This window comes from Glycine soja, chromosome 10, assembly GCF_004193775.1.
Source record: "Glycine soja cultivar W05 chromosome 10, ASM419377v2, whole genome shotgun sequence".
In the NCBI taxonomy this organism is placed as follows: domain Eukaryota; kingdom Viridiplantae; phylum Streptophyta; class Magnoliopsida; order Fabales; family Fabaceae; genus Glycine; species Glycine soja.
The window spans coordinates 22,340,812-22,484,990 of record NC_041011.1 but is presented as its reverse complement, the minus strand read 5'-3'; the positions used below and the strand labels follow the sequence as shown (position 1 = coordinate 22,484,990).

General features: G+C 35.8%; 3 protein-coding genes and 3 long non-coding RNA genes across 7 annotated transcripts; 3 read left to right on the top strand and 3 right to left on the bottom strand.

Moving 5' to 3' along the window:
- Positions 1-64,979: 64,979 nt before the first annotated feature.
- On the bottom strand, positions 64,980-103,603 carry LOC114369233 (arginine--tRNA ligase, cytoplasmic-like). The gene is made up of 18 exons (XM_028326426.1): positions 103,473-103,603; positions 102,769-102,866; positions 102,524-102,672; positions 102,312-102,387; positions 102,066-102,167; positions 72,873-73,091; positions 72,244-72,324; positions 70,778-70,861; positions 70,573-70,677; positions 69,714-69,892; positions 69,379-69,463; positions 68,698-68,884; positions 68,461-68,530; positions 67,920-67,989; positions 67,318-67,407; positions 66,988-67,056; positions 65,578-65,679; positions 64,980-65,368 (listed from the first exon to the last, which is right to left on the bottom strand). Exons 1-18 carry the CDS (start codon positions 103,549-103,551, stop codon positions 65,258-65,260), a joined length of 1,956 nt encoding a protein of 651 aa, XP_028182227.1. The 5' UTR covers positions 103,552-103,603; the 3' UTR covers positions 64,980-65,257.
- Positions 73,148-75,863, bottom strand: LOC114369234 (uncharacterized mitochondrial protein AtMg00810-like). The gene has a single exon (XM_028326427.1). It carries the CDS (start codon positions 75,838-75,840, stop codon positions 74,590-74,592), a length of 1,251 nt encoding a protein of 416 aa, XP_028182228.1. The 5' UTR covers positions 75,841-75,863; the 3' UTR covers positions 73,148-74,589.
- A 206-nt stretch (positions 103,604-103,809) lies between the features above and the next one.
- On the top strand, positions 103,810-104,890 carry LOC114369235. Of its 2 annotated transcripts, none has more exons than XR_003657561.1 (3): positions 103,810-103,922; positions 104,218-104,251; positions 104,495-104,890. It is a non-coding gene; the product is annotated as an uncharacterized LOC114369235 (long non-coding RNA). The 2 variants fall into 2 exon arrangements; XR_003657562.1 differs by having other exon boundaries at positions 103,814-103,927.
- A 14,382-nt stretch (positions 104,891-119,272) lies between these two features.
- LOC114369725 lies at positions 119,273-121,000 on the top strand. The gene is made up of 4 exons (XR_003657688.1): positions 119,273-119,613; positions 119,714-119,881; positions 119,996-120,216; positions 120,808-121,000. It is a non-coding gene; the product is annotated as an uncharacterized LOC114369725 (long non-coding RNA).
- Positions 121,001-125,631: 4,631 nt separating this feature from the next.
- LOC114369680 lies at positions 125,632-128,397 on the top strand. Its single transcript, XR_003657681.1, has 4 exons — positions 125,632-127,220; positions 127,361-127,417; positions 127,509-127,847; positions 128,004-128,397. It is a non-coding gene; the product is annotated as an uncharacterized LOC114369680 (long non-coding RNA).
- Positions 128,398-133,970: 5,573 nt separating this feature from the next.
- LOC114371530 lies at positions 133,971-134,633 on the bottom strand. The gene has a single exon (XM_028328942.1). It carries the CDS (start codon positions 134,631-134,633, stop codon positions 133,971-133,973), a length of 663 nt encoding a protein of 220 aa, XP_028184743.1.
- Between the last annotated feature and the right edge of the window lie 9,546 nt (positions 134,634-144,179).

The following is a 144,179-nucleotide window of genomic DNA, read 5'->3' as shown; positions in this document are numbered from 1 at the left end:
TATAGTGTTTCGCCCTCAATGCCTCTACGGACTACTTTTCTCCACATCACCAATCAAAGTGTCTTTTCTCCCTCATAATCTCTTCTTCTTTTTTTTGGCTTCACGAATCTTTTATATTTATTTTATTTTATTTTCAATAAAATCTAAAATCAATTATAGTATAGTAGTTGGATGGGTGACTCGTGTGTGATGCATAGACTAATTGTTAAATTAATTTATATAAAATTATTCTTAAATATATAACATAATTTCTCAACCTGCAAATTATATTTTAAAGTTTGACAATAAATAAAAACGAAATGAAAATAGAAATTATTTGTCATAAAATCTAAAAATGCCTTATGAAAAAAGAGAGGAGGCTTGTTAGTTCTCATTGAATTTGTTAATGCCTATTACATTTCCTGCTCGTGATGAATTTGTTAATTTTTGTTACTAAGTTTATGTGCCAAAGCAAGTGGGATATAATTAGAATTGGATGAGTGTTATCTTTAGTTGTGCTTAAAATAACTAATGCTACTGACTTTTGAAACATTGATATTTTTAATATTTTCTTTAGTATTTATGCAACTAATTACTATGCAGCCATGCTTAGTAGTAGAAATCTTAAACATAATTACTTTATGTTTCACAGTATTTTTGGAATTTATTTTTGGAATTTATTTTTATATTTATTGAGTGTTAATCATTTTCTATCATACTCTTTTTAAAATTTTAATTTGCATATTTTGACACGCCAAAATAACCACCGGCTAACATGGATGGTGAGGTATTTAGATATGACTTATTAGGTCTATGTGCATTCATCAACATTGATCCAATGTTAGTATAATAGTTTCAGTTATTCTGTTGTCCAGTAATTTGAATATGAAATTACCATTCCTTTTACATAATGATTTGAACTTAGCATTTTCAAACTCAGTTCCATGGTCACTCATGATAGAAGAGATGCAAAAACCTTTTTCATTTTGAATTTTTTACAAAATATTACAAAGACCTTGAAAGACTCTGCTTATAAGCAAGGAAGTATACCCATGTATATCTTGAATAATCATCAACTATGACAAAGTCATACTTCTTTCCTCCCAAACTCAATGTTCTAGTTGGTACAAATAGATCCATGCACAACAACTGCAATAGTCTGGAGGTGGAAACAACATCTTTAGATTTAAAAGAAGTTTTGATTTGTTTCCCTTGCTGACATGCTTCGTAGAGAATAAGTTTTCCAACAGATCTTAGACAATCCTTTAACTAAATCCTTTTTGGATAATTTTGAAATATGTTTTAAGTTGACATGCCCAAGTCTTTTATGCTAAAGACATCTTTCATCTTCTCTAGATAGTAGACATGTTACATTCTGTTGACTAAGATTTTTCAGATCAATCTCCTACAGATTGTTGTGTCATCTGGCACTAAAGAAAGACTTGTCATCTTCTGTCTTGACTATGCACTTATCTTTGTTGAAGGAAATAATATAGCCACTATCACAAAATTGACTTATGCTAAGTTGGTTATATTTTAGACCTTCAACATATAAGACATTGTCTATAGAGGCTAGAGAAGGAATACCAACTTTTCCTATACCAAAGATCTTTCCCTTACCCATGCCTTCAAAGGCAACTGCTCCTCCTTCATGTGGCTTTAGGTCTAGGAACATAGACCTTTCCCCATCATGTGTCGTGAGCATCCATTGTCCTATATCAGCTTAAACCCTGGCTTTTTCCTACCAAGGATATCTACAACATGCACTATTTGAGATTTTGGTACTCATATCTATTTTGGGTCCAACATAGCTAGTACTCTTAGACATTTGTTTCTTCTTATGGATGCATTTGAACTTGGAGTATCAAATTTACCACAGAAGTCACATTTGTCTGAAGCAAACTATGACTTGGGGGAAGTTGTTCCCTTATCAAAGCCTAGATCAGCTTATCATGAGGATTTTAATGGAATTTCAAAAGAGTGGTAATAGTATTTGAGCTTTCCAGGAACTTGTTAGACAAGTGGCCTCAGATATCTTAAGAAGGGGGGGTTGAATTAAGATATTACCAACTATTTTCCCAATTAAAATTCTACTTTGACTTTAATGCAAGTTCCCTTAAAGATAAATTTCTAAATGATGATTCAAAATAATCAATCTGAATGTAAATGAAAAGAAACAATAAATAAAAGAGTTTAAGGGAAGAGAAAGTGAAAACTCAGTTTTATACTGGTTCGGCCACACCCTTGTGCCTACGTCCAGTTCCCAAGCAACCCGCTTGAGAGTTCCACTTTCTTGCAAAAACCCTTTACAAGTTCTGAACCACATAAGGACAATCCTTCCTTTGTGTTCAGATTACTTTACAACAAGAGATCCCCGGTCTCTTAATCCCTTTTCAGAAGTAAGAAGAAGAGAAGAAGAAATCTCTCTTGAAAGAGATAGACTGTACAATGAAGCACTCAAATAATTTCTTATTGAATTGTAAGTGTTTTGGCCAAGAAATATTTTAGAGGATAAGACAATTTTACTTTAGAGAGGATAAGACTTTTTGTTCAGAAAAACTCTAAGTAAATTCGTGTTCCAAGTCACATATATATAAACCTTTGATGGCCATTCAAAAACCATTTGAACAGATGTGACTTTTGGAAATTATTTCTGAAAATCTCTTCTGGTAATCGATTACGAGAATTGTGTAATCGATTACAGGCTTTAAGATTTGAATTCTGGCTGTTATAAAACATTCAATAACTGCTGGTAATCGATTACCATCCAAGTGTAATCGATTACACATTGTAAAATTTGAATTCAAATTTCTAATAGCTGTTATAAACAGTTTCAAATGCTTGTAATCGATTACAAGACTTGTGTAATCGGTTACATGTTTTCAAAACTTTTCAAAAACATTTTAAAAGCATTTCAGGAAATAATTTGACCACTGGTAATCGATTACATCCTCTGGTAATCGATTACCAGAGAGTAAATCTTTTGTAAAGACATTTTAGCTTAAATTCTTTGGCCAAACCTCTTGTTGTTTCAACTTGGAATTTCCTAGAGATTATCTTGATCATATATCTTGAATTTCTTGGCTTCTTGTCTTGAATTAAACTTGAGAAACGCATGATCCTTTGGCATCATCAAAACATTAAAATGTCTTTGCTTCTACAATCTCCCCCTTTTTGATGATGACAATTTAATTCCTGAAATCAAGATACAAGATAGAATATATACAAGATAGAACGTTCACTCATCCATACTCCCCCTATGTTTTGGAATTTATGATCTCTTGATTTCTAAGCTCCTAATCCCCGTTTCTCCCCCCTTTGGCAACATCAAAAAAACCAATGTTCGTGGAAATATAAGACAGAAAATAACACGGCCATAACCATTCACAAGTTGAAATCAAACATAATTCAGTCATAATTAACTAAGTGCCCAATACTTAAACATAACCAAAGTTTAGAGAATAATGTCATAAAACATAGTCAAATACACGACTTAAAATAAAATATAATAATAATCTAAATCTATGAAGATGGTGGTGGAAGGTCGAAGCACTGACGAACATAACTCATATCATCCTCAAGCTAAATGATGCGGGTATCCATTCCTGCAAAGCGAGCATTAATGGCATCGATACGACCATCCAAGGAATCAAAGCACTCACCAACATAGGTTCGGAGACCTCGCAACTCCGAAAGAACTTCATGCATAAGGGCTGAGGAGTCATCTCATTGAGGCGGAGGAGAGGGAGTACGTTCGTCTTACGGAGGCTGCGCATCCTTCTTCAACCATTGCCCATCCATGTCCTTACGGTAGCCGAAGGAGGTATCGCACCGGCACCAATGGCAAAAAAGTGTTTGACTTTCACAAAGGGCTCATTATCCAAGGGAATTTGAAAATGATGAAGAAATAAAGTAATAAGTTGTGGATAAGGCAGAGGTGCATTTGACCGCAATGCCTTATGCATGCGGTATCTGATCAAATGGGCCCAGTCGATCGAACGACCGGTGAGAAAAGCCCACATCAATATTAAATCCTCTTCAGAGGCTTGAGCTAAGTTTGATGATCTGGGTAATAAAATGTGAACAATGATGTAGTGCATGATGCGACAATCGAATGTCAATGAACCGACAAGAAGTCTGCCGGTCATATCCGCCTGATCATTGCAGACCATACGGTGGGCATCAAGACTGGAGTAATCAAACTTCTAGTCGTCAACAATGGTGCCCTCAAAAGGTGCACCTTGATTGGGCAGATGTGTCAATGAAAAGAAAACAGATTCATCAATAACCATTGATATGCCATGTACCTCAGAAATTAATGTGCTACCCTGAATTTGCAAATTTGAATAAAAGACTCAGACTAATTCAAGATAATGTGGTAATTTTAATGACATGAATGGAATCAGACCAGTGTTTTGAAACACTTGATAGCAATCAAATGCTTCCCCATCAAAGAATTCTAGGTCAAGATATTTGGGATCAAGAATTTGACGAGATTGAAAGAGAGAGGAGTACTAGATACGCTGTTCATCAGATGAAAATAGTGTATACGATGACAAGGAGGGTGGAATTGGTGTCGGGGATGCTCCGGTGGCTCCGGGATGAGGTGTTCTAGTTGTCGCAACAGAGGTGGATGAGCCCTTGCGCTTCTTGGATGATTCATCCATTTGGTGAATTTATTGAAGATTTTGATCGGCTGGAATGAAAGAGAATCGAAAATGATGAAAAATGGGCTTTGTGGGAGGTGATTTGGTTGAGAAACGAGTGAGATATGATGTTTGGAAGTTTTGGGAGAAAGGGGGCGTCGTAGCTCGAAGTTTTCGTGACTGCAGCTTCTGAAACATGTCTATTTATAGAAGATGAAATTCTGTAATCGATTACAAGGTTTGATAATCGATTACAGGAGCACTTAGCCTTCTGGTAATCGATTACAGGCTACCTGTTCTTGTGTAATCGATTACACGTAATGGTAATCGATTACCAAAACACTAACTAGGCTTTTTCCTCTAAAAATTATCTATGTCTATGCTAAAAATATCTAACTATATCAATCATCAATACTGATACTCATTTAATTCAATCAAACAAACATCAATCACATAATAACACACCAATCAAACACAATCAAAATCTTAGAATCAAATACAATCAATCAATCATCAAACATAACTATTTCAATCAACCAATCAATCCTTATTTATCCAAATCACTAATATCTAAGAGGCCTAATTCTCTTCTAATGGAAAAGAATGTTTCTTTGGGGAGAGGTTTTGTGAAGATATTAACAAGCTAATTCTTTGTATCAACAAATTCTAGCACACAATCTCCCTTCAGAACACGATCTCTTAGAAAATGGTGCCTAATTTCTATATGTTTGGTTCTAGAATGTTGAATTGGATTTTTGGAAAGATTGATTGCACTTGTATTATCACACCTAATAGGTATATGGTCAAGAAGGATTCCATAGTCAGAGAGTTGTTGCTTCATCCATAAAATTTTCACAACAACTGCCGACAGAAATATATTCCGCTTCTGCAGTGGATAAAACAACACTATTTTGTGTCTTACTATGCCAAAAGACTAGAGCAGATTCAATGAATTGACAAGTTCCATTTGTGTTCTTTCTATTTGTTTTAGAACCGGCAAAGTTTGAATCAGAGTATCCTATTAAGGTGCATGTGGAATTCCTAGGATACCATAAACCTATATTCATAGTGCCTAACAAATATCTTATGATTCTTTTAACGGCACTAAGATGTGACTGTTTGGGATTTGATTGAAATCTAGCACACATACACACACTAAACATTATATCAGGTCTGCTAGCAGATAAATAAAGAAGGGATCCGATCATACCTCAATATTGCTTAACATCTATTGACTGACCAGTTTCATCTTTATCTAAATAGCAAGCAGTGCTCATTGGTGTAGCCACGTGCTTAGCATTTTCCATCCCGAATATGTGAATTAACTCTTTGCAGTACTTGGATTGATTGACAAAAATTCCAATCTTGGTTTGTTTAATTTGTAATCCAAGAAAGAAATTAAGTTCTCCCATCATTGACATTTCAAACTCACTTTACATGTCATGAGAGAATTCCTTGCACAATAATTCATTAGTAGATCCAAAAATAATATCATCAACATAAATTTGAACCAATAAAATATCATGTAATTTTCTCTTTATGAAAAGAGTAGTATCTACTTTGCCTCTAGAGAAATCCTTTTCTAAAAGGAACTTACTCAGACGCTCATACCAAGCCCTAGGGGCTTGCTTTAAGCCATATAAAGCCTTTTTTAATCTAAAAACATGATTAGGCTTGTCTGAGTTTTCAAATCCAGGGGGTTGATCTACATATACTTCCTCTTGAATAAAGCCATTTAAGAATGCACTTTTTACATCCATTTGATAAAGCTTAAAGTCCATTATGGATGCATAGGCTAATAACATTCTGATGGCTTATAATATAGCAACTGGAGCATATGTTTCCTCATAGTCTATCCCCTCTTCTTGATTATATCCTTTGGCGACTAATCTAGCCTTATTTCTAATAATTATGCCATTTTCGTCTAATTTATTTCTAAACACCCATTTTGTTCCAATGATTGGGTAGTTTTCAGGTTTCTCATCTAACTCCCAAACATTATTTCTTTCAAATTGGTTTAGTTCTTCCTGCATAGCTATTATCCAATTTTCATCTATTATGGCTTCATTTAAATTTTTAGGTTCAATCATAGACACAAAAGCCATGTTATTGCATAAATCTTTCAGAGAGTGTCTAGTTGTTACCCCTTTTGAGATATCACCAATAATGTTGTCAAGGGGATGATCTCTTGAAGCTTTCCACTCTCTTGAAAGATCATTATTTGCTTTGACTTCTACTGGAGGATTTTCGTTGCTTCCTTCTCCTTTTCCTTTAGAATCTTGTCCATGAATATGCATTTGTTCTAAAGATTCTGCAATATCATCTAAAATATCCTTTCTTAGAGAAATAACATTAGATTCATCAAAGGAAACATGAATCGATTCTTCAATTGTCATTGTTCTCTTATTATATATTCTATAAGCTTTACTATGCAAAGAATAACCAAGGAAAATTCCTTCATCTGACTTAGCATCAAACTTTCCTAAGTTTTCTTTTCCATTGTTTAATAGAAAACACTTGCAACAAAAAACATGAAGATGCAAGATGTTTGGTTTCCAACCATTGAACAGTTCATATGGAGTTTTCTTTAAAATGGGTCTTATTAAAGCCCTATTCATGATATAGCATGCAGTATTAACGGCTTCAGCCCAAAAATATTTTGGAAGAAAAGTATCATTAAAAAAGGTTCTAGCAATTTCTTCCAAAGACCTACTTTTCCTTTCAACAACTCCATTTTGTTGAGGGGTTCTAGTTGCAGAAAAGTTATGTTCAATCCCATGCTTATCACAAAATAAATCAAATTCTTTATTTTCAAACTCACCCCCATGATCACTCCTAATAGATATAATTTTGAGATTTTTCTTATTTTGAATAACTTTTGTAAGTTTCCTGAATGCTTGAAATGCATCATTCTTATGAGTGATAAATAGTGTCCAAGTATATCTAGAATAATCATCAACAATGACAAGTGCATAATAGCTTCCACCAAAACTCATAATTCTAGAAGGACCAAACAAATCCATATGTAACAATTGTAACGATTGAGTAGTTGAAACAATGTTTTTGGATTTGAATGAAACTCTAGTTTGTTTTCCCTTTTGGCATGCATCACATAATCTATCTTTTTCAAATTTTAGTTTAGGTAAACCAACAACTAAATCTTTTGAAATTAATTTATTTAAGTGTTCCATGTTTATGTGAGCAATCTGTTTATGCCATAGCCATGGATCATCATCTTTGCTAAGAAAACATTGATTATTATCTAGTTTTTGACTTAAGTCTATCATATAAACATTGTTGACTCTAAAACCTATATGCTTTATATTAGTATCATGTTTATGTTCAATGAGACATTTTTTAGAATCAAACGATACTAGATAGCCTTTATCACATAATTGACTAACACTAAGCAAGTTGTGCTTAAGGCCTTCAACAAGTAGAACATTTTCAATGGAGTTTGAAGAATTCGTACCTATTTTTCCAACTCCAAGAATTCTACCTTTGTTGTTGTCACCATAAGTTACATGCTCACTTTTCTTGGGAGAGATATGTGTGAACTTTGATGCATCTCTCGTCATATGTTTTGAGCACCCGCTATCTATGTACCACTTTTCCTCAATGGTTCCTCTTCGTCGCTTTCATAGTTTTTGCCCATTAGACATAGATTAATCATTTCTTTTTCAAAATCATCAGACAATTCTAAGTCGTTATCATCCCATGTGAGATGTAGGCCTTCTTTGCCTTCTTTTCTCCAATAATCTTATTTTCAGACTTCTCTATTCTTTTCTTAAAGATTAGACAATCAGCCCTCAGATGTCCGGGTTAATTGCACTCAAAGCATTTTGGAGTTTGAAATGACTCTTCAGTCCTTCTTTTAGGTTTGAAGCTTTGTCTTCTTTGATTTCCTCTCATTCTAAGAAATTTGTTGAATCTTTTGACAAAGAGGCTAAGATCTTCATCTTCATCCAAGTCAATTGAATCTTCTATGTCACTTTCCTCTTGCATTGAAGATGAGGCTTTAAGAGCAATTCCCTTCTTCTTCTTATCATTTTCTTCTTGTTGATTTAGTCTTTGCAACTCCATCTCATGTTCCTGTAATTTTCCAAATAGTGTAGAAAGAGACATAATAGACAAATCTCTAGATTTTGTGATAGTTGTTACCTTTGGTTGTCACTCTCTACTTAGACATCTTAACACTTTATTTATGAGATCCTCGTTTGGAAATATTCTTCCTAATGATGCAAGATGATTAACTATATGTGTGAATCTTTTCTCCATATCTTGCATACTTTCATTTGTCTTCATCCTAAATAATTCATACTCATGAGTTAAAGTATTTATCCTAGATCGTTTGACATCAGTTGTGCCCTCATGTGTAACTTGTAGAGTGTCCCACATATCCTTAGCACTCTTACAATTTGAAACCCTAAAATATTCATCCATTCCTAGGGCAAAAGTAATGATGTTTTTAGCCTTTAAATTGTACTGCACTAATCTTCTTTCATCTTCAGTCCACTCTTCTCTAGGTTTTTCTATTGTTGCATTTCCAGCCACCATGGTGGGTACATAAGGTCCTACTTATATGGCTTGCCAAATGTTTAAGTCTATTGCCTCAATGAAGATTTGCATTCGGGTTTTCCAGTAGTAGTAACCCTCTCCATTAAAAATAGGAGGCTTATTTATTGAATTTCCTTCTGGGAATAAGAAGTTTGCTGAGGCCATTATTCTTGAAGCTTTTAAACTTTATACAAGAATGAAGCTCTGATACCACTTGTTAGACAAGTGGCCTCAAATATCTTAAGAAGGGGGGGGGGTTGAATTAAGATATTACAAACTATTTTCCCAATTAAAATTCTACTTTGATTTTAATACAAGTTCCCTTAAAGATAAATTTCTAAATGATGATTCAAAATAACCAATCTGAATGTAAATGAAAAGCAACAATAAATAAAAGAGTTTAAGGGAAGAGAAAGTGCAAACTCAGTTTTATACTAATTCGGCCACACCCTTGTGCCTACGTCCAGTCCCCAAGCAACCCGCTTGAGAGTTCCACTATCTTGCAAAAACCCTTTACAAGTTCTGAACTACACAAGGACAGCCCTTCCTTTGTGTTCAGATTGCTTTACAACAAGAGACCCTCGGTCTCTTAATCCTTTTTCAGAAGTAAGAAGAAGAGAAGAAGAAATCTCTCTTGAAAGAGATAGACTGTACAATGAAGCACTCAAATAATTCCTTATTGAATTGCAAGTGTTTTGGCCAAAGAATGTTTTAGAGGATAAGACAATTTTACTTTAGAGAGGATAAGACTTTTTGTTCAGAAAAACTCTAAGCAAATTCGTGTTCCAAATCACATATATATAGACCTTTAATGGCCATTCAAAAACCATTTGAACAGATGTGACTTTTGGAAATTATTTCTGAAATCTCTTTTGGTAATCGATTACAAGAATTATGTAATCGATTACGGGCTTTAAGATTTGAATTCTGACTGTTATAAAACGTTCAATAACTGATGGTAATCGATTACCATCCAAATGTAATTGATTACATATTGTAAAATTTGAATTCAAATTTCTAATAGCTGTTATAAATAGTTTCAAATGCTTGTAATCGATTACAAGACTTGTGTAATCGATTACATGTTTTCAAAACTTTTCAAAAACATTTTAAAAGCATTTCAGGAAACAATTTGGCCACTGGTAATCGATTACATCCTCTGGTAATCGATTACAAGAGGGTAAATCTTTTGTAAAGACATTTTAGCTTAAATTCTTTGGCCAAACCTCTTGTTGTTTCAACTTGGAATTTCCTAGAGATTATCTTGATCATATATCTTGAATTTCTTGGCTTCTTGTCTTGAATTAAACTTGAGAAGCGCATGATCCTTTGGCATCATCAAAACATTAAAATATCTTTGCTTCTACAGAACTTCCCAAAGTTATTAATAAGACATGCTACTTCTTCTCTTAGTTTTTCAATGGAAGTTTCATTAGTCTTACTAGTTAGGCTTAGACTCTCTTCTAGAGTCTGAATCTTTTTTTTTTCAGATTCTCATTTGATTTCCTTAATTTAGTGTTTTCCGAAGCAAAAGCTTTGAATTTTTCTTTAAACTTTTTACACTGAAGAGAAATCATATGACAGCTTTGAAGAAGAACATCATAGGGCATATCCTCTTCATCATTTGATGAAGCAGAAGAAGAAGTATCAGACTTAGAGGAGGTTTTTACATAAACCTTATCATCTGTGTTTGCCATAAGACAAATTTTGGCTTGTTTGTTGTCTGAACTGTTACTCTTCTCGTTGTCCAAGTCATCCTAGGTGACCATCAAATTTTTATTCTTCTTGTCCTAGAGTATGTCTTCTTCTTTAGTTGGGGACATTAAACCTTCATGTGTCCAGGCTTTCTGCACTTAAAGCAGATGATCTCATTGTTTTCCTCTTTGTTCTTCTTCTTGAATCTAAAATCTTCACGTCTGGAGGAATGTTGAAAATTTTCCTTCTTTTTCTTAATTTGCTTGAACTTTTTGGGCATGAGAGCCACTTCATCATCCGTGGATCCATCATAGTTGTCTAATCCATCAGATTCCTTCATCTGCACTTTTTAGAGCTTTGGACAAGGTTTTATTTTCTTCTTTTCTAAAGGTTGACTCTTTGAACTTGAGGGCAACAAAATTCTTCTTTTGCAAATGCTACCTATTTTGAAGGTGGACTTCATGGACTCTCATAATACCTAACAACTCATCCCATGCAAGATTTTTCAAATCTTTTGCTTCTTGGATGGTTATGGTCTTGGGTTCCCACACCATGGGAAAGTTTTCCAACACCTTCAAGTTTATTTGAGCCTTGGAGTACGTCTATCCAAGGGCTTCAAGATTGTTCAAAAGAACTTAAAGTATTCCAAACACGTTGTCCACAAACTCTTCATCCTTCATCATGAAGCTTTTGTAGTGTCTGTCAGAGTCGCGACTTTCCTCAGTCTGACATCTTCAATGCCTTCATAGCTTATGCTTAATGAGTCCCAGTTCTCTTTAGCAGATCTTATTGTGCTTATTCTTTGATAGAGCACATGTTAGAGTATATCTAGCTTTAATGTTGACCTTCATAATGGCTAGGTCGCCATCTGTCCATTCAGCTTTAGGTATGGTGATGGGAATATCCCTATTGGTGATGATGAGCTAGATTATATACTAGGTGGACTTGATGTACATCTCCATCTTGTCCTTCCAATAGGGGTAGTCTTCTCTAGCAAAGCCTAGTGGTCATGTGAGAGATGCTCCCTCAGTGATGAACTCACATTAGATATATGTCATTTGCATCTTTTCCTCTATACACTGTTAAGTGCTCAACCTTTAGGGGCTGAGCTCTGATACCAAATTGTGGAAGCAAATAACACAAGAGGGGGGGTTGAATTATGCTTTTAGAAATTTAAAAACTTTTTCAAGATAGAAATCATGTTTTATTGTCTGATGTAGATAAACCTAAAAACACTTAGACAGGTTTTGATTTATACTTTATCAGACGATGAAGAAAATAGTTTTCTTTGAAAAACAATAGGAGATATAAGACCTAAAAATAAATTCAAACCCTTTTTCAATTAAACAATAAGAAAGCACACACAGAATTTATACTGGTTTGTCTCAACCCTGAGACTATGTTTAGTTCTTGAAAATCACCAAGTTTCCACTAACTTATCAAAGTTACAAGTATTGTTCATTGTCACTTCTGGCTTTTACACTTGTAAGCTCTACCCCAAGCTTACTTAAAACCAATATTCTTTGTTCTACCAAGCCACTACTGGCTCTAAACAAATCATCAACATTTGTTGGAAGTTTGCACATTGACTAAAATTAGTGATCATCTTACAAACGGATATATCACTCAACATTTTTAGTCTTTTCTCTCAAGGTATATAAGGTGTTTTGAGAGCTATGTATCTTTACAAGAATTTACAGAAAGCTTTACAAGAAAGAATGATTTGTATAGATGATTTGTATCTAGTTTCTTCAAAGTTTCTTCTATCTATGGTCTTCATCTTCAGGTATCCATTGTCTCTCAACGTTAGATTCTTCACTCTATTCTTTGACTGAGGTCTAAAGTCTGTTGAAGCATTTATTAAATGCATGTCCCTTCTTCATGCAAAGTTCATGTTGATAGGATATCGTGTCTTCTACTTCAGTAAGAAAGTCACTTCTTTCATCATAACAGGTCTGCAACAACAAGGCATACCTTTTGATAAGGATTGGTGTCTTCTAGACTGTGGACTTCTGTTATCCTTCATGATACTTTGGCTGATCCTAGGAGAATGTTTTATGCATGAAAGAATCTCATACATAAAGTATTAAACAAAGGTCTTAAATACATTACTTAAATGCTATATCAGATCATCTTATAAGTGCATCATCTAAAAACTTTAGACGCATAGAGACAAGTCATAATCTGATAGCATATTAGATGCAACTTTTATCATTTGTATTTATTTGCTTCTAATCAAAATAATTAGGAGTTTTAATTTGTCTTTAAGACATAAATGTCTTTTGACATAACATATATATTATTTTATATTGTGTTATATAAAGAAGGTTTTGTTCTATGGAGGTGATGTCACATGGTACCTTCATATTTATTTCCTCCAAAAAATATTAAATGATATTATTCAATTATTAATTTAAATAAATATAATTATGATAATTAAGAAGAACAATATAAATTAGAACAACCATATTTTTTTTTTCAATTGACAATCAAAGTTAGATTTTGTTATACAAAATTTTTATACTGGCGAATTGATTAGCCTAAAATATATAGTTGATTGATTAATTGATTACCTAATTGATTAATTCAAATATTATGAAATATACATGAAGTGTGGGTTTTAATGTATAGATTTTAAGACAAATTAATCACGAAATTTATGAGATTTTCCAATTTTGTTTTAAGTATCAATAACATGGTTATAAAAAATAAATAAAAAATGAACTAAATCAATTTTTTATTAAAAAAAAGTTAAAAGGGAACATGCAAGACAAGGAATCCAAACTAGAACAATCTCTCAATAATAATAATATTCTGGAGCATGTGTGAATATAAAAATATATTTAAATATTTATTGACGTACTAACATAAAAATTCAAAATAATATAAAAAGAGTTACTCCTATAAATTAAAAAATATGAATTTAATATCTTGCAAGGCACAAGAAAGTAATATATATATATATATATATATATATATATATATATATATATATATATATATATATCTTTGTTTCTTCTTCTTGTTGTCTTTTTGTTTTTTCTTTTTCTCTATGTTAATATTGTTGTTATTATTTGTTTATATGAAATGTTACTAGCTTAAATTATATTTTTTTAAGGTAAATTTATGTTATTTTTTTCATTCTTTGAAATGGTAGAGCATAAATGAATCCAATAACATTAAGATGGATCATTCTATTGTTCACGTTAAATTCAACCAATTTTTTTCTTTTGGAAGAATAAGAGAGCCAAGTCCAACTACACACGAATGCTACGAGTCATGGAAAGACCTATAGCATCACAAATAAGAAAAACATCAGTACCCGCAAGAGGGTGAGATAACAAATGTAAACCATAAGCAACACCATGAAAAACATTTTCCATATAGTCCGCAACAACATTTTGTTCCTGGTAGACTTGAGACACCTTCACATGCCACTCCTTTCCCAACCAACCACGAATAAGGTCCACCATAGCCTTAAAAGGATGCTCTCTATTGACTCCTTCTGAAACAAATTGGACTGCCAATTTAGAGTCACGTTCAATCCAGAGATGACTAATATTAGCATTCCAAGCTACCTGAGCTACAAAGAGAATGCCCCAAAGCTCTGACAAAAGGACACTACTAGATGATCCCTAATTTCGCACAAACCCCATCATCCAATGACCAAAGTGATTTCGAAAGCTTCTAGAGCAAGTAGTTTGTCTATTTGTGTCCTTTACTGAGGCATCAATATTTACCTATATCCAGTTCTTAAGTGGGGGCTGCCAAACCAACTATCTTTTCTGATATGTACAATCTCGATCTATTCATGAGATAAACATGTTGGTTCTACCCTTAGGCTTAAAACAACCTGGGCCTTGATGGTGTAGGCAATATTGTCCACATCGAAATCTTCATTCCTAAACACAAGCTTTTTTGGAGCTAACCATATGATATTCAGCCTAACAACAAACAAAGATCTCCTCTCCTCATCAACCTCCATCAAATGAGCACGAAGGTTATTCTACAACCATGGAATTAATTTCATCTCATAGAAACTATGTTGGAGGCGAGCGAACACCAAACTCCACACTCCTTTCACCTTCCCACAATCTCTCAGAATATGAATACTAGTTTCGTCTTCACAATGACACAACAGGCATAGAGAACTGTTACTGAAACCTCTTTCCTATCTAAATAGATTGGTCATAAGGCCATTATGAACAACCTTCCAAATGAAGCAACTATTTCAAGGCTTGAAACAATAATTCCAAACCTTCCTCCAAAAATCCATGTCATCATTTTGCTCCTCCCCTTTAAGCATGCAATACGCTGACTTGGTAGAAAATTCGCCATTGGGTGTAAAAGCCCATCAAACAGTATCCTCACCCAAGTTTACATGTGGAGTCACACACCCAATAACCTCTGCCAACAACCATTTTAGAATAGACTGATACCTGAATTAAACAGTGGCAACCCCCCATGAGACACCTGCTAGCATGCATAAAATATATTATTCTATTATTTAATATTTAATAAAAAATAAAAAGAAAAGATACGAAAATTTTTAAAATTGAAAGAGAGATTTGGCTCATTTAGGGTAAAATGCTTCTCTCCCTCTCCTCAGAGCGCCCAAAGCACTCCTTCCCTATCTTCTATGAGTTTTTGTCTCCATTCTCGGTATCGACTCTCAATATTTAATTTTGTGTTTGATTTCCAACATGGTGAAGGATTAAAAAGCTTCCTTTGCAGGTTTGGTTTCTATTTGTTTTTTGTTCATCATTCTTTTTCTCTTTGGTCGTTGTCGTTCTAACTTGGGTGTTTGTTTTGGAAGAGTCATATGTGTGTGACTTGGGTGAGCACATGCATGAGTTAGATGGTTGTGGTTGTATGCGGGAAAAGGATTTCGGGGTAGGAATTTGGGGACTAAGGGGTTCTTATTATATTAAGAGTGTTTTCAAGTTCAACTTGTGTTAGTTGTGTTACACTTGTGCTTGATCTAGATTATCAGTATAAAAAAGCCATTAGTAGTAGGTTTGTTTCATATCACAAGGTAATGATGATTAGAGTCTTACCACTTAAGTGCTTTGTTCCTAATGATCAATGGTCAACAAGTTCTTAATACTTTTTCTGAATGCTTGGATTTTATCCTCCACATCACATTGTTAAGTGTTAACTTGATGAAAAAACTTTCATCTCCATTTTTGTAAAATAGCTAGTTTGTTGGGCCTGCTAGTTTTAGCTTGGCCTAACAATTTACAAGTCCTCTTAGCTTCTGTTAGTGCATAATTCATATGTTGGACAACCAACTTTGAGAAAAAAAAAGATTTTGAAACTTTATATTGAGCACAATCAACTTTTAATATTTGTCATAGTTTTTTAAGAGAAATGATGTGAATGCTGAATGCCAACAGAGAACTCAATTGATGTATGATTTTTCTGGGATATTAATGTTTTAGGTTCAGATGTAGCTTAAATTTTTGTTTTAGATATATGTTGTTAACTTTACATAAAAAGATAGTTAATTAAATGTACTAATTGGTTAACCATCATTTTCTGAGATTGTCATATACATAATTGATCACGATAATTGTGCACAATATTACCTATCCATAAATTAAGGCTAACTTAATTATGTGCAACAATTTGACCCACGTTATTGCTAAAGGAGAAGGACAAGAACTTGTTTTTTAGAGTGTGCAATCCATAAGCAAATAGGATGTTTTTGGAAACAAGCTTTTCCAAGATGTTGGCCTATGGATATCCAAAAAGATTAAGGTTGGATTGTTATTCATTTTATTTGCATTCTTTTCATTTTGGTGACTGCATTATCCTCTTGATTTTTTTTGAATGTGAACTCAAACTTGTTTCATTGGTGGGGGAAAGGGATTGTGGGGGTGTGAATTTGGGGACCCGGGGTTTTATTGGTTCTAGAAGGGGATTGTGGGGGATCGTGGGGAATAAGGATTTTATCTGTTTTTTCCTCCTCTTGTTCTGGTAATTAATTCTGACTACAAAATTTTCCTTCTAGATTATAATTTTCATATTTTGTTTTTTATATATAAAATAGATGAAGATTCATCTTCACACTTATGAAGCAAACAGACAATGCTTGTTTTACTCTGACTTCACAAATTAATTCAATTCTCTCTCTAAATTAGATTTTGAAGGGTGTGCAGAGAAGCATATAAATAAAATTATACTAATAATGTGAAATCAAGTTATTTCTTACTCATTCTTTATTTTTTAGGGCAATACAAAAGCCTTTTTTGTTTAAAGATTATGGTGTTTTGATCTCTTTACTTTCTGTGTCTAGTGAGTTATTGTTTGAATGATAGCATTAGAAAAAAAAATCAATGAATAAACTACAAATTATGCATATGTATTATGTATATGATTATTATTCCATTGTTCTTTATGATGGATGGAGATTTGTTCACATCATGGTTGAGTTTAGTATTATTTGCTTGAGGTTATCCAATGAAAACTATACGCATTATCAGAATTTATGCTTAAATACAAAGAATTTCTATACCAAAAGAGACACAAGGAAATGTTTCAAAAATCAATTTCTATAGTCAAGCATTAGTAGCCTTACTGCTAATTAAATTTTTGCTATCTCGTGTGGTTAAGACAAGTCTATTTCCATTCTAAGAAGTCGTTACAAAATTTGTATTATGTGTGTCTATTAGAATACTTTCTTGTAATTTGTATCATAATATGTATAGTTACTTCATGTTAAAAACTTGTGTCATGTCAATTGAGGAAATCACACATGATTTTTTGATAAGTAAATTTTAGTGTACCAAGGAAATTACACAAGTTACATTTACTGGTTAGTTATACGCAAAGTTAGGGTTACTTTTACTTTATTAACTTAATTGGTTATATTTAATTGAATTTCATTTTACATGCAAACTTTTATTAGAAACTACAAAAAATGATGAACCTAAATGATTTGATAAGTGTATAATGCACATGTTAATTCTTACTATTGTTTTAAATTTAGACATGCCATATGATTAAAATTTGTATTCATGCTATGAATAAGATGATTAAGTCTATCATATATAATGGTTAACCTTTTATCATTTGTAGTTAACTCTAACCCTTATAATATTATTACTCAAAAGTCACATGCGATGATTTTCTTTGGCTCATGCCTAAAAGATTAAACATGTATGGGAAAAACTTGTATTATGTCATTTGAGGTAATAATTCTACATGTACAAAGAAAATCATGCAAACTATATTTACTTGTTAATTATGCGTAAAGTTAAGGTTACATTAGTATCTTAAGTGATTACAATAGATTAGATTTCATTTTACATCCAAACTTTCACTAGTTAGTTATGCGCAAATTTAAGGTTGCTTTAATAACTTAGGTTGTTACATTCAATTGAATTTCGTTTTACCTTCAAACTTTCACTAAAAACTACAAAAAAAATAATCATCCTAAATGATTTGATAAGTGTATAATATACCAGGTAATGTTAGGAATTTTATAATTCCTAATTAATTAATTAATTAATGTGGGCTACATATTATATTTATCATTCATATTAGTTATTTACATTTATGGGCTCAATAAAAGTGATCTAATTTGGTGAGCCTATTGGACTATTATCAGAAATTAATATAGGCTTGATAAGCGGAAACCAGTTTGGCCCATTAGGGAATAATGGGAACTCTAACAGGTTAAAACCTAAAGCAAGGTTGTGGTCCCCAATACACCAAAATTAGAAATTGTATTCTCTTCTCCCCATCTGACGAGAAACCTAAGGTCCCAAAAGGAAAACAGTGATTTGGTTGAGGAAGAACACAAAGCCAACAATTCCTCAGACTTATCAATTCCGCTGCTTATCATGGATCCAAGTATTTTTCACAACCCCTCTTGATAATCTAATGTAATGTGTTTTTGGTGATTATTGGTATTTTATTAAGATCCCTAAAATTCCAAACAAGTGGTATCAGAGCCACCATTATTGTTAGATTATTGGGAGTTAAAGTTATTTAGTGTGTGATATACCTGTATTATTTTATTACATGAATCCTAATTTTATTTTGGAATTTTATCTTTGCAATTATAATTATGATTGTAAATTAGGATTTTTTTCCTTTTCGATCATGATATAATAATCATTGTATGTGCGTTCATGTTTTGCGTTCAGATTCCATGAGAAAATACTATTTTTTTTCTCGCTCCAGAATAGTCATCCATTTTTGTTTCTTGTTCATGTGCTTGTTTTTTGTTGTTGTTGTTGGTTTTGTTTCCTTATGCATGCCATGAATCCATGCCGTACATGCCATGACATGATATACATGTGATACATAATGTTTGGCTTTATTATATCATCATAAGAAAACCCCTGTCGCGTATCGTTAAATGCAATTTGGCTTTTGCATTTTATTTTTGTTTTCCTTGTTTTTAATTGTGAATTATGTGTATCAATTGGTGATTCCCATTATGTTTTGGTATAAATTCAGAGATTACAAACCCTCAAGTTATTCCTTTTTTTATGTCTGGTAATTTTGATTGAGTTGATTGAAACAATATATTGTCAAAGCAATCTCTATTGCGCAAATTAATTTAATTTGCATAGATATTAGTATAAAATTACTTATGCAAATTGTGCTCAGCCCAAAGGAAGACACAATTTGGCCAAATAATTTTGTACCTGTGATGATAAATGTGTGACAATTATAAGGTATTTTATAGTCGGTCCAAAGAAAAACTATGATTTGATAGAATTTATTGTCAATATTTGATCATTGCGTTGAGAGTACCAATTACAAATTAATTTTTCTGTCCAAAGACTATGAATTAATGTTGTGCTAGGTATTTTGTGATGGATTGTTATGTGAACTATTTTGCACATGTCTTGTTATATATATATTTTTTATATAACTTATTGGCTTATTTGTGAGCATGTAATTATTTTTATTTTTTTATTATTATTCAGTTTCTGTTGCTAGTGCTGCAAATGTATCTGTTCAAGTAAACAATATCTTGATGCTGAATGGGACAAATTTTAAGGTTTGGAAGGAAGCTGTAGAAATTGTTCTCGGCTGTATGGATTTGGATTTAGCACTAAGAACGAAACAACCCACTTCCACTCCGGAAGCCTCCAATGAGGTAAAAATTGAGAAATGGGGTTGTTCCAATCAAATGTGCATTATGATCATGAAGCACTCTATTCTAGAAGCGTTTCGGGCATCTATTTTTGAGGGTGAAAATGCAAAGAAATTTATTGAAGAAATTGAACAGTACTTTGGGAAAAATGAGAAGGCGGAGACGAGTAACCTTTTGGCTAAACTCATCTCCATGAAGTATAAGGGCAAAAGAAATATAAGGGAGTACACAATGGAAATGTCTAACTTGGCATCTAAACTGAAAGCACTTAAGTTAGAGCTTGGTGAAGACATGCTTGTGCATTTAGTTTTGATCTCACTTCCTGCACACTTTGGGCAATTCAAAGTGAGTTATAACACTCAGAAGGACAAATGGTCCCTTAATGAGCTTATATCTCACTGTGTGCAAGAGGAAGAGAGGCTGTAGAGAGACAGATATGAAAGTACTCATTTAAGCTCCACCTCTCAGAATAAGAAAAGAAAGAAAACTAAGGGTGCTGCTGAAGGGTCTTCTCAGCAAAAGAAACCAAAGAAGAATGAGGAATTTACCTGCTACTTCTGCAAGAAGTCTGGACACATGAAGAAAGAGCATCCCAAGTACGCCGCATGGCGTATAAAGAAAGGTAAATCCCTTGCTCTTGTTTTTTCTGAAGTTAATTTATCTTTTGTACCTAAAGATACTTGGTGGGTAGATTTTGGTGCTACTACTCACATAAGTGTAACCATGCAGGGTTGCCTGTGAAGCCGACTACCAAGTGATGATGAAAGATTCATATTTGTTGGGGATGGAAAAAAGGTTGTGGTGGAGGCTATAGGAACTTTTAGATTGCAGTTAAAGACTAGATTTTATTTGGATTTGTTTGAGACTTTTGTTGTACCTTCTTTTAGATGGAATTTAATTTCTATTTCTAGTTTGGACAAATTTGGTTTTTCTTGTTCATTTGGAAATAATAAAGTTAGTCTCTACCAGAATTCAAATTTGATTGGTTCCGGTTCCTTAATTGATAATCTATATATGTTGGATGTTAATTTTTCCTATAATGAAATAGTACAAACAAATTCATGTGGTACAAAAAGGAAATTAGAAGAGAATTCAACCACTTTATGGCACAAACGCTTAGGTCATATATCTAAATAGAGAATTCAGATACTTGTGTAGGATGAAATTCTTGAACCTTAAGATTTATCAGACTTTGAAGTCTGTGTTGAATGCATAAAGGGAAAATAAACAAACATAAGGAAATTAGGTGCTGAAAGAGCTAAAGACATCTTAGAACTGGTACATGCGGACATTTGTGGTCTTTTTCCAACACCTTGGAATGGGCAACAATACTTTATCTCGTTCATAGATGACCGTGGTGGTGAGTATTATGATAGATATGATGTGTTGGATTGAGTGGCCTCAGAATAATTAAGATGGGGGGGTTGAATTAATTATTCCTAAACCTTTACTAATTAAAAATTTACTCTTCTAAGGCTTTTACTATGTTTTTTAGAGAATAAGGAGTAGAAGAGAAACTTAACCAAAAGTAAAAGCGGAAATTAAAATGCACAACGGAAAGTAAAAAAGTAGGGAAGAAGGAAACAAACACACAAGAGTTTTTATACTGGTTCGGCAGCAACCCGTGCCTACATCCAGTCCCCAAGCGACCTACGGTCCTTGAGATTTCTTTCAACCTTGTAAAAATCCTTTTACAAGCAAAAATCCACAAGGGATGTACCCTCCCTTGTTCTCTTTGAACCTAGTGGATGTACCCTCTACTTGTACCACAAACGATGTACCCTCCAATGTGTTAAGACAAAGATCTCAGACGGTTAAACCTTTGATACTTTGTGTATGGGGATACAAAAGAATTCTCAGGCGGTTAGTCCTTTGAAAACTTTTGTATAAGGGAAAGGGAAGAATCAAAAGAACTCTCAGACTGTGTCGTTTTGAATTCTTTGACAAGGGAGAAGGGAGACACAAAAGAATTCAGGCGGTTAGTCCTGTGTTCTTTTGGAAAAGGGAGAAGAGAGACACAAAAAGAATTCAGGCGGTTAGTCCTTGGCGAATTCTTTTTGGCAAAGGGAGAAGAGATGAAAAGAATGAATAGCACAAGTTTTCAAGGTTTAGAAAACCAGAAAACTTTGGAAAGCTTTTGGCACAAAGAAGAAGAAGAAGTTCAAAGAGATTCAAGGCTTGTAAAGGATTGTAATGAATTGATTGGATTGTTAGAAAGATTGATTGAAAATGCAAAACAAAGCCTTGCTTTTATAGACTCTTCATGTCTGGCCAAGAGGACCATTTAGAAGAGTTATAACTTTTAGAAAAACTTAAAACCAATTTGAAAAAGTCAAAAACCATTTGAAGAGTTACATCTTTTGATTTATTCAAAAACAATCACTGGTAATCGATTACCAAATCAGTGTAATCGATTACACAAAGCTTTTATGTGAAAGGATGCGACTCTTCACATTTGAATTTGAATTTCAACGTTCAAAGGCACTAGTGATCGATTACCAAAACATTGTAATCGATTACAACTTTTTTTTAAATCAATTGGAATGTTGTAAATTAATTTGAAAATTTTTTCAAATTCATTTTGCTACTGGTAATCGATTACAACAATCTGGTAATCGATTACCAGAGAGTAAAAACTCTTTGGTAAACATGTTTTGAGAAAAATCCATGTGCTACTCAGTTTTTGAAAAAACCTTTTCATACTTATCGTGATTAAGCCTTCTCTTGATTCTTGAATCTTGAATCTTGATCTTGATTCTTGAAAGCTTGATCCTTGAATCTTGATTCTTGATTCTTGAAATCAACTTTCCTCTTGAGTCTTGAAGTGTTCTTCAACTTTCCTCTTGAATCTTGAAGTGTTCTTGATTCTATCTTGAACATCTTGAACTCATTCTTTGATTGACCTTTGAGCTTTTTGTCATCACCTTTGTCATCATCTTTGTTATCATCAAAACATCTTTGAATCAATCTTGATTCACCATGAAGCTTTGCTTCTATATGATGGACCAGAAGAACAACGTTCGAGACCTTTTGTGCTTTTTCTCAAAGAGTGTGGAATTGTTCCATAATACACTGTGTCAGGAAAACCTAGCATGAATGGTGTTGCAGAACGACGAAATCAAACTCTTATGGATATGGTGAGAAGTATGGTTAGTCATTCTTCTTTTCCAGAGTCACTTTGGGGAGAAGCCTTAAAGACCGCAGCTTACATCCTTAATAGGGTGCCAAATAAAGCAGTTAATAAAACCCCTTATGAACTTTGGACTGACAAAAGGCCAAGCATTAAGCATTTTCATATTTCGGGTTGTCTAGTTGAGGCACGACCTTATAGGCCATATGAAAGAAAGCTAGATTCAAGAACAATTAGCTGTTATTTTGTTGGTTATGCTGAACGCTCTCGGGGCTATAAGTTTTATGATCCCACTTTAAGATCAATATTTGAAACGGGAAATGCAAGATTTCTTGAGGAAGTTAAGTTTGGGAAGGAAGAGAACATAAGGAAAGTTGTCTTTGAGGAAGAACCTGTTATTGACAGTGCTCAAGTCCTCGTACCTATTGTTGTTCAAGAAACTGTAGAAGCATATGTTATATGAAGTTTTGATGATGCCAAAGATGAAAGCTATTCAAGTTTGATCAAAGTCAAGATCACAAGAATTCAAGAGAAACGATGAACAATTAGTCCATAGTGTGTTAAAAGAATTCCTTAAATGAGGTTGCACAGGTTTGGCCTTAGGTTAACTGCTCAAAACATTTTACAAAGGTTTAAAGTGAAACTCTGTTTTTGAAATAAATGTTTTTATCTCTGGTAGTCGATTACCAAAAGCTAAATAAGTTTTAAAATATTTTACAAATATTTGAATTTGAATTTTAAATTGTGTAATCCATTACACAGAAGATGTAATCAATTACCAGAAGATAAAACTGTTTTTAACAGCTTTTAGAAATTTTGAATTTGAATTTTAAAAGCCCGTAATCGATTACAACAGTTGTGTAATCGATTACCAGACACGAAAATTTTGAATTTCATATCTGAAGAGTCATAGCTCTTCAAAACTAACTGTGTAATCTATTACCACATATTTGTAATCGATTACCAGTGAGGAAATTTTAAAAATAACTCCCAAGAGTCACAACTGTTCACAAGATTTTGAAAGGCCACCAAAGGCCTATAAATACGTGACTTGGGTTCAAAATTTCCTCAGAGTTTTTCAGAACAATAATTGTCCTATCCTCTCAAAAGAAAGCCTTGGCCAAACACTTGCAAAATCTATAAGGATTCTTATACGATCTTCATCTTGTAATATTCTTCTCTTCAAGAGAGAAATAATCTTCTTACTCAAAAGCAAATGATTGTTGTTCAAGAGACTGTGAGTCTCTTAAGTTGTAAAGATTTCTGAACATAAGGGAAGGGTGTCCCTGTGTGGTTCAGACTTCGTAAAAAGATTTTACAAAATAGTGGGAATCTCAAGCGGGTTGCTTGGGGACTGGACGTAGGCATAGGGCATGGCCAAACCAGTATAAAAACTGAGTTTGCATTCTCTCTTCCCTCAAACTTCTTTAATTTATTGCATTTTATTTTTGCTTTGGAGAAGTTTTATTTGAATCATTCTTTACTTAATTTATATTGAGTGTGCATATTCTAATTCAAGAGAGAATTAAAATTTGATTAGGGGAAGTTTTTTAAACTTAATTCACCCCCCCTCTTAAGTTATTGAGGCCACTTGTTTAACAAGTGGTATCAGAGCTTAATTTTTGTACAAGGTTTAAAAACTTCAAGAATATGACCTCATCAAACTATTTATTTCTTGAAGGGAACTCTATAAATAGACCTCCTATTTTCAATGGCGTGGGTTATCATTATTGGAAAACTCGCATGCAAATTTTCATAGAGGCTATAGATTTAAATATCTGGGAAGCCATAGAAATTGGACCTTACATCCCTACTATGGTAGTAGGAAGTACAACCATAGAAAAACCTAGGGAACAATGGGATGAGGAGGAAAAGAAGTTAGTACAATATAATCTAAAAGCCAAAAATATAATTACATCTGCATTAGGAATGGATGAATACTTTAGGGTGTCAAATTGCAAAAGTGCAAAAGATATGTGGGATACCTTACAAGTAACCCATGAAGGAACAACAGATGTGAAAAGGTCTAGAATAAATACCTTAACTCATGAATGTGAATTATTTAGAATGAATCCTAATGAAACTATACAGGACATGCAAAAGAGATTCACACACATAGTAAATCATTTTGCATCCTAAGGAAAGATATTTCCAAATGAAGATCTTATTAATAAAGTTTTGAGATGTTTAAGCAGGGAATGGCAACCAAAGGTAACAACCATTATTGAATTAAGGGATCTTTCTAATATGTCTCTTGCTACTTTGTTTGGAAAGTTACAGAAACATGAAATGAAATTAATGAGATTGAATCAGCAGGGAATGGCAACCAAAGGTAATGGCCTTGATTTTCTCAGGGTCCACTTGGACCCCATTTCTACCAACTACAAACCCTAAGAAAACTATATTATCTACACAAAAGGTACACTTCTCTATATTTGCGTAGAAGGTGTTTTTCCTAAGGACTGAAAGAACTTGCCTGAGATGTCCTAAGTGATCATCTAGGCTCCTACTATACACTAAAATATCATCAAAATAAACAACTACAAATCTACCTATGAAATCCCTTAAGACATGATGCATAAGCCTCATAAAGGTGCTTGGTGCATTAGTGAGCCCAAAAGGCATCACTAGCCAATTCATACAAACCAAACTTGGTCTTGAAAGCGGTTTTCCACTCATCACCCTTTTTCATTCTGATTTGGTGATAACCACTTTTAAGATCAATTTTTGAAAAGATATTGGCACCATGAAACTCATCAAGCAAATCATCAAGTCTAGGAATGGGGTGCCTATACTTTACAGTGATGTTGTTGATGGCCTTGCAATCTGTACACATTTTCCACGTACCATCCTTTTTGGGCACCAACAACACTGGCACAACACATGGGCTTAGGCTCTCTTGGACCCAGCCCTTCTCCAACAATTCTTTAACCTAAGACTCTATCTCCTTAGTCTCCTGAGGGTTAGTCCTATAGGCTGGCCTATTAGGAAGACTCGCTCCTGGGACTAAATCTATTTGGTGTTTTATTCCCTTTAAAGGAGGTAGCCCAGGGGGTATCTCTTTGGGAAATATATCACCAAATTCATGTAAGAGTTCTTGGACCTTTGGGGGTAAGTTCTCAAATGTAGGAATTGTGGCAGTGCTAAGGGATGTTTCCCTTGATAGGAGAAGGTAGAAAGATTGTTTAAGAAGGAGTTCTCTTTTAATATTACCTTTTGTTGCAAAATGATTTTCCTTCTTAACAATCTTCTTGGAGGAATCCTTTTCCTCTTTTTCCTTCCCTTTGGCCTTTGAAGATAAGGCCTTACTATCCTTCTTTTTCTTTTGTTTTTCTAGTTTTTCTTCCTCATCCCTCTTATCTTTCATAGTTAGTTAATCTTTGGCCACCTATGAAGGTGTTTGAGGATGCAACACAAATTTAGTGCCAAGATGGGTGAGGGTAATCTCATTAGTTAGGCCATTGTAAATGATCTTCCTATCAAATTGCCATGGCCTTCCTAAAAGAATATGTCCTGCCTCCATGGGAACTATATCCCAATTAACTTCATCCTTATATGTCCTAATGGAGAAAGGTACCTTCGCTTGTTGGTTAACTATCATTTCCCCTTGCTCATTGAGCCATTAAAGTTTATAAGGTTTTGGGTGGGGAATGATAGTTAGGTTCAACTTGGAAACTAATCTTGTGCTACTACAACAATTGCAACAAGATCCACTATCCACAATGAGAGAACAAGTTTTATCTAAAATTTTGCATCTTGTATGAAAGATGTTCTCTCTTTGGGATTGAGATAGATCACAAGATTGACCTCCAAGGAGCCTTCTAACCATTAAGAGGTCATCTTCATGGGGGTAGACTTTCTCACTAGACTCTTCACCCTTTACTTCATCTTCACTTCCACTAGAAGAAGGGCAAGAAGTAGTCTCCTCTTGACTACTATAAATGTCTTGACCCCTTATGATCATGGTTTTCTTTGTGGGGCGTTGAGAGGCAATGTGACCTCTCCCAAGACATTTGAAGCATTTAATGTTGCTAGTCCTTTCTTGGGAACTAGTCTTAGGGGTGTATTTCTCTATGGTCTTACCCTTATCTTCCTTGGGTTTTGAAGGTGCAGCCCCCAAAATTCCATGGGCTTGGTCCTTCCTTGGATAAGAGTGAGAGCCATAAGATTTTGAAGAAGGCTTTCTTTTAAGTTGTTGCTCCACTCTTATACAAAGTTGGACTAGCTCATCTAGGTCCCTATATGGAAGGAGTTCAACCTTGTCCTTCACTTCCATATTAAGCCCACTAAGGAACCTAGCTATGCTTGTTCTTTCCTCCTCCCTAAGTCCAGCTCTTAAAAAGAGCAGTTCCATTTGTTGTCTATATTCTTCAACACTCATACTCCCCTGTCTAAGCCTTTGGAGCTTGTTCATAAGCTCTCTTTCATAGTAGGAGGGAGTGTGCCTCTTCCTAAGGGCACTCTTAAGATCATTCCAATACTCTACTGGAGGATCCCCATGAATCCTTCGTTCCCTAACAAGGGAAGTCCACCAATAGAGGGCATACCCTTGAAAGCTAAGGGTAGCCAATGGAACTTTTCTCTCTTCGCTAATATGATGGCAAGCAAAGAGTTGTTCAACCTTCATTTCCCAATCTAAGTAGGCCTCAACATTATCTTTTCCATGGAAATATGGGAGGCTAATGTTAACATCTTGAGGCCTTCTATCCTTTTCTCTTCTTTGGGAGTGATGTTTAGTATGTGAACTATGGCGCCTTCTATAATAGTCGCTAAGTTCTTCACTTAAACTCTTGAAAAAGTCATGACTACTATAGGAGGCATGTTTTTCTCTTTTCATTTCTTTCATTATTTTTCTTCTTTCTTCCTCATTTTCTCTCTTTCATCTTGACTTATTTCTTCCACTCTTTTTTTACCTTTTTCTTTTCTCTCTTGTTTTTCTTTCCACAACTTAAGGGATCTAAACTCATCTAATATCTTATACAAGGGGTCCTTAGGAGTAGAACCCTCACCATTAACACTAGATGAAGAATGAAGACTCATGCTGGTTCCTAAGTTATGGTTCTTTTTTGTTGGGGGTTTGAAAACAAAAGGTAAAAGAAACTATGGTTGAAACTAGCCAAAATAAACACTAAAAGAGGTGTGAAAGATAAGGTAAAAACTAATTGGTAAAAGGTAAGCTATCTAGGTGGTTTGACAATGGAAGGTAAAGGAAATAAGCTATAAAAGTAAGCAAGAAATGTAAACTAGGCAATCCTAAGAGTGTTTGGATGACCACATTTAAGGTTCCCAACAAAACACTCACAATCCTAAGGGAAAATTGCCTAAAATTATTACACACAAATGGAAGTAGGGTGACCTATTGGAGGCTCCCAACTTACTTCCAATGAAAGGCCTTTTTGTTACAAAATTTGAAAGCAATGAAAGTAAGTAAATTGTCAATTACAAAATTACAACAAGGTCCTCAATTTTGGTGGTTGTTCTCTCTTTGGTGATTCACTCAATTTGGAGTGCTTCTTAGTCCAATAGCTCTTAAGGTGGTTGGCCCCTTGCTTCTTTACTCAAATTCTTCAAGGGATGGCACCAATCCTCCTTTCCAATTCCCTATATGGCAACTCACAAACAAGGAAACAAAGAGACAAACAATAACGAAAGACCAAAAAAATGAAATGAAAGCTAAACCAATAGATTTTTAACAAGACAAATTTTCAAGGATTACTCAACAATTAAAGGAATGAAAAGCACACAAAAGCAAGCTAGGACTCAAAGAGAAATCTAGAATGGCACTAGAGTAGAGTAGAAAAACTATAAAAAAAAAAAAAGACTCAAGAAACCTCTAGTTTTGACACTTGTTTTCACAATAATTTTCAATTGAAATTTCAGAACTAAGATTGCTATAAAATAGGCGCCAATTATAGAACAAATTTTGAGCCAAAACAACAAGCACACTTCACTTTCACTTTTTTTTCCTGGACACTGATTTTTCTGCCAACTTGTGTGATTTTTATTATTTTTTTCCTTTAATCCAAATAGCTTGCCCAACAGCAACATCCCCACATAGAAAGTCAGCAGCGTCCAGTGTAGGTGGAAGCAAACATAACACCTCCACTTCCTCATCCAATACTGGAACCAGAAACATAAAATGCTTCAAATGCGTAGGCAAAGGACATATTGCTTCTGAATGTCCAACCAGGAGGACCATGACCATGAAGGCTGATGGAGAAATCACTAGTGAGTCTGAAATCAGTGAAGAAGAAGTGGAAGAAGAAGAGTATGAGGAGGAAGCTATGCATGGTGATATGTTGATGGTGAGAAGGCTGTTGGGAAATCAGATGCAGCCAATGGATGACAACCAAAGAGAAAATATTTTCCACACCAGGTGTGTCATTAATGGCAAGTTGTGCTCTTTAATTGTTGATGGAGGAATCTGTACCAATGTTGCAAGTTCCAGGTTAGTGACCAAACTGAATATGGAAACTGAACCCCATCCTAGGCCATACAAACTTCAGTGACTTAGTGAAGATGAAAAGGTGAAAGTGACTCAACAGGTTGAGGTGTGTCTCACCATTGGGAGATATAATGATAGGGTGCTATGTGATGTGGTCCCAATGGAAGCGACCCATGTGCTGTTAGGAAGACCATGGCAGTATGATACCAAGGCAGTACATGATGGCTTCACCAACAAAATCTCTTTCAAGCAAGATGACAAGAAAATTGTTCTCAAACCGTTATCTCCTAGAGAAGTTTGTGAGGATCAGATAAAAATGAGAGAAAAGAAAAAGAGTGAGACACTTGAGAGAAAAAATAAGAGTGAAACACTTGAGAAGGAAAAGAGAGGAAAGAAAAAAAGTGAAACACTTGAGAGGGAAAAGAGAGAAAACAAAAAGAGTGAAACACTTGAGGGCAAACAACTTTGTTTAGCAACAAAAAGGGAGGTAAGGAGGGTGTTTTGCGCGAGACAACCCCTCTATTTATCGTTTTCTCAACGTCAGATGTTGCATGTTAACCCAATTGATGAATTTGAATTGCCTTTTGGTATTGAGTCTCTTCTGCAAGATTTTGATGATGTGTTTCCCGTAAGTGTACCGGATGGTTTGCCACCATTGAGGGGAATTAAGCATCACATTGATCTCATTCCAGGAGCGTCCTTGCCCAATCGGCCAGCTTATAGGAGCAACCCACAAGAAACTAAGGAGATCGAAAGGCAAGTGTTCGAACTCCTAAGCAAAGGTTGGGTGAGAGATAGTATGAGTCCGTGCGCTGTACCTATCATTCTAGTACCCAAGAAGGACGGCTCATGGAAGATGCGTTCTGATTGTAGAGCCATAAACAACATCACCATCAAGTATAGGCATCCAATCCCCAGGTTAGATGATATTCTTGATGAACTATATGGTGCATGTGTGTTTTCTAAAATTGATTTGAAAAGTGGCTATAATCATATTAGGATCAGAGAGGGAGATGAATGGAAAACTGCCTTTAAAATGAAATACGGTTTGTATGAGTGGATGGTTATGCCATTTGGTTTGACTAATGCACCTAGTACTTTCATGAGATTGATGAACCATGTTTTAAGGGAGTTTATTGGAAAATTTGTGGTGGTGTACTTTGATGATATTCTTATCTATAGCACTAGTCTTGATTTGCATGCTGAACATTTACAATCAGTTTTAAGTGTGCTTAGGAAAGAAAAATTGTGTGCCAACCTAGAAACGTGCTCCTTTTGTACTGATCATGTGGTGTTTTTGGGTTTTGTTCTTAGTGCTGAGGGAGTACGGGTGGATGTGGAAAAGGTTAAGGCCATCCAAGAATGGCCAACACCTAAGACCGTCAGTGAGGTGAGGGGATTTCATGGTTTAGCAAGTTTCTATAGGAGATTTGTTAAGGATTTTAGTACATTGGCTGCACCTCTAACTGAAGTTGTTAAGAAGAATGTGGGTTTCAAATGGGGTAAGAAACAAGAAGAGGCCTTTGCTGCCCTCGAGCATAGGTTAACTAATGCACCCATTCTTGCTATGCCTAATTTTGCAAAATCATTTGAAATTGAGTGTGATGCGTCAAATGTGGGTATTGGGGCTGTTTTGTTGCAAGAGGGTCATCCGATTGCTTATTTTAGTGAAAAGTTAGGAGCCGCTGCCCTTAACTATTCAACTTATGATAAGGAATTGTATGCTTTGGTTAGAGCTTTACAAACTTGGCAGCATTACCTGTTACCCAAATAGTTTGTCATCCATAGTGATCACGAGTCCTTAAAGTACTTAAAAGGACAAGGAAAGCTTAATAAGAGGCATGCTAAGCGGGTAGAGTTTTTAGAGCAATTTCCATATGTCATCAAACATAAAAAGTGGAAAGGGAATGTAGTGGCTGATGCGCTGTCTAGGAGACATGCTTTACTTGCTATGCTTGAAACTAAACTGTTTGGTCTCGAGTCTTTGAAATACATGTATAAGCATGATGTGGACTTTGCTGAAATTTTTGCTGCATGTGAAAAGTTTTCTGAAAATGGTTACTATAGGCATAATGGATTCTTGTTTAAAGCAAATAAATTGTGTGTGCCTAAGTGTTCCATTAGAGAGTTGCTTGTGAGTAAATCATATGAGGGGGGTTTGATGGGTCACTTTGGGGTTCAAAAGACCCTGGAAACTCTGCAAGAGCATTTCTTTTGGTCTCATATGAGGCATGATGTGCATAAGTTTTGTGATCATTGCATTGTGTGTAAAAAGGCTAAATCTAAGGTTAAACCTCATGGATTGTATACTCCTTTTCCTGAATATCCTTGGACTAACATATCTATGGACTTTGTTTTGGGGCTACCCAAAACCAAGAATGGAAAGGATTTTGTGTTTGTTGTTGTTGACAGGTTTTCTAAGATGACACACTTCATACCTTGCAAGAAAGTGGACGACTCTTGTCATGTGGCTGATTTGTTTTTCAAAGAAATAGTGCGGCTTCATGGATTACCGAGGAACATTGTTAGTGATAGGGATGCAAAATTCCTTAGTCACTTTTGGAGGACCTTGCGGGGTAAGATTGGTACTAAATTGTTGTTTTCTAATACTTGTCACCCACAAACTGATGGTCAAACTGAGGTAGTCAATAGGACTTTAGGCACACTGCTTAGGACTGTTTTAAAGAAAAATCTTGGGAAGCATGTTTGCCTCATGTTGAGTTTGCTTATAATCGGGTTGTCCATAGCACAACTAATTGTTCACCATTTGAGATAGTGTATGGATTTAATCCTTTGACTCCTCTTGATTTGTTGCCTATGCCTAACATTGCTATGTTTAAGCATAAGGACGCACAGGCTAAAGCTAAGTATGTGAAGAAGCTGCATGAGCAAGTGAAGGCTCAAATTGAAAAGAAAAATGTGAGCTATGCAAGGCAAGCCAACAAAAGCAGAAAGAAAGTCGTGCTTGAACCAGGTGATTGGGTTTGGTACACCTGAGGAAGGAGAGGTTCCCAGAACACAAGAAGTCCAAGCTTCAACCTAGAGGAGACGGACCATTCCAAGTGTTGGAGAAGATCAACGACAATGCCTACAAGATTGACTTGCCTAGTGAGTATAATGTAAGTACCACTTTCAATGTGTCTGATTTGTCTCCTTTTGATGCAGATGGTGGAGCCTTGGATTTGAGGACAAATCCTTTTCAAGAAGGAGGGAGTGGTGAGGACACAACTAAGGGCAAGGACCATGAAGCACTTGAAGGGCCCATGACCAAGGCAAACTTAAAAAGGCCCAACACGTCACAGAGACAAGGCTGGTTATTTGTATAACTGCCATTGATGATGATTGAAGGCCCATGTTTCCATTATTTTTATTTTTATCTTATTATTTAATTTTTGCAATTAAATAAATAATTTGGTGGTTGTGGCTGAAACCTATGCCTTTTCAGCTGAACCAATTTATTTCGTTTTTAGGGTTTGATGAACTATATATATTTTCGTCAAAATGAATGAAGGGACTTTTGGCATTCTTTTCAAATACGTGAGAAAGCTTCTCTTAGAATTCCTGTTGAACCAAATTCTTACTTATCAAGGTTGATTCCTTGTGGTGTCACCGTGACTTATCTTCCATCTCTAGAAGTGGCATCCCTCTCCGTCAACAATCTTGTATCAAACGTTCCGCCCCGTAAGATTCACGTCAGTTTTGGCACTTGTTTTCACAATAATTTTCAATTGAAATTTCAGAACTAAGATTGGTATAAAATAGGCACCAATTATAGAAAAAAATTTAAGCCAAAACAACAAGCACACTTCCCTTTCACTTTTTTTTTCCTGGACACTGATTTTTCTGCCAACTTGTGTGATTTTTATTATTTTTTCCTTTAATCCAAATAGATTGGTTCTTTTTTCATAATTTTTTTCCAGATGTCTAGAAAATTTAGTAAACATTTCAGCTCAAAAAACATAGTGACCAATTCTCAGTAATTTATACAAGTTCGTATGTTCAAGCTGCCAGCACCAGCAATTTCAACCTAGAAATCAAGAGTAGTGTTTATGTTGCTTAAGGCTTGGATAGTTACAATTTGTGTTTGCTTATGCTCAATTATCTTGAATAACACAATTCAAGAGATCTTAAGACTTATTTTAATTCACAAATCCAGCCACAACTCAGCACCACAACTCAACTTCATCATAGGCATCATGTAGGAAACTTAGAAAAAAAAAGTTCAACAACAAGACTACTTATAGGAATTGATTTAGAACATGTTATGAACTAAATAACATGCATGAGTTAGACTCAAAATTCAAAAGATAGGCTAAGAATGACAAGAATACATGAACAAATGTATCTAGAATTCAATCAACAAAATAAAAATTCAACACAAACTTAGAACATAATGTGACAATTACTATGACTAAACATGACTCTAAGACAACATGGATTAACTGATTTACACTTAGATTTTTGTGTTTTTTTTTCTAATCAATATTTTGGAAGAAAATTTAGATCTAAGGTTCATCACAATAATATTATGAATGAAAAATCATGGAACCTAAAATCAACACAAAAATATGATTCAAGAGTAGATCTACAAAATTTGAACCATAGAAATGCAAGAACAAGTGTAGATCTAAGATTTAAATGGTTTATTTTTTTTAATCTACTCTAAACAGAACCAAACCACAAGACAATGGAGGATATACATGGAGAATAAGATGAAGAAAAAGGAATTAAAGAGAATTCACCGAACAAAAAGATAGAGGAAGTAAAAGAACATCTCCTAGATGAAGATGCTCTTGATACCACATGATGTAGCTCCATTTGGAGCTTGTAGGCCTTGGATCTTCTTCATCAATGGATTCCTTTGCTTCTTGAGGTCTGATTGCAGAAAAATGGAGAAGGAGAAAGATGAATGGAAACTCCACTTCAAGTAGAAGATGAGTCTAGAAGAAGTTCACCACCATAGGAAGCCATGGATAAGAGCTTGAAGGTAGAAGAAGATGAATGAAGGGAGAGGAAGAGAAGAGCACGGAATTTAGTGCCTCTAAAGAATTATGAACTTTGAAGTTTAATTCTCAAATGATCAAAATTGAAAAAATGCACACACATGACCTCTATTTATAGCCTAAGTGTCACACAAAATTGGAGGGAAATTTGAATTTCAATTCAAATTTCACTTGAATTTGAAATTGAATTTGTGGAGCCAAAATTTCACTAATTATGATTAGTTAATTTCAGTTATGGTTCAGCCTACTAATCCAAGATCAATTCCAAGATTCTCCACTAAGTGTGCTTAGGTGTCATGAGGCATGTAAAGCATGAAGGACATGCACAAAGTGTGACTATATAATGTGGCAATGGGGTGTTGTAAGCAAATGCTCACCTCCCCCTCTAAAATTTAATTGGATTGGGCTTCTACCAATTCAATTAAATTTATTTCCCAACACACACATCAAATATTCACTTAGTGCATGTGAAATCACAAAACTACCCCTAATGCAAAAACTAGTCTAGGTGCCCTAAAATACAAGGGCTGAAAAATCCTATATTTCTAGGGTACCCTACCTACATTATAGAGCCCTAAATACAAGGACCAAATATAATGACATCCTAATCTAATATATACAAAGATAATTGGACCCAACCTTGGCCCATGGGTTTAGAAATCTACCCTGAGGTTCATGAGAACCCTAGGGCCTTCTTCAGCAGTTCTAGCCCAATCCTCTTGGAGCCTCTTGCTCATGGCTCTAGTGACTAGTCCCTTCCTAGGGAGGATTGCATCACAAGTTACTAAGTTGCCACCTATAAAGTGGCAGCTTTCACTTGTGCTTTTTCTTTCGACTTTATCCTTAGCATAGTCCACATCGCAATAGCTTGTGAGTCTGAAACTTTCACTTCTTTTGAACATAAGACCAAGGTTATGAGTTCCAATTAGATATCTGAATATGCATTTAACTACAGTTAGATGGACTTCCCTTGTTTCTTTTTCGAATCTTGCACATAGGCAAACGTTGAACATAATATCAGGCCTAGATGCAGTGAGATAGAGTAGTGAACCAATCATTGCTCTGTATTAAGTCCTGTCCACCTTTGTTGATTCCTCGTCCAGTCCAAGATATGTAGTGGGATGCATAGGATTTTTCATCTCGTTTGCATCACTTATGTTGAATTTTTTTCATAATTCTTTCACATACTGGTTGTGATGAATATAAATGCCTTGGGGTGTTTTCTTTATTTGCAATCCAAGGAAGAATTTCAGCTCTCCCATCATGCTCATTTTGAACTCAGTCTGCATTAACTTGGAAAAATCTTCACAAAGCATTTCATTAGTTGCACCGAAAATGATATCACCCACATTCACTTATACTAATAAAAATTGAGAATCATAGTTTTTACAAAAGACAGTTGTGTCAACTTTTCCTCATTTAAAGCCATTTTTCAAGAGAAGTGAACTTAGTTTTTCATACCCAGTTCTAGAAGCTTGTTTAAGTCCATGTAGGGCTTTGTTGAGTTTAAAAGCATGTTGAGGAAAGGTTTCACTTTCAAATTTAGGAGGTAGTTCAACATAAACTTCCTCTTCAATTAAGCCATTTAGAAATATGTTTTTTAAATCCATTTGACACAGCTTCATATTGCTATAAGAAGCAAATGAAAGTAAGATGTGTATTGCTTCTAAATGTGCAATGGGTGTAAGGGTTTCTTTATAGTCTATACCTTCCTATTGTGAGTAACCTTTAGCAACTAACCTTGTCTTGTTTCTCACAACCTTATCATCTTCTTCTAATTTGTTGTGAAAGACCCATTTTGCTCCAACTGCTTTCTTTCCTTTTGGTAGTTTGAATAGCTTCCAAACATCATTTTTCCGAAACTGGTCAAGCTCTTTTTCCATCGCTTTCACCCAGTTGTCATCTTGCATGGCCTCGTCGATGTGTTTGTGTTCCATTTTAGAGATCAATGCAGTGTGTCCTTGTGCTCTTAGTGATGATCTTGTTTGAACATGATCTACTGGATCACCTATGATCTGATTTTCTGGATGATTCCTTCTCATAATGCATCCAATGGGTTCTCTTACTTCAACTTAAGCTTCTTGTTGAGTGGACGTTACTTTCTTTGGATCCTGTCTAGATGGGTTGTCTCACTTCAGTTTGAGCTTCTTGTTGAGTGGACATTACTATCTCTGGGTTCTCTCAATTTTTGATTAATCATTTTGATTTCGAAAGAGAAAATCCTTTACGGGAATGATTGATTTGTTGGAAAGGACGGTAGGTTAAAACTTCATTTCTTTCATTGTCCTTTATTACTAATATTCGATAGGTATTAGGTATATTTATATCTAATACTAAGCCGTGAAATAAAAAATGATAATCAATCTAGGAATTGGGTAAATAGAGATCAATAAGTTTTTGAAAAGAATTTCAAAATAAAATAAGTTCTCTCACTTCAGCTTGAGCTTCTTGTTGAGTTGACGTTACTATCTCTGGATACTATCTAGATGAGCTAGTTTCTATAAAGCTATTGTCTAGTTGTAAATCTGCAAAAGACTCATCTAGCTCTGATAAATCCTTTTTAGGCTTATTTTCGTCATATCTTATATAGGTAGCTTCTTCAACAACTAAGGTTCTTGAGTTGTACACTCTAAATGCCTTTGAAGTTTCAGAGTAACTGAGAAATATCTCATTGTCACTTTTAGAATCAAATTTTCCTAGGCTATCCTTTGTGTTGAGAATAAAACATTTGCATCCAAATGGATTAAAATATGATATGTTGGGTATTCGTCTTTTCTACAGTTCATAGGGAGTCTTTTTCAGGATAGGTCTTATATAAATTATGTTTTGAAGGCAACACGTAGTATTCACTACATCAGCCCAGAAGTACTTAGGGGTTGAATTATCATTTAGCATGGTTATAGCCATCTCTTGGAGAGATTTAATCTTTCTTTCAACTACTCCATTTTGTTGAGGAGCTATTGGTGTTGGAAAATTGCGAAGAATTCCATTTTCTTCATAAAACAGTTGGAACCTGTCATTTTTAAACTCACCCTATGATCACTTTTGATTGAATTAATGCATACTCCTTTTTCATTTTGAACGCGTTTATAGTTAAAGAAGATATCAAAAGAATCATCCTTGTGGTTTAAGAACATAACCCAAGTCCATCTAGAGTAGTCGTCCACTATGACAAGTTCATACATCTTACCACTAGTGGATGCAATTCTAGTTGGACCAAACAAATCAAGATGCAATAGCTGGAGAGGTCTAGAAGTGGAAACATTGTTTTTATTGGTAAAAGAGTTTTAAATCTATTTCCCCTTCTAACATGCCTCACAAAGTAAATTCTCCTTATATGACATACTTGGTAGACCTCTTACAAGGTTTTTTTTTTTTTTTTTTGCATTTTGGAGATTAACCTCCAACTTGCATGGCCAAGTTTTCTATGCCATAACCAGTTATTTTCTTTTATATACAGTAAGCATGACACCTTTTGATTTGGGAGTCCCCCCAATTTTATATTGTAGAGGTTTCCTTTTCTCTTGGCAGAGAATAAAGGGGACCTATCATCACACAGGATGACATACTCATCCTTGTTGAAGGAGACACTATATCCACTGTTAGATAATTGAATTATGCTTAGTATATTGTGTTTAAGACCTTCAACAAGTAGAATGATATCAATGGAGGGATAAGGGTGAATACATATCTTACCTACGTTGGTTATTCTGCCTTTTTGATTCCCTCTAAAAGTGACTGTTCCACCATGATAGGGAGTCAGGCATTGGAACATAGACTTTTATCCATTCATGTGTCATGAGCAACCGCTGTCTAGGTACCATGACAAGCAGGTTGTTTTCGGCTATCAAGGATATCTATAACAGGATAAATTCTTTTCTTAGGTACCCAAATCTTTTGGGTCCTTTTGTGTTAGTCATGAAGGGATTGGGTGAACCCTTCTTGGGATGATCCTTGCACCTAGACATCATGTGTCCAGTTTTTCCATAGAAATAACATACAATTGTGTCCTCATCATGAACATATACCTTCCCATCATATCCATTTCCATATTTTTCTAAATAACTTCAACAACATTCTAACAATTTGTTAAGATTGTCTGTTCCATTGACAAATTTGGATAATGTAGACTTTAAGGTTCTTATTTCCTCATGAAGTATGACAACATCATGAGGTTGACCTTTAAGTTCTTTATATGTCAAAAGCTCATTATTCACGAAACTCACAGATTCTTAAAAAAATTTCAAATAAACACTTGGTGTTAAAAGGTGATAGAAAGTGTAATGAGAATGCTTAATAAACCTTCATGGAGAGAAGTAGAAACACTTGGTTTATACTAGTTCACTTAACCTGAGCTACGTCCAGTTCTCCTTTACTCACTAGTAAAGGGTCTCATTAATAAGAAACTTGATTACAAAACAAGTATTCTAACTTGCCACTCCTGGCTTTACAAGTATTCTTAACACCATTTCTGGTACCTTCTTAGACTCCTCTTGAATCTAAAAACCCAGATATTGTGTAACATTAAGCCACTCATGGCTTTCACAAACAAATGTTTGAATAAACGCAAGTATTCTTAACACTCAAAGAATGAATATACAATTAAGCACAAATATAGAATAACTTTGCTGCGCATAGGATGAACAAATAAAAACAATGTATAATTGTCTAGTGATTTTAGCATAGTTTTGCTTCACATATTTTTTTTCCTCTTGTTCTATCTTTTTCGTCCATTGCTTCATTGAGGGAGACAACCTTTTATAGACTTCAGAGAAAGATTCATTACGGGATTAGCGTCAAAATCTTGAAAGTACCGTTGTCTCATATTGAAGAAAAAGGCAATATGTCAAGCTCTGAATGACGAGGATTTATCCATAGTAAAGATAGCGCCATGTTTTTTTGTATGTAGTGAAAGCGGCCTTTAAGGGAATATTCCGTAGAAACCTTCTATTCTCTTCTATAGTATCATTTTCTTAAATACAAATGTTAATTATTCAAAAATAAGTGAGGCAAATAGAATTTGAATAAAACAATACATGTGTACTTCCCTTTTTTGTCATACCTGTCAGACCCTAATTTTGTCCGAGGACTATCATTCACTGATTTTTTTATTCTCGCTAGCCAAACTGCGTTGTTTGACACCAGTTTCCGCACAAGACGGAAGATCATTCAATGTTTTGATCAAGAATGCAAAAGATACCAAAAAGAGGGGCAAAAGGATTTTTTTACTAAGTTTTCGGGACCCTGGCTCGCCCAGGCTAGCCTTTGGCTTGCCTGGGCCCCCAAGTTGCTTCAGCCTGAAAGAACCAACTCACCTAGGCGAGCCTGTTACTTCAGGAGTAAGCATCAGCTCGCCTGGGCAAGCTCCATGGTCCCAAATGCCATTTTTTCCTATAAATAGGTGTGAAGGGGGGCTGAGGAAGGGGTTCCAGCATTGAGCATTGAGCATTGAGCATTGAGAGAAATAAGGGAAAAGAAGAAGAAAGAAGAGAAAACGAAGCCAAGACACTGCCAAATCACGATTGCAATCAATCTCTACATCGTTCTTGGTTCAGTGTTCTTCGTTCGTCATTCGGTTAGTTTTTGTTTTTAAGATTTGAATGTGATTTATGCATCCTTAGGGGTCCCCTTTGTTGTTTGGTGCATATTCATCTCCTCCTTCTATCATCGGTAATCTCTTTTCTTTTGTAAAGTTTAATTTTAACCGATCATTAGCATCGTAGAGTTGTCTTTTAAAGCCATTGAAAGTTGATAAAACCAACGCATAATTGATTTTCTCTCCATCAAAGTCACTTAAGATCGTTCAAGGTCCAACGCCTTAACAACCTCTTTTTGTTTTAAGTAATAAAAATGATTCTTTCAAAAGCCTAAAACCAATTCAACATATAACTTTCTCTTTTTAAAGAACTACGTAGGTCTGAATTCCTCATCGCACCTGAGGATACGCAGGAGCAAGGGCAACACCTTTGTCGACCCCAAAAAAATAAAAATATAAAAAAGGGAAACTAAATAATATTGAAGTCACGTTTTTGCACACTCGATTAAAGGTTATCGTCCCTTGTGACAAGCACATGGGGTGCTAATACTTTCCCTACACGTAAACAACTCCTGAACCCTTCTTTTCAATATTCGCAGACCTCTTTTTGGTTTTTCTAACATTTTCCTCGGATAAACATTGGTGGCGACTCCCACGCTTTTTCCTTTTGGAAGACACTATTTTCTTTTCGCCTCGCCCTTCCACCAAAGGGTAGGTTGCGACAATACCCAATCTTTGAGAACTAGACACACGAGTTTACCTTAAGACAATATGTTATATTGATTTACATAAACACTCATTGGATATAGCGTGTTGGACGCTAGCTTAAAATAGAACATATTTTCTATAGTTGTGAATGATATTGAATGTTGTAAATTCCTTTAACATACTAATTTTGTCCACTTTTTAAAACTCATTAGAATATCAATAATTTATACTTATTGTTAAGCATCAAAACCTAAAGTGGACGAGACGCATGGTCGCCCAGACCCAACATTGAGATATACCATGATAGTCTTCTGACTGAACACCCATACCCACACACACACACACACACACATTCTTACTTACTATGCATCTATATACCCTCATTCATAATTCAACTTAGTGCGAGCAATCCATAACATTCATAAGTCTTAAGGTCTATTTAGTTATCTTCATATTTTATGTGAAGCATATCAAGTACTTGTGCATATGTTGGTTAAAAATGGGTTGAATATTAAGGTTTTTAGTCTTATTTTTTGCAAAGCTCAAGCCTTAATATTTTACATGTTGGTTAAGTAGAGGAGAGCTACATGGCTAACCTTAGGTCCATTGTTAGGCAAAGCTAGGAAGAGATGTTAGTAGGATTGTCAATAAGGGCCAGCCCGGCCCATTTTGGCCTGGCTCGCTTTCGGCCCGCCATAAACGGGCCAGCCTGACCCGCTCTGTTAAGCAAAACGAGCTACCTTTCCTAGCCCGACCCATTTCAAGCTGGCCGGCTTGGCCCGCGAGCCACCAGCCAGCTCGCCAATTTATTTCTATTTTTTTTTCCAAATTTTGTATTGTCCTTTATCGTTGTTGGTAACATCAATTTAGCATTTTCCTTTATCGTTGTTGGTAACATCAACTTTGAATCTAACTCTTGTCTCTTTATAATTTTTTATAACTAAAAATAATAATATACTAGTAGTAAGCAATAAAAGAATAAAACCTATCACAAACTTTAATATCTAGAATCTAGATGACCTTGTCACCTTGTGTGCCTCTAATCCACATCAACAACATTGGATGCACCCTTGGAAGAAGTTGTCTTCACAATTGAATCTTCATCAAACAAATCATCATCATCTATAAAAAAAAAGTGAGAAGTGACAAATAATTACCAAAATAATGAAGTTCTTTACCCTCATTGAAGCCATGCTTCCAATTGCGAGTACAAATAATTGCTTCCACACAATCGGATGAGAGGCGATTTCTATACTTGTTAAGAATGCGAGATCCAATGCTAAATGCAGATTCAGATGCAACAGTTGTAACTAGTATGCTCAGCAAGTCACAAGCCATAATAGAAAGATGCGGAAATCTTGGACTTTTAGTTTTCCACCGATCAAGTACATCCATATGTGCTGTAAAATGCAAGTTCAATGTCGTTTCTTCCAAATAAGTATCAAGTTGAGACTTTCCACTATCACTAGCAACTTGTTCCTTGTACTCTATTAAATCCTAATGTAAAAAAAAAGTGATAAACATACATAATAATGAAAAAAATTAATATTGAATTTTAGTAATTCTTTAAAAACATATATGAATTTTAGAACTTCCATCAAAGATACCAAAGTCCTGACTTGAGGATGGTGGCTTAACACTAGAAGAAGAACTTTTGGTTTTAGGTGCATAAAAATTCCAAAGTTTATACAACTTTCTCTTGACTTTCTCAACCTTCATTTCCCATGTAAGTGGATCAATCTTTTTATAGCAAAAACCCAATGATTCAAACTTTATCCTAGGGTAAAAAACTGCACCAAATGCAAGTACAACACTATACTCATCCCAATATTTATCAAATTTCAACATCATGTCTTCAGCCATTCTCTTAATAACTTCATCCTCATCTCTTGCACAACTCATCAAAAGACCTTGAATTTTCCAAACTTGTAAAAAAAGCACTAGCTTGCAGGCTAGCCTGCCTCGGCCCGCCTCTGGCCCATTGGGCTTGTGGGCTAAACGGGCCAGGCCTAAATGGTTTACGGGTCTCAAATTCCAGCTTAGCCCAGCTTTTTTGGAGAACGGGCCGGGCCAACTCACTGGGCCTGGCCCAATTTGACACCCCTAGATGTTAGTGAAGGCTTGAGTTAGGTCTTTTTGTTCTCTCTCTAGTGTTCTCACTCAGTGTGCTTACAAATTATAAATATATTATCAAATTGATTTAAACCTTTTTTCAGCAAACGCACGAATCAATCAAGAAGTAAACTAAATATGGTATTGTTCTTCCCAATTATTACTTTAATTAGCTTCAATTCTATTCATAATTATTATTAAATGAAAGAAAATATATGATGTCATGATCATAAGTGCCCAAAAAAGTAAAAATGCAAGAAAATAAATATTGTTATATAATATTTATAGTTTTGGAAAAGATTTTATAATGATGGTAATAGTAGTTAGGAATTAGAGTTCATTTTTTGTCATCCTCTACATTTTGCTTCGTTCAACATCATTTAAACATGTTTCAAAAGTTAAAATCTCGGTATTATACATTCCACTTAATTCTTTGGTATAAAACTTGTTAGGGTTTTATTTCATATTAGATTCAACATATAGGCCAAGTGTAACTCAATCGTGATGTAGTAACTAAGTTATCATCTAGGTCGTCTCCAAAAGGAATAAAGGAGGGAGATTTCATGTAATTATTTAACTAAGAAGTAGATTTTTGTATTTTTTTTTATTGTAACGAAATAAATAACATAAAATAAATTGCAATAAAAATTAAATGACAAGAAAATAATTAAGTAAAGATAAAAATACTAGACTTAGATGGTGACGTCAATCTTGATGAATGAATGTTTTGGTTTGGACTAGGATTTCGCTCAATCCATTGTAACTTCACAATTCTTTACTCATCTCTCTTGCTCATCCCCAATTCATAGATGTATTCTACCCTAGCTCCCGCATGGTCACAGATTCTAAACACTTGTCTGATACCCAATCCCTTGGACATACGACACAAGAAATCACCATTAATGGTCGAGAATTAGCAAGGCTTAACCAAGATTATTCTATCTCTAGATATAATCTCATTTAAGTACTTGGTTTATGTTTGGGTTTCAACAAGGTTTGCCAAAGTGCAAGTCAATTCCTGAATTCATCTATAAGATGGTCAATCAAATAAAAATATTTAGTACAAAAACAAATAAAGAACTCAAGATAAAGTGTTGAATTGATAGAATTAAAGCAAAACAAAGGTCACCATTTCCTCTCCTAGGTGGAAGGAATTTCACTCATAAAAATAATATAATGAAACCTAGAGTATTTAATGGAATAATGGAGACGTCACCCTATTAAGGATGTAACCTGCAGTCTTTAAGGCTTCTCCCCAAAGTGACTCTGACAAGGAAGAATGACTAACCATAGTTCTCACCATATCCTTAAGAGTTCAGTTTCGTCATTCTGCAACATCATTCATGCTAGGTTTGCCTGGCATAGTGTATGGCGGAACAATTCCACACTCTTTGAGAAAAAGCGCAAAAGGTCCTAGACGTTATTCTCCTGATCCATCATATCTACCATAGTACTCACCACCACGGGCAGATTTGACAACCTTAATTTTCTTTCCAAGTTGAAGTTCAACTTCAGCCTTGAAACTCTTAAAAAAGTCTAGGGATTGGGACTTCTCATGTATCAAATAAAGGTAACCGTATCTAGAGTAGTCATTTATGAATGAGATAAAGTATTATTGCCCATTCTAAGAAGGTGTTGGAAAAGGACCACAAATGTTTGTATGTACCAGTTCTAAGATGTCTTTAGCTCTTTCGGCACCTAATTTCCTTATGTTTGTTTGTTTTCCCTTTATGCATTCAACACAAACTTCAAAGTCTGATAAATCTAAATGTTCAAGAATTTCATCCGACACAAGTCTCTGAATTCTCTGTTTAGAGATATGACCTAAGCATTTGTGTCATAAAGTGGCTGAATTCTCTTTTAATTTCCTTTTTGTACCACGTGAATTTGTTTGCAGTATTTCATTATAGGAACAATTAACATCCAACATATACAAATTATCAATTAAAGAACTGGAACCAATCAAATTTGAATTCTGGTATAGACTAACTTTATTATTTCCAAATGAACAAGAAAAACCAAATTTGTCCAAACTAGAAATAGAAATTAAATTCCGTCTAAAAGACGGTGCAACAAAAGTCTCAAACAAATCCAAATAAAATTCAGTCTTTAACTGCAATCTAAAAGTTCTTATAGCCTTCACTGCAACCTTTTTGCCATCGCTAACAAATATGAATCTTTCATCATCACTTGACAGTCGGCTCCACAGGCAACCTTGCATGGTTACACTTATGTGAGTAGTAGCACCAAAATCTACCCACCAAGTATCTTTAAGTACAAAAGCTAAATTAACTTCAGAACAAACAAGAGAAAGAGATTTACCTTTCTTTACACGCCATGTGGCGTACTTGGGACACTCTTTCTTCATATGTCCAGACTTCTTGCAGAAATAGCAGGTAAATTTCTCATCCTTCTTTGGTTTCTTTTGCTGAGAAGACCCTTCAGCAGCACCCTTAGTTTTCTTTCTTTTCTTATTCTAAGAGGTGAAGCTTAAATGAGCACTTTTAGATCTGTCTCTATGCAGCCTCTCTTCCTCTTGCACAGTGAGATATAAGCTCATTAAGGGACCATTTGTCCTTCTGAGTGTTATAACTCACTTTGAATTGCCCAAAGTGTGCAGGTAGTGAGATCAAAACTAAATGCACGAGAAGGTCTTCACCAAGCTCTAACTTAAGTGCTTTCAGTTTAGATGTCAAGTTAAACATTTCCATTATAACTCCCTTATACTTCATGGAGATGAGTTTAGTCAAAAGGTTACTCGTCTTTGCCTTCTCATTTTTGGCAAAGTACTGTTCAATTTCATCAATAAATTTCTTTGAATTTTCACCCTCAGAAATAAAGTCCTGAAACGCTTCTGGAATAAAGCGCTTCATGATCATAATGCACATTCAATTGGAACGATCCCATTTCTCAATTTTTACCTCATTGGAGGCTTCCGGAGTGAAAGTGGATAGTTCCGTTCTCAGTGCCAAATCCAAATTCATACAATCGAGAACAATTTCTACGACTTCCTTCCATACCTTAAAATTTGTCCCATTCAGCATAGGGATACTGTTTACTTGAGCAGATACATTTGCAGCACTAGCAACATAAACTGGATAATGATAAAAATAAAAATAATTACATGCTCACAAATAAGCCAATAAGTTATAAAATATATAAAAGTTATAATATATATATATATATATATAACAGGACATGTGCAAAATAGTTCACATAACAAACCCATCACAAGATACCCAACATAACATCAATTCATAGTCTTTGGACAGAGAAATTAATTTGTAATTGGTACTCTCAACACAATGACCAAATATTGACAATAAATTTTGTCAAATCATAGTTTTTCTTTGGACCGACTATAATTCACATGAAAATACTTTATAATTGTCACACATTTATCATCACAGGTACAAAATTATTTGGCCAAATTGTGTCTTCCTTTGGGCTGAGCACAATTCACATAAATAATTTTATACTAATATCTATGCAATTTTAATTAAATTAATTTACGCACTAGAGATTGCTTTAACAATATATTGTTTCAATCAACTCAATCAAAATTGCCAGACATAAAAAAAAAGGAATAATTTTGAGGGTTTATAATTTCTGAATTTACACCAAAACATAATGGGAATCACCAATTAATATACAAAATTCACAAATAAAAACAAGGAAAACAAAAAATAAAATGCAAAAGCCAAATTGCATTTAACAATACGCAACAGGGGTTTTCTTATGATGATATAATAAAAGCCAAAAATTATGTATCACGTGTATATCATGTCATGACATGTATGACATGGATTCATGGCATGCATAAGGAAACAAAACCAACAGCCATAAAAAAAACACGTGAACGAGAAACAAAAATGGATGACTATTCTGGAGTGAGAAAAAATAGTTTTTCTCATGGATTCCGAACGCAAAACATGAATACGCATATGATGATTATTATATCGTGATCGAAAAGAAAAAAAAAACAAATTTCCAAACTTACAATCATAATTATAATTGTAAAGATAAAATCCCAAAATAAAATTAGGGTTCATGTAACAAAATAATATAGGTATAACACAAACCAAATAACTTTAATTTCCAATAATCTAACAATAACCTGGCTCTGATACCACTTGTTTGGAAATTTAGGGATCTTAATAAAATACCAATAATCACCAGAAACACATTACGTTAGATTATTAAGAGGGGTTGTGAAAAATACCTGGATCCATGATAAGCAGCGAAATTGATGAGTCTGAGGAACTGTTGATTTTGTGTTCTTCCTCAACCAAATCACCATTTTCCTTTTGGGACCTTAGATTTCTCGTCAGATGGGGAGACGAGAATATAATTTCTGATTTTGATGTATTGGGGACCACAACCTTACTTTAGGTTTTAACTTGTTACAATTCTCATTATTCCCTAACAGACCAAACTAGTTTTCGCTTATCAAACCCATATTAATTTATGATGATAGTCCAATAGACTCACCAAATTAGATCACTTTTATTGAGTCCATAAATGTAAATAACTAATATAAATGATAAATATAATATGTAACTTGCACTAATTAATTAATTAGGAATTATAAAATTCTTAACATTTGTTGTTGCGGGTTTTGGGGGGTGTGGAGAGAGGTTTGGGGTGTGCGGGTTCAAATGTGGAGAGGATGAAGAGAAGGAGGGTGGTGAAGAGGAGGAGGAAGCATATCGAGATAGTTGATTGGGCTTTGGAGAGAAGGGCATTGTTGGAATTGGAACTAATTCTCTTGAAGGAATGTGGAGAGGGAGAAGAAGAGATTTTGGTAGCAATGATTGGAGTGGGAGTGTTATTCTCCTCTGGGAAGAAAACCCATGGTTGTCCGTGTAAGAGTTGGGTTTTGCTTTTGGGAATGATCCCATTTCGCTTTCTTTTTTTTCTCTTCCTGTTGTCACTTGTGACTCTGAGAGTGAGGCTTTTTACATCCTCTGTTGTTACGACAGCTATTCGCTATTAATTTTAATAATAAGTTTATCTTATGTTTATAATTTTTTTAAAATTATCATCATTATTAATAATTTTTTCTCTTTTAATGATTTATTAATATTTTTTCTTTTAATAAAAGATATTTTTAATCTAAAAATAATTGGATTTTATAAAAAAAATTATATTATTTTAAATTTGTATATTATAGATAAGAAATGAGGGAGTATTTGTTATTTCTGGTTTTCTTTTTGGACTTTGTTTGGTTAACGCATGTTTCGTTATTTAACTTCCCTGGCATGTACCAAAAAGCGACCCCCACATCTTGGGTGGACTGAGTGGAGGAGACAGAGGTTGGGAAAACAAAAAAATAGAGAACGGTAAGAAGAAAAATAAGGTTAAAATACACTTGCTTAATCTTGTGTATTTTATGTGAATTGCATATGGTATCTCTATATTATTTGACTCTCAAAAAAAAAATTCTACATTATTTGACTTTACTTTTATCTCCATAGTCCATAGTGACACCATTAAAGAATATCGAACACAATTCACAGAAAAGGAAAATACTACTTGTTATAAATTCGTGTGGGTACGAAATTGTAAAAGTAATATAATAACTGTGAAATAAATTATTTGTAATATGTTAATTTATTCACATACATCTTTAAAATATATTTTATAAATTAACTGTAAAATAAATTAACATATATGTGTTATATACATCTAGTAATATTTATAATATATATATATAAGGCAGTAAATTTTATTATAATTATCCTTAATATTACTTATTTTATATGTAGAGTTTTCAATCTTTATAGATCAATTCAAATTAAGTATTTTTTTTCTCATAATTGTTTTTGACTATACAAGAGATGGAAATTGTTTAACAATGTTATTATTCTTCATCACAAAGAAAATGGTTGGAAATGAAAAAACGTACCTCAATCATCTCTTAACGTGCATGAGTTTAGACTCTAGCATTAACAAAATAAAGAAACCTTTTTTTGCTGCACAATTCCATCTCCAGAGGCTTGACCACCATCATTTTCTTTCTGCAAAATTCCTTCCTCTTTTTGTTCTCATTCCCATCGAATTCTTCCGCGCAAGAAACTAAAACTTCGTATCCCATTGCCCAGAGGCTCTTCGCTATGCGAAGGTATGAGGGAGGGATGTTGTATCCCATTGCCCAGAGGCTCTTCGCTATGCGAAGGTATGGGGGAGGGATGTTGTACGCAGCCTTACCCTTGCATATGTAAAGAGGCTGTTTCCGGATTCGAACCCATGACCAACAAGTCACCAAGGCACAACTTTACCGCTGCATCAGGGCTCGCAAGAAACTGAAATTAAATAATTTAGATTGGATTTTTATGTATCCTTGGGTGAGTAAAAAATGCAGGACAAAAAGTAAAGCGAAGAAGACTATTGAAAAACGAAATGAAAAAGGCAAATACATTTCTGTCAAATAATCATTTGATAGTATTAGACTTGCATACCCGTCAATTGTAACCATGTGTATCTACTTCCAGACAAGATTCACAAAACAAAGAGATTTGAAGGGGTAAATTAATTAATGGATTATACTTATACATATCCAAATGAAGTTGCCAAAAGAAGGTAAAAAAAAGAAGAAGAATAACACATTCATCACAACCTTATTGTCTTTTTGCAAGTTATTCTCTCTACATCAAAAAGAAAAATTAGAAAAGAATAGTCTAAAGGATAGATCATCAGCCTTTACTTGAAGGAGTTGTGGGAGTGAGAATGGAAAAGAAGAGGAAGAGAGAGAACACGAAAGTGGAAGAGTGGGAGCAGTTTAGGAACAATCAGTTTAGGAACAATTAAATACGTATAAAAAAACCCGTCCTCAGACCACAATTACACATATAACCATTGAAAATGATACATAATTATCCAAAAAATAAATTATCATTTTGAGTGAGAGTATATAATTAACAAAGGACAGAATGAGATTAATAACAATGGAAACCAAAGCAGTAAAAAAAAATGTGCCCAGTAATAATTGCACATAACTATATAATGCTTTATTTTTCTTTATGCGGCAACAATGCGGCAGCAAAATGAAATGCTAAAGGGGACTTTTATTGACTTCATTTATGGTTTATAATGTTATGGTTTATGGTCTAGTAATTTGTTTTCTTTATTTTATTATATATATATATATAATAATAATAATAATAATAAAGTAACATGTGTGTCCCCTTTTACACCTGATTTATGGCCGGTCTAGTAATTTGGTTTCTTTATTTTATTATATATATATAATAATAATAAAGTAACATGTGTGTCTCCTTTTACACCACAGGATACAAAATTGAAACTTTTAAAAATAAACAAATCAAATTTAATTTATCTTAAAAATAAAATACCTAATTAAATCTATTAAAAATAAAGAGACTAAATTAAATATAATAAATAAATTAAGGAACAAGAAGAGTAATCTATTTATTTCTTTGTAAAATTGTACTCAATTTTATATATGCCAATTTTATAAAAATCTCTTTGTTAAAATTGGGGGAAGAGTATGAACAAATTGAATTTTTTGAAGAACAATATGCCAAGGGAGAATTGGATTTGGTTAGACAATGTGATTGGTAAACAAAAATCATTTTTTAGCAAGGCACAAAATGTGTCATCAAATATTCGATATGATTCCATAAAATCTAGTTTCATTCAAGTAACGGGTTCTAATCAATTGAAAGGATTTTCTGATCAATCCAATGATTAGTTTGATTCCATTAGGAATGAGAATTTTTAAAGTATCACACATTGATTAATCAAAGAGAAATTCAACAACTATAATCTATAATCTATCATCTATAACTATAGATAAAGGAGATACATTAAATGCTCATTGATCTATGTAGAAGGTAAACATAGAGATCAAGAACATTTTTAAGTGGGATATCTCATTTATTTATTGGTATATATTAAACTTAACGAAATAGAAATGCAAACACCGCGGTGACTACGCTGGTGTCTCCGCATTTCTATTGTGTTATCATATCTTATTATGCTAAAATTAATCTCTAAAATTGTAGTGCCGATCACTTTAGTTGTTCTTCCTAAATTTTTGTTTAATTTATAATTTTGTAAGAAGCCATTCACTTACACTTATAAATTAAATTATAAATTCTTATTTTCTATTATCATATTTTATTTTCTGTAAAGGGAGACAATAATAATTAAATAGATGTGTTGTGATTGAATATGAGTGTAAATTATTATAATTATAATTTATCTTTAACGGTGGAAGTTTGGACTTTATTATATACTAACGAAAATATAGGTGTGTTTGTGTGTCTGTATTTTTATTACATTAATTTTTTTTTATTTTGTGATATTTGATATATTATAACATTTTTTTATCATGCATTGACGTTTTAGTTAAATATTTTTTTTTTCTAAATACATGTTTATGCATATACATTTTTTTTTTAACTTTGTATGCCTCTATAGCTTATGGTAACTATTGACTATAAAATTGTAAACACACATAAAAAAGGATGGAAATAAATTAACCTAAAAAAGATTAAAATTAAATTAGATTGTCAATTCTAGACAAGAAAGTAGCGTGTTTGCATAAAATATGCAATCGATTATGCAATAATTATATAATATATGTGTATATAACAATGTCCAAACCCCATCATCAAATAATTTCTTAATAATATAGTTGTAAAGACAAATTATAAAAATAGTATATAATATACACTCCCCAGTTGATCTACACGTTTTCTATGCATTGATCTACACGTTTTTTTTTTTAAGATTGACAGTTTTTAAATAATATCATTTTGAAATTTTAAAAATAAAATTAAACAAAAAAATTTCAAATAACGGTGGATTATTTATATTTACAAAAACAAGAATAGAGTAATGAGCTGAATTGGAATCTTAAAATAAGAAAAAATATGGCCATTCTTAAATAATAATAGTTGGTTATATCATTCATCCTTAAAAGTTTGAAAAACAAAACTACTTCTTTATATATCACATCAAGCAGTTAAAAAATATCAAGTAATTTAACATCAAATAAATATTAAAAAAATATTCTTGCAAAATAAATTTTCAAGAAAGAAATCAAGAAATTTGTCTATTAGGTTCAATTTGATCCCTTCATTTTTAAATGTTTTAATTGAGTCCTTATTTTTTAAGATATATTTAATTTGATTATTTTATTTTAAAAATTTTCAATTAAGTTCTTATTGCTTAAAAAATTAATTCAATTTAATCATATTTTAAGCCAAATTTGGCAGTATTTTTTAAAAAATGTTTGGAGCTAAAAAAATGAAATAAGACGAAATTGAATTCATTTTACACAATACAAGATTAGATTTAAACTTTTAAAAATAAAAAAATCAAATTTAATTTATCTTAAAAAAAAGAGACCTAATTAAACCTATTAAAAATAAAAGGATGATATTGAACCTAATGAATGAATAAAGTAAGGAACAAGTAACCTAATATTTGTGACTTTTTTATATTTATGCATATAATAATCACACTTTTTCTATAATGTATAACCCAATAATAAGATAATATATTTCAATATTAGTGAAAAAATATAAGAAAGAAATATGCACACATAGACGCGACAACGCCTGTAATTCCACTGTATTTATAACCTTTTTTTATATATTTATGTACAATCACATTTCTTTGTACTATAACCAATAATAAGATAACTTATATAAATTTTAACACAATACAAATGCGAATACGACGCCCGGCAAATGCCCGTGTTTCTGTTAGTAACCAGAACAATGAAGCTGCTTTTATAGAAGAGATTTCTTGAACCATCTTAATTGCCAAAACCTATTTCACAGTTTAGACCTATAGTTAATATAATTATTGTAATTTAAATAATCATTATAAAAATATTTTGTCACATTATAATTTTTTTTGTAATTATTCGAAAACAAAATATTTTAATTTTAATTTATTTTAAAAAACTAGATACACATAACTATAAGGTGTCATCTATTTATTTATATTCTTATAATTAAAAATTTTAAAATAAAATATTAATAATATATTGCAATATATTAAAAACCATAACATTTAAAATATTAATATAATAAATATAAATATCAATTATATTATAATATTATTAATATAAAATTCTAAATATTTATGTTAATAATATTATGGAAAATTCACAGATAATAGTTATAAAATCATCCTACTACTTTAGTAATTTTATATTATAATTTCTTCAAATGTAAATAAAATAAGTTATGATTTTTATTGCTCTATAATGGAAATGTGGACACATAGACACAAACAACAACAACAACAACAACAACACCTTATCCCACTAGGTGGGGTCGGCTACATGGATCAACTTTCGCCATAATGTTCTATCAAGTACCATACTTCTATCCAAACCATTAATTTCGAGATCCTTTTTGATAACCTCTCTTATAGTCTTTTTGGGTCTTCCTCTGCCTCGAATTGTTTGTCTTCTCTCCATCTGGTCTACTCTCCTTACTACAGAGTCTACCGGTCTTCTCTCTACATGCCCAAACCACCTAAGTCTATTTTCCACCATCTTCTCTACAATAGGCGCTACTCCAACCCTCTCTCTAATAGCTTCGTTTCTAATTTTATCCTGTCGAGTCTTACCACACATCCACCGCAACATCCTCATCTCCGCTACACCTACTTTATTCTCAAGTTGGCTCTTGACCGCCCAACATTCTGTTCCGTACAAAATCGCCGGTCTTACCGCAGTCCGATAAAACTTTCCCTTTAGCTTGATCGGTACCTTTGCATCACATAACACCTCCGATGCTTTTCTCCATTTCATCCATCCTGCTTGAATGCGATGATTCACATCCCCTTCAATTTCCCCATCATCCTGTATTACAGACCCAAGATATTTAAACCGTGTGACTTGAGGGATAATATGGTCTCCTATTTTCACCTCTGAGTTAGAAACCCTCCTTCTTTTGTTGAACTTACATTCCATATACTCCGATTTGCTTCTGCTTAGGCGAAAGCCATGTGTTTCTAGAGCTCGTCTCCAAGTTTCCAACCTCTCATTCAACTCCTCCCTCGACTCTCCAAGGAGGACTATGTCATCTGCAAAAAGCATGCATCTCGGCGCTATCTCTTGGATTTGTTCCGTGAGGACATCCAGAATTAAGGTAAAAAGGTAGGGGCTAAGGGTTGACCTTTGATGCAAACCAATTGTGATGGGAAAATCGTCTGACTCTCCACCCTGTGTCCTAACACTAGTCGATACCCTATCATACATATCTTGGATAGCTCGAATATATGCAACCCTAACCCCTTTCTTCTCTAGAGCTTTCCACAAAATCTCTCTAGGCACTCTATCATACGCTTTCTCCAAGTCAATAAAAATCAAGTGCAAGTCTTGTTGGGCCATGCGATATTGCTCCATCACCCGCCGTAATAAATAAATCGCTTCCATGGTCGACCTTCCCGGCATGAAACCAAATTGATTCTCAGTAACTTGAGTCTCCTTTCTTAATCTTCGTTCGATCACTCTTTCCCATAATTTCATGGTATGACTCATGAGCTTGATTCCCCTATAATTTGCACAATTTTGTATATCCCCCTTGTTCTTATAGATTGGCACTAACGTGCTTCTCCTCCATTCCTCCGGCATGCGTTTTGACCTCATAATTTCGTTAAAGAGTTCGGTGAGCCACTCAAGACCTCTATCTCCAAGAGTTTTCCACACTTCAATAGGTATGTTGTCTGGCCCCACCGCCTTACCGTTACTCATTCTTTTCAACGCTTCCTTTACTTCCTGTTTCTGAATCCGACGATAGTACTTATAGTTCCGGTCCTCTTCTCTTGTGTCTAGACTGCTAGAGTCATATCCATATCCATCATTAAATAAGTTGTGGAAATACGCCTTCCACCTTTCCTTGATATCTTTTTCATGCACTAAGACTTTGCCTTCTTCATCCTTAACACACTTTACTTGATCCAAATCTCTAGTCTTCCTCTCTCTACCCTTAGCAAGCCTATATATAGATCTTTCTCCGTCCCTGGTTCCTAGAGCTTGGTATAGTCCGTCAAAAGCTTGGGTTCTTGCCTCACTCACCGCCTTTTTGGTTTCATTTCTAGCTATCTTATACTTATCCCAAGTTTCAGAATTTCTACACCTAGACCACTCCTTGAAACACTCCTTTTTTACTCTAATTTTGCTCTGAACATTTTCATTCCACCACCACGATTCTTTACCCCTAGGTCCAAAACCTCTAGATTCACCCAACGTCTCTTTAGCCACTTTAATAATCTCTTGGGACATCTTGTTCCACATATCATTTGCACTTCCTTGTGATTGTCCACACCAACCCTCCCATATCTTTTGTTGGAAGATTCCTTGTTTCTCACCCTTCAAGTGCCACCATTTGATCCTTGGTGCTACCAGAGGACTTCTTCTCTTTGCCCTATCTCTAATTCTTACATCCATAACCAAAACTCTATGTTGGGTAGTCAAGCTCTCTCCCGGGATAACTTTACAGTTCAAGCAATACTTCCTATCAGACTTCCTGATAAGGAAGAAATCTATCTGAGAACATGTCCCTCCACTTTTGTAAGTGATAAGATGTTCCTCTCTTTTCTTAAACCATGTATTGGCTATAGAAGAGCAAATGATGTGAACCTTACGGGGCGGATCGTTTGATACAGGCTACAGAGGTTGGATGACGCCACTTCCAGTGAAGGAAGATAAGTCAGGGTAGACGCCACTTCCGGTGAAGGAAGATAAGTCTGGGTAGACGCCACTTCCAGTGAAGGAAGATAAGTCTGGGTAGACGCCACAAGGATTACCTTGATAAGTCTGATAATTGGTTCAACAAGGAACCCAGAGAGAAACTCTCACCAAATTTTATCAAATGCCAAAAGTTTTTTTTATTCAAAACAAAAACCAATACTTATAGTGTAGCTGAACTAAAAGATAAAAATAGACATGGGCCTTTTAAACAGTTTGGGCCAAAATTACAATAAAAATAAATTATAACTAAAAACTTATTTAACTTGGGCCTTCAAATTAGTTTGGGCCTTCAGCAACAATTAATAGTCTTGATAGTGTCTCTGCCTCTGGGCCTTCATCTTTCTCCACTTGGGCCTTCATCCTTCTCCACTCGGGGGCTTTGTCCTTCTCCACTTGGGCCTTCGTCCTTCTCCACTTGGGCCTTTAGCCTGTATTTGGCCAGTTTCATGATTCTCATCATTCCCTCCTTCTTGGAAAACATTTGTCCTCAAATGTTCAGGATCATCACCGGGTTCAAGTACCACTTCCTTCCTTTTCTTGTGGGCTTGCTTGACATAGCTTTCATTCTTCTTTGCAATTTGCACCTTCACTTGGTCATACAATCTTTTCACATACTCAACTTTGGCATGTGCATCCTTACGTTGAGTCTCTTGGGGATTGCTTTTGTAAGTTGGCCTGTTAGGCAATGAAGCTCCGGGGAGGACATCAACTTGATGTTCTATGCCTCTTGAAGGTGGTAGTCCATGAGGAATCTCCTTAGGAAAGACATTTTTAAATTCCTGCAATAATGGTTGAACACTAGGAGAAATAGAAATAGTAAACTCATTAGAATTATCAGTAGAAATTTTACTGTCTTTGCAATACTGTAGATTGAGTGGTTCATGAGCAGGTAACACTTTTCTCACTTCACTCGCCTCTGCAAAATAATTAAATTTTCTCTCATGTGTATCACTCTCTCTCTTATGTGTATCACTCTTTTCCTCGGGTGTATTACTCTTCTTTTTCATATTCCTTTGTGGTGCCTCACTATTTTCTTTCTCTTGTTCTCTCTTTTCTCCCATTCTGATTTGGTCATCACACACTTCTCTAGGGGATAGAGGTTTAAGAGTAAATGAGGAAGATTTGGCTATTCGTCTGTAGGGCTTTTCTTTGTTACGGTTCAACAAACGTTGCATTTGTGTAGTCCACGCGTCCAGAAATAAGCGTTGAGATTCGTCCAGTTGATGATATACACCACCATTGTCACCAGCTCTTGCCATGATTAAGGAACAAAGAATTTTGCAGTAAATTAAAAAAAATAAAATTCAGGACCTCACCACACTCTACTCACGTGTTTCTCTCTTTGATGGTAGTTCACTCGTGTTTGATGCTTTCAATATAGGCTTTTGTGTGATGTTTTCACTCTTTCCTTTTACCACTCACTCCCTCTTAAGTTCCTGGATGGATTGAATTAGACACACAAGGTAATATAAAATAAAAGGAAAGCCAATATAATTACCAGAGTAACAGATTTGATTTGGGATAACAACTTGGACTTGATTTGGATAGAAGATTGGATTTGATTTGGATAACAGATTAGATTTGGATAACAAATCTGATTTGGATAATAGATCAGATTCGGATAACAAATTAGATTTAATTTGGATAACAGATAACAAATAAGATAACAGATAGGATAACAGATAAGATAACAGATATGACAAGTAAACTTCAAATGCTCATAACTTTTGCTACGGCTGCCTGTTTGAGGCCCACTATATATCAAGACGCTCAGAATTCAGAGGAGAATCTAGATAAGGGGATTTGTTCCACGATTTTCTTTCCAAAAAAACACCTCTAAATGCCTCAATTTCGTGTTCAAAGATCAAACACCCATTTTTTTTTTCAAAATTTCTGCAACTTTTTTTTTTGACACAAAGTGTGAAAGACACAAGAAACAAGAACAAGAACAAGAACACAAATAACAGAACACAAGACGCAAACAAGAACGAAACAAGATGTAAACAAAAACACAAATAACAGAACAAGGACAAAACACGAACCTAGACAAATTACAAAGAAAAAAATAATAGGATAGGATAGAACCTGTATCAAGAGCCGAAGCTCTGATACCAGATGATGTGAACCTGAGTAGCAGCGGATCGCTTGATACAGGTTACGAAGATTTTGGATGACGCCACTTCCGGTGAAGGAAGATAAGTCAAGGTAGACGCCACTTCCGATGAAGGAAGATAAGTCAGGGTAGACGCCACTTCCGGTGAAGGAAGATAAGTCCGGGTAGACGCCACTTCCAATGAAGGAAGATAAGTCTGGGTAGACGCCACTTCCGGTGAAGGAAGATAAGTCTGGGTAGACGCCACTTCCGGTGAAGGAAGATAAGTCTGGGTAGACTTATCTTCCTTCACCGGAAGTGGCGTCTACCCAGACTTATCTTCCTTCATTGGAAGTGGCGTCTACCCGGACTTATCTTCCTTCACCGGAAGTGGCGTCTACCCTGACTTATCTTCCTTCATCGGAAGTGGCGTCTACCTTGACTTATCTTCCTTCACCGGAAGTGGCGTCATCCAAAATCTTCGTAACCTGTATCAAGCGATCCGCTGCTACTCAGGTTCACATCAAGATCCAAAGCCTCCGAAAACTCCAAGATGGATTTACCCTCCCCATTCATCTCCCCTAGGCCAAAACCCCCATGCACCCCCTCAAAACCTCTAGCCACGCTACCTACATGTCCATTGAGATCCCCTCCTAGGAAAACTTTCTCTCCTTGGAGTATATCCTGAAGTACCCCTTCTAGATCCTCCCAAAATTTTACCTTAAAGTGTTCTGCTAACCCAACCTGAGGTGCGTACCCACTAATAACATTAAAGGTGTCCTGTCCCACTACCAATTTTAAGACTATGATACGATCTCCTACTCTTCTTACATCCACGACATCCTTCTTCCACTCCTTGTCCACAATAATCCCTACCCCATTTTTTGATCTGATTTTTCCCGTATACCACAGCTTAAATCCCGAGTTGTCTAATTCTTTCGCTTTTTCACCTGTCCACTTAGTTTCTTGTAGGCACATAAAATTGATCTTCCTCCTCACCATAACATCCACTATTTCCATAGATTTTCCAGTAAGTGTGCCTATATTCCATGTACCAAAGCGAATCCTCCTGTCATGAACTAGCTTCTTTACCCACACCCGTTCACGAAAATGTGGGAACCCTTGCTTACTTTTCACTACATCCGGGCGGCGATGCAATGGCCCTTGCTCTTTTAACACTGTACTCGAGCCATACAGCGCGTTGCTTCCGGGCAACGACCTAGCATTCACATTATTACGTAATTGATCCATGTCATAGAGATTCGACAAAGTTTAACGTTGGCTGTCGAAAGCCTAACACAACCCTCTCCTTTTATCCGGGCTTGGGACCGACTAAGAATAGCAAAGCTACCCTAGAATTAGAATGCTTAATATGTTATTGTGAGACTCTCATAGAATTGACAACATTAGAATGCTTAATATGTTATGTTCTTCATTTTTTTTAAAATAATGTTATCCCTATCTATTTTTTATTTTTCTTACTAATTTTATGTATTTTGTTCATGCTCTGGTAGATGTTTGCCTTAGAGCTTGGGGTTGACGGTGGACGACCTTTTAAATTGTTCTTATGTAAATTGTTAAGAATGATCTACATGTGCAAAAATTGTTATCGTAGAACTTCTAAATTTGTCTTCCCATGCCATTTCTTTTGTTTGTAACGTAGAGGCAAGGGGGAAAATGATATGCTTAAATCAAAAAGACAAAACAGCGAAGAATCTAGGACATTTTTTTAGCGTGGCAATTAATTAAAATAACCACATGAAACCTGTACAATATGTGTTTACAATTATTGGCTGTGAATGTTAGAAATTGATTGCCATCACTATACTTACAAGAGAGATAATATATGTGCACATTGCAATAGGATCTTTCTCACGAGGCGTGTGAATTTAAATTAAATGGCCAAGATAACAATATTGATGTGCAGAGAAATACTTATTTATCATTCTAGGAAAACTTGACACCCTTATGGATCGATCTACATCTATCTCTTGCCAAGTATTTGATAAAAAAAAAAAATTGCATCCCAAACTGTGTACACCTTCACTAAATGGAAATAAAAGTAGAAAAATGAAAGTTATTAGGGGACTGGTATAAAGTATATAGTATGAGACTAGACTAGAATGTGCAGTGCAATGAGTGGTATCTATAGCATTTTTTATAGTCCTCATGTTTTAGTTGTTAATTTTTCTTTGTTAGTTTTTAGTCATGTTTTTCCATGTTGAAATGCAAATTATACCCTTCCATGAGCAAGTGAATTGAACAAACCAAGTTCATAAACTACAACAAAGTACACCTTGCCTAATTATAAAAATCAGTTTCTAAACTATCTTCATCACTATTGTGCCACTGGTTTACTTTTTTTAAATTCTAAATATATAAAATAATGTTTTATAAAGATAGAGATGTTTCAAACTAAAAATGACACCGTTTTCTTAATTTCCCATTGATATTGTTACTTGACAACAATGTTAACAAATGTTAATGGAAAAACAGTTTGAAGACTTTCACCAATCAAAACTTAGATTAAGGATTAAAAAGCAAAAAATCTATAGTTAAGAATAAAAACTAGTAAACCCATCTTTTTAGTAGTAACTTTTTGTTCCATCGATCAAAACATGACTTAATAGGAGCCTCTAATAATTTGTTTTTTTTTTCTCTGTGAAGAGTGTATAATGTACCCTTTGCAATGTCACGGACTTCTGATTTGTAATGATAACCGTTTTTGATTTATCAGTTTACGAAATTATTTCTCTCCATTCTTCTGTACATTTTCTATTTTCAATTGTGGATCACGTGTGTTAAGATCAGGCATATGCTTAACGAGTGAATTAATGCTTGAGGTAAATAGCAACTTCTTAGAAGTAGGTAACTAAAATACAAACAAAATAGATTTGTTTCTTTCCGAATTTTTTTACCTACGTATGTTAGTTATTTTCTCAAATTGAACTCCCTTGAGCTACCGTCAACATCCATTATTGTCACCATTCAGCTTTATACCGTATTTTTCAATTTTAGTTTTACTATATTTAGTAGAACTTGAAATTTCCCTCTCAAACTTTGCTTTCCTACATCTTATCATTTGAAATCTTATTCTATTATTTTAACTCCTATTTATAGATAGTATCCGAAGAAATTAAAGGTTATATCTTACAGTAATTCTTGCAGGGATATTTTCCTTTCGTCAATAACAAAAAAATTAAGAATTTAGCGGTAGATTCTACCCTTTCAAAAAGCTAATTGAAAGTAGTCTATATTTACACATAATTTTTTTTTTAGGAAATAAGACTTCCAAACTTATAATTTAAATGAAAGTGTTTTATTAGTTATGATATGACGTGTGTGTGTGCATAAAGGGGTTTTGCTACTTGAGTTTATATATACTTGATTTCTAGCTGTATCAAAATTTATTGACTTCAGTATACATATCTTGTACTCAGCTGAAAAATAAACAATATATCATTTGCTTATAAAAAGATAATGCATTTTATTTTGGGTGTGTGTAAAAGGAGTTTGCTACTTGAGTTTATACTTGATTTGTAGCTGTATCGTGTTTTGTTAGTACTTTGAAAGGAAAATCATTGTTTTCCCAAATCTATATATAATATATAATGTTGTTATTAATTTAAATGAAAGTGTTTTATTTGTTATGATATTTAAATGAAGGGGTTTTTCTACTTGATTTCTAGCTGTATATATATCAATTTTTATTGAGTTGAAAATTTCTTAATAATGTATTTTGTAATCATTTTCTTATATAAAACTAATGTATTTATAAATGTTTTATAGGAAAATCATTTTTTCTCCCAAGTCTATAATATATAATATTTTATCATAAACCATTTAACTATGAAATAAATAAATTAAAACACACACAACTTTGATTAGATATGGGCGTAACAAAATGTGATTTTTATTTGAATAAACTATACTCCTATATTTTAAGAGATACATATATATTGTCTTCTCTCTTAATTTAAAAATTATACTCATTTTGTTTGAGAGTTAATGTGCTATAATAACAAACCTTTAGGATAAAAAAAATTAAGGAATCTAATTCAATTTGTTGAATCATATGGGAGTGAATTATTATAAATTTGTAGGTATTTGAGTTTGATTCTCATGTAGATATATACAAAACCCTCCTGGGTTCATTTTTTTCCTTTTTATAACTCAGCTTATATTAGTAATCCCTATCAGTATGAAGTAGAGCTTCAAAATGATGAAATTAATATAAGTTTTATGTAAAATTTTAGATAGAATGAATGTTCTTCGAAATGTTGTTTTATCATCCATATGTTGTTAGTATAAGTAAAATTGAATTTTAAACTGACTCATTTAAGTAAGGTCTTAAATTAAAATTAATAGAAAAAATATGATTATAAAAACATACTTAAATAAAGATTGTCAATCAAATTAATTTTTTTAAAGAGATTCATCATCGATAAAATTTAAAGTGATAGATATTTATCATCTGATGACAAAAAAAAAATATTTTATCTGCTAAAGTCCATAAATCAATGATACACAGATTATTGTTAGTGGCTTTAAAAGTTAAAAGCAAAAGAAAAATATGCTTAGGAGGGTTAATTCATAGTTATTCCACCATTAATAGACTCCTTTAGTATATATTGATCTTCCACGAAAAGGAAGTGTAAATTTTAAATAAGAGAAGATAATATAATTTAAGTATTTCTTAAAATTAAGATGATCGGATGGATTTTTAAGTGTTCATTTTATCATAGCGAAGAGGTGACAAGTAATAAATTACTTTTGCTACCTTCATAAAAAGTTATCTTTTTTTTTTCTCTCTCTACATTGCTTCTAACAAGTTATTTCACTGAAGACACAGATGACACCCCAACCAATCAAACCTAATGCTTAGAAATTTTCATCCTTGCTTCGCTTCTTTTCAATATCATTTTAATTGAAGGCAATGAATCATAACTTCTGTTAACAATTCCAGAGTATATACCAAAGAAAATACACTCTTAACCGTACAATCAAGTTAATACATATAGTGTAGTAATTAAAAATGTTACTTTTTGGTTCCTGCCGACAGAATTACTCACTCTTGGCAAAGGTAGATTCGTGGAAACACTATCCTATTTTGGTGTTGTGGATTGAACAATTGAATGTAGGACCACTTCTACAATAAGTCTTCATACACCTCTACACTCTTAACCGTCCATTGATGCCTGTCTGCGATACCACTTCGTTCCTCCAGAATACAGACCTCATACACCTCTACACCGATGTGTACATCGACACTGTGCTGTATGGCCGGTTTCCATGGTGTTTTGACAAGCGCCTGCACTCTGTCCAAACGTCGACGTTCGTCGACATCGTCGTCGATTTCCACCACATCGCCTAGCACCCCCACTATCTTTTTTATGGAGATCGCATCCCAGGCTATCATCGAGATTCCCCAACACTGCACCCAAGCCAGCCTGTATCCCTGCCGTAGGTTGGGTGTCCATTTTTGCATCGAATAGAACATAGGTGGCATTCCATGGCAAACTTCATTCAACAACTTTTCTGCTCCTGCATCATTCAGTCCCAACAGCTATACCATGTCGTCCCCTAGGTACTTAGCTGAGATATCCATCCCGTAATCCCGTCTCAATTCGTCTTCCACCTTATCGAACATCTCCGGGTTCAGCAATCTCCCTACCCACACGTCTTTAAGCCACTTCATCACTTCATCGGAGGGCTCAAGATATATGGAGGATGATTCCCCTTCACGGCTCTTTGCTGCAGTTCTTTTCCCTGCTACCACCTCTGCGTAAGATGGTTGATTTGCTCCTTTCCTTCTCTGTTCATGGCTCCACGCATCAGTTTTGTTCACCTGTTGTTGCTCTCGCCGTTTGACCTCTGGATTTGTATTTCCTCCCCTCCTCCTCCCGAAGCGTGGAAGATTGACAAAAATAACTTCATTCCTCCCATCACTATATTGTCCAATTACCTCTCCAGCATGTATTCATCTTTTACGTCTTTGTAATGCACGAAGTCGTACCTTCTACCATTCTTGTTGGTTGTCTTGGAGATGAACACCTCTCTAACGTCTCCCTACCTCTTAAATTGTTGCCACAAGTCCTTCTTAGTGATGTCATCAAAGAATCGTGTGAAATAATAGGATGATATTCCTCTTCGATCTCGCCAGTTTGCCTGTTTGTTGTGGTGATGTTGTCCATCCCTCGTCCTGGTGCATATCTGTTGAGGGCCCGCTCGGAATCTCTTTCTATGCCTAACTCTCTCCCACCCCCTGTGTCTCTCTCTCTCGCCTCTCATTCTCACTCCTTCTGAAAAAATTTATTAGATGGTGAAATATTTACTAGACTTGAGATTAGTTATGTTGTTAATAAGGTTTGTCAGTATATGGCTAATCCATTGGATTCTCATTGGGTTGTGGTTAAAAGGATACTTAGATATCTCAAGGGTACTCTATTTCATGGTTTATTCCTTCAACCTGCTTCTATTTCAAAACCTATGGCACCCTATGCTTTTTGTGATGCTGATTGGGCATTAGATATTGATGACAGACGTTCCACATCAGGAGCAACTATTTTTCTTGGCTCAAACTTGATATCCTCGTAGTCTAGAGAGCAGAAAGTCACAACAAGGTCCAACACTGAAGTTGAATATCAAAACTTGGCCTAAACATCTACTGAATTCACCTGGATTCGAACCCTTCTAACAAAATTACATGTTTCTTTTTAAACTCCTGTGATTTACTATAATAATCAAAGTGCAATGTCTATAGCTCACAATCTAATGTTCCATAGTAGAACAAAGCATATGGAAATCGATGGCTTTTTTGTAAGAGAACAAGTTTTGGCCAAACAGCTCTCAGTTGCGCATCTTCCTGCCTTAGATCAATGGGCAGAAACTATCTTAACCAAGCCACTTTCCTCAACAAGATTTGAAAAACTAAGGGACAAACTCACTGTGAAGCATTTTTCTTCGGAAAAACCTTCCCCCCTTGAGTTTGAGAGGGGGGGGGGGGGGAAGGGTGATAGCATGAACATATAAAAATAACTGTTACAAATAGTTAATGTAGGTTTATAAATACCTCTCTTGTAACTGTATTTGTAACCATCTTTTCTGAATCAATAAGATCAATTTACTATTCTTTGTTTTGTTCATTTTTCCTGTTTGTGAACTCTAAGTGCACAAGAACTGATACAGTTGCATTTTTCTTTAGTACAAATGTACAGTGGACTCCATAACGTCCATTTTCTTGTTATTTCTCTTGGAACACAAGTTAAACGAAATATAACTCATCTAAATAAATTTTTCATGGGACCTTGTCAACAATATTGCTATAAATTATTTACTTTACTTCTTACAAGTTACAACTCAAATAAAATTAACAAAATGGAAGAGGGGAAGGAGTGGTCGAATTTGCCTGAACAATTTTCATTGTGAAGTTTCCTATACTTGTATATCCCAAAAAAATCTGATGAAGAATTTGCATATGAATCTCTTATATATAGGTCATAGCCTGTATACATGTTCAATTCCAAGGAGATAAAAGCAGTGTCTCATCACAGTCACCGTTGCTTCACATAGCAAGAGTCTACTGGTTTCCTCAGGCGACCCCACAACCTACCAAGCGTAAGAAGTTAAATTGCATAGCTTCAATATTCTTTCACCAACTCTAACCTAGGAATTCTGTAGGATATATATAGTGCCTTGTTTATAGCATGTACCACGATAAATATAACAGTTTTCTGCATACTCTCATTACTAGGAAATAGGAACGGGAAAAGCATAGAAATGTAAATATGCATAAGTTAATAGCTTTAGAAATATACCTGACAATTAGCGTAAAATTTTTTTGTAAAGATTTCTGCCAAATTGTAAAGGTATTCACACAAGAAATTGGGCAACAAATTGGTGCATGCCTCCTCAAAAACCTGAAAAATAGCCCACATGAGGTAAGCATCTTTTGGATTAGAAAATACTCCATATGCAGGAATATTCCCAGCCGCTTTAATCTAGATATCATAGTCATGTAAGTATGTAACAAAGCCTAAATTATTACTAGTATACAAAGGTATTGTGAAATATATGATTTGATATGTTTTAATTACAGCAGTTTAGTATGGGATTATTTCCCTTATTACTCATTATTTAGTTTCCTTATTAATCAGTAATTGATTGATCTTGTAATCAATACTGATTCTCTTTTCCATATTATAAATAGCATGAGGTGAGGTCTATATTGACACACAACATTACACAGCAAATAACACTATTATATGGTATCAGAGCTTAGATTATTCTTAATAGAGAAATAACAAAAGTCGTTCTCCTTCGGGGACCTACTATCCCTAGTGGACCTTTCTCTGCCCTTCTAAGGTTATGTTCCTTCTCTTCACAAACGTGATGCAATACCGCACACCTTTGCTGTTGTTTGCCAGCCGTCTCGGGATCCTTTAATAGTCGCCTCTCCCTTCATGGCTACCGAGATTCCTTCAGACTCCGCCTCCGCAACGATGTTCACCAATGTCCCTCACAAATACATTTTGTGGGCAACTTTCTTTGCAGGTGAACTGTACCCGCACCCATTATTGGGCCTGTTTGGCAGCCAGTGCACCGCCCTCTTGTTGGTCTGCATCAACGACCTTTCAAGAATGCCACGCCATCCATATGTGCAGCCAACTCAACACACCTTCACAGTGACCCCATGCAGGGCCCTTTTCCGGCGAGAGAAGTTCACACACACGACACGTGACGCATCTTCAGCAAGCGTCACGCTGGAATCGCCTCTTTCCACCTAAGAGCATGCTTTGCTTTATTCACGAATGAACACCTGTCGCAACATCGCAACTGCGGGCCTTCCTTAGCTGCCGCCAAGGCTTTTTGGCACAACCACATGACTGGAACTGTCTTTAATTTCGTTTTTGTTGGGTTTACCACATTTGTAACAAGCTTGGTTCATATTACATTACATATATGCTCCAGCTTAAGGGGGAGTGTGAAATATATGATTTGATATGTTTTAATTACAGTAGTTTAGTATGGGATTATTTCCCTTATTACTCATTATTTAGTTTCCTTATTAATCAGTAATTGATTGATGTTGCAATCAATACTGATTCTCTTTTCCATATTATAAATAGCATGAGGTGTGGTCTACATTTACACACAACATTACACATTAAATAACACTGTTATAGGTATAAAGCTCAAGAACAACCTATACTATTCACATATCCTACCTCAGGAAATTGTAGCAAATGAAGCCCCAATGCACGTTCATCTTCATGATCCAACACTATTTTCCCATTCTGTCAAAATGTTGATTAACATGTTAGCTGACTGATGCATTTTAAACACATGAATCATTGAGTCATCACATTTGTAAAAGATTAGTGCTGAAATGACTAGCACCAAGCCAACCATGGTACATTATACCTGGGCTTAAAATCTTGTATCTTTTAGTAAAATTAAGCACATGACACAAAAATAAGTTAATCAAATACTTTTTTAAGAATAAACATTTAATAAACCAGTAGTCATCATCCTGGGAGAAAAGAAGCTAAACTTACTCTCTTTACTTCTTCTATGTCTTTACCAGATTTCCTGATAATGGAACAGATCCTAGCATGTGCATACAGCAAATAAACAGCAGTATTCCCCTGTTTCACAACAAGCTCAGGAAGGTAAGACAAAAATAACTTCAGATCAGTTAGTTTTGTTGGGGGATTAAGAGTTCAGTAGTTCAACAATAGCCAACATGACTTTCATAGGCGTATTTAAGCTGTTTTTGCAGCAATTGTTAATAAGAAGGAGCAAAGAGTTAGTGGTACAGTTAAAACTTAAAAAAAAAAGGATCTGGCTCCTTGAAGTGATGGTTTTGCTTTAGAGTCAACTGCAAGTCATAAGAACTAAAGAGAACACCAACGGAAGTTGAATCTCCCAAATCAATAGTTTATTACCATGTTATTGTATTTTATCAATTAAGAACGGTGATATTTTCCATCCATGGTTATCAACCACAGACTACTCTTGGAAGTTACCATACACTTCAGAGGATATTTGTTAAGGGAGCAAATAAAAGCAGGACAGAGCCCATAGATAATGGTTTGTACTGGCTTCTTTACTGTAACCTCACAATCATACACTTAAAATTTGCATACAGTGAATGCACCTTGTCATTAAGCATCTGATCAAAGTTGAAGGTGTAATTTGTTAATCTGTTGATCTTCAAATCAGCATACCTGCAAACACAAATAGATATGAATATAAATGGCTATAATACAAGCCTACGGCTCATTTAGTGTTCCTAACGCAGGCATAACTGCTCAAGCAAACTGCAAGTGAAAGGTATATCAAGTCAAAGCGAAACCATATGTTACTAAAACCAAAAAATTGTTAACAACTAAGCCAAAGTCATATGCTTTACTTCAGTAACAATTTATTCTATTCATTGGTCACAGTAAGCATATTTAATAAAAAACCTCAGTAAAAATTAATATATATCAACAGGATTAAGAGCATTGGCCCAGAATATACAATACCCAGTATATAACAGCTTTTAAAATTCAGTCAACAGGAATTTGCGAGCCAAATCACCTGTCTATATTAACACAAGAATATGCCTACAAAGAACCAAACTACAGCTTAGCATGATTGAAAAAAAAGTTGATTTTGCTCAAAAGTAGGGGGAAGATAGAGTTAAAGGAGCTTACTTAACAGCCCCATAACCAACTGCCTCGGATGTTTTCTCGATCTCCTCCTCAGACCAATCTTTAGTTGTATCTAAAAGAACATAGGATCAGGAAAATTAATTGTCTAGTGCCTAGAATCTCACTGAATGAAAATTTAAAATAGGTAACAACATTAATAAATCTTAATCATGCAGAAATTTCATTCATGGATGTTGGCATCCAGATAAGGAAGAAGTAAAAAGAGCACAGGAGCTTCACCACGTTCAAGAATGGCAATTTTACAGCGCCTTTTAGCTTCATCAAGTAAATCAACTAATCGAACAACCTCACTGCTGCGAGTCCGAAATCGTTTTCCATCTTCCCCAAGAACAAGACCAAAACCTATATGAGTACATTTTGGATACGCATTCTCATCCTTTGGTAACCAACCTGCACGCCTATAGGCCTGAAAAGGAAAATCAAAGGGGAAGTTTGACATTTTAATTCACTGGAATATTGGCAGCAGCAGCAGCAGCTCAAGTAATATATCATAGTCCATGACTTTGTTTTTTAAAAATTGAAGAAATAATATGAAATAACCAATTAAAGAAAAAGATTTTTGGACATAAATATCAGAACGAGAAAAAAGATTATACACTGACAGTGTAAAAAGTTTTACGCAGTCATCCAATCACAACCCACCAAGTATGGTAAGTTTGTTGACTTTTAAAATAATTATCTTAAAGTAATTCAAACAATGATTTCTGATTAGATGACAATGTAAAACTATTTTACACCACCAGTGCATTGGCATTAAACTCTATCAGAATAACACAGACAAGTCAATAAGCAAGGTGCAAGGACAAATTGCTGCTCGCAAAAACAAGCAGAAAAGGGTTCTGACAACAATTTAATGCAGTAACCAATTGATACCATGAAAATCATAATTTGGGGATATACCTTAAATAGCATATCAAAGTGCTGTTGCTGCCCAATATCTGTAACATATACAATCCATTCAAGTTTTTCTTCATTTAGACGATACCTACATGGTTCAAGTAGTTCAGATAAACAAAACAGTCTGTTTTTCTCATTTTTCCTGTTCCATACTTGGATAAAAATACAGACAAATAAAATAGGTATCCCAAATTTTACATGAAAGGAAGAGTATATAAACATCCAATATAAATAAATTTGACATAATGATTGATAACAAGTTTGGTAGTCAAGTGACCCAGCAACTCTAACAGGATTTTCCAAAGTATGTCCATAAAAACTGAAAGAGTAAAACTAACCAAAGTGATGCTAGATCAGTTGTAAAATAGTTGTAGCCACCATCTCTTTTCACAGCAATAAGTGGTATGTCTACACCCTCAACATAAATCACACGCGCACCATCACTCTCTTCAATCAGTCCTAAATTATCCAGCTTCTCCAAAACCCCAGGAATATATGGATTATAGAAGCTCTCTCCCTGATATCAAATACATCATCATTTGTATACTTCAAAAAACATCACAGTTACTGATTTAAGTAAAACAATCTGTAATTACTACAACATAAGTTACATATGCAATATGCTCAATCAATTTATTGATAAACCGTATGCACATCATAGTATAAAAGACAGTCAGCCAGAAAACAAGCCCTTTCATCTGTGATATTGATAATTATCACTGCAAATGTTAGCCTGGAAAGTGGAAATCAATCAAGCATACGGAGGAGTCATGTTTTGTACAAAATCCTTACAACAATCCTAGTTGAGAATATAACTCCAACAAAAAACCATAGTTGCCAAAGAGAAATTACAATGGTTCCCAAATCCTAAGGCTATTTGATCAAACCAATCAAACTTTTGGTAATAGCAAAACAAAAAAAGAGACAAAAGTTTTACTTGACAGATTATGGCAGATCTAGTTAAAAGACAGAACCTAAGCTACATTGTGAATTGAATAAAAAGCACAGCAACTGCAAGAGTCACTAACAAACTCAACAGATATGAAGCATGCATATTTTCATAGAGTTCTTAGTGGTCTAGCAATGCATTGAAAGAAAGTATTAGAGATTCCTGCTGGAAGGTACAAAAGAATAGACATCATTGCTAAACAACTTAAACTCCAAAGAGCCAGTAAGAAAGGAAACTAGAACCCTTACCCTTTCCTCCAATTGAATTCCAAGACATTGATAGACTTTATCAAATTCAGCCCTACTAACTTCACAAATTTGTTGCCATGCCTTGTGATACTTGATTTCTCCACTCTGAAATCAAACTCAAGACATAAATAAAATTTAAAACCAAGTTCCCCAATATTTCACAAATAACAGGCAAAAAGAGAAAAATCTTGACATATGTTTTTACCTGGAGACTGACCACTGCCTGTTGTGCCCTCAACTTAAACTCAGGATCACTATCAAACCTCAGTTTTGAAGCCTTATAGAATGCCTTAAAATGCACCAACTCACGTGAGTTCAATAATAACTTTTTCAGTAAAAAACAAATGCTTCAGGATCACCATAATGAGAAACTAAGTGACAATTAATGAGATCATTATCCCTTAGGACCTGTAAGCATTGCCATTTCACGGTTGATGGATCATTTATAAAGGTTGACAAAAAGCAATATTCATAACCAAGCATAACCTAAATACTTATTTCTAACTTCACTCCTTAGCTTCTTTCTATTGAACAACAACATGGGGAAAAAAACTTTTTCCCCACTAAGTGGGATCAGCTACATGGATCAATTGATGTGGATCATGTCTAATGACAAACCATTTAAATCAAGTCCTTCTTAAATTATAGTTTGTCTTGGCCCCTTCTACCTCTAACTATTGGACTTTCCTCCATTTGATCTGCTCCCTTTACAAGAGCTTTTACAGTCTTTTCCACATCAGCTCAAACTACCTAACGCAAGATTCTACTATCTTTTCCAGTGTTACCCAACTTTCTCCTAAATGCATCCATTCTAATTCTAAGTTGTCTAGTGTACCCAATCATCCATCGTATGTTCATAACATTCTCATCTAAGCAACATTGAGCTTATTTTCTTGTTGGCTCTTTATTGCCCAACATTTAGTCCCATACAACATCACACGTCTTATAACTATGTGGTAAAATTTTCAAACACACTTTAGCAGTACTTTTTTTTTTATCACAAACAACACCCAAAATACTCCTCCCTTCAACCCATCCCGATTGAATCCTATGGTTTACATCTTCTATTTCCTTATCATTTTGTATGATGGGCCAAGATACTAAAATTTTGTGGCATATGGTATGATATTGTCTCTAATTTTCACCTTAAAGCTAGAATTAGTGTGTCTCCTACTAAACTTACATTTGATATTCTTTGTTCCACTTCTACTTAATTGAAGGCTATGTGCTTCTGAAGCTTGTATCCACATCTCTAGCTTCCCATTTATTTCTTCTTTCTACATTAAAAAAGAAAAGTGGCAACAGAAGAATGGAACTGATTTCAGACTGCAAATCTATTGTGTCAAAAGTTTATTTACTAACAAAGCATAAACAACTACTTGCAGACTACATGTAGAGAAAATCATTTGCTCCTTTTTTGGGTATTTGTCAAGGGAAATAGCAATTTATATTTCCTAGCTAGGTTTAATTGTATTTGTAGCAAATTAATTTATATATAACTTTGAATGCATAGTTTTTACTTCCATTACGAAATTAATTCAATTACAAATTATAATGAGCATGCAGCAAATAAATCAAAAACAATGTCTTTTAGATCATAATGAAGAAAAAACAACAAAATAAACACCTAAATAAGAAAATTTGAATTTGAATTCATTTTAATTTTCTCACCTGAAGATCTCCAATGTCTGCTTCACTAACATTGTCTGGGTTTGGAAATTTTTCAAAGAGGTATGTAATCAGCATCCCAAACTACAAAACAAATGCATGTACTTTGAGGTTTATATTACCAATATTGAAATGAAAACATCCAAACTAATGGAATGTTTTATCATTCAAACAAATATTTCAATAAGAAATCAAAGGACATCGCTAATTTGATGAGTATTTGAAACAATGTAAACTGTAAAGCATTTTCTTTATTGGGAGGGAGGGCAGCAGTGTCTTAGGAAATCAATTTTTCAAGGTTACACAACAAAGAAGAATAACAGAGAACACACATTAAGATGCAAATGTACTTGATCATGAAAACAATTATAAAAGCAACTTATACCAGGGATTTTCTCAAACATAATTAGTTCTCAAGCCACGCAATGCTAACGACATAAGCTTGACAAGTTAAATGACTTTTGCAAATGAATTACCCAAAGTTGTGCCATATACGAAGAAACCTAGCTTTAACAAGTGTATAGCTAACATGTAGTGACAAGAAATGGCATAAATCATTTATCATTAGATTAAACATGCACTGTTTCAAACTCATGGCACAAAAATAGCACAACATTAGAATTAAATTATACCTGTGTTCCCCAGTCACCAACATGATTTCTACGGATTACACATTCTACATGTGAAAATTCAAGCATGCGAGCTAATGTATCACCAATAATGGTAGATCTCAGGTGGCCAACATGCATTTCCTTTGCTATATTAGGAGAGGAAAAATCAATCAAAGCCCTCTTGACTGGAAGTCGAGGCGCCCACGAGTTGATACCATCGATTAGCATTCTTCGTAAGCTCTGCAGTAGGAATTCTCTTGCTCTTTAGTACTAACAAATGTTTTAATAAGTTCAACATCCAAACAAATTGAAAACCTTAACTTTCGCATATACTCCCTTTCAATCAATGAGCACTATGACTCAGACCTGACCCCCACCCCACTGAAAATAAAAATAAAAAGACTTACTATATACATAGTATTTCGAATTTAAAATTATAAGATAGAAAAATGCCATAATAGAGTTTTTGAGAGAAAAGGGAAATTTGTTATTCATTATTCTGTGAAACAGAAAGTCAAGTTATTACAGAGAGAGTGAGCTCTATATATAGAGTCACTGAAACTCTAACTGTCAAACTAGAGTTCTAACAACCTAACTACACTTAGTTATCACTAATAAACCTAGAGTCAGTCACTAACAATAACAGAAAAGAAAAAAGACTTATGGAGTAAGACTACTACTCTCTAATACTCCCCCACAAGCTCATGGTGGATGAGGCCTACACAAAGCGGAGGACTTGCACACTGTGAGCTTGCTTCTCATCAAGTTAAAATCTGTAGGAGACAAGGCTTTGCACACTGATCCAGTGCAGGAACATGAATGACTTAAGCTTCTTGCTCAGAACTTCCTCTCTTACAAAGAAGAGATAGAGTCCATGTGCTTGGTCCTAGCATAAAGAACTGGATTATGAGCCAAAGAAACTGTGCTCATAATATCACAATAGATAGTAGAAATTCTGTCCAAGTTCAGACAGAAGAGATTGCAGCCAGGACAGTTGCCAGAGCCATGCTTCTGTACTCACAGCCTATGTGCTAGATCTTGCTACAACACTTTGCTTCTTAGACCACCGGGATATCAGATTTGGACCAAAAAAGACACAAGCTGCTGAGGTTCACCATCTGGATCTGATGCCCAGTCAGCATCACAGAATGCAGTGATAGAAAAGGGCTTTGATGCTGGTTTAAGATGCAGGCCCCATGTGAGTGTGCCTTTTAAGTACCTCAGAATTTTCTTTAGTCTTTAGTGCTGTCCAGTAGTCTTCAAAAGGATTAGACATGAACTGGCAGACTTTATTCAGAGAGAAGCTGATTTCAGGTTATGTAATGGTTGCCTATTGAAGTGCACCTGCTACTGAGCTGTACATAGGAGGATCAGCCAGAGGTTCAGAACCAGTTTTGGCCAACTTGCATCCAGTCACCATAGGAGAAGAGATAGGTTTAGCTTCAGTCATATTTGTTTTTGCCAGGAAATCTTTGATGTACTTCCCTTGAGTAAGAAGAATAGAGCCATCAGGCTGAGGTTTAACTTCAATCCCTATACTTGAAAAGCTTTGATATTTAGTGAGTTGAAAAGTAACCTCACTTAGCTTAGCTTTATTAACTTTAACACACATACATATATACACAATACAAGGCTTAGAGATAAGACAGCTTGATGGGACATTACAATGCTGTCTTCTGAAACAAGTTAAACATAAAGCTAGAAGCAAGCATGTACACACATAATTTAACACTCCCCCTCAAGCTGGAGCATATAAATCATATGCACCAAGCTTGGAACATATAAACTGAATCCTAGTTCCCCTTAAGGACTTAGTCAAAATGTCTGCTGGCTGATCATTAGAATTGATGAACTCAGTGGTAATCTCCTTGGACAATAATTTTTCTCGAATGAAGTGACAATCAATCTCTATGTGTTTGGTCCTCTCATGAAAGACTGGATTGGACGCAATGTGGAGGGCTGCCTGATTGTCACAAAATAACTTCATTCGTGCAACTTCACAAAACTTCAATTCTTGAAGAAGTTGCTTAATCCACATAAGTTCACATGTGACCAAAGCCATAGATCGGTACTCAGCCTCTGCGCTGGATCGAGCAACAACAGTCTGTTTCTTGCTTTTCCAAGAGATAAGATTCCCTCCAATGAAAACACAATAACCTGAGGTAGATTTCCTATCAATAGGACAACCAGCCCAATCTGCATCACAATATCCAGATACTTGCATATTACCCTTGTCTTCATATAGTAATCCTTGACCAGGAGCTCTCTTTATATATCTAAGAATACGCATAACGGCATTCCAATGATCGACATGAGGACTCTGCATAAACTGACTAACCACACCAACAGCAAAGAAGATATCAGGTCTTGTAATGGTGAGATAAATAAGTTTTCCCACAAGTCTTCTATATCTCTCAGGGTCAGGATAAATATCACTCTGATCTGCCATGAGTTTCAGATTTGGATCCATGGGGCTATCAACAGGTCTGCAATTTTGCATGCCTGTCTCCTCCAAAATGTCAAGGGCATACTTCCTCTGTGAGATCACAACACCATCTCCTGACTGAGCCACCTCAATACCAAGAAAGTACTTCAAATATCCCAGGTCTTTGGTCTGAAAATGACTGAATAAATGCTCCTTTAGCTGGACAATCTTAGTAGCATCATTCCCTGTAATCACTATATCATCAACATATACTATCAAATAAACACATTTTCCAGGGGATGATTGACAATAAAAAACAGAATGATCGGCTTCACTACGTTTCAACCCAAAAAGTTGAACAATATGACTGAATTTACCAAACCAAGCCCGAGGAGATTGCTTCAAACCATAGAGAGATCGACGCAGCTTACACACAAGACCATACTCCCCCTGAGCAACAAACCCAGGAGGTTGCTCCATATAAATATCCTCCTCAAGGTCACCATGAAGAAAGGCATTTTTAATATCAAGCTGATGAAGAGGCCAATGACGCATGGCAACCATAGCAAGAAACAAACTAACAGTAGTGATCTTAGCTACCGGAGAGAAAGTGTCACAATAGTCAAGGCCATATATCTGAGTGTAGCCTTTAGCGACTAATCTAGCCTTAAGCCGATCAACCTCACCATTAGGACCAACTTTAACTGCGTAGACCCACCTACAACCCACAGTCTTCTTGCCAGGGGGAAGAGAAACAAGTTCTCAAGTACCATTATGCTCAAGAGCCTGCATTTCATCAATCATAGCCTGTCTCCATCCAGGATGACTAAGTGCCTCATGAGTATTAGAAGGAACAAAATGCGAAGATAGAGAGAATACAAAGGAAGAATATGAAGGAGACAAACGATGATAACTTAAAAAATTATAGATAGGATGAGGATTACGAGTGGATCGAGTACCTTTTCGGATGGCAATGGGCCAGTCTGAATCAGACGAAGGTGAGGAAGCAGGATCCATGGCTTGAGGATTGATTGAAGAAGAATGAGAATCATGAGGAGAGGCTTCAAGTATTGGAGAACCAACTGTCTGTGTCCTGTGTTCATGTGTAAGAAGAGGTGGAGAAGCAACTTCAGTCGGATGTGGTGGAGAAAGTGAAATTTCATTGACATTTTGGTGTGAGATACCTAGGGGACAGGGAGAGGAAATAGGAAGAACATTCTGGATGGAAGAGGAATGGTCTGTAGATGGTGAGAAAAATGGTGTATCTTCAAAGAAGGTTACATCTGCAGACATATAGTATCGTCTGGTAGATGGAGAGTAACATTTGTAACCCTTTTTAAGACGAGAATAACCTACAAAGACACACTTGATTGCCCGGGCAGAAAGTTTGTCTAAATCAGGAGAAAGATCATGAACAAAGCAAGTACAGCCAAACACTTTAGGTGGAACATGGAATAAAGGATCATGAGGAAAAATAATTGAGTGAGGGATTTGATTTTCAAGGAAAGATGAAGGCATTCTATTAATCAAGAAACAAGCAGTGAGCACCGCATCCCCCCAATGGTGTGTAGGAACATGAGATGCTAACATTAGTGAGCGTGCGGTGTCAAGAAGATGACGATTTTTCCGTTCTGCTATACCATTTTGTTGTGGTGTATGGGGACAAGTAGATTGATGTAGAATGCCTTTTGAAGATAAAAGGGAAGTAACATCATGAGAGAAATACTCTTTGGCCTTATCGCTTCTAAAGATCTTAATTGTTTTTCCAAATTGGTTTTCAATCTCATTTAGGAAGGACACAAATATAGGCAAAAGTTCTGATCTGTCTTTCATTAAATAAACCCAAGTACATCTAGAGAATTCATCAATAAAGGTTACAAAATATCGAAAACCAAAAGATGTAACACGGCTTGGTCCCCAAATATCAGAATGAATGGTAGAGAAAGCTGAATTACATCTTTGAACAGTTTGTGGGAATGAAGACCTAACATGTTTTCCTAGTTGACAAGACTCACACTCTAGGACTCGAAGATTCTTCAGACTAGGGACCATCATTTTCAGCTTTGGTAAACTTGGGTGACCTAGACGATTATGCAAAAGTTTGGGATTTGAAGTTGCAAAACAGGAAACAAAAACATTGGATTTCAAGTAGTAAAGCCCTCGTGATTCACGTCCTTCTCCAATCAGTCGACCCGTGCCATGTTCCTGAATAACAAAAGAATTAGCTGTAAAGGTTACTGAGCAATTTAAAGAACGAGTTAACTGACTCAATGAAATTAGATTATAAGGACATTGAGGAATAAACAAAACAGAGTCCAACTTTAATGAGGATGATAAAGAAACTTGACCGCTTCCTTGAGCTGCAACTTTGGAACCATTAGCTACAGTAACAAGGTGAGGAATTTTTGGAAAAGAAATGGATGAAAAAGAGGACTTATTACCAGAAATATGATCAGAGGCACTTGAATCAAGAATCCAAGGACTGGGACCGTCAATAGATTGAGAAATACATGCCGTCGAGTAACATGGTACAGAGGAAGATGAGGCTTGACAGCTGGATTTCTCAGATTTCAGCTTCAAATACTCTTGGTACTTTTCATCAGAGAACTTGGACTCTGATTTTTCTGTCTGAGCCACCTTGGCTACTTTATCAGGAAAGCCATGTAGAGAATAGCAATTCTCTTGAGTGTGGCCCATCCTCTTGCAATAAGAGCATTGAGGACGTCCACCTCTACCACTCCGACCTCCTCTACTGTTACGGCCTCCCCCTCTCCCACGAGTTGCAACCATGGCTGATGTTTCCATCGTGTCAGCTGAATTTTCTTCTTTCAGCACATGGGGCACCCGAAGCAGCCTAGTGATGAGAGAATCCATCGATGGTACTTGATCTCCAGCAAGAACTTGATCACACACATGATCAAAATCTGAATGAAGACTCCTCAAGATAAGAACCATATAGAACTTATCCAGCTTTTTATTCACTTCCTCCAGCAAATCAGCTACAAGAAACCTCTTCAACTCTTCCACTGCAGCTTGAGCTTTTCCTATGTGTGCAATCATGTCGTGGCTGGTTTGTTTGAGGGTTGTGACCTTCATAGTTGCATCAAACAAACTCTGAATATCATTGGCAAAGATTTCTCTGGCCTTCTTCCAAAAAGAACAACATGTTTTGAACGATCTAAGGATCTCCAAAACATCCGCCTCGACTGATTGCCACAAGACAGCACATAGCTGATAATCCAGCTTCTCCCACTCAAATTTTCTGTCACTTGGAACAGTATCAATACCTTTTTCCAAATGATCATGTATCCTTGGCCAAGGAACCGCAGCTCAACTGAAGTAGACCAGGACAAATAGTTCTTCCAGTTTAGTTTCGCAGTTGTGATAGTCGGAGTTCCAGAAAAAGAAAAAGTAGGTCCAGCAGAAGTCATTTTTGATCAATGACAGAAACCCTAACGAAAAAGGGTAGAACTAAGCACAAGCTACCACACAAGCTTGTCAAAACAGAAAACCACCACTTGGAATGCAGCCACGAGGTGCCGACGAGGCTGCTGGAGCAACTCGGACAAGATTCCGATGACGGCACGGCGGCGCGTGAACTACACGCGCCGAAAGAGACACGAAGCTGTAACCGCGCGTGGAGGCGCGTGGAAGCTCCGATGACGGCGCGTTTTGCAGGGTTTTGGTCGCGCTTTTCCGGCGATCCTAACCCTGGTCTCGCCGGAGAAGATGACAGCGGAGGACGGCGGCGACAATGGCGGACGGTGGCGGACGACGGCGGCGGACGGCAGAACCCGCTCTGATGCCAACTTGAAAAGCTTTGATATTTAGTGAGTTGAAAAGTAACCTCACTTAGCTTAGCTTTATTAACTTTAACACACATACATATATACACAATACAAGGCTTAGAGATAAGACAGCTTGATGGGACATTACAATGCTGTCTTCTGAAACAAGTTAAACATAAAGCTAGAAGCAAGCATGTACACACATAATTTAACACCTATAAAATAGTCCAAAGTGCCAAAATCCTTTAGAGAGAACACAACATTGAGTTTGAGAACCAATTGATGAGAGAGAAGAATTATTCCCTGCGATGATGATATCATCAACATAAACAAGCATGTAGATAGTGGAAGTCCCTTTGTTATAGACAGAGAGAGGGATCACAGTTGTTGGACTTGAACTCAATGAAGCAAAACTGATTTTAACCTTTCAAATCAGGTCCTTGGAGCTTGTTTTAATCCATAGATTGCCTTGTGTAATTTGCAGACCAAGCAAGCTTTTGTCTTGAGTTACAAAACCTGGAGGTTGTTGCATATACACTTCCTCCTCAAGAATGCCATTTAAAAAAGCATTGTTCACATCCAGTTGTTGAAAAGTCCAGCCATTGGTAATAGAAAGAGTAAGAGGAAGTCTAACAATGATAGGTTTTACGACTAGGGGAAAAGTTTCAGTGTAGTCAGTTCCAAATAGTTGATGAAAGCCTTTGGCCACCAACCTTGCTTTATACTTATTGACAGTTCCATCAGGATTTTCCTTTACCCTAAATACCCATTTACATCCAATAGGAACCCTCTTAGAGGGAAGGGAAACCAGAGACCAGGTGCAATTCTTTTGTTGAGCATCAAATTCTGTTTTCATAGCAGCCAGCCAGGTAGGATCAGCCAAGGCTTGTTTGATTGTCTTTGGTTCAAGGTGAGTGAGAAGGAGGGTAGGGTTAAATCTTGGTTTAACAATTCCAGATTTAGATCGGGTTTGCATAGGGTGAAGATTGGATTGTGAGGTTGGTAAAGTTGAAATATTTGGTGAGGATAATAAAGAAGACTGTTCTGATTGGGTAGGTTGGTTTGATGATGCAGATTGGTCTGAGGGTGCAGGCTGTGATTGGTGAGCAATGGTGACTGAGGTGAGGCTTTTTGGACTTGCTGATTATTGAGTAAGAGTGAGGGTAATTGAGAGAAAACTGCATGTTCTTACCTGTTAGTGGACAGAACTGGTTGGATTGAATTGGAGAAAGTAGGAGGTGTATGAAGTTGTAGTGTTGGAGACTTAACTAAAGGGATAGAAGACAGAGAAGGAACATCTTGAGAAGTGGACTTCTGTGAAGGACCGAAAAGATCATTATAAGGGAATCTAGACTCATTGAAGATTACATCTAGAGATATAGACTCTATCAGAAGAGAGGCTGTTAGGAATCTCCTTCTGAGATTGGAATACTGAAATCCTAACAAAGAAAACTCTCTCACAGAAGAGAAGAATACTAAAACTTCCTCTATATTGAGCAAAGAACCAAGAACACAATAGAAGCAAGGTAAACAAGTTTACCCCCAAAAGTAGCACTCTCCTTTTCTCACTGGAACTCCCAGTTACAAAGATTTTCCAAACAGATCCCCTCATCTACAACAAAAGGACTATATAAAGGAAAACATACTTCCTTTTTTTTTGCTCAGCAAAAAATATATTATATATATAAGAAAGTACCAGAGGTACTGTAGATACAGGTAAAAGTTTAAAACACAACTGGTGCAAAAAATTATGCCCCATCTATACCCCAAACTCAAACACATACATGCTACACCTCTTGGAAGAGGACACAATAACAAACTATAACAGATTGCTATCAAAAGCTAACTAACAAACTAATAATAGATATACCAAACTCCTAATCAGTTAGTCAATTACAAGTGTTTGCCCTTTTATATCCTATATTGGACTCTTTCTGATGAGGACACAACTAAGGGCAAGGACCATGAAGCACTTGAAGGGCCCATGACCAGAAGCAGACTTAAACAGGCCCAACTGATGAGGACATGACCAAGAGCAAGGGCAAGGATCCACTTGAAGGACTTGGAGGACCTATGACAAGGGCTAGAGCAAGGAAAGCCAAGGAAGCTCTTCAACAAGTGTTATCCATACTATTTGAATACAAGCCCAAGTTTCAAGGAGAAAAGTCCAAGGTTGTGAGTTGTATCATGGCCCAAATGGAGGAGGACTAAATGACACCACTTTGTTTCAATTTTAAAGTGTTTAGTTTGTCCAAATAATGGCCCAATCCTTGTAAAGTTGGCTGACCAAAAATATGTTTTGGGTTAATCAACTAAAAGGGCTTTAGTTAGGTTTAGTTCAAGTTGTAATAAGGGCCCAATTGGCAATCTAGGCATCAGCCTTTTGGGAGACCAAATGGTGGCTGACTTGTTGGCTGTTGGGGGTGACTTTTGGTTGCCCCAATTTCAGTTACACTCAGCTATTAAGTTTTTTTTAATTCCCTAGGTTAATGGCATTAAGTTATTTTAATTCTAGGTTAGTGGGTCATTACTAAAATCTGCTGTAAAGCTTCTATATAAGCTGAACCATTTTATCAATAAACACAAGTTGAGTTTTATTCAGAAAATTAGAGTTTATCTCTTTTATCTTAGTGAAAGTGATTCTCCTAAATTCTTGAGTAATTCAAGAACACCCTGGCTGTATCAAAGGACTTTCACAACCTTTGTGTGTTGCCATCGCTGGAAAGAGTGATTCTTTCCTTCCTTTCATCTTCACCCTTGTTCTTTCAAACCACAATTCCAGAAAATCCACCTCTGCCAAGAATTATCTCGTGGCCATAACTCCCATTTTACGCACTCAAATTAAGTGATTCTTGAGCCTAAATTGACTTTCAAAACGAGACCTTTCACCTCGTTTTGGAATCACCTCATTTGGAGCCCTGTAGCTTCAGTTATTGCCATTTCTATATTTCTGTCCAGCCACCACTTAACCTACATTTTACCATCCCATTCATCCATTTTATGCCAAGAACCACCTTATTAAGACCCACGAAATTAACCACCTTATTTTTCATCCTTTCCTTAATCAATTTCCGCATTTTCCATCAAGGTTTAATCCTAGACGATCCTAAGTCAGCCCTTGTGCCATGAGGGTTCATATCATTTGGTAATCAGAGCTCCGGTTCTAGGATCAACACTTCCTTTGCTGGAAATATTGGGTAACATCCTTCGTTATTCTCTTTGCCATTTATATTACCTTCTTATTCATATATTTTTTTTTAGGCTGAACCATTGCAAAAGTTAAGCCTTTTGATCTCTGTTATATAAAAAAAAAAAAAAGAAGCAGAATTTCGTATAAGCAAAATTAAAAAAAAAAAAAAAATTGGGCTTTATGGTTCATGCTTGAAGAACTTTTTAAAAAAAAATAATCTCTTTAAGGTAATATATTGGTTGCATGAAGGATTGTTACTTGAATTCCTAAATTCTGAATTTTATTTCCTTCATTTGTGCCTAAAAACATTGTTAGCCTTTTTCTTGGTTAACCTTTTCCTTGTCTCTCTAGCCTTATCTTACACATATTGGTGAATTGTTCTTTGTTGTGGTCATAATCTCTTGAATTGCCTAAGAACTCAAGGGGAATTAGAGTGATAAAAGGCAAGAGTGTTTCATTAGAGAAAAGCCATAATTGTGTGATACACTTGAGTGGGTGAGGTATTCAAACAGCAACTATAATTGTCTTGTTACGTTTGATTTGTTTGTTTGAGATGTCAGGTACTAATCCTAATGATGGAGTGGGGCTTTCGCAATTCCAAATGCAAGCTTTGATGCAACATTTGGAGAGGTTAATGAAACGAGATGATGCGCTCCATGAGAGGTTGGATCAAATGGAGAATAGAGATCATAATGAAGAAGAAAGGAGGAGAAGAGGGAATGATGGTGTTCCTAGACAAAACCGAATTGATGGTATTAAACTCAACATTCCTCCATTTAAAGGAAAGAATGATCCGGAGGCCTACTTGGAGTGGGAGATGAAAATAGAGCATGTTTTCTCATGCAACAACTATGAGGAGGACCAGAAGGTGAAGCTTGCCGCCACGGAGTTTTCCGACTATGCTCTTGTGTGGTGGAACAAGCTACAAAAGGAGAGAGTAAGAAATGAAGAGCCAATGGTTGATACATGGACGGAGATGAAAAAGATCATGAGGAAGCAGTATGTGCCGGCTAGTTACTCAAGGGACTTGAAATTCAAGCTCCAAAAACTAACGCAAGGCAACAAGGGGGTTGAGGAGTATTTCAAGGAAATGGATGTGCTCATGATTCAAGCAAATATTGAAGAAGATGAGGAGGTAACTATGGCTCGATTTCTTAATGGTTTGACTAATGATATCCGTGATATTGTTGAGCTGCAGAAGTTTGTTGAAATGGATGATTTGCTTCACAAAGCAATCCAAGTGGAGCAACAATTAAAAAGGAAGGGAGTGGATAAGAGGAGTTTTACCAACTTTGGTTCTTCTAGTTGGAAAGACAAAGGTAAGAAAGATGGGGCTGCTACTTCTAGTAGTTCCACACCTATCCCATCAAAAACTCGCTCAAAGTCCCAAGAGGAACCCTCTAAAAGGAGTAGATATGAGTGCCCTAACAAAAGGTCCATGGTTCTTAGAGATGGAGAATATATAAGTGAATCCGATGTTGAAGAAGAAGAGGAGAGTGAGTACGTAGAGGAAGAGGAGACTCCGAAGGGAGATTTGTTGATGATTAGGCGGTTACTTGGTGGTCAATTAAAGCATGAGGAGGAAAGCCAAAGAGAAAACATCTTTCACACTAGATGTTTAATCAATGGCAAGGTGTGCATGGTGATCATTGATGGAGGTAGTTGCACCAATGTGGCTAGTGCTAGATTAGTGTCAAAGCTAAATTTAGCTACTAAACCACATCCTAGGCCATACAAACTTCAATGGCTTAGTAAGGATGGGGAGGTGCAAGTGAGGCAGCAAGTTGAAGTGGACGTTTCCATTGGGAAATACAATGATAAGGTACTTTGTGATGTTGTTCCTATGGAGGCCAGTCACTTACTTTTGGGGAGACCATGGCAATTTGATAAAAGAGCCAATCATGACGGTTACACCAACAAGATCTCTTTCATGCACCAAGACAAAAAGATTGTGCTCAAGCCATTGAGTCCACAAGAAGTGTGTGAAGATCAAAAGAAAATGAGAGAAAAACTTCTTCAAGAGAAAAGAGAAAAAGAAAAAGTGAGCAAAACACTTGAGAGGAAAAAGAGTGAACAAAAGAAGAGTGAAACACTTGAAGTGAGGGAGAGCTTTTTAGCCACAAAAAGTGAGGTCAAGAGGTTGTTTCGTGCTAAACAGTCACTATATATCTTGTGTTGCAAAAATCAGATTTTGACCACTAACACTTTTGATGATTTTGAAGTGCCTTCTAGTGTTAAAACTCTTTTGCAGGATTTTCAAGACATGTTTCCACCAAATGTGCCAAATGGACTACCACCTTTGAGGGGAATTGAGCATCAAATTGATCTCATTCCGGGAGCTTCTTTGCCCAATAGGCCAGCCTATAGAAGTAATCCACAAGAAACCAAAGAGATTCAAAGACAAGTGGATGAACTCATTAGCAAAGGTTGGGTAAGAGATAGTATGAGTCCTTGTGCTGTCCCAGTGATTTTGGTCCCTAAAAAGGATGGGACATGGCGCATGTGTTCCGATTGTAGAGCCCTTAATAACATCACCATTAAATATAGGCATCCTATACCTAGGCTTGATGATTTGCTTGATGAATTGCATGGTGCATGTTACTTCTCTAAAATCGATTTAAAAAGTGGATACAATCAAATTAGGATTAGAGAAGGGGATGAATGGAAAACTGCTTTTAAAACAAAATATGGTTTGTATGAATGGTTGGTTATGCCTTTTGGCCTAACTAACGCTCCTAGTACTTTCATGAGATTAATGAACCATATCTTGAGAGAGTTCATAGGAAAGTTCGTTGTGGTGTACTTTGATGATATTCTTATCTATAGCATTTCACTTGATTTGCATATTGATCATTTAAAATCTGTCTTGACTGTGCTTAGAGAAGAACAATTGTATGACAATCTTGAAAAATGCATCTTTTGTACTAACCATGTTGTGTTTCTTGGTTTTGTTGTGAGTTCAAAAGGAGTGCAAGATGATGAGGAGAAGGTTAGGGCTATTCAAGAATGGTCTACACCTAAGTCTATGACCGAGGTGAGGAGTTTTCATGGCTTACCAAGTTTTTATAGACGATTTGTGAAGGATTTTAGCACATTGGCAGCACCTCTCAATGAAGTGCTCAAGAAAAATGTTGGTTTCAAATGGGGAGAGAAACAAGAAGAAGCTTTCAATGTTCTTAAGCAAAAGCTAACTAATGCCCCCATACTCGCATTGCCAAACTTTCAAAAATCTTTTGAAATTGAGTGTGATGCTTCAAATGTTGGGATTGGGGCTGTGTTGATGCAAGAAGGCCATCCAATTGCTTATTTTAGTGAAAAGTTAAGTGGTCCTACCCTTAACTATTCAACTTATGATAAGGAGTTGTATGCCTTAGTACGGGCTTTGAAAACATGGCAACACTACCTTTATCCCAAGGAATTTGTCATTCATAGTGACCATGAGTCCCTCAAATATATCAAGGGGCAAGGCAAGCTTAACAAAAGGCATGCGAAGTGGGTGGAATTCCTAGAGCAATTCCCTTATGTTATCAAACATAAAAAGGGAAAAGGTAATATTGTAGCCGATGCTCTTTCTCGGCGTCATGCATTACTTTCTATGCTTGAAACAAAATTGATTGGTCTTGAATGTTTGAAAAGCATGTATGAAAATGATGAAACTTTTGGAGAAATTTTTAAAAATTGTGAAAAATTTTCAGAAAATGGTTTCTTTAGACATGAAGGCTTTCTTTTCAAAGAAAACAAATTGTGTGTCCCTAAATGTTCTACTAGAAATTTGCTTGTTTGTGAAGCACCATATGAGGTTTAATGGGGCATTTTGGGGTCCAAAAGACTCTAGAAACATTACAAGAACATTTTTATTGGCCTCATATGAAAAAGGATGTGCAGAAATTTTGTGAACATTGCATTATATGTAAAAAGGCAAAGTCTAAGGTAAAGCCTCATGGATTCTATACTCCATTGCCAATTCCAGAGTATCCTTGGATTGATTTATCCATGGATTTTGTTTTGGGGCTGCCAAAAACAAGCAATGGTAGAGATTCCATTTTTGTGGTTGTTGATAGGTTTTCTAAAATGGCTCATTTTATTCCATGTAAAAAAGTTGATGATGCTTCCCATGTGGCTGATTTGTTTTTCAAGGAGATTGTGAGACTCCATGGTTTGCCAAGGAGCATTGTTAGTGATAGGGACTCTAAGTTCCTAAGCCATTTTTGGAGGACTTTGTGGAGCAAGTTGGGCACTAAATTGTTATTTTCAACCACTTGTCACCCATAAACCGATGGGCAAACGGAAGTTGTTAATAGGACTTTGGGAACTTTGCTTAGGACAATTTTGAGGAAGAACTTAAAAACTTGGGAAGCTTGTTTACCCCATGTTGAATTTGCTTACAATAGAGCTGTTCGTAGCACCACTAATTGTTCTCCTTTTGAAGTTGTTTATGGTTTTAACCCACTAACTCCTCTTGATCTTTTGCCTATGCCTAATGTTTCTGTTTTCAAGCATAAAGAAGGTCAAGCAAAGGCGGACTATGTGAAGAAGCTTCATGAGAGAGTCAAAGATCAAATTGAGAGGAAAAATAAAAGCTATGCTAAACAAGCCAACAAAGGGAGAAAGAAGGTTGTCTTCGAACCCGGAGATTGGGATTGGGTGCACATTAGAAAAGAAAGGTTTCCGGAACAAAGGAAATCAAAGCTTCAACCAAGGGGAGATGGACCATTTCAAGTGCTTGAAAGAATCAATGACAATGCTTACAAAGTTGAGCTGCCCGGTGAGTATAATGTTAGTTCCACCTTCAATGTCTCTAATTTATCTCTTTTTGATGCAGATGGAGAATCCGATTTGAGGACAAATCCTTCTCAAGAGGGAGAGAATGATGAGGACATGACCAAGAGCAAGGGCAAGGATCCACTTGAAGGACTTGGAGAACCTATGACAAGGGCTAGAGCAAGGAAAGCCAAGGAAGCTCTTCAACAAGTGTTGTCCATACTATTTGAATACAAGCCCAAGTTTCAAGGAGAAAAGTCCACGGTTGTGAGTTGTATCATGGCCCAAATGGAGGAGGACTAAATGACACCACTTTGTTTCAATTTTAGAGTGTTTAGTTTGTCCAAATAATGGCCCAATCCTTGTAAAGTTGGCTGACCAAAAATATGTTTTGGATTAATCAACTAAAAGGGCTTTAGTTAGGTTTAGTTCAAGTTGTAATAAGGGCCCAATTGGCAACCTAGGCATCAGCCTTTTGGGAGACCAAATGGTGGCTGACTTGTTGGCTGTTGGGGGTGACTTTTGGTTGCCCCAATTTCAGTTACACTCAGCTATTAAGTTTTTTTTAATTCCCTAGATTAATGGCATTAAGTTATTTTAATTCTAGGATAGTGGGTCATTACTAAAATCTGCTGTAAAGCTTCTATATAAGCTGAACCATTTTATCAATAAACACAAGTTGAGTTTTATTCAGAAAATTAGAGTTTATCTCTTTTATCTTAGTGAGAGTGATTCTCCTAAATTCTTGAGTAATTCAAGAACACCCTGGCTGTATCAAAGGACTTTCACAACCTTTGTGTGTTGCCCTCGCTGGAAAGAGTGGTTCTTTCCTTCCTTTCATCTTCACCATTGTTCTTTCAAACCACAATTCCAGAAAATCCACCTCTGCCAAGAATTATCTCGTGGTCATAACTCCCATTTTACGCACTCAAATTAAGTGGTTCTTGAGCCTAAATTGACTTTCAAAACGAGACCTTTCACCTCGTTTTGGAATCACCTCATTTGGAGCCCTGTAGCTTCAGTTATTGTCATTTCTATATTTCTGTCCAGCCACCACTTAACCTACATTTTACCATCTCATTCATCCATTTTATGCTAAGAACCACCTTATTAAGACCCACGAAATTAACCACCTTATTTTCCATCCTTTCCTTAATCAATTTCCGCATTTTCCATCAAGGTTTAATCCTAGACGATCCTAAGTCAGCCCTTGTGCCATGAGGGTTCATATCATTTGGTAATCAGAGCTCCGGTTCTAGGATCAACACTTCCTTTGCTGGAAATAGTGGGTAACATCCTTCGTTATTCTCTTTGCCATTTATATTACCTTCTTATTCATATATTTTTTTTTAGGCTGAACCATTGCAAAAGTTAAGCCTTTTGATCTCTGTTATATAAAAAAAAAAAAAGAAGCAGAATTTCGTATAAGCAAAATTAAAAAAAAAAAAAATTGGGCTGAATGGTTCATGCTTGAAGAACTTTTTAAAAAAAAAAATCTCTTTAAGGTAATATATTGGTTGCATGAAGGATTGTTACTTGAATTCCTAAATTCTGAATTTTATTTCCTTCATTTGTGCCTAAAAACATTGTTAGCCTTTTTCTTGGTTAACCTTTTCCTTGTCTCTCTAGCCTTACCTTACACATATTGGTGAATTGTTCTTTGTTGTGGCCATAATCTCTTGAATTGCCTAAGAACTCAAGGGGAATTAGAGTGGTAAAAGGCAAGAGTGTTTCATTAGAGAAAAGCCATAATTGTGTGATACACTTGAGTGGGTGAGGTATTCAAACAGCAACTATAATTGTCTTGTTACGTTTGATTTGTTTGTTTTAGATGTCAGGTACTAATCCTAATGATGGAGTGGGGCTTTCGCAATTCCAAATGCAAGCTTTGATGCAACATTTGGAGAGGTTAATGAAACGAGATGATGCGCTCCATGAGAGGTTGGATCAAATGGAGAATAGAGATCATAATGAAGAAGAAAGGAGGAGAAGAGGGAATGATGGTGTTCCTAGACAAAACCGAATTGATGGTATTAAACTCAACATTCCTCCATTTAAAGGAAAGAATGATCCGGAGGCCTACTTGGAGTGGGAGATGAAAATAGAGCATGTTTTCTCATGCAACAACTATGAGGAGGACCAGAAGGTGAAGCTTGCCGCCACGGAGTTTTCCAACTATTCTCTTGTGTGGTGGAACAAGCTACAAAAGGAGAGAGTAAGAAATGAAGAGCCAATGGTTGATACATGGACGGAGATGAAAAAGATCATGAGGAAGCAGTATGTGCCGGCTAGTTACTCAAGGGACTTGAAATTCAAGCTCCAAAAACTAACGCAAGGCAACAAGGGGGTTGAGGAGTATTTCAAGGAAATGGATGTGCTCATGATTCAAGCAAATATTGAAGAAGATGAGGAGGTAACTATGGCTTGATTTCTTAATGGTTTGACTAATGATATCCGTGATATTGTTGAGCTGCAGGAGTTTGTTGAAATGGATGATTTGCTTCACAAAGCAATCCAAGTGGAGCAACAATTAAAAAGGAAGGGAGTGGATAAGAGAAGTTTTACCAACTTTGGTTCTTCTAGTTGGAAAGACAAAGGTAAGAAAGATAGGGCTGCTACTTCTAGTAGTTCCACACCTATCCCATCAAAAACTCGCTCAAAGTCCCAAGAGGAACCCTCTAAATGGAGTAGAGATGTGAAGTGTTTCAATCCTAGACGATCCTAAGTCAGTCCTTGTGCCATGAGGGTTCATATCACCAACCCAGTGATGAGGACACAACAAAGGGCAAGGACCATGAAGCACTTGAAGGGCCCAAGACCAGAGGCAGACTTAAACAGGCCCAACAAGTCATAGAGACAAGGTTGGTCATTTGTATAGCTGCCATTGATGATGATTGAAGGCCCAAGTGGAGAAAGATGAAGGCCCAGAGGCAGAGGCACTACCAAGACTATTAATTGATGCTGAAGGCCCAAACTAATTTGAAGGCCCAAGTTAAATATGTTTTTAGTTATAATTTTTAGTTATTGTAATTTTGGCCCAAACTGTTTAGAAGGCCCATGTCTATTTTTATCTTTTTGTTCAGATACACTATAAGTATTGGTTTTTGTTTTTCAATAAAGGAACTTTTGGCATTTTCATAAAATTTGGTGAGAGTTTCTCTCTGGGTTCCTTGTTGAACCAATCTCAGACTTATGAAGGTAATTCTTGTGGCGTCTACTCTGACTTATCTTCCTTCACTGGAAGTGGCGCCATCCAAAACTCCGTAGCCTGTATCAAACGATCCGCTCCTAGTCAGGTTCACATCATCTGGTATCAGAGCTTCGGTTCTTGATACAGGTTCTATCCTATCCTATTATTTTTCGTTGTAATTTGTCCAGGTTCGTGTTTTGTCCTTGTTCTGTTATTGATTTTCTTGTTTGCGTCTTGTTGCATTCTTGTTTGTGTCTTTGTTTCGTTCTTGTTCTTGTTCTTGTCACGTTTTTTCGTTCTTGTTCTTGTTCTTGTCACGTTTTTTATTCTTGTTCTTGTTTCTTGTTTCTTGTTCTTGTTTTTGTTTCTTGTGTCTTTCAAACTTTATGTCCAAAAAAAAAATCTGTTTGAGTTCTGTTTGTGGCTGTCGTATTGTATTCTGTCTTCTGTTCATAACTTTAGTTTCAGCCTATTCGAATTCTGTTTGGGTAAAAATTGCCGAATTGCTAAATTGTCAAATTTGCCTAATGATGATTGCCTATTGAACGAATTCTAATTGCTGGACGTCTGAAAAAAAAAAGAGAAACAGAAAATAGTTGCAAAAAAAAAGAAAGAAAGAAAGACAAAAAAAAAACAGAAAACAGTTGCAAAAAAAAAAGTTTGGAAGAGATTTGAGTGTTTGATCTTTGAACACGAAATTGAGGCATTTAGAGGTGTTTTATTTGGAAAGAAAATCGTGGATCAACTCCACTTATCTAGATTCTCCTCTGAATTTTGAGCATTTTAATATATAGTGGGCCTCAAACGGACAACCGTAGCAAAAGTTATGAGCATTTGAAGTTTACTTGTCATATCTGTTATCTTATCTGTTATCCTACCTAATATCTTATTTGTTATCATATCTGTTATCCAAATTAAAGCTAATCTGTTATCCAAATCCAATCTAATATATTATAAAAATCCAATCTAATATATTATCCAAATCAAATCTAGTCTTTTATCCAAATCAAATCCAATCTCTTATCCAAATCAAGTCCAAATTGTTATCCCAAATCAAATCTGTCTGTGATCATTATATTGTCTTTCCTTTTATTTTATATTATCTTGTGTGTCTAATTTGGTCCATCCAGGAACTTAAGAGGGAACACGAGTGGTAAAAGGCAAGAGGGAATACATTACACAAAAGCCTATTGAGAGCATCAAACACGAGCGTACTACCATCTAAGAGTTAAACACATGAGTAAAGTGTGGTGAGGTCCTGAAACCTTAATAATTTTTATTGCAAACTTTTATTTTTCTCTGTTGAATTATGGCTGGAGCAGGTGGTGGTGGTGATGAGTATCATCAATTGGACGGAGCTCAGCGTCTGTTGCTGGACGCGATGAATGCACAAATGCAACGTTTGCTAGACCGTAACAATGAGGTCTTTGGACAACTAGAATTTTTGGAGAACCAAGCCAATCAGAATGCTAGACGAAATATAGATGGGAACAGAGGTAACAATGGCGGTAATGACGGACCGAGGCAGAACCGGGTTGAGGAAGTAAAGCTCATTGTTCCTCCCTTCAAAGGCAGAAGTGATCCAAATGCCTACCTGGACTGGGAAATGAAGATTGAGCATGTATTTGCCTACAATGACTACACTGAAGAGCAGAAAGTCAAGCTAACAGCAGCTGAATTCTCCGACTATGTCCTTGTTTGGTGGCATAAATACCAGGGAGAAATGCTAAGAGAGGAACGACGAGAGGTAGATACATGGACTGAGATGAAAAGGGTGATGAGAAAAAGGTATGTGCCCACTAGCTATAACAGAACCATGCGACAGAAACTCCAAGGGCTGTCCCAAGGGAATTTAACTGTGGAAGAATATTATAAAAAGATGGAAATGGCATTAGTGAAGGCCAACATCGAAGAGGAATCTAAAGACACAATGGCTCGTTTCCTGAATGGTCTAAACCCTAAAATCAGAGATGTTGAATTACAGGAGTATGTGGCGTTGGATGACTTGTTACATAGGGCACTCCGGGTTGAACAGCAGCAACAACAACAACAACGCCTTATCCCACTAGGTGGGGTCGGCTACATGGATCAACTTCCGCCATAATGTTCTATCAAGTACCATACTTTTATCCAAATCATTAAGTTCGAGATCTTTCTTGATAACCTCTCTTATAGCAAATTAAAAGTGCAACAAGGAGGAACTCACCCAATACTTACAACCCGAACTGGGCCAACAGATCCAAGAAGAAGGGAGGTAATTCGTTCCGCCCTGCAGCCACATCCCCGCATGGAAAGTCAGCAGTGTCCAGTGTAGGTGTAAGCAAACATAACACCTCCACTTCCTCATCCAATATTGGAACCAGAAACATAAAATGCTTCAAGTGCTTAGACAGAGGACGTATTGCTTCTGAATGTCCAACCAGGAGGACCATGATCATGAAGGCTGATGGAGAAATCACTAGTGAGTCTGAAATCAGTGAAGAAGAAGTGAAAGAATAGTATGAGGAGGAAGCTATGCAGGGTGATATGCTGATGGTGAGAAGGTTGTTGGGAAATCAGATGCAGCTACTGGATGACAATCAAAGAGAAAACATTTTCCACACCAGGTGTGTAATTAATGGTAAGCTATGCTCCTTAATTGTTGATGGAGGAAGTTGTACCAATGTTACAAGTTCCAGATTAGTGACCAAACTGAATTTGGAAACTAAGCCTCATACTAGACCATACAAACTTCAGTGGCTTAGTGAAGATGAAGAGGTAAAAGTGACTCAACAGGTTGAGGTGTGTCTCACCATTGGGAGATATAATGATAGGGTGTTGTGTGATGTGGTCCCAATGGAAGCGACCCATGTGCTGTTAGGAAGACCGTGGCAATATGATACCAAGGCAGTGCATGATGGCTTCACCAACAAAATCTCTTTCAAGCAAGATGACAAGAAAATTATTCTCAAACCGTTATCCCCTAGAGAGGTTTGTGAGGATCAGATAAAAATGAGAGAAAAGAAAGAGTGAGACACTTGAGAGAAAAAAGAGTGAGACACTTGAGAAGGAAAAGAGAGGAAAGAAAAAGAGTGAAACACAGAGGGAAAAGAGAGAAAACAAAAAGAGTGAAACACTTGAGGGCAAACAGCTTTGTTTAGCAACAAAAAGGAAGGTAAGGAGGGTGCTTTGTGCGAGACAACCCCTCTATTTATTGTTTTCTCAACGTCAGATGTTGCATGCTAACCCAATTGATGAATTTAAATTGCCTTCTGGTATTCAGTCTCTTCTGCAGGATTTTGATGATGTGTTTCCAGCAAGTGTACCGGATGATTTGCCACCATTAAGGGGAATTGAGCATCACATTGATCTCATTCCAGGAGCGTCCTTGTCCAATCGGCCAGCTTATAGGAGCAACCAACAAGAAACTAAGGAGATCGAAAGGCAAGGGTCTGAACTCCTGTGCAAAGGTTGGGTGAGAGATAGTATGAGTCCGTGTGCTGTACCTGTCATTCTAGTACCCAAGAAGGACGGCTCATGGAGGATGTGTTCTGATTGTAGAGCCATAAACAACATCACCATCAAGTATAGGCATCCAATCCCCAGGTTAGATGATCTTCTTGATGAACTGTATGGTGCATGTGTGTTTTCTAAAATTGATTTGAAAAGTGGCTATAATCAGATTAGAATCAGGGAGGGAGATGAATGGAAAACTGTCTTTAAAACAAAATATGGTTTGTATGGGTGGATGGTTATGCCATTTGGTTTGACTAATACACCTAGTACTTTCATGAGATTGATGAACCATGTTTTAAGGGAATTTATTGGGAAATTTGTGGTGGTGTACTTTGATGATATTCTTATCTATAGCACCAGTCTTGATTTGCATGTTGAACATTTGCAATCTGTTTTAAGTGCGCTTAGGAAAGAAAAATTGTATGCCAACCTAGAAAAGTGCTCCTTTTGTACTGATCATGTGGTGTTTCTGGGTTTTGTTGTTAGTGTTGATAGAGTATGGGTGGATGTGGAAAAGGTTAAGGCCATCTAAGAATGGCCAACACCTAAGACCGTGAGTGAGGTGAGAGGATTTCATGGTTTAGCAAGTTTCTATAGGAGATTTGTTAAGGATTTTAGTACATTGGATGCACCTCTAACTGAAGTTGTTAAGAAGAATGTGGGTTTCAAATAGGGTAAGAAACAAGAAGAGGCCTTTGCTGCCCTCAAACATAGGTTAACTAATGCACCCATTCTTGTTATGCCTAATTTTGCAAAATCATTTGAAATTGAGTGTGATGCGTCAAATGTGAGTATTGGGGCTGTTTTGTTGCAAGAGGGACATCCGATAGCTTATTTTAGTGAAAAGTTAGGAGCCGCTGCCCTTAACTATTCAACTTATAATAAGGAATTGTATGCTTTGGTTAGAGCTTTACAAACTTGGCAGCATTACTTATTACCCAAAGAGTTTGTCATCCATAGTGATCACGAGTCCTTAAAATACTTAAAAGGCCAAGGAAAGCTTAATAAGAGGCATGCTAAGTGGGTAGAGTTTTTAGAGCAATTTCCATATGTCATCAAACATAAAATGGGGAAAGGGAATGTAGTGGCTGATGCGCTGTCTAGGAGACATGCTTTACTTGCTATGCTTGAAACTAAATTGTTTGGTCTCGGGTCTTTGAAAGACATGTATGTGCATGATGTGGACTTTGCTGAAATTTTTGCAGCATGTGAAAAGTTTTCTGAAAATGGTTACTATAGGCATAATGGATTCTTGTTTAAAGCAAATAAATTGTGTGTGCCTAAGTGTTCCATTAGAGAGTTGTTTGTCAGTGAATCACATGAGGGGGGTTGATGGGACACTTTGGGATTCAAAAGACCCTGGAAATTCTGCAAGAGCATTCCTTTTGGCCTCATATGAGGCTTGAAGTGCATAAGTTTTGTGGTCATTGCATTGTGTGCAAACATGCTAAATCTAAGGTTAAACCTCATGGATTGTATACTCCTTTGCCTGTTCCTGAATATCCTTGGACTGACATATCTATGGACTTTGTTTTGGGGCTGCCCAAAACCAAGAATGGAAAGGATTCTGTGTTTGTTGTTGTTGACAGGTTTTCTAAGATGGCACACTTCATCCCTTGCAAGAAAGTGGATGACGCTTGTCATGTGACTGATTTGTTTTTCAAAGAAATAGTGCGACTTCATGGATTACCGAGGAGCATTGTCAGTGATAGGGATGCAAAATTCCTTAGTCACTTTTGGAGGACCTTGTGGGGTAAGATTGGTACAAAATTGTTGTTTTCTACTATTTGTCACCCACAAACTGATGGTCAAACTGAGGTAGTCAATAGGACTTTAGGCACACTGCTTAGGACTATTTTAAAGAAAAATCTTAAATCTTGGGAAGCATGTTTGCCTCATGTTGAGTTTGCTTATAATCAGGCTGTCCATAGTACAACTAATTGTTCACCATTTGAGATAGTATATGGATTTAATCCTTTGACTCCTCTTGATTTGTTGTTTATGCCTAACATTGCTATGTTTAAGCATAAGGACGCACAGGCTAAAGCTGAGTATGTGAAGAAGCTGCATGAGCAAGTGAAGGCTCAAATTGAAAAGAAAAATGCGAGCTATGCAAGGCAAGCCAACAAAAGCAAAAAGAAAGTTGTGCTTGAACTAGGTGATTGGGTTTGGGTACACCTGAGGAAGGAGAGGTTCCCAAAACACAGAAAGTCCAAGCTTCAACCTAGAGGAGACGGACCATTCCAAGTGTTGGAGAAGATCAACAACAATGCCTACAAGATTGACTTGCCTAGTGAGTATAATGTAAGTGTGACTTTCAATGTGTCTGATCTATCTCTTTTTGATGCAGATGGAGGAGCCTTGGATTTGAGGACAAATACTTTTCAAGAAGGAGGGAGTGATGAGGACCTAAAGACAAGGACCATGAAGCATTTGAAGGGCCCATCACCAGAGGCAGACTTAAACAGGCCCATCACCAGAGGCAGACTTAAACAGGCCCAACACAGTGATGAAGACACAACAAAGGGCAAGGACCATGAAGCACTTAAAGGGCCCATGACCAGAGACAGACTTAAACAGGTCCAACACGTCATAGAGACAAGGCTGGTCATTTGTATAGCTGTCATTGATGATGATTGAAGGCCCAAGTGGAGAAAGATGAAGGCCCAGAGACAGAGGCACTACCAAGACTATTAATTGCTGCTGAAGGCCCAAGTTAAATATGTTTTTAGTTATAATTTTCAGTTATTGTAATTTTGGCCCAAACTGTTTAGAAGGCTCATGTCTATTTTTATTTTTTTGTTCAGATACCCTATAAGTATTAGTTTTTGTTTTTCAATAAAGGAACTTTTGACATTTTCATAAAATTTGGTGAGAGCTTCTCTTTGGGTTCCTTGTTGAACCAATCTCAGATTTATCAAGGTAATCCTTGTGGCGTCTACTCTGACTTATCTTCCTTCACTGGTATTGGCGTCATCCAAAACTCCGTAGCCTGTATCAAACGATCCGCTCCTAGTCAGGTTCACATCACTTTCTTCCTTCTATAATAAACCTGTAGAGGTTTATCATAGTTATAGTGCATCCCAAAATCATTCCCAACAGAGACATAGCCTTTATGAGCAGTGGAATAACCCAAGAAGGCACACTCTTGAGACCTCGACTGAATTTGTTTTTATTGTAAGACCTAAGAAGAGGAAGCAAGCACAGCCAAAGACTCTAAGAAACATTGTTGATTAAACACTTTAACATAAGGAGTATCAAACTTGAGAGATGCAGATGGCAACCTATTGATGAGATAGATACTAGTGAGAAAAGCATAATCCGAATAGGAAGAGGAAGAGATGCTTGAGCCAAAAGAGTGAGACCAAGTTCAACAATGTCTGTGTTTTCGTTCCACAACTCCATTTTGATGATGAGTATATGGACAAATGACTCTATGAGTAATAGTCAACTGTTGTAAAAAGGCAGCAAAGGGTCTGAATTCCCCTCCCCAATCTATTTGAACAGACTTAACAGGAAAATTAAATTATTTTTCTTCCATAACACGAAACTGTTGGAACATAGAGAGATTCGGATTTGCTTTTAAGTAGAAATATCCAGGTTGTTGAGAATCAAAATAGGATCAATTTCATATTCTGTCTTTATTAATTATAGGAACAATATCTCCTATAATTAATTAAATTAATTATAATTAATCTATATAAAGGAGCATCCGTTGTGTACTATGAGAAACGATTTCAGCCTATTATTTCTCTATATTTTCTCTCATTTTACATGGTATTAGAGCTAGGTTAAGACAATAAGGAAAAATCATCCCTCACCGAGGACCCACTGTCCCAGGTGAGCCTTTTTGCTCACTACCTTCTATCATTCTTTTTCCAATTTCTGGTGGACCTTTATACTCGCCGCACCTTTTCCAACGATTCTTCTTCAACCATCCCACATGCGCAGCTTTTCTAACACACTGTCTTCAGCCAAACAGCGTTTGTTTCAGGCGCGTGCAACCTTCTTTCCTTGCACGATTCTTATGTTGGGGTCGCCCCCCTCATTCTGCCACTATCCCTGCAGTTTCAGCTCCATTGGAGCTGGTTTGACAATACCTCCTTGTTTCTGGTGGGTAACAGCATATTTGGCTGCTGGTTCGACGACACTTTTTGATATGGTGGTTGCCCCTACCGGCTGCTCCTACCACTGGTGTTTCGTCCCTCTATTCATATCGGTCTATCGGTCACTGCCTTCTACTTGCCATTCATCATACAACGAAGAACTTCAGTCACCTATTCTGCTGCCTCCTTTTCCAGCGTGTTTTCCAGCCACCACCTTCAGCTTGCCGCTTATTTTCCAGCAAAGAACTTTCCCATCACCTATTTTGTCGTCCTTTTCCGGCATGTTTCTCGGTGACTTCTCTCGCTTCACTGGCTATTTATGACGATTTCATCTCTTCAATTTGAATAATTTTGGGTCTCAATGCTTCGTTGAAGCTTCCAAATCTTGGTTTTAAGAAGATCAGAACATGCTTTGGATTTTCTTAGGCTGATGGATATTCTAGCTCTCTCTTCCTAGCAATATTGCCCAATTTCACCAAGATCCCTACGTCGTCTTCAAAATATTGGTTTGAAGCTTCCAAATGATGGTTTTAAGAAAGTCGGAACTTACTTTTCTTAAGCTGACGAATATTCCAGCTTTTCTTAAGCCAGCAATCCATGATTCTGAAAGGTTTGGGACCCCAATCGGCACATTTAGATCTGAACAGTATCGGGCAATGATCAGAGAAATTCCTCTCCAATGTGTATTGAGATGTTCCAGGCCATTTGGTAAGCCATTCTGGGGATACCAAGAATCTATCCAGCTTGCTCCTAGTTGTTCCGTTTGATCTTACCCATGTGAACTTTCTACCGACCCATGGCGCTTCCTCAACCTCCATTTCTTCAATCCATTCATTGAATTCCCTAGAGCTGCTATCCTCCAATCCCCTCTGGCAAGCACCAAATCTCTCAGAAGGATTCCTGATGTTATTGAAAGCCCCCAATATGCACCATAATTCCCCAGGGCTTTGATTTTTCAGTTGCTTGATATTGTCCCATAGCACTCTTTTACTTTGAATATCACAAGGTAAGTAGATGCTGATAATATTCATTGTTTGTGCTTCCTGAATCCACTTCCCTGCCAACATTACAAAACCTGTCCCAATGACCTTCCTTTCCAACATGAATGTCTTTTCGCTCCATATGCACAGGATGCCACCTGCTGTGTTAGTTGATGGTTGTGCTTCCCACCTGACTTCAGAATCCCCCCAAAGAGCTTGACACATGGATCTCTCAATTACCTCCTTTTTTGTTTCCTGTATACATAACATGTCTATGTGTTGTTTGTTGACCATCCTTCTAATTGCTGGCTACTTTACTCCCCTCCCTAACCCTCTTACATTATATGTGATATATTCATTGGCACCTCCCCCTCCCTCCCAATCTCTCTGCCTCTTTGGAAGCTCTTTCTTCCATTTCTATTAGGTGTTGCACATAGTTCCTTTGCACATTCCCGCATGTAACTCCCAACTCTTTTTACCATCTGCCATAAATTTTCCGCCTCTTGAAATTATTGGTCTGATTTGCGCCCTGTTGCAGTGTTTGTTGTCATGAATTGTGTTGGCTGCCTTGCTCTTGGTCACTTGTCTGCATATTGGCATCTTCTTTGTTGTCTGAGTATGGTGAGGCTGCTTGCTGTTCCGTGGCTACGTTTGTGGGACTTTCTGGGCATATTTGGGCTGGTTGCTTTTTGCACCACCTTTTCCTGGAGTACACTCTGCAAGAATTAGTTGGATCTGCTTGGGTTCTCGAAAAACTGCCTTTCTACTGTGCTGTTAGTGCACTGGAGGTGTGGGTAGAAAAACCCAGCCCACTTATATCTCCCTCCCCCTGGTCACGTGCCTCTTTTGTGAGTAGCGTTATTTTCCCATCAGCTCCAACAGTCCCTTCTGCACCCAATTTTCCTTTTCCATGCTTATCCTCTCTCCTCCCGATAGGGGTTCGATTCCCCTTGGTCCCTGCTTCTCCTTTTTCGCGCATAACAGCTTCTCCCTGACCTGTGCTGCCAACTCTGTTCACTGCAGTTTCGATTTTGGTAGCGCTACTACTGTCACGCTAACCTTACCCTGGTCCGCCGCACCAACCCAACAGTCCATGCAATTATCCTTTGGTTCACGGTATGAGTTGTGTTCAATGGATAATAGCTCATTGGGTTCCGATTCTGCCCCGCCCTGGTTTCCCTCCTCTTCCATCAGAGAGGTTCGTCTTCCGGTTACTGCCGCCACCTCTGCCATCCCTCGCAGCTCCTTCGTCTCACCCCACCTTTGATCTTCGCCCTGCGACGCCGCCGACGTTACCCCCCACGGCAAACCCGGCTCACTTTCTTCTAAAAAAATCTCCTACGATGAGCCGTACTCCGCGTTGTGCCGGCAATGGCAAGTATTTGAGTAGCTGTCATTTTCCTCCGTTATGTGTACCGGGAACATCTGCCCTTGAATGTGTACATTGACAGTATGTTGTATTAGCAGCTTCCATGGTGTTTTGACTAGAATCCTCTCCCTATCCATCTTCCGAAGTTCCTCCACATCGTCATCAACATCCACCAAATCACTTATACCGGCCACAATCTTCTTCATTTGCTGCGAGTCCCATGCTATTATAGGTATTCCCCAACACTGCACCCATGTCAGTTTGTACCCAGGCCGCATCTGCGGATTCCATTTCTCCAAAGTATGAACCATCGAATCCCCTCGTTCGTTCTCATCCTCCATCAGTTGCCGGGCCTTTTCGTCTGTGAGGCCGAGAAGCAGGACCATGTCATCCCCTATATATTTCGGCGATGTGTTAGCTCCGAGATTCCATAGGATGTCCTCCTCAACTCTATCGAACAAAGCCAGGTTCTTTAATCTCCCCACCCATGCTTCGCTAAGCCATTTTTGCCTTGACAAAGGTATGTCAAGGTACACCAATGATCTCGAGCTATGACATGTGTAGTCAGAAGTTGTTGATGGTCTCGCCTAGTCTGCTGTTGGTTTTCTGTGCACGACGGCGTCCGCAAACGATCCTCACTTCAGTCCCGGGACCACTGGTTGCTTCATTGCCGGGTATGTACCTCTGTTCTCCTCTTCATATTGCCTAGCATATGCTCGACCCCATGTTGCTGGTTGTGGCATTCCAAGTCTAGCTCTTCCAAATTTTGGAATGTTGACATACAACTTTAGCCCACCCAAGACAATGTTGTCCAACTTCCTTTCTAGCTGGTGCACATCATCCACCCCCTTAAATCTTACGAATCCATACTTTCTTTTATGTTTTATTCTGTTTCCTTTATTATTCCTTCAATTAAGGAATAACTCTTTATGTAATATCTCTATATAAGCAGTAGTTTTACTGCTGATTAACAAGAGGGAAAAGTTTCATCATTACTTTCTACAAACATCTATGTGTTCCTTCACAGAAATTGGATCTACAATTGAGGTAAGTGACCCAACAATAGTTTGAATTGAAAAAGAAAATCAGAAACACTTTCACCTTCAAGAGTTTGTTGACGCAATTCAGTGCGAAGCTGTCTCGCCTTCGCTGTCATATGCGCATGAAAATAGTTGTGAACCTTATTCCATAGCTGCCATGAGCTAGAACAACCAATCAACTTCTTGAGCACAGGACTGGAAATCGTGGCTTGAAGCCACGAGAGAAGGAGCTGGTCCTGTAGCTCCCAATTGAGATATGCTTCAGAGATGCGACCTGCATTGTGATCTTCTAACGTCGCGAACTTCAACGGAATTTGAGGATTCAGAAGAAAATGATGCAAACGATGGCCACGAATCACTCAACCTGTTGACACCAGAGGAGATAGTTCTGAGAATAGAGTTTCTCAGAGATCAAGTGCAAAAATGTAACACTCGCTGACGAAGGAGCACGCGGTAGCACATTGCCTGATCGGAGTACTGCCAGTGTCACCACTCGAAGGAACTGTATTGACTGGAGGATCAGACATGGTGGCGTTGCGAGGAGGTGCTGGAGAAAAATTCTAGAAGAAGAAGAAGAAAGAAAAAATAACAAACCCTAGAGGATCGTAACCAAGCTCTATGATACCATAATAAAGTTTTTGAGAGAAAAGGGGAATCTGTTAATTCTGTGAAACAGAAAGCCAAATTATTACAGACAGAGTGAGCTCTATATATAGTCACTGAAATTCTAACTGCCTAACTAGAGTTCTAACAACCTAACTACACAATACAACATAGTTATAACTGAGTAACCTAGAGTCAGTCACTAACAATAACAGAAAAGAAAAAAGACTTATGGAGTAATACTACTACTCTCTAATATGCCATCACCTCAGCAATCCACTTCTTTGACAATACAACATTGACAAATCCAGGACCAGCTACAGAGCACGAATCTATCATTTCAGATGGAGGAAGATTGTTAATGATGGCCTACACATAAAAAAAAAGATACAGATGACAATTTAACAACAATGAACCAAACTCTCATTCCAAATCACTAATTACTATAGAGGAATAAAAAAAGAACACACAGGTGGTGAAAATGCCAAAAAAATGAATTGTCTGCAATCATACCTGTCCAATTGCCGGGGGACCCCTAAATCCTGTCTGCTTTCCTTTCATCCTAGACCATATACCCATTGCGTTATTACTGCATCAAGTGAATGTTGTTTGTTTCAGTTTGCATATATACATAACAACATTAGTTTCCAACAATGCAAAACTCAATTAAAACCTCAAAATTTCAAATACATGCAACAAGTAGAAGGGAAAAAAATTGAACTAACCATTGATAATCACCAAATTTTGCACCACCTTTAACAGCACAAGCATCAACTAATGGCACAACATGTGGCTCATCAGGCACAGTTTCCCTCAGAGACAAATCAAACAGTTGTGCCAGTTGCCTTTTGACACTGGCTCGGTTATCTATTTCCTATATCATTCCAAACAGAACACAACACAACACCATTTTATCACAAAGAAAACAATGAAATCAAATAAATTGGAATGATAACTTTAATGAACTTACAATTATAGCGGTGGAGGTGGATTGTGGCTTAGTGACTGAAGATTGCTGTGTTTTAGTCGCTGATAAAGCGAATCTATGAGATGCAACCTTTAGTAAATCTGTCTACATATTAACGTTCAAACAAAACTAGATCGTGTTAGTGAATTAAGTTTTTTTTCTATTTATTGGCCAATAAAGATTATATAAAATAAGAAGCCAATTGGGAACAAGTTGTGCCCAACTAGCGGAAGCATATGACAGAAAACAAGAATTGTCCAGGTATCCCCCAATGGTTACAATCAAGGTTTTAAATATCCATCGTGGTTGCGTTGCGATTTCATCACGTTGGTTGATATCACGGCAAATTACGGACAAATGCGGCGGATAGGTCCCAATTGCGGGGTTACGGACAGTTAAAAAAACCTTGATGTTGCAGCCAAAATCACAGTGGCGGACCGATATTTAAAATCTTGGTTACAATGTATTAATGCCTTATAATAAGCATAAATAAATAAAAAATAGCCATTTTGCCGGAAAGAACCCAATGGAAACATCATACCCAACAAACACGTCCTAGCATAAAACCCATGACTGCATTCAGCTCTTGCTTAAAACAAAAACATCAATTTTTCCATACACCAGACAACTCAATCAAAACCACGGGAAAATGACACACTGCCAGTTAGTGAATTTGAAGAAAACGAGAGAGTGGAAGGTTAACTGACCGGAACGAGAGGATGGTAGAGAGGGAGTGGATGGGAAGTGAGAGAATCGATTGAGGTTTAAGCATCCTAACCCTAACATTTCTTCTTTTCTTCTTGTTCTTCTTGTTCTTCTTCTTCTTCGTTTTTGAGGTTCCAACCTTCCCAAACACCATTGTCATGGTTTTATGTTTTACCCATGGAAGATAGCCGCCAGTGGGCCACCACCACTGAACGGGAACGGATCGTCTGCAATTTGAGAAAGCTAAACCGTTGGATAAAATGTGTGGCCGAGATCTGTTCACTTAAACTCACCGCTTTTCTTAAACCTGAGTTGCTTCTTATTGTCTCCTAAAGTCACCGTTTCATCAAAAAGAAGGTTTAAACCCTAATTTTTTGTAATTTCCAAATCACGACACCAGCATCTGCGGTGTCAACGACAACTACGCGATCGCGGCGGTTTGTCACCTTCACGTAAGGTTCCTCCCGCACTCGTCTTTCTCTCCTTCCATTCAAATGTGTTGATTTGATTCCGTGTTGGTGATTTCACAGCTTGAGGCACTTTGATTATTACTCTCGCTTTTTCGTGGGAACAGTGTGTTCGGCGTGTTCCTAATAATAATAATAATTAATTCACATTTTGTGTGAGTGCTCTTCGTGTGCATAGATAGAAAGAAGATGCAACTAGTCTATTTTTATTTTATTTTATTTTATTTTGTTGAATAGTCTAATTTTAATTTAATTGTTGTTGTTAATTGTGTTTTTGTAGGTTTATTTCGGAAATAGAGGCAAAAAATTTATTGGTAAGCATTGGAAATCATAGAATTTGGCATAATTGGAAGGATGCTGGTGTCAAATAAATCCTACTATACACATGCTTCTCTGTGATATGATATGGTTTCTTCAATTACCGTTTTGCTATGCTGTTTTAGGAATGGCGTGGTTTGTGTTGTGTGTATTGCTTTTGAAGTTATACATTTTTCCCTATTGAGTGAGCATTTTCATTTTGGACCCGAATGAATAATTGAATATCTCTCTTTTTTCAGCTCTAGGAAAAAGGTGCAGTTCTATTGGAGAATCCGTTCATATGTACAAGGCGAAATCTGAAATCAAGTATGCCATGAAAAGCTATGGAAATTTTATTTCAAGACTAACCCTAAGGCTATGTTTGGATTGCTAGAAGAGAACCGAGCGGAATGAATTAAAATTTAGTGGAACGGAATGAATTAAAAATACCATTTTATTGCTTGGGTAATTTATAAAAAGATAATATTTCATTCCATTTTTTGAAAAGAGAATGGAATAGAATAAGTTATAACTTTTCATTTCTTATATTATTTTTATTTTCTTTTTATGATGACTACTGAGTGATGTGTTTATGGACATTTAAAAATATTGTTTACTCAATTTAGTCACTGCAACAAAGACAATCCTATCATTCATACAAGAGTTAAAAAAAAAAATCATTGCAAAGATCGCTGTTTCGTGTATCTATGTGAGCATAAGGGATACCTACTCAATTTCAAAAGACCAAGCTATGTAGCAACCCCTCCATCACGTTCATAGATGAAAATTATAATAAATATATAATAACCATATATATGTACTCCTCCAAATTGTAATTCCAGAATAATAATAATAATAATAATAATAAATACCACCGAATTGTCATCAGTAGTATATATGTATGCCATTCCAAAAAAAAATAGCAAAGAAATCTCTTCACTACATTAGACAATATAATATTATATATTAATGCACCAATTACTATACATAAATTTAAAAAAAAAAAGTTGTACGTTACATAATGATAGCAGAAAGGAAAGAGACGCATTAAGAAATACACATGTTGATAAACCAAGCTGAAAAAACAAGAAGGAAAGAAGCATGTGTCTTACACAAGAGAAACAGGCAACAACGAAGAGGAAGAAGCCCCAACACAGAGAAATATAAACTTTCAGTTGTTTGCTGGGCACTATAGCTATATAAGCAATAATAAAAAAACAAAAAAAAAAAAACTATCCACGCAAGTAACACCAACAGTTATATAGAGAATATTTAATAAGGTCAAATTAGACGTTTTATAATTTTATTAATACAAATTTCATGTACTCCGATCTAGGGGAAAACAAAATGGGTTCAAGTAGTGGGATGACATCCATCATGTGTCATTTTCTCTCATCATCTCCCATATTCATTTTTTTAAAACCAAACAATGACAAATTTGTTCCTACCAGTTCCTTCCATCAATCCAAACATAGTTATTTTTTCTAGGAAGTGTTTAGTAAGTTGAGCTTTAGGCCCAGGAAATTATTATTTAATCTCTCTGTATCAAGTTATGTCTACTTGGGGTCAAAATATATGGATTGTTAATATACCTATAATTTATGGTGAAATAAATAAAGGAGGTATTTCAAGTTTTTCGTGATTGTTATTTTTTTTAGCAATATAAATATCCAAAGGGATAATCATGAATCTCAGTTTTTCATCTTGAACTTGAACAGACCATTTTAACAAAAAAATTGCACCATTTTTTTAAAATTTCCAAATGCATTTCATTTTATATTAGTTAATAATTTAATTTAATTACACTACATTTAAGTTTGTTAATTTATAATAATTATTTTAATGAGCTTTGATTAGGTTTACTGGCAGGAAAATTAAAGTTTATATTAATATGAGATGAGATTATTTTAATCTAATCTAAATTTGTTTAACGATGGATAAATGAGTACAGGTTGTTTCATTTTATGTTACACAAAGAGTGTTGTTGTTTATAGCGATTTTATTCCACTTAAATACGTGTGTCGTTAAAAAAAGAAACTAAGGTGAACTAAATGTTAACATTAGAAAAAATAAATATAAAAAAAACAAATATTGCTCATAATATTCTTAGAGAAATAAATTTATGCACTCACGGTATAAAAAGTTTTACACAGTCATCCAATCACAATTCATCATGTATGGTAAGTTTATTGACTTTTAAAATAATCATCTTAAACTAATTCAAATGATGATTTGTGATTGGATGACGGTGTAAAACTAGTTTATACCTTGAGTGCATTAATATTAAACTCATAATATTATCTTATTTAAAAAAGATTAATAAAATCTACTATATGTAATCTCTCCAAAAAAAAGTAAAAACATTAAAAAAGTAAAAAAAAAATCATAGAATATTGTATTTTGAAAGGATAAATTATTGTTTTGATCTTTTAATTTATTTTTAAAGTTTAATTTGGTCCTCTAATTATTAAATGGTTCAATTTGGTCCTTTAATTTTTAAAAATGGTTCAATTAGGTCATTATGTCCAAATTGAAGTTAAAAAACGGTCAATAACTAGTTTTTACATATTGGCAGTTTCAAAATTGCCACTAATGATTTTTAAAAGCAAAAGCACAAATTAGTTCTCTTAAATAATGAACAAATCATATAAAACCCTAACCTAATCCCAAATCAAATCTCAAATGTAAATCAAAATCCCAAATCAAATCTCAAATGGAAATCATAATCCAGATCCAAAAAACAAAAGGAAGAGAAGCAAGAACAGCAATCTAAAATCCTAACATTTGATCTCAACCACCTTTATGTTCTACTTTATTTCTCACCACTCTCATAATTTGTACTACAAAGTCCTCAATGGCTTGGAGAAGCTTCTTGTAGATTTGGTAGCCTCGTTCCAAGTCATGTGGTGTTGGCACACCACGTGGTGAAGGGTGTGCACGACTCAATCCTCGTGCAATCGTCAGAGAAGTTAAAGGAGGCGCAGAACACGATCCACCTCGCCATGGGGATTGTGTGGTGGTGACGATTGCGACGGACATGTAGGACTTCGACGTTGTGAAGCGCACAATGGACGATGTAGGCCCCATTGATGTGCTGCTTCTGAATCACAATGTGTTTGTGTTGCTTCTTCCTTAAGTCAATATCATGGAAACATTGGATCTTATCAAGGCCGCACGGGGGTTTCTGGGTTATGGGTTGGAGTTCTTAGTTCTTGTGTGTTCTGGTTTAAAGAACATGAAGAAAGGGATTAGGGATTTGGGTTCTGGGTTGGGGTTCTTAGTTTCTGGGTTTTGGGTTGGGTTTCTTGTTTTATAATAATTCACAACTCCTTTTTTAATTTAAAAATTGCAATAATAATAGTGATGGTTTTTAACTGCCATTTTATTTAATGTGACTTATTAGATTATCAAAAAGTGTAAGAGAGTGACACATGTACCTAGTGTTAACACTATTAACTTCAATTTAGATAAAAGGACCTAATTGAACCATTTAAAAAAATTAAATGACCAAATTAAACCATTTATGATCAAATTGAATATTAAAATAAATTAAAGGACCAAAATAGTAATTTAGCCTATTTTGAATGCTATTTTTGAAAATGACGATATTCCAATAATCAAACAATTTAAATAAGGACAAAGAAAGATCATGAGTGTAAATTACACTATGTTTTCTTTTCTTATCATTAAATGCAATGTTTTCTAAACAATAACTAAATTATAATATTCTCATTTAATTTTAAAGGAGTGCTTATACCATCTTATAAATAAAATATGGTATAGTTAAATGTTTGATTTAATATTCTTGGCTATATTAGACATAGAAACTCAAATAAAAGAATAAAGTAGAAGAATTTTTTTAATTTTAAATACCTTGAAACACCATTTGTAAAATTATAAACAAAATTTTTATATTTAAGTAATATTTTTTTACCTAAAAGCCTAGTAGTAGTACACCAAAAAATTATTCATACCTTAAAAACTTAATTGGGATGGTAACAACTTGTATCATACTTCATTCAAACGCTTACTTCAATGAACTCAATTTTGAGTCAACGTGGTACGTGAGTGAGAACTCAATACAAAAACAGTTTCTCATGTTATAGATCAAGAGGTACTCATAAAAAAAGATCATGAGCATTGTTCTAGAAAAAGGTTTTCTCATAGTGGAGGCAACCCCGTCCAAAGCACTTAAGTGAAGTGTAATGTCTAACCTGCCTCTCTAGGTCAGAATGAGGGTTATTTATCATGGTTTGCTATGTGTATCACCTTGACGTTCATGGATTGAGGCATTAATGCATATCAAAATGTTACACCATATCCCAAGAATCACGGAGCATGATTTGTGTGTGGCAGATAATTGTGATTGGATGCAAATCACTCAACATTAATTGAATTAGGCAAAGGGTCATTTTGATGGGGGGGATCAAAAATACGATCCAATCCAGAGGGTACACAATCCCCTAGCCACAAGCACTAGGTGCTTAGAGGGTAAGTGTGTAGGGTTCCACTAATCAAACTTGATTACAACAAGTATTTTCTTCTGCCACTTATGACTTACAAGTATTCTTAAGGCCACTATCGGTACAACTATTAGATTCCCCCTAAATCTAAGAACACCCACGTATTATTTAGTCACTAAGTCACTCCTGACTTTCATAAACAAAAGTTTGGTTTAGAATCAGAGATTCTTTTCAACACTCAAAGATTGCATTTACAATAAAGTTCTCAATTTCGCAACAATGCTTTGTAATACAAAGAATGGACTCTCTAAAGCTCAATGTTTCTTTCTAAAGATGTAGTAATTTTCTTTTTTTTTTTCTTGATGCTCGACTTTTTCACTTTTTTGTACTTATTCATCAATTTTCTTCGAGTCCTTTATGTCCACTTTATATTGAGGCTCCTAGTTGTGTAAAGGATCTTCATCGTTGAACAATATGACTGTTGTTGATCTCAATTCAACACTCCAAGATTGCATTTACAATGGAGTTCTTAATCTCGCAACAAAGCTTTGTAAAATACAAAGAATGGACTCTTTAAAGTTCAATGTTTCTTTCTAAAGATGTAGTTTTTCTTTCTTTTCTTGATGCTCAACTTTTTCACTTTTCTGTACTTGTTCATCAATTTTCTTCGAGTCCTTTATGTTCACTTTATATTGAGGCTCGTAGTTGTGTATGTTAGACAAAAAAAATTTAACATGTGATGTTACAAAATACAAAATGAAACACATGTCATTAACAAAATGCGAAAAAAACAAAAATCAAAATATACCTCCAGCCATTGCCATGAAAGAGTTGTCTTGTTTTGGTTCTTCCAAGCTCTCACTCTCTCTGTAGATGGTGTATTAGACGAAATTAGAAGAAGTGAGCTCAGGGATCAAATACATGTGCTATATATAGGCATTTTACCATCAAAAATGTATTTAGTAACCATTATCACTCATTAGTAGTCATTACCATCCATTAGTAGTCATTCAATATTTGACTTCTCAATTCCAAAATTGATGGAGCATTTTATTTTCCAAAACGTACAAACCAAAATATTACATTCTCCCACTTGGTCCAAATGTTTTGACTCATTGATTAAAATAAATCAATGCTCAATCTTCTTAAGAAATGAATATATGAATCATAGTGATATTCCTCTTATAACGAGTAATATCATCCATGCATTACAATATGCTCGATTTCCCAAGTAGTATACTCAAAGTGGTAATAAAACTTAATGAATAAACCCAATGTTTATTCTTGGTCCGAAACATAATTTTTCTCACATAAATCAATGTGCACCTGAATATGAGAAAATATCACAATATAAAAGTTTCAACTCTAACTTGTATGTATACAATCATAGCGATGATCAACTCAGTGCTTATATGCTCAATGACCACTTTCTTGTCTTTTACTCTTTCTCTAATGGCTAAGTACTTAATGTTGATGTGTTTACTTCGACTTTCACGTTTTTTATTTTTAGCCATAAAGATTGCAGGTGAATTATCGTAGAAAATTCTCAAAGGCCTTGAAATAGTATCAACTATCTTCAGCCCAGAAATGAAACTCTTAAACCATACACCATGTGATGTAGCCTCAAAACAAGAGACAAACTCAGCTTTCCTGGTAGAAATAACAATCAAAGTCTGCTTAACACTCCTCCACAAAATAGTTCAGCCATCATGAAAATGTACCCAGATGTTGATTCGCGAGAGTCAACACAGCTAGCAAAGTCTGAGTCTAAATAACCAATCACATCTAGATTGTTTGTCTGTCTATACATAAGCATATAATCTTTGGTCTCCTGGAAGTACCTCATCACTTTCTTTGCAGCTCTCCAGTAGTCAATACTTGGATTACTCTGATATCTTCCTAACATTCCAACTACAAAAGCAATGCCAAGCCTTGTGCATACTTGAGCATACATGAGGCTTCCAACAACTTAAGCATAAGGAATGATTTACCTCATCACTTTTCTAAGCAATACCTCATCACTTTTCTAAGACATATTGGTCTGCTTACCCTTAATGCAGTCCACACAAGTCTTAAATTTAGCAAAATCTAGAGTATTCAGTACCGCATCTTTTACTAACCTTTTAATCCTCTCAATGGAGATATGTCCTGATCTCCGGTGCCATAACATAGAGGAATTCTCATTAATATTACACCTTTTAATGCTAGTTTGAACATGCATTGAACTATAAGTGACATAATTTTGTAAACCAAGAAGATAAATACCATTAGACAAGATATCATTCCCAACACATTCAGAATTATAAAATAACTCAACGGATGTGTCTTTAAAATTAAAGGAATATCCAAAAGGTACGAGTCGAGAAACAGAAATCAAGTTTCAAGAAAAACTCGGTACATAAAAGGTCCTTTTTAATTTCAAAATAAAGCCACTACTTAAAGTTAAAATGCAAGTTCCAATACCCTCCACAGGTGAGCCTAGCTTATTGTCTGATAAAATGCTTTACTCACTTCCCATTGGTTTCATTAGGTTTTGCATACCCTGTAAAGAATTTGCAATATGAATAGTAGATCCAGAATCAATCCACCAGGTGTTAATATTAACACTAGCTATATTAGATTCATAACATACTAATGAGATTGATTTACCTTTCTTCTCAAGTCATTTATGGAATCTGGGGTAATTCTTCTTTATGTGTCCATTCTTCTTACAAAAGAAACACTTTGTCACCTTCTTAATATCAACTTGAGGTGGTATTTTACAATTCCCCTTCTGATTAGCTTGAGATTTAGTTGCTTTGTTCTTCCCACAAGCAGTTGTCAGCAATACACTCTCACCCATCTCCATTACAAGTTTTTCTTATTCCTGAACACACATGGTCATTAATTCATTGATAAACCATTTGTTCTTATGTGTGTTGTAGGAAATCTTAAACGATCCATATTCCTATGGAAGGGTGTTCAAAATGAAGTACACCAAGAAGAACTCAGACATATCAACCTCCAGTTTCTTAAGTTGAGCTGAAATATCTTGCATTTGCATTATGTACTCACGCACACCTTTCACACCGGTGAGTCAGAAAGACGAGAACTTCATGATCAGGGTGCTTGCTAAAGCCTTATCTGAAGTGATGAACTGGTCATCAATGGCCTTAAGCAAGTCTCAGAACTTTTCATGTTGGTCGACAAAACCACGTATCCTGGCCTAAATTTTGGTCTTAATGAACATCACGCTTAGTCGATTGGATCGCTCCCACCGCTCATATAGCGCAACAACAACTAGGCTACTTTTGTCAATGATTGTAAGTGGTTCGTCTTTCCTTGTAGCATAGTCTATGTCCATCCACTCCAATTGAAGAAGAATTATCTCATTTCATATCTTATAGTTATCTCCCTTGAGTTCGGGAACATCACATTGAATATCAGAAAAACTAACAATTTGAGAAGTTGCAAAATCCAAAGGCTTGTGTCAAAATTTGATGCATATTAATCATAATTGTATGTTTTACCAATGTAAACATACCAGAAAATTGAATCTTGTGACATTAAAAAATTGCATATGGGCTAAATTTTTAATTCTATAAGAAAAAATTAAACTTTATGAGAGAATAATCAAATTACATACTCAAATTCATGCCTTACGGGTACACAATGAAAATAATTTAATTTTATATCACAAATATTTACTTTATGATAAAATTGACAAATTATGCATACCTCATGATCCCTGTGGGTAAACCATGAAAAATAATATGTCATTTTATCCCAATTAATTATACAAATATAATAAAAATTCATGTGGGATAAAATTCATTATATAAAATACAATTAATCACAATATTATGTATAATTCCTTATATGATCTTTAAACAACTTAATATATAATTTTAATAAAATTATAGATGTTGTGGCTAATCCATAATTAATCAAAATTATAAAGATCACTTAGACATAAAACTTAATCATATGAGAATAAATCATATTATGCATTTTAAGATCAAGATATACAATGATGAATAAAATTCTCATATATAATTTCATAATTCAAACATAATATTATGCATTTGATTTCATATAATATATATATATATAAGATCTTCAACAATCCAGTGGCTTGCGCGTATTCCAATATCTTGTAAGTCATGGAAAAATACCGAAAACTGAAAAATGGACTAAATGTTAGACTAAAATTTTTTAACCTGTGATGTTAAAAAGTACAAAACAAAACACATGTCATTAACAAAATGTGCAAAAATAAAAATCAAAATGTACCTCCAGCCATTGTCATAAAAGAGCTGTCTTGTTTTAATTCTTCCAAGCTCTCACTCTCTGTAGATGGTATATAAGATGAAATTAGAAGAGGTGAGCTCGAGGATCAAATACACATGCTATATATATGCATTATACCCTCAAGAATGTATTTAGTAATCATTACCACTCATTAGTAGTCATTACTACTCATTAGTAGTCATTCAATATTTGACTTCTCAATTCCAAAACTAATGGAGCATTTTATTTTCCAAGACGTACAAACCAAATTATCACGGTGTAAAGGATCTTCATCATTGAACAATATAACCATTGTTGATCTCAATCTTATTTTCAGCTATAAATAGATATTTCACTTTTTTGTTTGATACTTGATCAGAACTTTCCATAACTGTCATTCATAACTCAGCTTGTCCGTTTGACATATAAAAGGAAACAAAAGATAGATTTGCAAATATGTTCCTTTTAAATATAATCATATAATATGGCATAAATTGATCTATTCAAGTAAATGTGCATATTCAAATTAATGCTTGGATGAACTGGACAAGTACTTCCTACACCAGTAAATCAGATATCCATTCATAGATAAGTCTAACCTCGTATTGTTTCCAATCATCAAACCTGTTGACTTACATACAATAAAATAGCTAACAAACATGATAACCATCACAAAAGCTACGGGTCTTGATATGAACCCTCATGGCACAAGGGCTGACTTAGGATCGTCTAGGATTAAACCTTGATGGAAAATGCGGAAATTGATTAAGGAAAGGATGGAAAATAAGGTGGTTAATTTCGTGGGTCTTAATAAGGTGGTTCTTGGCATAAAATGGATGAATGGGATGGTAAAATGTAGGTTAAGTGGTGGTTGGACAGAAATATAGAAATGGTAATAACTGAAGCTACAGGGCTCCAAATGAGGTGATTCCAAAACGAGGTGAAAGGTCTCGTTTTGAAAGTCAATTTAGGCTCAAGAATCACTTAATTTGAGTGCGTAAAATGGGAGTTATGGCCACGAGATAATTCTGGGCAGAGGTGAATTTTCTGGAATTGTGGTTTGAAAGAACAAGGGTGAAGATGAAAGGAAGGAAAGAATCACTCTTTCCAGCGAGGGCAACACACAAAGGTTGTGAAAGTCCTTTGATACAACCAAGGTGTTCTTGAATCACTCAAGAATTTAGGAGAATCACTCTCACTAAGATAAAAGAGATAAACTCTAATTTTCTGAATAAAACTCAACTTGTGTTTATTGATAAAATGGTTCAGCTTATATAGAAGCTTTACAGCAGATTTTAGTAATGACCCACTAACCTAGAATTAAAATAACTTAATGCCATTAACCTAGGGAATTAAAACAAACTAAATGGCTGAGTGTAACTGAAATTGTGGCAACCAAAAGTCACCCCCAACAGCCAACAAGTCAGCCACCATTTGGTCTCCCAAAAGGCTGATGCCTAGGTTGCCAATTGGGCCCTTATTACAACTTGAACTAAAGCCCTTTTAGTTGATTAACCCAAAACATATTTTTGGTCAGCCAACTTTACAAGGATTGGGCCATTATTTAGACAAACTAAACACTCTAAAATTGAAACAAAGTGGTGTCATTTAGTCCTCCTCCATTTGGGCCATGATACAACTCACAACCTTGGACTTTTCTCCTTGAAACTTGGGCTTGTATTCAAATAGTATGGACAACACTTGTTGAAGAGCTTCCTTGGCTTTCCTTGCTCTAGCCCTTGTCATAGGTCCTCCAAGTCCTTCAAGTGGATCCTTGCCCTTGCTCTTGGTCATGTCCTCATCATTCTCTCCCTCTTGAGAAGGATTTGTCCTCTAATCGGATTCTCCATCTGCCTCAAAAAGAGGTAAATCAGAGACATTGAAGGTGGAACTAACATTATACTCACCGGGCAGCTCAACTTTGTAAGCATTGTCATTGATTCTTTCAAGCACTTGAAATGGTCCATCTCCCCTTGGTTGAAGCTTTGATTTCCTCTATTCCGGAAACCTTTCTTTTCTCATGTGCACCCAAACCCAATCTCCGGGTTCGAAGACAACCTTCTTTCTTCCTTTGTTGGCTTGTTTAGCATAGCTTTTATTTTTCCTCTCAATTTGATCTTTGACTCTCCCTTGAAGCTTCTTCACATAGTCCGCCTTTGCTTGACCTTCTTTATGCTTAAAAACAGAAACATTAGGCATAGGCAAAAGATCAAGAGGAGTTAGTGGGTTAAAACCATAAACAACTTCAAAATCATCAAAAGTGTTAGTGGTCAAAATCTGATTTTTGCAAAACAAGATATATAGTGACTGTTTAGCACGAAACAACCTCTTGACCTCACTTTTTGTGGCTAAATAGCTCTCCCTCACATCAAGTGTTTCACTCTTCTTTTGTTCACTCTTTTTCCTCTCAAGTGTTTCCCTCTTTTTCTCACTCTCAAGTGTTGTCTCACTTTTTCTTTTTCTTTTTTCTCTTGAAGAAGTTTTTCTCTCATTTTCTTTTGATCCTCACACACTTCTTGTGGACTCAATGGCTTGAGCACAATCTTTTTGTCTTGGTGCATGAAAGAGATCTTGTTGGTGTAACCGTCATGATTGGCTCTTTTATCAAATTGTCATGGTCTCCCCAAAAGTAAGTGACTGGCCTCCATAGGAACAACATCACAAAGTACCTTATCATTGTATTTCCCAATGGAAAGGTCCACTTCAACTTGCTGCCTCACTTGCACCTCCCCATCCTTACTAAGCCATTGAAGTTTGTATGGCCTAGGATGTGGTTTAGTAGCTAAATTTAGCTTTGACACTAATCTAGAACTAGCCACATTGGTGCAACTACCTCCATCAATGATCACCATGCACACCTTGCCATTGATTAAACATCTAGTGTGAAAGATGTTTTCTATTTGGCTCTCCTCCTCATGCTTCAATTGACCACCAAGTAACCGCCTAATCATCAACAAATCTCCCTCCGGAGTCTCCTCTTCCTCTACGTACTCACTCTCCTCTTCCTCTTCAACATCAGATTCACTTATATATTCTCCATCTCTAAGAACCATGGACCTTTTGTTAGGGCACTCATAAGCATAGTGTCCTAGGCCTTGGCACTTGAAACACTTCACATCTCTACTCCTTTTAGAGGGTTCCTCTTGGGACTTTGAGCGAGTTTTTGATGGGATAGGTGTGGAACTACTAGAAGTAGCAGCCCCATCTTTCTTTCCTTTGTCTTTCCAACCAGAAGAATCAAAGTTGGTAAAACTCCTCTTAGCCACTCCCTTCCTTTTTAATTGTTGCTCCACTTGGATTGCTTTGTGAAGCAAATCATCCATTTCAACAAACTCCTGCAGCTCAACAATATCACGGATATCATTAGTCAAACCATTAAGAAATCGAGCCATAGTTACCTCCTCATCTTCTTCAATATTTGCTTGAATCATGAGCACATCCATTTCCTTGAAATACTCCTCAACCCCCTTGTTGCCTTGGGTTAGTTTTTGGAGCTTGAATTTCAAGTCCCTTGAGTAACTAGCCGGCACATACCGCTTCCTCATGATCTTTTTCATCTCCATCCATGTATCAACCATTGGCTCTTCATTTCTTGCTCTCTCCTTTTGTAGCTTGTTCCACCACACAAGAGCATAGTCGGAAAACTCCGTGGCGGCAAGCTTCACCTTCTGGTCCTCCTCATAGTTGTTGCATTAGAAAACATGCTCTATTTTCATCTCCCACTCCAAGTAGGCCTCCGGATCATTCTTTCCTTTAAATGGAGGAATGTTGAGTTTAATACCATCAATTCGGTTTTGTGTAGGAATACCATCATCCCCTCTTCTCCTCCTTTCTTCTTCATTATGATCTCTATTCTCCATTTGATCCAACCTCTCATGGAGCGCATCATCTCGTTTCATTAACCTCTCCAAATGTTGCATCAAAGCTTGCATTTGGAATTGCGAAAGCCCCACTCCATCATTAGGATTAGTACCTGACATCTCAAACAAACAAATCAAACGTAACAAGACAATTATAGTTGCTGTTTGAATACCTCACCCACTCAAGTGTATCACACAATTATGGCTTTTCTCTAATGAAACACTCTTGCCTTTTACCACTCTAATTCCCCTTGAGTTCTTAGGCAATTCAAGAGATTATGGCCACAACAAAGAACAATTCACCAATATGTGTAAGGTAAGGCTAGAGAGACAAGGAAAAGGTTAACCAAGAAAAAGGCTAACAATGTTTTTAGGCACAAATGAAGGAAATAAAATTCAGAATTTAGGAATTCAAGTAACAATCCTTCATGCAACCAATATATTACCTTAAAGAGATTTTTTTTTAAAAGTTCTTCAAGCATGAACCATTCAGCCCAATTTTTTTTTTTTTTAATTTTGCTTATACGAAATTCTGCTTCTTTTTTTTTTATATCAAAGAGATCAAAAGGCTTAACTTTTGCAATGGTTCAGCCTAAAAAAAATATATGAATAAGAAGGTAATATAAATGGCAAAGAGAATAAAGAAGGATGCTACCCAATATTTCCAGCAAAGGAAGTGTTGATCCTAGAACCGGAGCTCTGATACCAAATGATATGAACCCTCATGGCACAAGGGCTGACTTAGGATCGTCTAGGATTAAACCTTGATGGAAAATGCGGAAATTGATTAAGGAAAGGATGGAAAATAAGGTGGTTAATTTCGTGGGTCTTAATAAGGTGGTTCTTGGCATAAAATGGATGAATGGGATGGTAAAATGTAGGTTAAGTGGTGGTTGGACAGAAATATAGAAATGGCAATAACTGAAGCTACAGGGCTCCAAATGAGGTGATTCCAAAACGAGGTGAAAGGTCTCGTTTTGAAAGTCAATTTAGGCTCAAGAATCACTTAATTTGAGTGCGTAAAATGGGAGTTATGGCCACGAGATAATTCTGGGCAGAGGTGGATTTTCTGGAATTGTGGTTTGAAAGAACAAGGGTGAAGATGAAAGGAAGGAAAGAATCACTCTTTCCAGCGAGGGCAACACACAAAGGTTGTGAAAGTCCTTTGATACAGCCAGGGTGTTCTTGAATCACTCAAGAATTTAGGAGAATCACTCTCACTAAGATAAAAGAGATAAACTCTAATTTTCTGAATAAAACTCAACTTGTGTTTATTGATAAAATGGTTCAGCTTATATAGAAGCTTTACAGCAGATTTTAGTAATGACCCACTAACCTAGAATTAAAATAACTTAATGCCATTAACCTAGGGAATTAAAACAAACTTAATGGCTGAGTGTAACTGAAATTGTGGCAACCAAAAGTCACCCCCAACAGCCAACAAGTCAGCCACCATTTGGTCTCCCAAAAGGCTGATGCCTAGGTTGCCAATTGGGACCTTATTACAACTTGAACTAAAGCCCTTTTAGTTGATTAACCCAAAACATATTTTTGGTCAGCCAACTTTACAAGGATTGGGCCATTATTTAGACAAACTAAACACTCTAAAATTGAAACAAAGTGGTGTCATTTAGTCCTCCTCCATTTGGGCCATGATACAACTCACAACCTTGGACTTTTCTCCTTGAAACTTGGGCTTGTATTCAAATAGTATGGACAACACTTGTTGAAGAGCTTCCTTGGCTTTCCTTGCTCTAGCCCTTTTCATAGGTCCTCCAAGTCCTTCAAGTGGATCCTTGCCCTTGCTCTTGGTCATGTCCTCATCAGGTCTGCATCTCCAAATTAATTCAAGTGAAACAATATGCATATGATGATCAAGCCTTTGCCAATTTTGTGCTCAACGAGAAACCCACCAAAAGTTTACCAAGGAAATGACTTGAAACTAAATATAAAAAGAAGCATTTTAATATCCTGCACCTACACAAAAAATTTCTTGATAGTCAATTAGGAATATTATATAAATAATAAAGAAGACAAAATCTGGTAGAGTTATGAGTAGTGTCTCCACCAGCACTTATAACAATTACAAAAAGTTAACATGATCCTTAAACCAAAAGGGAAAAGAAGCCACACACATCTCTATGTCTTATACAAACAAGGCCCTGACTGCTCTATTATATCTCATTGCGACACCTGGCAAGCACTTTTTAGAAGGCCCCTTCTCTCTTCCTCGGTGCTAGCTGTTGCAATTCCCTTTTCTTATTTATTATTTACCCAAAAATCCCTCCTCAGACCTGAAGCTTTGTGCCTTTATTAAATATTTTTTTTCTTTTCTATTTAATGCAAATACATTTTCCCTTCTCTTCTCTTTCTCTCTCATGAAATTACGTTCCCACTCTTTCTTTTCTATCATTACCTTCTCTCTCTTTCTCTCTTCCCCTTTCTTTTTGCGTCTTTGTTAATCTTCCGTTCCTCTCTCTTTCTCTCCCTCGTCTTCTCCTCTTTTCTTCCGCTTAAGGGCCTTCTTTGTTCGATTTTTTTCGCTTTGATTTTTATATTGCTTTGGATAGAAAAAAGGTGTGACCTTTTGTCTATTTTATTCCTTTTTTTGTCTAATTTTTTGTGGTGATTTTTGGGACAGGCTAACGGCGGTGCTGAAGGTCACAGCGCTTTGCCCATGCAAGGGCCTTCTTTGTTCGGTTTTTTCCCTCTTTGGTTATTATATTGCTTTGTACGGGAAAAAGGTGTAACCTTTGTCTGATTCCGACGAGGTTCCACGCAAAAAAGGTGTGACCTGATTCACGAGGCAGTGTTGAAGAATAAAGGTTCCATTTTTATCTATTTTATTTCTTTTTTTGTCTAATTTTTTTGGTGATTTTTGGGACAGGCTAACGACGATGCTGAAGGTCACAACGCTTTGCCATGGAAGGGCCTTCTTTGTTCGATTTTTTTCCGCTTTGGTTTTAATATTGCTTTGGACGGGAAAAAGGTGTGACCTTTGTCTGATTTCGACGAGGTTCCATTTTTATCTATTTTCCCCTTGGACGAAAAAAAGGTGTGACCTTTCGCAACAATATGATTCACAGGGCAATGTTGAAGAATAAATGTTCCATTTTTATCTAATTTATTCCTTTTGTTGTCTAATTTTTTGTGGTGATTTTTGGGACAGGTTAACGGCGGTGCTAAAGGTGACGATGTTTTGCCATGCAAGGGCCTTCTTTGTTCGGTTTTTTTTTTTCGCTTTGGTTTTTATATTGCTTTGGACGGGAAAAAGGTGTGACCTTTGTCTGATTCCGATGAGGTTCCATTTTTATCTATTTTCCCCTTGGACAGAAAAAGGTGTGACCTTTCGCAATAATATGATTCACAGGGCAGTGTTGAAGAATAAAGGTTCCATTTTTATCTATTTTATTCGTTTTTTTTCTATTTTTTTGTGGTGATTTTTGGGATAGGCTAACGGCGGTGCTGAAGGCGATGACGCTTTGCTGGATTTGTTCTTTATTTCTAAGAATATTTGTGATTTTTCTTTTTTCCCAAGAAACTCCTCTCTTCTGGAAGACTAAAGATGTCATTTTTATCTTCCACCATGAATCTATTCCAAGCACACTATTTTTCTCAAAACCTAATCAATTTTTTTGTCTCATTTTTTGTGGTCGATTTTTGGGACAGGCTGTAATGTTGTTGTAAATCTAACATGTTAAGGCAACCCTTCACAAGGCAATAGAACATTGTCATCCAAACCTGTGTTTTGAATTGGTTAGTTTTTGTGATTTGTAACCCTTTTTTTTTGTTTCATGAGGTCGATATTGTTGGTTTTGAATTGAACAAGAATTTTTTTAAAAGGTTGGATTTTTGTTTCTGTTTCAGATTCTGTAGTGTGATAGTTTGTGGGAGATTTGGATTTTATCCGTTGTGATTTTCTTTATTAAAGTTCTATTTTTCTTGCAATTTTTATTATAACCTTAGATTGTTTCTTAACAGGATGGTGAAGCTGCAACTGAGGAGGTGAAAAAGAGTTACCATGTTCTGAGACAAATAGAGTGATGATGACCCCATTTTGATTGATGGAGAAATTTTTATGTTACTTTGTTTTAACATTTTAAAGTTGTAATTTAATCATTATGGTTTTCAGACAATGCATTGTATTGTTTATAATTTGCTGAAAAACGTAAATTGAAAACACATTTTTAATATTACTTACACTGAGTTATTTAATATTAGTAATTTTATCGATTTCACTTTGATATAAAAATATTTTTTCCATTAAAAGTATGATATGATCTTTTTGTTTTGATAATAATGAAGTTATGAAAATTGATTCTAGTATTATAAACTCTCTCATTCTATCTACTTCTAACAATTTTTCCTCTTTAAATTTAGAATAAATTGTGGGTAAGATTTTTGTTCGACGTATACTAGCAAGTGAAAAATCATTAAACTATGTTCTATACTTTATTTGGAGTTTCAAATTGAGTTTAGAAATTAACCGCATCTTATCTAAAAAAATTTAAATGATTTATTATCTTTTCAAAAATTGATTCTCATATCATATTTTTAAAATTTAAAATAATCCTTCAATTATTTAAATATATTCAATTTTACCAAGGTGTTATCCATGCTTACTGACCTTTTACTATGTCTTCCCTTTTATATACCTTTTTTCCCCTTCTTTGTGTATTTCTTTCTTTGGGTATGTTTTATTTGTTATGCTTTCTGACCTTTTACTATGTGTGGACACCTTAATGTGCTTCTCTTTATCCCAAATAACAGAGAGAAAAAATGAAGCGCTGGCAGACCTGATGAGTGGTGAAATTTAATGTCTCCTTTTATTTACTAAATGCTATAAAATAAGTATCTTTTGCGTCCTATTTTCTGTCTATTTGTTTGTTTTTTTACTAATTTCCGGCCATGTTCTCCCTTCTCTGTGCGATTTATGACTTTGTTCAACCAAAAAGGCTCGATATTTTCGTGGTTGTCCCTGTGGTTGATTATTTTCCATGGTTTGTTTTTATTTATGCCTTTGTTCAACCAAAAAGGTGCAATGATTATGTGGGTGACTGTTGGGTTTGATTATGTTGTATTGTTTCTAATATTTGCATTTTCCTCTGTGCCTCTTTTTTGTCTGGCGTCTATTTGTATATATATTCATGTGCAATCTGCATGTTTCGGTATTATTTTTTTTTACAAACTTTTAGTACAAGAAGAAAGGTTCAACCTTCGTGGGATTTTTGTTTTGCTTTTTGATTTTGTTGAAGCACATCTTTATTTTTTTGCCTTATTTTTGGACGAATGGTTGCTATTATTTCCTGAACCTCATATTTCTGATGTATATGCTTTTCGATTTTGTTGAAGCAAATATTTTCTTTCTATTTATTTGTTTTTTACTGATTTCCAGCCATGTTCTCCCTTCTTTGTGCGATTTATGATTTTGTTCAACCAAAAAGGTTTGATATTTTTGTGGTTGTCCCTGTGTTCGATTATTTTTCATGGTTTGTTTTTATTTATGTCTTTGTTCAACCAAAAAGGTTCAATGTTTCTGTGAGTGACTGTTGGGATTTTTGTTTTGCTTTTTGATTTTGTTGAAGCACATCTTTATTTTTTTTGCCTTATTTTTGGATGGATGGTTGCTATTATTTCCTGAACCTCATATTTTCTGATGTTTATCTTTAGACATTGATTCTATTGTTTGTCGTTTATACCTTTATTTGAAAAAAGCAACACCTCTTTCTACAAGTTCTTTTTCTCACGGCTTTGTGCAACCAAGAAGGTTCGATGTTTCTGTGGGTGACTGTTGTGTTCGATTGTGTTGCATTATTTCCAACATTTGTATTTCCATGTGTGCCTCTTTTTAGTCTGACCTTTATTTGTATATGCTTTTTGATTTTGTTAAAGCAAATTTTATTTTTTTACCTAATTTTTTGTCAGGAAAAAGCTGAGATCTTTCTGCAAGTTCGTCTTCCGACGTTTGCTTTATTTAGGTTGTTGCAATATCATGGACGTACAAAGTGTTTGAAGGCATGGGCTAATATACATTTATTTTGCTTGGTTTCTTTTTTGAGATAAATCATTATGCCCTTTACCTGAAAAAAGTTTGGTTGTGTTTGAAGGCACAAGCTAATACACATTTCTTTTGATCGGTTAGTTTGTCAGATAGATCATTTGGGTTATTACCTAAATGTTTGATTTTTTGGTTCCTTTGTTTTGGGTTTTAGAGCTCCAGGTTTGGTTTTGACACAGGGTGGATGCCCATTGATTTAAACTCAGAACCAAGTTTCGTTTCAGACGTTATCAGCTACTTAATCTATCAACCCTTTGTTTTTCTACTATTGTCAAATTTTTCTATTACCCAAGGTTTATGCTCTATCATTTTTGTGTGTGTATGTCTGTATAACTTTGTTTAATTTATGGTGGAGGGTTTTTTTTCTACATTGTTTTTCAACAGCAATTAACCCAATCTTGCCAGGCTTTTCTATTGTTTTCACAATTATAATTCTGTCTTTTATAAGTTTGTTGGGTTTTTTTGGGGGGTTCATCAACTGTTATATTTATTTGATGACATTTTTTATGTTGTGCAACATCAAAATGGATCCCCAACTTAGCCTCCAGATGAAGGAAATTTTGTGATCCACAATTCAAACCTGATTGATATATCTGGAGTTCTTTGTTTATATATGACATGCTTTATTTGTAAATTTATGACATGCTTTATTTATGAATTTTATGACATCCTTTATTTATGAATTTATGACATCCTTTATTTATATATTTGGAGTTATTTGTTTTGGGTTTTTTTTGGGTTACAGAGTTTTTAATTTAATTTTGTCGCACGTCCTGTCAACATTGACACATGTTTGGTTGTTGTTTTGTGTCCTATTGTCTTTATTATTTTTTAAAATAATATCTATATTAACTTTGCATGACCAAAATTTCTATTTCACCATTCACATGTTGCAATATACATTCATATTGTTAATAAATATTCCTGATTGTTTGGTTTTTGTTGTGGGTTGTTTCTGGGTTTTATTACTTAAGGGAATTTTGTGATACACAATTCAAACCTAATTGATGGCATGCCAGATCAAAATAATGGTGATGTGGATGAGACACAAACAGGGATGGATATGTGATGATTATGATGAACAGAGCATTCTAGGTACACCATGTCAATATGAAAATACAAGTTTTCACTCACATCTTTTTTAAATATATTGTTTTGTCTTCCATGTCTACAATTATAAATTATTAATTTATAGGTGCTCCTTACATTCATATTGGACATAAGGCTTGGTAATGCCAAAATTTATACATTCTGCTTACGATGATATTGGACGTTCATATAATCTAATCTTTGTATTGACGTCATCTTATTGGAAGCCTCTTCCCTATACTTAATAACTCACCCATGAGTATTTACATTCTACAAATTATCATGACCCCATTTGATTGATGAAGAAATCTTTATGTTACTGTGTTATGTTTATTATAAGATATATTACATCCTTTATCTATGTGTTATGTTTATTATCAAATATTTGATTGATAATGTTTATTATCAAATATATTACATCCTTTATCTATATGTTATGTTTACGACCAAATATTTGACATCCTTTATTTGTGTCTTATCTTTATTGTCAATTATATGACATAACTTATTTATATATTTGGGTTTTTTTTGGGTTATAGAGTTTTCAATTTACATTTTGTCACATGGGCTCTCAAAATTGTCTTTATTATTTAAAAAAATTATCTCTATATTAACTTTGCATGACCAAATTCCTGTTTCAGCGTTCACATCTTGCAATATAGATTCATATTCTTCACAAATTTCCCTCATTGTTTGGTTTTTGTTATGGGTGGTTTCTGGGTTACAGTGATTTCTATTTACAACTGCACACGATCACTGTCTATAGATTAACTACCCATAACCAAATTTTTGTTACACCATTCACGACCAGTTGTATAAATTTAATTTTTCCCCTGATTGTTTACTTTTTGTTTAGCGTTCTTATTAAATTTCTATGTGTGTGTTATTTTTTTGGTTGCTTTCGCTGCCCATATTTGTATTTTCGTCCCTGTGACTTTTCCATTGTGACTGCGTTTTTTAAAAAGTTCGTTTTTCTTAGGATCTGCTAACCTTCGTGGTTATGTCTTCCCGGTTTTGAGTGATTTAAATTAATCGGTCATTATTTTGCAACATTTATTTACATTTTTTAATTGGTTTCTGGATAGTTTACCCTCCACAAAGTATCCCTGGACTATGACATTGATTGAAAGACCATGATTGATAGACAACACCCGCCACTATCCAATGTTAAATCCCGCCACTCATTTCTTACTGCATTTTGGGTATAGTGTACGCATAACAGTACATGGTAATTATTGTACACCTCATATCACAATCCATTTAATTAGTATCCTACATAATTCACAGTGTTTCCTGTCTAATATGCAGATTTGATTTTCACAGGGTGGGTTTCCATGGATTGAATTCATAGAACCAATGTTTTCCCTAAGGTTTATGTTCATGTGCATCCCAAGTTGATGTCTCCAGCCTTTTTTTTGGTCTATTTTTCCCACAGGACTTAATCCAATTTTGGTAGTTTTTTTTGGCATTGAACAAGCATGGTCAGATTTTTTTTACATATGTTTTTTCCACGGGCTGATAAAATCTCTTTTGTTAATGTATGTTTGTTACCCACTCACTTATGTTCTTATTTTTCTCTTCCCAACTTTTGTTGATCACAGTCGATCCACATTTATTTTGCAATTTTTATTTACATTTTAAATTGGTTTCTAGATAGCTTACCCTCCAGAAAATATGCATGGCCTGTGACATTCATTGAAAGACATTGATTGATAGACAACCCCCACCACTATTCAATATTAAATCTCGCCATTTATTTTTTACTGCATTTTAAGTCTATTGTTCACATGACAATACACGGTAATTATTGTACGTCTCAGATTACAATCCACTTGATTATTATCCTACATAATTTACAACTTTTGATTCCCAATGCTACCATCCATCCTGTCTCATCATAAAACAAGACTGACAAAATTTCATCATTAACGTACATAAGTATAAGTATATGCTATTATGCAAAATGAATATACACAATTTAGGGAAGCGTAAAAGACAAATACTAAACAAACATTAATAACTATTCGTTGTAACTATTCACCACCAAACTTAAGACCGGACTTCGAGGGGTCACAACTTATTTGGTGTCTTTCCAATAATCACTACTATATATTTATATTTATTATATTCATTGTAACTTCTTCCATTTGTGTGAAACCTTCAACTTCCACACGACAACATGAGTACATTGGCATCTTCCTCTATTCCAGTAAGTTTCTTTCACTTTACTAGACTTCATTTTAACCTTATGACTATCTGTTCCAGTATGACCCTTCATATATTTCTTCTTTTCCTCTATCATTAATCTTTCACATTGGTATTACTGCATAATTCTTCTTTTCCCAAACTTGGCACCTGATGAAGCTATGGAGTTTATTGAAAACATGGCAGCCAGTGACCATGCCATCCTTTGTGATTGAGCTTACATGCCTACAAAGAAGAGTCTTCTTGAGTTCACATCACAAGACACACTACTAGATTAAAACAAGCTCCTAGACAAGCAACTAGAGACCCTCACAGAAATGATGAGCAAGCTTCCTCAACAATTGCATGTAGTGCAACATCTTTGGAGGGGCCCATGAGTTAGGCATGTGCATGGCCTAAGATGATTCATCCAAAGAAGTAAACTACATGGCCAATCCCAATTGTCAAGGGTTCCATCACAGAGGACCTTCTGGCTACAATCAAGGGGGAAATTTTTCTCAAGGCCAAGGTTGGAGATCCCATCATGGGAATAACTTCAACAAGGATCAAGGTGGCCCATCCATCCGACCTTCTAATCAAGGGCCCAACATGTATGAGAGGACCACCAAGCTAGAAGACACTCTAACTCAGTTTATGCAAGTGTCATTATCAAATCACAAGAGCACTGAGTTTGCCATCAAGAATCTAGAGGTGCAAGTGGATCAACTAGCCAAGCAACTGGTTGAAAGGTCCACAGGGAGTTTTGTGGCCAACACTAAGAAGAATCCCAAGGAAGAATGCAAGACAATCCTTACCAGAAGCTAGAGGAGGGAGAATGTAGAGAGAAAAAAGAGCAATGAGGGAGCATTGGAGTAGGTGAGTAATGAGGAAAGAGAGACTAAAAAGAGAGAAGAGGGTGATGAAGAGAAAGAAGAGAGCAAGGAAATGGGTGGAAAGGTCTTATCCACTAAGACCAACAATTACTGCAACCAAACTTACACATATCCTCTTTACCCCACAAACATTACTGCAACCAAACTTACACATATCCTCCTCTTTATGTGTATGTCATCCACTTTTCCCAGGCTTACACATATTCTCTTCTGATTTACTGGTTTTTTGGGGTGCATGTTTCTGTCTAGTTTTTTGTAAATCCCACCATATTTATTTCTCTTACTAATTACATTATATATTGTGTTGTAGGGCCCCTCCCATTGGATGCCAAAAACCTGATTTTTAGCTCCATTTCGTGTTGACAAGGTCGGCATTCACCATCCCAACTACTTTCCCATTTTCCTTTATCCAGATACAAAAACAAACTTATTTTTATTATTGACATGTTTCCTTGCAGAACATTATTGAGGTTCCTTTGTCTTACCATACACAATGGCGGCCATATTACCCAACTTATGTTTTATTTGACTATAACGGAAGCAAACATTTTGTTAGGGTGCGGAAATATGACACCCGATATTTTTTTGCTGATGGTTTGAAAGAATTTCGGAGGACCCACGACATTAACGACAATGTCATTATCCGGTTTTTTGCTCCCGACAAAAATACCTCTTTCGAGGTTGATGTCATCGGACCTATCCATGGGCAATCACGGGGAAGGTCAGTGGTTACCACCAGAAGACACATCTTTACAATTGATATCACACAAGACATGGTGCACCACAACTTGCCTTTGGTAGGAGTTTCTAACCCACTCAATTATGTTGTTGTTTTTCTCTGCCAACCTTAAGCTATTAGTCAAAGAACTGTCCTTTATATTCGTAATATTCAAATAACATTTCCTGCTGCTTTAAAAAAATGTCCTTTAATTGTTTTTATAATTTGGCTACAGGTTCTTCCAACAACAACTTCAAATTTTTTGTTTGGCTCAAAAAAGTATATTCCCGTCCACCGTGGTTATGATAAACGTAACCAGTGGCAGATCACCATTCATGATGGTCTGCCATCCCTTGCAGAGCCATGGTTCCAGTACCTCTCTCAATATAACTTAATGCCTGGAGATGAAGTTCTATTCTTCTTCAGGTTTGATGAACATGCGTGGAAAATCCTATTTAGGAAAGAAGTTATATGGGATGACACCCTTTCTAGTTGAAGACCATCCCACAAACAATTATATTTTTTTTGTTTTTATTTCATTTATATTTTGCTTAATTTTGTTAATCAAATAGCTTAGGGTATCATAGATTTTCTTTCCCTTCAACCTTAACTTATGAACATATGTTGATGGCTTGCGATTTATATATTTTACTTTTATGGTACCAATATTCACTGCTATAATGGTTGAGTGCATCTAACTACGGTGTATGCAAAAAACTTTACTTTTTTCCTTCCTTTTTCCTCCTGTGATGCCTACTGCTGTGGGTTATAAACCCAATGTTGCTACTGAAATACGTTATTCATGGGAAACAATTTGTCCATCCAATTTTAAACATATTTTTCACACATCTCATAATATTTATGTTTTCCATCCAATTTATTTATACCACTTATCTACGCAATATTTATACCACTTACAGTAAGATGATACTTATAGTAAGAGGACAGCCCGGGCGTCTACACGGGCCTCAAACTAGTTGGTATTGTAAAACAACCCCCCTACTCAATCATGTATGCTACCGACCCATAATCCTACACTGACACACATACACAATCCTAGGAATGGACACACATAAATCATGATCAGGAATACAAAAAGGAAAGGCCACTTACACTATAATATTACTATCACATATTTTTTTACTGATAATTGCTATACACGACCATAGTATGGATTTTATTTCTACTTCAGCACAATTTTGATTTCGCACAATAGAAAAACAGGGTGCGCATGATGAAAATTGCAGATTGTTCATAGAACACAATTTGTCACAACAAATAATTACACTCAAAGCACATGAATATTTAGATGTAAACCAAAAATAATTTGTTAATTCCAATTTATTTTGTCAAGAACCCTAAATGACATCAATAAAAAAATACAAAATCATAATCTCACTTCCCCTTATCCCAAAAGAAGAAAACATTGAGAAGAAACACTTTTCTATCTTCGACTTCCAAAGACTCTATTATGGGGGCAAACAATAGCGGGTCTATAAATTTTTTTAAGTGTGGACAAAAATTAGTCTAATATTTTCTCAAACAAAATATTATATACGCTTTATTAGAAATGGTAATAAAAAATTAAAAAGTAAAATTTAAAAGAATAAAATGAGTAAAATTAATATCAATTTATTCTTTCTTTTATCTTTTACAACCATTTACATTCATCTTATTAAAAAAAATTATCTTGTGGGGGCAAGATCTATTTTTTTATGGAGGCAAAAAAAATATATTTATTCAATATATTAAAGTAAAAAAATTACTTTGTGGGGGCAATTGTCCCCATACTCCAAAAGTGGATCCACCACTCCTGACAAGGATTCCAAGATAGAGAATAAAAGAAGGGATGAGGGTTTTCTAAAAGAAAAAAATAACTATTTTTCTTTTTTTAAGAGGATATAATTTATTTTATTGAGCACGCTGACACACACACAAGACACAAACTCACTAAACATGCTCATATATGTTGCAATCGGGGTCACGACGAGATGCCGTAAAAGAATTTACAAAAAATGAAGTCGCCAATATTTTATTTTAAGAGAAAAATATTGAAAAACTCTTTTCAAAATGATCTTTAAAATCAAAGATAGGTTTGAGAGTCGATTACGGGTAGGAAAGATGTTAGTACCCTATAACATCCATTAAGGAAAATGACACCTTTAATTATTAGTGCAAAATCATGTAATTTTATAAAATGTTTATCTTATCCCAAAAAAAATATTTTTTCATTTTTATTATTTTTATAGAAAAAACAATTTTATTTATTTTTATTTATTTAAAGAAGACAACTCTATGCGCAAAAGCTTTAGATAGCAAATTACTATTCTATATTTTTTATGATTTAAAAAACATCAAAAAAATAGAATTGTTACTTAATTAATGTCATAAATTATTGCATGAGTTAATTAATATAATACAATAATAATAAAAATTAAAAATCCTTTTTTAGAGAGAAAAAGAAAAGGATTAAAAAAGAAAATCTCTATCTTACTATTGTTAAGAAAGAAAATAAAAATAAGAAGGGAAACATGCTCACCGTCCCTACACAATCCAGTACCACTTTTTCTATTATACAGTATAACTAAAACTAAACCTTGCCCATGATGTACATATTTTGCTTGCAAAAGAAAACAATACCCGACACACATGGATACGCATGGGGACATGTCAATTCTTATTATTGGTTTTTTCTTTTTACCAATTAAAAGCCAATGCCACTATCCATTTTATTATGATTTCATATTCTAATCATATACTAAGAAATATCCACATGCACATACAGACATCCTTTATCGATTAACAAAATAATAAAAAAAAGAAATACAATGAATTCCCACCAGAAAGGTTCATTCAGAGAAATAACTTACATCTATAAGAAAAATGGAAGAAAGATAACCTTTGAATAATGGTTGAAATATGAACCCACTTAAACGATGCTGCAGCAGGTGCATAAGTGAGGAAAAAAACTAGTACTCTTCCTTTATCGTTTCTTTCTTCTATGACTTTTCTGCTAGTTTTTTTTTCTTCTCTTTTCGTTTTTCTCTCTATGCGCTGCTCTTCTTTTTTCCGTAAAAATACACTGCAGGTAATTCCTTTTTATAGCCAAAGCTGATTAGCTTCCTTATAACCAACTTATCTCTACTTGGTGTTGTTAGCAACATAACTTTCCATATATCTCGCCTCAAATTCTTCCAATATTTTCTTTTATATTTCCTTTTTTGTAACTTCCTTGCTCTACTGCCAGTACATGATTGTTGTTTTGTAATTGTTTGGGCTGACCGAGTCTTCCATATCTTATACAGAAAATCAAATGTTTTATTGTTGATAACTGTTTTCCTTCATCAGTCGGTCTTTTATTTGACCAAGTCTACTCCTTAACTGCCATATTTTCTTGTTCTATTTTTTTTTCGTATAAAATTACACCGGAATAAAATTGGGTATTCACAGTTGTCCCTCTTTACTAATTTTTCATCAAATAATCTAGATAATGATTTATTAAGATTATTATGGTAAGAAATGAGTAAATAAGTGAATCAATTTTATCTAGGAGCTTCTGGACTGAGGATGCAAGTGCCAGTGCTGGTTCAGAGCTTTAATGCTAATGGCTGGTGAGGTACCAGGCTATGATGATGAGTGTCGGTGACGTATCCGAGTTGTTATGTTGAGTGTCAATGATGTATCTAGGCTGTGATGTAGATTGCCAGTGAGGTATCCGGGCTTAGGATGCAGATGCCTGTGAAGTTTCGGGCTTTGATACTGATTGTCGATGATGTATCCAGGCTGTGACATTGAGTGCTGGTGAGGTATCTAGGCTCAGGATGCAGACGTCGGTGAAGTTTCGGGCTTTGATACTGATTGTCGATTATGTATCCTGGTTGTGACGTTGAGTGCCGGTGAGGTATCTAGGCTACGAGGCTGAGGGCCGCTGAGATATCCGGGCTTATAATCGGTGTTGATTCTGATATCTGGGCTTAGAATGCAGGTGTCGGTGCTGATTTCGGGCTTTGATGTTGACTATCAGGCTATGATGATGAGTACCGGTGATGTATTCGGACTATGAACATGGTTGCCGGTGAGGTATCCAGGCTGTGAATGCAGGTGCCAGTGAGGTGTTCGGGATGTTGTTTCCCAACTTAAGCGTTGGATGCTGGTGTTGGTTCCAGGCTTAAAATAACATAAAAGTAAAATGTACCAAGTAGGTACTGGGCTTAATAACTTCACGCTCTATGTTAGAAAACCCTCTCATAGGCCAAGAAAATTTATAGGGGACTTAATGCAATGCAATGATATGATGCATGATGACATGAGAACACGACAAATTAATTTGATGCTGTAAAATCGTATGGGACATTAAAATCTATTGGACCAAACTTGTCTCTTTTGCTTCAGTTTCTTAAAAAGATTTATGATCCTTATTCCATATGATAGTGTCACACGTCCCAAGATTCATGGATGAGAGAACTTTAACTTGGCATTTTTGTCTTAAGTGAGACATGGGGTTAACAGTATGTTGCTACAAGCTTTTGTGAGTAAATGCAACGTCACCTTGCTGGATGCGCTTTGAGAACTCATTGAGCATACCATGACTTTCCAAAGCTTATCAAAGTATTTGTAATGCTTTTTTATTTAAATGTTTGACATGTATTTCCTTTCAATATATTCTTATAAAAATACAAACTAATAAAGGGAAACAAACAATTTTATTCAAGATAAGGTGGAACAGTTACAAGGATAATACAATAAAGAAAAGAAAAAAAATGATATGTACAACAAATTCAGAGAATGGCAACATAAGTGGATGACTTTGCTATTGGAGTGACACACATTTGACTGCTCGACAATAGACTAGTATCACATGAGACTTCAAAGAAAAATGATTTTTAACACACATTTGCCTCAGTTTCTGACTCCATGCCTTCCTTTTCAAGATGCTCCTTTCGACTTGACTGGTTACTCTAACTTTGCCTAGATCGCCTTCTCGGGTTTTCAACTTAGTTTTTTTAAGCTTTAACTTTTGCGTAGATCGCCCTTTCGGTGTTTCAATCTAGCGAGCTTTTTTCTCAAGCACAAAACTTCTTCACTACATTAGAATTCACTAGATATGAGAGCTCTTTACCATCAATGTTTATGAGGATCAAAGCTCCTCTTGAGAATGTTTTCTTGACCACATAGGGTCCCTTATAAAATGTGTCCATTTGCCAAGCCTGTCTTTTTTTTTTTTGTTTGGAAAAATCTTCTTCAAAACTAAATCTCCCACTTGAAATTCCCTGGGATGTACCTTCCTCTCAAATTTCTTTAATCTCTTTTGGTATAACTAGCCACGGAAAAATTGCATTCAACCTTTTCTCCTCAATGAGATTTAATTGCTCAAAATGACTTTGGACCTACTCTGCTTCTTTTGACTCTACTTCCATCAACACTCTTAAAGAAGGGATTTTAACTTTAATGGGTAAGTCTGTTTGCATCCTGTATACTAAGGAAAATGGAGTTGCACTTGTTAAAGTGCAAACTGAGGTACTATATCCATGTAAAGCAAATGCTACATCTCATGTCAATCTTTGTATGTCACCACAATCTTCTAGATTATCTTCTTGAGGTTGTTGTTTGCCACCTCAACTACCCCATTCATCTTTGGGCAGTATGGACAAGAATTATAATGTTGGATTTTGAAATCAACACGTAATTTTGTCATCATCTTGTTGTTCAGGTTGGTGGCATTATCAGTTATCAGCTTGCTTGGCACGCCATAACGACAAATCAACTCCCTTTTGATAATCTTCCCTATCATATTTTGTGTTACATGAGCATATGAAGTGGCTTCCACCCACTTAGTGAAGTAGTTAATTGCAACTAGGATGAAGCGATGTTCATTTGATGTTTTTGGTTCGATGGGACCAATGATGTCCATTCCCCACATCGACAATGGCCAAGGGGAAGCCAGAACATTTTAGGAAGTACGTGGAACATTGATATTGTCTGCATACATCTGAGACTTATGAAACTTCCTCAGATAACAAAAACAATTAGCCTTCATTGTCAACCGATAATAACTAGCTCTCAAGATCTTTCTTGCCATGGCATGCCCACTTGAGTGGGTACCAAAGGAGCCTTTGTGAACTTCTCTGATATTCCTTTGCACTTCAACTATATCTATACATCTGAGTAACACCATATCATGATTTCTCTTATACAACACATCTCAATTCAAAAAGAAATTCATTAATAACCTTCTCAAGGTTCTCTTATCATTCTCTAAATCACTTGGTGAATATTCTCGACTTTTGATATATTTCTTGATGTCATAGTACCACGGTTTTCCATCTAACTCTTCCTCTACCAAATGACAATATGCTGGTTTTCCACAACATTGGATCTTTGTGTGTGGCATGTCTTCATCCTCGCTCAATGCAAACATAAAGGACAAGGTGGCTAATGCATCCACCAACTGATTATTTTCCTGAATGATATGATCAAAAGAAATTTCCTCAAATTGCTTCATCAATTCCTTAATGTAAGTCTGATAAGGAATTAGCTTGGCATCTTGAGTTTCCCATTCACCATTCAATTGGTTAATGACCAAGGTCGAGTCACCATAGACTTTAAGTTTTTTAACTTTTGATTCTACGGTTGCCTGAAGCCCCAAAGTACATACTTCATACTTTGCCACATTACTTGTATATTCAAAGCACAAGCTTGTTATGATTGGGATGTATTGTTTTTCTGGGGAAATTAAAATAGCTCCAATCTCGTGCCCTAGTACGTTGGATGCTCCATCAAACAACATGATCCATTTTCCTTCTTTTGGTGTTTCTTCCTCCTGAAGCACCACCATAATGTCTTCGTCGGGGAATTCACACTGCATTGACTATCATTCACGGGTTGATGCGCCAAATAATCTGCCAGAGAACTACCTTTAACTGCCTTTTGAGTCACATACACAATCTCATACTCTAATAAGAGAACTTTCCATCTAGCAATTCTCCTTGTAAGAGCAGGCTTTTAAAAAATATACTTGATTGGGTCCATTTTAGACACCAACCAAGTCATATGGCTTAGCATGTATTTCCTTAAGCAATGAGCTACCCACGCTAAAGCATAACAAGTTTGCTCTAACAACGAATATCTGGACTCAACCAATAAACTTCTTGTTCAAGTAGTAAATGACACACTCTTTACTTCCAAACTCATCATGTTGTCCTAAAACACAATCCATAGACCCATCCAACACTGTTAGATACATAATCAGAGGCCTTTTAGGGACCAGTGGAACCAAAATTGGGGGATTTTGCAAATATTGTTTTATTTTCTCAAAGGCTTCCTGACAATCAGTGTTCCATTCCAATGGTTGATTTTTGCATAACAGCTTGAAGATAGGTTCGAACGTAGTTGTTAACTGTGATATAAACTGAGCAATATAATTCAACCTCCCTAAGAAACCTTAAACTTCCTTTATGCTGCAAGAAGGTGGCATGTCAAGAATTGCGTGAACCTTGTGAGGATCCACTTCAATTCCTCTTTGGCTGACTACAAACTCTAACAACTTTCCTGACTTCACGCCAAAAGTGCACTTGGCAGGATTAAGTCTCAACTTAACCGCTCAAACAACTTCTGCATGTGAATTACATGATCTTCTTCATTTTTCGATTTGGCAACCATGCCATCTACATAAACTTCAATCTCTTCATGCATCATGTCATGGAATAAGATCATCATCACTCTTTGGTATGTTGCCCCAACATTCTTTAGCCAGAATGACATGACCTTGTAGCAAAAGGTGCCTCATGGTGTAATGAATGTGGTTTTCTCCCTATTTTCTTCTATCGTCTTGATTTGATTATAACCTGAATAGCCATCCATGAAAGAAAAGAATGTATATTTGGTTATGTTATCCACCAACAAGTCAATATGGGGTAATGGGAAATAATCCTTTAGATTGGCTCTATTTAGATCTCGGTAATCAACATACATTCGTACTTTTTCCATCATTCTTTGGAACATGCACTATGTTAGCAACCCATTATGGGTATTTGGCAACGACAAGAAAGCCTGCATCCAACTACTTTTTAACCTCCTCTCTAATTTTCAAAGATAGTTCAGGTTTCATCCACCTTAACTTTTGTTTAACCGGAGGACATTTTGACTTTAATGGCAACTTATGCTCCATTATCCTAGCATCAAGACCTGGCATATCTTGATATGACCAAGAAAAAAACATCTCTATATTCTTGTAAGAGCTTTATCAATTTGTGGCGCTTACTCCCTTTCATAAGTTTGTCAATTTTAACCTCTTTTTTCTCTTCTTCAATCCCCAAATTAATCACCTCAGTCATTTCTTCATGGGATCGGATCTCTTTAGCCTCTTGTTCCACCAATCTCAATAGTTCAAGGGAAGGTTCCAAATCATCCTCAATTTCCTCATCCACCTGATTCTCAAGATACTCAAAACTATGTGGTGCGATACTAGCATTATCACTTTTAAGTGCATTATTTTCAAATTTTAATTTTAATTGAAAATCACAGGAAGCTCAATAATCTCCTAATTGTTAAGGTCAACATTTGGCGAGCAAGCATGAACCTTATTAACGTGCTGATCCTCTTGTCTTTTTTCTCATGTGCAATCCTCCTCTTGTCCTTCTTTGAAGGTTTATAGCCCAAACAAAAGCAGTCTTTATTTTCAATCAAGTCAGGCAGTCGGCCTAAGCCTTGTGCATTTCTTCCTAATCCACTCTCATAGTGATACCCATTCTCAAGCTTAACTTTTGCCACCATCATGGATGGACTTGATGGTTGGAATTTTGAGATGGTTTTCCCCTCCTTCACATAAGTGGCATTGGCGATCTCAAGTCCCTGAAATGAGGTCTCGATGGTTGTAACAACCCACCTCGTCGCTACGATATCGCTACCCTAAACTGTGTAAATTCTAATTTTTAAATGAAAACTTTGTTAATTTGCTTATGAAAAACGAGAGTAAATTTTTCGCGATATACGTTCACCAAACAATGCACAAATACTTAAATGAATATATATATATATATATATATATATATATATATATATATATATATATATATATATTAACTTAGTACACGTCATTCACATCATGGAAGGTAAATTAGTTCATACATATAATTAAATATGTTATATACATCCTCAATTCAAAATACTATAGAACCATGTACGGAGGAATTGACTAACAAAATACAACTCTCTCCCAAAATAATCTCAACGTCAACACGTCGGCTTGATGGCTCCAACAAAAGAATCTCACTCCATGTAATCTATTGTTGTTCATCTGCTCCCATGAACGAAGGTTCGCAATCATCACAGGTACCAACCGCACGGTACAAAAATTGAAAGGGTGAGTTTATTATAAAAGGAATCATCACGAAAATCAAATGATCATGATTATTAAGAAAACATTAACAAATGTCATAATCATACACAAATGTCCATTAGTCCAACATACATTCAACAAGTAGTCATGAACTTTCCACATTTCCAAATAATCATGCTCAGTATAATACATGCACCTGACTGACCTCAACCCTCAAATGCAATGTGGTACCATTCATCAAGAAATAGCCTAAGTGTGTCCATGTGACACTCTCACTTAGGAAAACTAGTGATGAGAATCCGAAAACTACCCAAATACAGGGACATATGACCAAGAGTAGGATCAAACAGTCAGTGGATACCCTCCAACAAATGGTAGCAGACACACTTAACAAGGCTCAAGTGGAGAAGGATGAAGACCCAGAGACAGAGGCACTACTAAGAATATTAATTGTTGCTGAAGATCCAAACTAATTGGAAGGCCCATGCCAAATATGTTTTTTTTTATTCATTTATAATTTTTTCATGGTAATTTTCACCTAAACTATTTTAAAGGCCCATGTCTATTTCTATCTTTTCATTCAGATACTCTATATGTATGGATTTCGTTTTCTATAGAGGAACTTTTGGCATTTGATAAAATTTGGTGAGAGCTTCTCTCTAGGTTCCTTGTTGAACCAATCTCAGACTTATCAAGGTAATCCTTGTGGTGTCTACCCTGACTTATCTTCCCTCTTTGGAAGTGGCGTCATCCAAACTCTGTGACATGTATCAAGCGATATGCTCCTAGTAAGGATCACATCATCTGGTATCAGAGCTTCGGCTCTTGTTACAGGTTCTATCCTATCCAATTTTTATTTTTTTCCTTTGTCATTTGTGTCTCAGTTTTGTGTTTGCATCTTGTTTCATTCTTGTTTGCATTTTTGTTTGTGCCCTTGTTGCGTTCTTGTTTGCATCTTGTTTGTGTTCTTGTTTTCGTTCTTGCTCTTGTTCTTGTTTCTTTCAGATTCTGTGTCAAAAAAAATCTGTTTGAATTTTGTTTCAAATTCTGTTTGGGGACAATTTGGCTTACTGGAAGAATTTTGGGGGTTTAGGGTTTAGTAGGCCATTGAATTTCTTATATTTGTTTGTTTGACTATTGAACGAATTGCCCAATTGCCTATTGAATTTGGACCAGTGGAATTAATTGAGTGAAAAATAGTCTATTATCCTAGACGAATTTTGAAAAGGAAAGCAAAAAAAAAAAAGGTTGTAGAAAAATAAAAAAAAGTGGGTGTTTGAATCTTTGAACACGAATTTGAGGTAGTTAGAAGCGTTTTGTTTTGGCAAAAAATCTGTTATCCAATATGTTATTTTGTTATCCTAGTTTGTTTTTCAATCTGTTAGTTTGTTATCCTAATTTGTTATCGAATCTGTTAGTTTGTTATCCTAGTTTGTTATCCAATCTGTTAGTTTGTTATCCTAATTTGTTATCCAAGTTTGTCATCCAATCTGTTAGTTTGTTATCCAATTTGTTAGTATCCAATTTGCCATTCTATAATTAAGTTTTCTTTCCTATTCTATTACCTTTGTGTGTCCAATTTGATTCATCCAGGAACTTAAGAGGGAGGGAGTGGTAAATGGCAAGAGTGAAAAAAGAAACATCATAGAAAAGCCTATATTGAGAGCATCAAACACGAGTGAACTACCGTGAAAGAGAGAAACACATGAGTAGAGTGTGGTGAGGTCCTGTAATCTTTGTGTAAATTATTGTAGAATTGTTTGTTCCTTAATCATGGCAGAAACTGGTGACGGTGGTGGTGTATATCATCAACTCGACGGCTCTCAGCAATTGTTACTGGACGTGATGACTACACAAATGCAACATTTGCTGAATCGTAACAATGAAGAGCTCTATGGACAAATAGAAGGACTAGAGCGCCAAATGAATCAGAATGTTGGGAGACCTTATGGTGGGAACAAAAGGGTCAATGATGGACCGAACCAAATGGAGGGGCAGAATAGAATTGTGGGAGTAAAACTCAACGTACCCCCTTTCAAAGGCAGGAGTGACCCAGACGCCTACCTTGACTGGGAGATGAAGATTAAGCATGTATTCTCCTGCAATGATTATACTGAAGAGCAGAAGGTGAAGTTAGCAACAGTTGAATTCTCCCACTATGCCCTTGTTTGGTGGAATAAAAATCAAAGAGAGATGATGAGAGAGGAGGGGTGGGAGATAGATACATGGACTGAGATGAGAAGGGTTATGCGAAAAAGGTATGTTCGAACTAGCTACAATAGAGCCATGCGACAGAAACTCCAGAGGCTTTCCCAGGGAAATTTGACTATGGAGGAGTACTATAAGGAGATGGAGATGACACTAGTGAGGGCCAACATTGAAGAGGACACTGCAGACACAATGGCTCATTTTTTGAGTGGCCTAAATCTTGACATTAGAGATGTTGTTGAATTACAGGAGTACGTGGCATTAGATGACTTACTGCATAAGACAGTTCGGGTTGAACAACAGCTGAAGAGGAAAATTGCAGCAACAAGGAACTCATCTAACAATTTCAACTAGAACTGGACCAACATATCCAAGAAGGAGGGAGGTAACTCGTGCAATCCCCATGGAAAGTCAGCAATTTCCAATGTTGAAACCAAGCATAATTCTACCTCATCATCCAACACTGATACCCGAAACATAAAATGCTTAGGCAGATGACATATTGCTTCGGAGTGTCCAACCAAGAGGACCATGATCATGAAGGCAGATGGAGCAATCACCAGTGAATCTGAAATCAGTGAAGAAGAAGAAGTGGAAGAAGAGCTTGAGGAGGAAGCTATGCAGGGTGATATGCTAATGGTGAGAAGGCTCTTGGGAAGTCAAATGCAGCCACAAGACAACACCCAAAGAGAAAATATTTTCCATACTAGATGTACGATTAATGGTAAGCTTTGCTCTTTAATTGTTGATGGAGGAAGTTGTACCAATGTTGCAAGTTCCAGGTTAGTGTCCAAACTGAATTTGGATACTAAATCCCATCCTAGGCCATACAAACTTCAATGGCTTAGTGAAGATGAAGAGGTAACAGTAACTCAGCAGGTTGAGGTGTGTCTCACCATTGGAAGATACAATGATAGGGTGCTGTGTGATGTGGTTCCAATGGAGGCGATTCATATACTGTTGGGAAGACCATGTCAGTATGACACCAAAGCAGTGCATGATGGCTTCACCAACAAGATTTCTTTCTAGCACAATGATCGGAAGATTATTCTTAAACCTCTATCCCCTAGAGAAGTGTGTGATAATCAAATTAGAATGAGAGAAAAGAGAGAACAAGAAGAAAAGAGTGAGGCACCAAAGAGGAATATGAAAAGAAGAGTGATACATGTGAGAGAAAGAGTGATACACACGAGAGAAAGAGTGATACGCATGAGAGAAAATTTAATTGTTTAGCAAAGGCAAGTGAAGTGAGGAAAGTGTTACTTGCTCGTGAGCCACTATATCTATTATATTCCAAAGACAGTAAAATTTCTACTGAAAATTCTAATGAGTTAACTATTTATGTTTCTCCTAGTGTTGAACCCTTATTGCAGGAATTTAAAGATGTCTTTCCCAAGGAGATTCCTCATGGACTACCACCTTCAAGAGGCATAGAACATCAAGTTGACCTCCTTCCAGGAGCTTCATTGCCTAACAGGCCAACTTACAAAAGCAATCCCCAAGAGACTCAATATAAGGATGCACAAGCTAAAGTTGAGTATGTGAAAAGATTGCATGACCAAGTGAAGGCACAAATTGCAAAGAAGAATGAAAGCTATGCCAAGCAAGCCAACAAGAACAAGAAGAAAGTGGTACATGAGCCAGGTGATGGTTCTGAACATTTGAGGGTAAATGCTTTCCAAGAAGGAGGGAATGATGAGAATCCAAAAACTGCCCAAATACCGGGACCTATGACCAAAAGTAGGACAAAATAGTCAGTGGATATCCTCCAACAAATGGTAGCAGACACACTTAACAAGGCCCAAGTGGAGAAGGATGAAGGCCTAGAGGCAGAGGCACTACTAAGAATATTAATTGTTGTTGAAGGCCCAGATTAATTGGAAGGCCCATGCTAAATATATTTTTTTTTTAATTTTTTCGTTGTAATTTTGGCCCAAACTGTTTTAAAGGCCCTTGTTTATTTTGTTTTCATTCAGATACTCTATATGTATGGATTTCGTTTTCAATAGAGGAACTTTTGGCATTTGATAAAATTTGGTGAGAACTTCTCTCCGGGTTCCTTGTTGAACCAAACTCAGACTTATCAAGGTAATCCTTATGGCGTCTACCCTGACTTATCTTCCCTCTTTGAAATTTCGATCACGCCAATGTAATTGGGTTCAACGAAGGTCACAAAAATAACATCAATTTTATAAAAATGTAACTTTTAAAATGTCTCATTTTTAACATCAACAAGGGACACTAAGAAAAGCTTAGACACTAAGAAAAACTCAAACTAAGAGACAGACATAGAAGTCAACATTACCTTAGCGAAACTATGAAAGAAAGAATTGAGAGTTCTCCACCAAATCCTTAAAGTGGATTCTGAGGATTTCGCTCTGAATAAAGCTTTCCTCTCTGTGTGGTGGTCCGGTGGCAAGCAACGGCTGCTCGTGGTGGCCACTAGTTGTCGTGGGTGGTGGAGGAGAAGGAGTTACGGTTTTTGGGCTGACGTTGAAGGGAGAGAGAGCTCAAAATGCATAATTTTACACTATTTGATGTATTTATAATCTATAGATCTTGCTAAGCAAAAATCCACTTTTGACGTTGAGCACGACAATTCACGTTATGTCCAATTCGTCTCAGGTTTGAATTTGCACTGAGTGCAACATTTTGCATTGAGCGCAACTCCTCTTGGGTTGGAATTTGCGTTGACTGTGAAATTTCATGCTGAGCAGAATTCCTCTTAGGTTGGGATTTACGTTGAGCACAACATTTCACGTTGAGTGTAATTTCTCTCAGGTTGGAATTGTGCTTAGCGCGCTTGTCTCGCTAAGCGAGATGTCTAGAAGGGTTATTTTCCAAATCCCAACGGTCAAAGCATGAAGACCTAGGTTTTGAACCTACTGTACAAATTTGAGAAAGATCTAACGATTAATAAGTCCAGGATCACAGTTTTACTAGAATAGGTTTGGGTAAAACTTGAAATCTCACAATTTCAACCTAGGTCAATAAAACTCCACATAACTCAACATCCACATGAAGCAATCACACATAGTTAATTCACACAACACCTCAACTCATCCAAATCAATCAAATAGTCAAATAACATAAGAAATGCATTAAACATCATTTTTCAATTAGAGAAATTTCAGGGCATTACAAAGGCCTCCTCAACAGCTTCTATATAAGGAATGGATCAGGGTTTGCTAACCAGCAGATCCTTTTCAGCAAAAATAATTACCAATTTTTCATCAACAACAAATTTGACCTTTTGGTGAAGGGTAGAAGGCACAACCCTTGCATAATGAATCCATGGTCTTCCAAGAAGGCAGCTATAAGTTGGTACAATGTCCATTACTTGAAATACTACCTCAAAGGTAATAGGATCGATTTGGATAGGTAGGCGTATTTCACCAATTACTTATCTATGTGACCCATCAAAAGCCCTAACCACCATAGCACTTAGCCTTATGTAGGATTCATCATATGGTAACTTGGCAAGTGTCGTCCTCGACACCACATTCAAAGAAGAACCATTATCAACTAGCACTTTTCCCAGATATGATCTCTACATTTCACTGATATGTGCAAGGCCTTATTATGCCCTGCTCCTTCCACATGCATCTCATCATTAGTAAATGTTAGGTGATTACTAGTAGTGATGTTTCCAACAATCCCTTCGAATTTCTCTTTAGATATATAATGAATAACATGAGCCTTATTCAATACCTTGAACAACATCTTCCTGTGAAGTTCTGAATTTAGTATAAGTGACAACAATGATATCTTGGCAGGAGTGCGATTCTGTTGGTCTATCACTGCATATTCACTTTGTCTAATGAACTTTAGGAATTCATTAGCTTCTTCATCAGAAACCTCTTTTCTTATTTCCTCTTGCTTCTTTGGGATCAACCTTTTCTTTTCCTTTCTCCTTATTATCCTTCTTTTGTTCGACCATTAATTTATCTAGAGTGTATATTCGACCATTTTGAGTCATGCTACAAACTCCTGCAATATTTGTAACATTAGGAGTTTATTTTCCATCATATCCATCCACATAAACTTCTGCACCATACTTCCAAACCACTTCAGGATTAACCCTTTCTTTTCCTTTCTCCTCATCCCTTTTTTGTTCGACCATTAATTTTCCTGGAGTGTATATTCGACCACTTTGAGTCATGCTACCGACTCCTACAAAATTTGTAACATTAGGAGTTTATTTTCCATCATATTCATCCACATAGACTTTTGCACCATACTTCCATGGCACTTCCTTTTTGTCTTTATATAGGAAAGCCTTCGATACTTGTATGGTGATAGACCGGGTGCGCTAAGAGTCGGGGAGTTGACACCCTTAGTATAATGGATAACTAAGGGCTTAGAAACACTGGTGATGTGTCAATCATCGATACATTGCTTTCACAATATCCTACTTGCACCAATTTCTTATACATCAAGTCTTGCAGGATTTGCTTAAAATCAACAGATTCTCCAATTGCATGACCTGCAATAGGGTGTAATCCACACCCAACATCTCCATTTGAACTTCCCTAGATCATACCAACTTTGTGCATTTCTTCAAAAATAGTTTTCATTGGGGTTTTCACATCCTTTACCCTCAACTTCATGGTTTGTTCCACAAATTCAATAGCATTGACAAACCATCCTCCATGGCCTAGTAAAGGATTATTCCCAACATTAGGTTGAAATTCAACCATCCTGCCTTAATCAACCTCTACAACTTAATCTTCAAAGCTCTATAACTTTCCGTGGAATGACCAATAGCCCCTACATGATAATCACACTTTGCATTAGCATCGTATCCCCTAGGATATGGTGACCCCACGGGATTCATTGAGATAGGTAATACCATTCCATTTTGAA

What these genes read in the sequence shown, in the direction of transcription:
- LOC114369234 (XM_028326427.1), bottom strand. Translation starts at nt 75,840, where the DNA reads ATGGTTGCCATGCGTCATTGGCCTCTTCATCAGCTTGATATTAAAAAT.
- LOC114369233 (XM_028326426.1), bottom strand. Translation starts at nt 103,551, where the DNA reads ATGTTAGGGTTAGGATGCTTAAACCTCAATCGATTCTCTCACTTCCCA. An exon ending in AAATTTGGTGATTATCAATG is followed by an intron (nt 102,388 to 102,523) that starts GTTAGTTCAATT and finishes CACTTGATGCAG; the next exon opens with TAATAACGCAATGGGTATAT. An exon ending in ACTTTGATATGCTATTTAAG is followed by an intron (nt 68,885 to 69,378) that starts GTATATCCCCAA and finishes TTTCCTTTTCAG; the next exon opens with GCCTATAGGCGTGCAGGTTG.
- LOC114371530 (XM_028328942.1), bottom strand. Translation starts at nt 134,633, where the DNA reads ATGCAGTGTGAATTCCCCGACGAAGACATTATGGTGGTGCTTCAGGAG.